This window comes from Pelophylax lessonae, assembly GCF_965119305.1.
Source record: "Pelophylax lessonae genome assembly, chromosome: 1".
In the NCBI taxonomy this organism is placed as follows: Eukaryota; Metazoa; Chordata; class Amphibia; order Anura; family Ranidae; genus Pelophylax; species Pelophylax lessonae.
In genome coordinates this window covers 323,319,641-323,463,819 of record NC_138768.1, presented here as the reverse complement: position 1 = coordinate 323,463,819, position 144,179 = coordinate 323,319,641, and the positions used below count along the sequence as shown (strand labels likewise).

The 144,179-nt window shown below is 44.7% G+C and overlaps 2 pseudogenes across 2 annotated transcripts; both read left to right on the top strand.

Annotated features, from left to right (window-relative positions):
* Window positions 1-46,270: 46,270 nt before the first annotated feature.
* Window positions 46,271-69,572, top strand: LOC309544374 (piggyBac transposable element-derived protein 4-like; annotated as a pseudogene). The gene is made up of 2 exons: window positions 46,271-46,759; window positions 68,921-69,572. The product of its transcript is annotated as a piggyBac transposable element-derived protein 4-like (transcript).
* A 556-nt stretch (window positions 69,573-70,128) lies between these two features.
* LOC309544368 lies at window positions 70,129-76,507 on the top strand (annotated as a pseudogene). Its single transcript has 2 exons — window positions 70,129-70,189; window positions 75,965-76,507. The product of its transcript is annotated as an uncharacterized misc_RNA (transcript).
* Window positions 76,508-144,179: the final 67,672 nt, after the last annotated feature.

Below are 144,179 nucleotides of genomic sequence, written 5' to 3'. Positions count from 1 at the left end.
ACTAATCTTGTGTATATCTACACTATCCCAGATATAAAGTCGTTTTATGTTACTTTTTTTAGAAGTATTAGCTCTATCACACATGTTTTCACATGGCTTAACAGGTAAAATCCTACCTTATCTCTACCTGTCAGACTTGAATTGCCTTCTTTATGATGATGTTAACATATTCTTAACTTTACACTCTTAAGTTGGTTACTGTTTATATTTCTCATTATTATAGACATGAGATGTTCATACGGCTCTTGTAATACTGATATTTTATCATTGACAATGCATATATATTTTTGTATTCATTTACATTCAATAAACGTTTATAATCAAAAAACATTAGATTTTTTTTTTTAAAGCAGAGACCCTACAGAACAAAATGGTGGATGCTGTCACACAGTATTTGCGCACAGATTTTCCAAACGCAATTTTTGCAAAAAAAAAAAAACACTTTTTTAAACTTAATGCCCAAAACCCTATATAATTCCTAATTGTTTGGTAAAATTTAAAAGAGGATCTTAGGCCGAGTACATAGATACCAAACATGACAAGCTTTAAAATTGTGCACACCTGTGCAGCGGCAACAAATTACGTACATTTTTAAAAGCATTTAAAAGTCTTTACAGGTTACCACTTTAGACTTACAGAGGAGGTCTACTGCAAGAATTACTGCCCTCGACCTGGCGTTTGCGGCAATACCGCACATGCATGCTGCAATTGCTGTTTACATATGACACTAGACCGACATTTGTGTGCGCCTTTGCACGCAAGCACAGGGGGACAGGGGTGCTTGAATTTTTTTTTATTATTTATTTTGCTTTTTTATGTTATTTTGACATCTTCCCTTTCTTTTTTTTTTTTTTTATCATTTTTTTTGTTATCACAGTGAATTTAAATATCCCCTATGATAGCAATCTGTGGTGTCTTGTACTCTTTTTTTAAAAAAATAGGGTCTATTAGACTCTAGATCTCTCCTCTGTCCTTAAAGCATCTGACCACACCAAGATTGGTGTGATAACATGCTTTCCCAATTTCCCAATGGCGCTGTTTATATCTGGCGAAACCAAAGTCATGAAATGCTTGTAGCATCCGATATCTTAGGCCATAGAGATGATTGGAGCCATTCTTGTCTCCAATCAGCTCTATGGTCAGATAATGGAACCACCGGCTGCACTCCCGGGTTACCCGGTGGGACAGGAGAGCCAGAGAAAAACTGCGGAAGGCAGTGGAGGGGGGAGTCCCCCCTCCACTGCTTGTAAAAGCAGCATAGTGGCTAATTATCCGCTAGGATTGCTTTTACATGTAAGCCGACCACTGGCTGTAAAAAATGATACCAAGATGATGCCTAAACCTGCAGACATCATCCTGGTATAACCACTCAACGTCCAGCGACATACCAGTACATTGCTGGTCCTTGTTCGGCATATATTGTAGGTTTTTTTTTTTTCATGCAGCCTGTGGGCTGAACGAAAAAAGAGAACCTAACAGATACCTTCATTCACATTGATCAATGTGGATGAAGAAATCTCTGCCAGAAAATGTGTAGTATACCCATCATTATGCGGGGGTTCTAATGACCTATGTTGAGGTGTGCCACATCCCTAGTAACAATGCAAAAGGAAAGGGTTCCCCTAATTGGGACTTTAAAGGCACATAGTAATTGGTAATCTAGTGTATAAACAATATTCACTTTATTGGGTACAAAAGATAGAAAACAATAAAATTTAAAAACATTGTACAAGCGTTGAGCAGATAAGAAAAAAGCTCATAACGCTAGAACATAAAAACCCGACATGTTTAGAAGACAAATGCTTTCTCCTTCTTCAGGGGTAGTTCATAGCGGTACTATAGCTGATCATATCGAAACTTTACAAGCTTGTACAAAAATTTAAAAACATCTGGTTGGTCTGGATCTGTCTGGCGATATGTGACGATATAGATTGTAATTTCATCAAGTTTGTAGAGCCACAAGGGACAGGGTCAGGTGGATGCCTCACATATGAATGACCATCTGAAGTCCTATAAGGAGGAAGCCAGGAGCTACACCCTACAGGTTAATAGTCCAATGTGGATACTGCCAATCTTAAGGTGGTATTGAAACAATATGCACGTCCTCTCCAGCCAGCAACCAGCAGACAAGTAGGTACTACTTGTCTGCTGGTTGCTGACTGGAGAGGACGTGCATATTGTTTCAATACCACCTTAAGATTGGCGGTATCCACATTGGACGATTAACCTGTAGGGTGTCGCTCCTGGCTTCCTCCTTATAGGACTTCAGATGGTCATTCATATGTGAGGCTTCCACCTGACCCTGTCCCTTGTGGCTCTACAAACTTGATGAAATTACAATCTATATCGTCACATATCGCCAGACAGATCCAGACCAACCAGATGTTTTTAAATTTTTGTACAAGCATGTAAAGTTCAGATATGATCAGCTATAGTACCGCTATGAACTACCCCTGAAGAAGGAGAAAGCATTTGTCTACGAAACATGTCGGGTTTTTATGTTCTAGCGTTATGAGCTTTTTTCTTATCTGCCCAACGCTTGTACAATGTTTTTAAATTTTATTGTTTTCTATCTTTTGTACCCAATAAAGTGAATATTGTTTATACACTAGATTACCAATTACTATGTGCCTTTAAAGTCCCAATTAGGGGAACCCCTTCCTTTTGCATTATACCCATCATTAGACCACCCACCATCCACCGACTTCTCTAATGATGGGCATACATGATGAAAGCCATGTATGCCTCTTTTTTTTTTTAACTGCGGTGGTGAAATCACCTCCTACAGCGCTGCCATCAGAGATTTCCATATATGCTGAGCGCAAACGCTGTTGCTGTCAGAATATATAAATCAGTGTGGCAGCTTATGGGCGTACCTGCAAGGCAAACAATGGTTAACAATAAAACAGTAAAAATAAAACATTACATTGGTATCTGAAAAGTAAAAAATGGTTACCAATGAAAAACAGTAACAATAAAGTACAGTAAAAGTAGATAGAGTAGAAATAGAAGTATAAGAGCAGAGTAAGAATAGAAAATTAACTCAATAAAACGACAACTATTTTTGGCTTTTTTATTTTATTTTATTTTTTTTGTAACTTTTTTTTTGTAACTTTTTTTTCTGTAACTTTTAGAGCCAGTCCACACTAGCGCGACTTGTCAGGCGACTTGACAGCTTGACAAGTCGCGATCCCTCGCGGTCCATTGACCGCTACAGGACCCGTTCTAATAGGAGCGAAACAAGTCGCTCCGACTTAGAAAAAGGGTCCTGTACTACTTCGGGGCGACCTCGGAGCGACTTGCATAGACTTCCATTATGTGAAGTCCATGCAAGTCGCTCCGAAGTCGTAATGCATGGGAATGCACAAGTCGCCCCCGAAGTAGTACAGAGTTGTGTCGCCATAGTGTGAACCGACTCTTAAACATTCCAGGTCAGGGTCTCTCAAAATGCGATCACCATTGAACATCTTTCGAGACTCTGTGTAAGTGTGCCCTAGACTGTGCCTTGCTGTACCCTATACTAATACTCCACTACTGTGTGGTAGCGATGGGAACATTCCCCAATGCAGAGACCAGGTTCACCAGAGACAATAAGTAGGGATGATCGAACTTTTGAAAAGTTTGGTTCGACCAGAACACCTGAATTTCCCGAAAGTTCGGTTCGGATTCCAGAAACCCATTGAAATCAATGGGACCCAAACTTCGGGAATCAAAAAACACCATTTTGAAGCCCTAAAACCTAATAAATGCCCCTAAGTGCCTAGGGTTCTGGGTCATGCCCCAGGGACTATGAATCAGGCAAAAAAAAGTTCTTAGAAATTGTCGTTTTTGATAGAGAGCCAATTATTTAAAAAAAATTATTGAAAAAAAAAATTAGATTTCTTTGGATTTAGTGTCTGGGGGATCTAAAAGGTGTACCTGTGAAGTTTCCACTCTGTAGCATGTCCAGAACCAGAATTATAGCATGCCAAACCTTCAAAAATGGCTTTTTTGCTTAACCGCGCCATTCTTTTGCTCCTAATCAACTGCACAGCCAATGTGTATGATGGGGACATAATGCAGTGAACTGGGAACAAGATTAGAGTTTTTTTTTTTAAAAAGGTGCTGTCTCTTTAAATGTGGATATAATTAACGGGTGTATTTTCACAATGTGGCTATTATTACCAAATGTTTTCAAGAAGTCAAAAGATGTATGCAGATGCACTTTATTTCATGTAAAATGGTGTTTGGTACACTTTAACATGAATTCTCACAAGAAACAGACATATATGCACGGATACATTGAGGGTTAGGGTTAGGGGTAAGGGCCGCAATGTAGTGCACAGTGAACAAGATTAGAGATGTTTTGGATGAATACTGTTGTCTCTTGACTTTGAATAGAAGTAAAGGATGCTTAAAAATTGGGCCTTTGGTGGTGCCGACGATGCCTTGACACCATAACCCTATGAAAGTGCTGGTCATGAAGGCAATAATTGCCTTTGTAAGCAAAGAAATTGCAATGATATGCATCTGTGAAACAGGTGCGCAAAAATTGTTGTTTGGGTGTTGGCGGAGCCATACCACTGTAAGCCCAAAGAGCTGGTGTTAAGTTAGGCGAAAAGATTAAGAAGATGTGTACCTGTGGATCAGGTGCGCAAACATGGTATTTTTGGTGTTGGCGGATCCTCCCCACCGTAAGCCCAAAGAGCTGGTGTTGAAGAAGGCGTAAAAATTATGAAGGTGTGCACCTGTGGAACAGGTGCGCAAACATGGTATTTTTGGTGTTGGCGGAGCCTCCCCACCATAAGCCCAAAGAGGTGGTGTTGCAGAAGGCCAAAAAATTATGAAGGTGTGCACCTGTGGAACAGGTGCGCAAACATGGTTATTTTGGTGTTGGCGGAGCCTCCCCACCGTAAGCCCAATGAGCTGGTGTTGCAGAAGGCCAAAAAATTATGAAGGCGTGCACCTGTGGAACAGGTGCGCAAACATGGTATTTTTGGTGTTGGCGGAGCCTCCTTACCGTAAGCCCAAAGAGTGGTGTTGCAGAAGGCCAAAAAATTATGAAGGTGTGCACCTGTGAAACAGGTGCGCAAACATGGTATTTTTTGTTTGGCGGAGCCTCCCCACCGTAAGCCCAAAGAGCTGGTGTTGCAGAAGGCCAAAAAATTATGAAGGTGTGCACCTGTGGAACAGGTGCGCAAACATGGTATTTTTGGTATAACTAAAATGAGATTCTGTGAACCTAAACAGAACGAGAGGAGGGTTGGAGGGTGGCACCCTGGTCCAGGCTTAAACTGAGCTCAGCTGCCACATCGCAACAATAGACTAGTCTACAAAGTCTGCCTCAGGTGCTTTAAAGCTTGATATCCACGACTGATTCATTTTATTGAATGTCAAATGGTCGACTGAGTTGGTGGAGAGTCTTGTTCGATGGTCTGTGATGAATCCTCCTGCTGCGCTGAATGCCCGTTCCGATAGGACACTGGAAGCAGGGCAGGCCAAAATGGCATACTGGGCCAGTTCTGGCCAGTGGTCTAATCTTAAGACCCAGTATGCCAGTGGATCGGATTTGTCACATGAAAAGCCCTCTGTGTCACTTTGTGCCCTGGCGTAATCGTCCACCATGTGATGCAGACGCTATCGATGCGATGTGGCAGCTGAGAGGCCTTGGCGGTGAGGACTAAAAAGAGACCAAAAGGCATCCGTCAACGGCATGCCTTCTCCAACGCTCCTCTCGTGACCCGCAGTAGAGTCCATGGTAGGTTGTCCCCGCCCCTGCACCCTACGGGAGTCGGGGAACGTGTTCACCAGAATCCTCTTGAGACTGTCCTCAAGGGATTTGATCCTGTGGACTCTCTGGGGGGATGGGAAAAGCTCAGAGACTTTTGACTTGTACCGGTGGTCAAGTAGGGTGGCCAACCAATAGTGGTCAGTCTCTTTAATGGCCTTGATTCTCGGGTCCTTTCGCAGGCTCTGAAGCATGATGTTTGCCTTGCGTCGCAAATTTGCAAAGGCCTGAGAAGCTGACTCCTCGGGGTCACTCAAAACGACATGATCTTGAACGTGCTCCTCCTCCTCCCAGCCACGTACTAAGTGTCCCGAGGGAGTCAAACTAGGCCTTGTAGATTGCCGCATGTCTTCCTCCTCCTCCTCCTCAAAGCCTGCAAAAGTTCCCGAAGAATCGTCCTCCTCCTCCTCCTCTTCCACCCCTGGATCCTGCTCGGGCCTCTGGGAGCTAGGCATAATGGGGTCAGGATTCTCAGGATAAAGGGGGCCTTGAGAGGCAAGGAAGTCCTCCTCTTCCTCCTGCTGCTCTGCCTCCAGTGCCCTGTCCATAATGCCACGCAGAGTGTGCTCCAACAAAAACAGTACGGGTAGGGTGTCACTGATGCATGCGCTGTCCAGGCCGACCATCCTTGTGGCCTCCTCAAATGGCGAGAGGACAGCGCATGCATCCTTAATCAAAAGCCACTGCCGTGGCGAAAAAAAGCCCAGGCGCGTTGAGCCGGTGCTGGTGCCGTACTTGCAGAGATATTCATTGAGGGCCCTCTGCTGCGTGTACAGGCGCTGCAGCATAGCCAAGGTGGAGCCATTACTGACTGGTCATCGTGGTGCCCTGTTGGTCCCTCCGGGCAGCTACTGCTACTATACTCTCGATACTCTCACGGAGTTCTCTGCCCTACACGGGCTTTGGGAAACTTGGGCATCCCTCCATACGGTAGCAATACCGTTTTTATCCGACAGACCGATCCAATCCATTGGTTGGACACAAAGGGTAGGTTGATTTACATAGAGCTTATACTAGAAGACAGAGTACACAACTGTCGGCTTGTGAATATATAATTGTACAAATGTCTGTTTGAAAGTATATCGAAGCATTCTTGTTTTCCTAGATATACTAGGCGATATGCAGCTACATAGATATTTGCTTTACAAATTATTAAATCGCTTTACTTTTCTAGACACACTAGGTGCTCTATCTGGTAACTTTGGGTGACCCCTGAGGAAGGGCTTCCATGCCCGAAACGCGTAGGGTCGGTTCCGGTTCCATGATTGCCCTATGTACCTGAGCGTCCGCATCTTGGTTCGGTATTCTGTCTGTCAAATGCATGCAATTTTAATGCCCTGTATGTGTATTTGTGTTTTTTCCAATATTGTGTTTTCATGATTTGTCCTTTTGTACCAATAAAGATTATTTTATATAGCATACAGTGTTCAGCGGCATTTATAGTCCCATACCACTAAGGGGAATTCTTTTTGTACATACCGATTAGGGATGATGGCCGCTGTCACTGGGCACCGAGCATGAGAATACTTTCTATCTTTATCGATTAGAGTGGAAGACACCCATTTCCCTGCCTTCAGTATTCTCATTCTCACTGCCATATTTATCTCATACAATTTATTTAGATTATATTTATCCTAATTAAAGTTTAAGTTATTTTTGGATAAAGTTTCGCTTACCTACGAACATTCATTAGCCCATAATGTTCAAGGGCAAGAACTTTGAGAGTATTCTGTCTTCTTATAGGGAGCAGGGCAAAAAGGAAGCCCAAGAGTCTGAACTAGATTCTCTGTTCTTTCAGCTTAAGAAAATGGTTGAGAAAAGAACGAACCTACATCTACATATTGAGAATTTTGAGCAGTATGTGAGGGAGGACATCAACCCGTTTGGTCTGCGCATCCAGATCTTCCCAACCATGGAGGATCTGGATGACGCATTCAAGAAGCGGTGGGAATCAAACCTATAGATTTGCTCCAAAAATATGATGTTACTATTGATAGAGGAGTACAACAAACGTATCAAACTATTAGAAGGGAAAATTGATAAAATTTATGAAAAATTGACACCCTTCCAGGACTCACCCAGATATAGAAACCTAGAGTCCAATATTAAGATACAATTAGATAAAACTATTAGTGAGAACATTGTTAAAAAAGAACGCAAAATCTGTAGGGATAGAGTGGCCTTCCGTGACCATGTGGCCTACAGGTGGTCCAATCATTCCATGTACCAACCATCTAGGGGTTTAAGACCATCTAAAAACCAATACGGGTCAAATTCTTCTTTGAATTCATCCATCTCGTCCTCGTTAGGGATGATCGAACTTTTGAAAAGTTCGGTTCGACCAGAACACCCGAACTTCACGAAAGTTCGGTTCGGATTTCAGAACCCCATTGAAATCAATGGGACCCGAACTTCTGTAATCAAAAAACACAATTTTTAAGCCCTAAAACCCAATAAATGCCCCTAAAAAGTGCCTAGGGTTCTGGGTCATGCCCCAGGGACTATTAATCACACAAAAAAAAAGTTCTTAAAAATTGTCGTTTTTGATAGATAGCCAATTATTGAAAAAATTAAAAAAAAAAAAAAAGAGAGATTTCTTTGGATTTAGTGTCTGGGGGTTCTAAAAGGTGTACCTGTGAAGTTTCAGCTCTGTAGCATGTCCAGAACCAGAATTACAGCATACTAAACCTTCAAAAATGACTTTTTTGCTTAACCGCACCTTTCTTTTGCTCCTAATCAACGGCTCAGCCAATGTGTATGATGGGGACATAATGCAGTGCACTGGGAACAAGATTAGAGGTTTTTTTGGAAAAAGGTGCTGTCTCTTTAAATGTGCATATAATTAACGGGTGTATTTCCACAATGGGGCTATTATTACCAAATGTTTCAAGAAGTCCAAAGATGTATGTAGATGCACTTTATTTCATGTAAAATGGTGTTTGGTGCACTTTAACTTGAAATCTCACAAGAAACAGACATATATGCACGGATACATTGAGGGTTAGGGGTAGGGGCCACAATGTAGTGCAGAGTGAACAAGATTAGAGATGTTTTGGATGAATACTGTTGTCTCTTGACTTTGAATAGAAGTAAAGGATGCTTAAAAATTGGGCATTTGGTGGTGCGGACGATGCCTTGACACCATATCCCTATGAAAGTGCTGGTAATGAAAGCAATAATTGCCTTTGTAAGGAAAAAAATTACAATGATATGCATCTGTGTGACAGGTGCGCAAAAATTGTTGTTTGGGTGTTGGCGGAGCCATACCACTGTAAGCCCAAAGAGCTGGTGTTGAAGAAGGCGTAAAAATTATGAAGGTGTGCACATGTGGAACAGGTGCGCAAACATGGTAGTTTTGGTGTTGGCGGAGCCTCCCCACCATAACCCCAAAGAGCTGGCTTTGAAGGAGGCCCAAAAATTGTAAAGGTGTGCACCTGTGGAACAGGTTCGCAAACATGGTAGTTTTTGTTTAGCATAGCCTCCCCACCTTAACCCCAAAGAGCTGGTGTTGAAGGAGGCCCAAAAATTGTAAAGGTGTGCCCCTGTGGAACAGGTGCGCAAACATTGTAGTTTTTGTTTTAGCATAGCCTCCCCACCTTAACCCCAAAGAGCTGGCGTTGAAGGAGGCCCAAAAATTGTAAAGGTGTGCACCTGTGGAACAGGTGCGCAAACATTGTAGTTTTTGTTTTAGCATAGCCTCCCCACCCTAACCCCCAAAGAGCTGGTGTTGAAGGAGGCCCAAAAATTGTAAAGGTGTGCACCTGTGGAACAGGTGCGCAAACATTGTAGTTTTTGTTTTAGCATAGCCTCCCCACCTTAACCCCAAAGAGCTGGTGTTGAAGGAGGCCCAAAAATTGTAAAGGTGTGCCCCTGTGGAACAGGTGCGCAAACATTGTAGTTTTTGTTTTAGCATAGCCTCCCCACCTTAACCCCAAAGAGCTGGTGTTGAAGGAGGCCCAAAAATTGTAAAGGTGTGCACCTGTGGAACAGGTGCGCAAACATTGTCGTTTTTGTTTTAGCATAGCCTCCCCACCTTAACCCCAAAGAGCTGGTGTTGAAGGAGGCCCAAAAATTGTAAAGGTGTGCACCTGTGGAACAGGTGCGCAAACATTGTAGTTTTTGTTTTAGCATAGCCTCCCCACCTTAACCCCAAAGAGCTGGTGTTGAAGGAGGCCCAAAAATTGTAAAGGTGTGCACCTGTGGAACAGGTGCGCAAACATTGTCGTTTTTGTTTTAGCATAGCCTCCCCACCTTAACCCCAAAGAGCTGGTGTTGAAGGAGGCCCAAAAATTGTAAAGGTGTGCACCTGTGGAACAGGTGCGCAAACATTGTCGTTTTTGTTTTAGCATAGCCTCCCCACCTTAACCCCAAAGAGCTGGTGTTGAAGGAGGCCCAAAAATTGTAAAGGTGTGCACCTGTGGAACAGGTGCGCAAACATTGTCGTTTTTGTTTTAGCATAGCCTCCCCACCTTAACCCCAAAGAGCTGGTGTTGAAGGAGGCCCAAAAATTGTAAAGGTGTGCACCTGTGGAACAGGTGCGCAAACATTGTCGTTTTTGTCATAACCAAAATGAGGTTCTGTGAACGTAAAGAGAATGAGAGGAGGGTTTGAGGGTGGCACCATGGTCCAGGCTTAAACTGAGGCTCAACTGCCACATCACAACGATAGCCTAGTCTACAAGGTCTGCATCAGGTGCATCAAAGCTTGATATCCACGACTGATTCATCTTAATGAATGTCAAACGGTCGACTGAGTCGGTGGAGAGTCTCGTTCGATGGTCTGTGACGAATCCTCCTGCTGCGCTGAATGCCCGTTCCGATAGGACACTGGAAGCAGGGCAGGCCAACAACTCCATGGCATACTGGGCCAGTTCTGGCCAGTGGTCTAATCTTAAGACCCAGTATGCCAGTGGATCGGATTCGTCACATGAAAAGCCCTCTGTGTCACTTTGTGCCCTCACGTAATCGTCCACCATGTGATGCAGACGGTGTCGATGCGATGTGGCAGCTGAGAGGCCTGGGCGGTGAGGACTAAAAAAAGACCGAAAGGCATCCGTCAACCGCACGCCTTCTCCAACGCTCCTCTCGTGACCACCAGTAGAATCCATGGTAGGTTGTCCCCGCCCCTGCACCCTACGGGAGTCGGGGAACATGTTCACCAGATTCCTCTTGAGACTGTCCTCAAGGGATTTGATCCTGGGGACTCTCTGGGTGGATGGGAAAAGCTCCGAGACTTTAGACTTGTACCGGGGGTCAAGTAGGGTGGCCAACCAATAGTGGTTAGTCTCTTTAATGGCCTTGATTCTGGGGTCCTTTCACAGGCTCTGGAGCATGATGTTTCCCATGCGTCGCAAATTAGCGAAGGCCTGAGAAGCTGACTCCTCGGGGTCACTCATAACGACATTATCTTCAACGGGCTCCTCCTCCTCCCAGCCACGTACTACTCCAAAGTGTCCCGAGGGAGTCAAACTAGGCCTTGCAGATTGCCGCATGTCTTCCTCCTCCTCCTCCTCAAACCCTGCAAAAGTTCCCGCAGAATCGTCCTCCTCCTCCTCTTCCACCCCTGGATCCTACTCGGGCCTCTGGGAGCTAGGCATAATGGGGTCAGGATTCTCAGGATAAAGGGGGCCTTGAGAGGCAAGGAAGTCCTCCTCTTCCTCCTGCTGCTCTGCCTCCAGTGCCCTGTCCATAATGCCACGCAGAGTGTGCTCCAACAAAAACAGTACCGGTAGGGTGTCACTGATGCATGCGCTGTCCCGGCTGACCATCCTTGTGGCCTCCTCAAATGGCGAGAGGACAGCGCATGCATCCTTAATCAAAAGCCACTGCCGTGGTGAAAAGAAGCCCAGGCGCGCAGAGCCAGTGCTGGTGCCGTACTCGCATAGGTATTCATTGAGGGCCCCTGCTGCGTGTACAGGCGCTGCAGCATAGCCAAGGTGGAGTTCCAGCGGGTGGGCATGTCACAGATGAGGCGGTGTACCGGCAGGTGAAACTCGCGCTGCACTTTGGCCAAACGTGCAGTGGCACTGTACGACCGCCTGAAGTGACTGCACACCCTTCTTGCCATCCTTAGCACATCCTGCATTCCCGGGTACGAGTTCAAAAACCGCTGTACCACGAGATTCAGGACATGCGCCAGGCATGGCACATGGGTTAACTTTCCCTGACGAAGGGCGGCTAGGAGGTTTGACCCATTATCAGTAACCACCATCCCTGGCTGCAGCTGGCGTGGTGTCAACCACCTCTGGGCCTGTGCCTGCAGAGCCCCAAGAATCTGAGGGGCAGTGTGCTGCCTGTCCCCTAGACACACAAGCTGCAGCACTGCGTGACACCTTTTGGCCTGAGACATAGAATGGCCCTTTGAACGTTTACGTGGTACCTCATCATATTCAAAGGACCATTCTGCAGAGGAGGGCATGGAGGAGGTAGAGGAGGAGGAGCAGGAGGGGGTAGAAGTGATCGATCTACCCGGATCAGCGACACCACCAGCTGTTTGCAGACGTGGGGGCAACACTGGCTGCAGCACCGAGCCCTGGCTACAATCCCTTCCGCTGGCAAGCAGTGTCACCCATTGAGCAGTGACAGAAATGTACCGTCCCTGCCCATGTTTGCTTGACCAAGTGTCAGCCGTCAAGTGTATCTTACGGCTGACTGACTTGGCCAGGGACGACACTACATTGCCTTCCACATGTTGGTATAGGGATGGCAGGGCCTTACGGGAAAAGTAATGCCGACTTGGCACCTGCCACTGTGGAACTGCACATTTTGCGAAGTCACAGAAGGGAGCAGACTCTACCAGGTTAAATGGTAATAGTTGCAGAGCCAGTAGTTTAGCCAAACTACTGTTTAGACGCTGGGCATGTGGGTGGCGGGGGGTATACATTTTTTTTCGTTCCAGCATGTGTGGAATCGAAATTTGGCGTCTAGATGTTACAGCTGGTGGTGTGCTGGAGGTAGATGCGACACTGCCTGCTATATCATCATCCCTGCCAGTGGAGGCTGCCAACAGGTGACGAGTGACTATAGCAGGGCCAGGAACAGACTGATGTGCAGGTGGAGCAGGTGGAGCATGAGGAGGAGCGCGAGGAGAACTAGGAGGCCGACTGACCGATCTTTGGCCCTTTTGTGGGTTCTTTAAATGCTCCTGCCAACGGGCCGAGTGGTGGGTTGTCAAATGCCTGTTTAGGCAGCTTGTACCCAGGTGGTTGACATTTTTGCCACGTTTTATACCCTTCTTACAAATCTTGCAGATCGCAACTGTTTTATCTGCATGGGATGTCTCAAAAAAGGCCCAGCAAGATGAGGTGTGTATAGTGGCCCGGGAGACAACAGGTGCGGCCTTAGATGGAGTAGGCCGTCTGCTCTCCCCTCTTGCTTGCTCTGCCTCCTCCTCAACCTCAGACCCAACATCTGACTCCATCAAAGACTGAGCATCAGGCCTGGCCTGGGAGACAACAGGTGCGGCCTTAGATGGAGCGGGCCGTCTGCTCTCCCCTCTTGTTTGCTCTGCCTCCTCCTCAAACTCAGACCCAACATCTGATTCTATCAAAGACTGAGCATCAGGCCTGGCCTGGGAGACAACAGGTGCGGCCTTAGATGGAGCGGGCCGTCTGCTCTCCCCTCTTGTTTGCTCTGCCTCCTCCTCAAACTCAGACCCAACATCAGACTCCATAAAGGACTGAGCATCAGGCTGGAGTAGATGGCCGACACTGTGGTCAAACAGCTCAGCTGACTCCTCTGCCATGTCTGAAGTTGGGTCTAAGGGAGGACATGAGGTGGACATGGACTCATCTGTATTTGTTCTGACAACTGCAGAAGACTGACCACTTTTCTCTGCCTGGGTCACTGTAGTTGCAGATGATGCCGATGATGAGGGTTTGTTCATATAGTCCACCACCTCCTGTACATACTGTGGACGTATAGCTTGGCCACTGCCGGAGAACAATCCAAATGGTGGCCTGGCTGAGGACTGACCACCACGTCCACCCCTGCCTCTAGACACCCTAGAAGCTGTGCCCCTTTCCGCAGCAGGGCCACGTATGCCTTTTCTTGGTCTACCAGGCATATTTCTCACTGATGCGTTGGCAACTGTGTGCGGTGAAAAACGCACACTGCTATGCGACCCACAGTTGTCGCTGGATACAGCACAGCAGATGTGTCACGCACAGTAGCAAAGCCTTTTGCACAGTGGACCTAACGCTTTGAACAACAGGCGTTAGGTTGTCACTGATGCGTTGGCAACTGTGTGCGGTGAAAAATGCACACTGCTATGCGACCCACAGTTGTCGCTGGATACAGCACAGCAGATGTGTCACGCACAGTTGCAAAGGCTTTTGCACAGTGGACCTAACGCTTTGAACAACAGGCGTTAGGTTGTCACTGATGCGTTGGCAACTGTGTGCGGTGAAAAACGCACACTGCTATGCGACCCACAGTTGTCGCTGGATACAGCACAGCAGATGTGTCACGCACAGTTGCAAAGGCTTTTGCACAGTGGACCTAACGCTTTGAACAACAGGCGTTAGGTTGTCACTGATGCGTTGGCAACTGTGTGCGGTGAAAAACGCACACTGCTATGCGACCCACAGTTGTCGCTGGATACAGCACAGCAGATGTGTCACGCACAGTTGCAAAGGCCTTTGCACAGTGGACCTAACGCTTTGAACAACAGGCGTTAGGTTGTCACTGATGCGTTGGCAACTGTGTGCGGTGAAAAACGCACACTGCTATGCGACCCACAGTTGTCGCTGGATACAGCACAGCAGTTGCGTGTCACGCACAGTTGCAAAGGCTTTTGTACAGTGCACCTAACGCTTTGAACAACAGGCGTTAAGTTGTCACTGTATTTTGCTGCCTAGCAAGCACGTATACCTGCTGTGATAAAGCAGCACTGTGCCACGTGCTCACTAAACAGAACCCTCACACTTTCCCTACAGAAACTAAATTTTCAAATCTAACTAATGTAGTACAAAGTTCCCTAACTACACTAGATATCCCTTTCCACTAAATAGAAAGCTCCATACAGCAGAAGACTGACACTGTCCCTTAAGTTTTTTTTGTTTTTTTTTTGTAACTCTAAGAACCAGCACAATCGCTGTATCTAACTACACTGGCTGTAAGCTAAATACAATTCTGCTATATGGAGCTTTAGAACCACTCGATATATAGGAAATGTAGTGTAGCAAGCAGGAGTCAGACAGAACTGCTTCAACTCTCTTCAACAGGCTCTGGATAACTGTGCTAGGGGTTAGGCGGGGCCATCTTATATAGTGTGGGGCGTATTCACTCCTGATTGGCCTCTGGTCCCCGTAGTCACTCCAATCACGTTCCTAGGAGACTCCTGCCCCCTCATTGGCTTTTGCAGACGTTTCTGGGCCAATCACGGGCTTTTAAAGCCCAGTTCCTGTCCCAGTGCATTTTGGGCGGTTCTGGTGGCCGAATACCGAACTTTTGCCGCAAAAAGTTCGGTATTCGGCCGAATATCGAACATCCAATGTTCGGGTCGAACCGATGGTCGACCCGAACCGTTCGATCATCCCTAGTCCTCGTCCTTTAAACAGGATGTCCCTAGAAAGTCTGTCAAGAATAAACGGAAATCCACCCAAAAAGCAAATAACAGAGGGAAACCGTGCACTCCCTACGCCAATAGGGACATATAACATCCGTCAAAAGCGTAATGTGCCCAGTACATCTGATTCTACCAATGCCCTGTCTAAACAAACTAAACGCCCAAACATCAACAAGGCCCAAACAGAAATAGGATCAGAAAACGAAGACTCTGACGTTTTTTTAGAGACAGAGGACCAGGAGATATAAGCAAAAAACACAATCTAGATTCACGCTCCAAGACACCGGGAGATAGTATACTTTTACACATAGACCCCAGTAACATAAACACTGAACAGGACCACTGTGACGTCATTAACCTCACGGACTACCCTATCACCACCGCAGAACTATCCTTACTGTCAAAGGGCTTGAGCTTTTGCCCTCAAAGCAAACCAGATAAATTCTCTATGATAAAAGACCTACATTTATTTGCTAGGAAGGTTCTACTCAAAACACAGTATGACAAAAAAACTAAAATCCCTCTCTCTTTTGCCAATACAGACAGCAGAACTACAAAGGAAAATGAAGCTTTAGATTGCCTTATATCACTCCTTGAGGAACAAGAAGAAGGAGACCTGATTGACAATATCGACTTGGACTCATTACTCAACCTAGTTGAGACTGAACGTGACCAGTCGACAGTCCAAACAAAGCCCATATTTCGAAAGAAGTCAGACATGTTCCCGTCCCTTAATCTCAACTCAAATTTGGCAGCATTTGTCTCCTTGACCACACAGGAGATAAATAAAATCAAATTTTCCAATACCACCTCTAATTTGTCTAATGAGGAGAAAAAAGCTCTAAAAGCCTTAATAGAGCAACATGATCTTACGATCAAACCATCAGATAAGGGCGGGAACATAGTCATACTTAGCAATTCCCAATACAGGGACATGTGTCTCCGTATCCTCAGTAACAGGGAGTGGTATAGGCCTACTTTAAAAGGGGCCATCGATAGGTCTAATTTAGAGTTCTATACCATGGTGGACCACGCCTATCTCTACAATACTATAGATAAGCCTACATGGGATTTTTTACGGACAAAATTTCCGGTGGTTCCCACCTTTTATAGCCTACCGAAGGTTCACAAACACCCTTCCAAACCCCCAGGACGCCCGATAGTGTCCGGATGTGGGAGCATATCAGAGAATCTAAGTAAGTTCATAGACTCAAAACTACGTCCTTTTGTACAGAGTCTACCCTCCTATGTTTGGGACACGATTCACTTACTCCAGATTCTGGATTCGACAGTGATTCCATCGGATGCCCTGTTGGTGGCTATCGATGTAGAAGCACTCTACAGCTCGATACCACACCAACAGGGCATCCAGGTAGTCCAAAAAATATTGTCTCAATCTGACAGACATCAAAGTGACCTCAATGGGTTCCTCATACAAGGCCTCAGATTTATACTCACTAACAATATTTTTTCTTTCGATGGATCCCACTACCTCCAGGTGCAGGGGGTTGCGATGGGGACCTCGTGTGCCCCATCGTATGCCAACCTGTACCTGGGGGAGTGGGAACGTCAGTTGCTATCTGAGGACTCATCTACAGGTTGGACCAGGCATATCCTAACCTGGCACCGCTACATTGATGACATTCTAGTTATTTGGAGCGGCTCGTCTGAGGAACTCATTGATGGGGTTACACATATGAATAACAACAACTTCAATTTGAAGTTCACTATGAATTATGACCCACACTCAATTAACTTTCTTGATATTACCATCAAGAAGGACGGTTTAGGAAACTTACAAACCACTCTATACCGCAAGCCCACATCCGCGAACACTATCTTGCATGCGTCCAGTTCACACCCTGCACCACTAGTCAGATCTATACCCTTCAGTCAGTACCTTCGTATTCGCAGAAATTGCTCAAACGACACACAATTTAAAATTGAGGCCAACAACCTGAGGGTGCGTCTACGCAAAAGAGGTTATTCTAAAACTTGCCTCAAAAAAGCATTCAATAGAGCAAACTCTTTCACGCGACAAAAACTGCTGTTTAAAAACAAGAAAAAAACTAAATCAGGCATTGTGGATGCGAATCTTCCTCGCATTATAATGCAATATTCGGAACAGCATCAACAGGTACTTAAAGCGATTCAAAAATGTTGGCATATGTTGAGTTGCGACCCTAATATCAGCCCACATATTACACAGAGACCGGCTATTACGTATCGTAGAACTAAAGCTTTGAAAGACTACCTCACACGGAGTGAATTTGTTGGCAAATACCATAAAGACCCCTGCAAAAGATTCGGAACATTTACATGTGGAGGGTGCAACTATTGCCAGTATATTAATAGAGACCCTAACATTCGTCTCCCCAATGGAAAGACATTTAAGGCACATCACTTTGTTAATTGTAAAACGGCAGGGGTGGTGTACTTGCTCTCCTGTCCATGTTGGTCCTACTATGTAGGGAAAACCCAGCTGCCCTTTCATAAATGTATCTACCGACATGTATTAAGTATGCAAAAACGTGATCCGGATCTGCCACTCGGTAGACATGTACGAGATATGCATACAGGTATTCCTCCGGTTCCAAAGCTTCTCGCTCTGGACAGGGTCCACCCCAGTCCCCGCGGTGGGGACTGGAACAAGACCCTTCTACAGCGGGAAACACGTTGGATCCTGGACTTAAATGCCACCACAGCCCCGGGCCTGAATGACGTGATCAGTTTCAGGCCATTTCTGGAGGGCTTCTCCTCGGGTGGCTGGGAACAATGATCATGACTATACTTCCAACTAAGAGTAAGTACACAAACCCCCCCCCCCCTCCCTCTAAAATAGGCTGTGTTGCCCACTAGACTGCACATGTGGATGTTCTGGGGTATAGTTGAACAGTATCATACAACCTTGTGGGGTTAAAGGTTGGGTCTATGACACAATATTTGCGCTCAGGACTTCTTATCAAGATAGCCTGACATCATTATGATACCTATATTGCGCATCCCATTCTGTGTGATAATGGCTTATTCAAAATTTCTGTCATATATTTTATACGCATTATAATATATTCATACAATATGCTATGTTTTCCTTGTGTATGATCTGACATGTTTTGATTCAATTATATGCAGGATTTAATACTATCCTATACGATGGTCTAATGGTTCCTTCTGGCTAGTATATGGTGTAGTAATACGGCCTTAGTTATTTTTTATCACTTTTATATCATCTTTATATAAGCTTTGCTCATTTTCTGTATACTGGCTGTAACATGCAATTGAGAGACCAATACTGTGCCACCGCGATGGACAAGTATATACATATAACTTGTCCTTCATTTTTCTCCCCTTCTTCATTTTTGTTTAGCAGGGGTTAATTGAGTCAGATTTGCTTTCTCCCCTACACAAATCTTTATAATTTCTTGTTATAATTACTTTATATATTTCATCTTTTGGGGTCTCTTTCCCCCTGCCCACCTATGTCTTCTCCTTTTTTCTTCTCCCTTTTTCTCCCCTTTTTTCCTTCTTCCTTTCCTTTTTCTTCTTTTTTTCTTTCTATATTCCCTTTTCTTTTTTCCTTATTTTTTCTGCTCATTCCTCTTTGCTCACAAGCGTTCCGCTGGTTTTACTTTTGCTGCCTTGTTGGTTGCAGGCTCCCCCGGCGCAGGTAGGGGGCGCTAGCTGTGCTGGCTCCCCACTTACTCCAGCTCTCTTCCTGAGCAGCTGGTCTCCCGCGTCGGTGCCCGTGGAACGCGGACCCGGCCTCTCCTTTCGGGATGGGCGGGGCCCGCGCTCTCCGGGCGGATGACCAGATAGGCTCTCAGGACCGCTCGCACTGACGTCACGTGTTGCCACTGCGCAGGCGCCGGCGTCATGCGATGCTCTTTAAATAGTTTGGGCTTACGGCTATCCGCAGAGGATGCCAAGCCCATGAACACCCAGGGATAGTAAGTGTCAGAATTTTCTTTGCTGCATGTTATTGTATCATTAACTCGACTTTTCATCACCATGTCTTTTATTTTACTCTTGCATGCTGACGACTTGTACCATTTGCCCTATGTCCTTTATTATTATTCATCATGTATTTCCCCATTTTTCACACATCCTCTTTTTCTGCATTTGCTCTATACACCTTTTTTCAATACTCACATCTTATCACGCTTATCCTTACATTATCACACAGCTATGTGGCACGCTTTACTTGTAGGGGGCCATGTATGCACATTGCCTGTGATTTGATCCTGGATTGCCCATGATTGTCTGGCCATATTTTTATGGCATACATTGATGTGGACAGTTTGAGCTATTCCTCTCTGACTATCTGTAAGTCATGTTAATGTGACAATACAGCATACTATCATGCTGCATACTATGAACAGATTCAGGCACCCGTGCCTCCATGCCCTCTATCGTGTGCATGTCATATGCATCTGTTTCTTATGCACCTTCTTTGCACTTTATTTTTTGTTCGCACCACTATGTGTTGTGCATGGACTTCTTGGTTTCTCTGTATGAACCTGGGATTTTGACTTCACCACACCTCCTCTTTTCTCATTTGCACTTTTGCAATTTATTGGGGTTTTAATAGCCTCCATACCCCCCTTAATATCTTTCAGACCACCTTCACAATTTTGACTACGCCAACATAAGATCTGTATCATATCTACTTCATTTGACCCTTTGTTGGTCACATTCACTTCATATACTCAAGGTAAATGTCTTCATGGTCTTTAAAGGGGTTAAAGACAAATTCACAGGGAATTATTATCCCTGGCTATTCCAATCCTGGTGTTTTGTACTTTCATATTTTTTGCATTAGGTATCACAAATGATTATACCCTTCTACATGTGAGCGGTCCATGTTGAGCCATTACTGACTGGTCATCGTGGTGCCCTGTTGGTCCCTCCGGGCAGCTACTGCTACTATACTCTCGATACTCTCACGGAGTTCTCTGCCCTACACTGGCTTTGGGAAACTTGGGCATCCCTCCATACGGTAGCAATACCGTTTTTATCCGACAGACCGATCCAATCCATTGGTTGGACACAAAGGGTAGGTTGATTTACATAGAGCTTATACTAGAAGACAGAGTACACAACTGTCGGCTTGTGAATATATAATTGTACAAATGTCTGTTTGAAAGTATATCGAAGCATTCTTGTTTTCCTAGATATACTAGGCGATATGCAGCTACATAGATATTTGCTTTACAAATTATTAAATTGCTTTACTTTTCTAGACACACTAGGTGCTCTATCTGGTAACTTTAGGTGACCCCTGAGGAAGGGCTTCCATGCCCGAAACGCGTAGGGTCGGTTCCGGTTCCATGATTGCCCTATGTACCTGAGCGTCCGCATCTTGGTTCGGTATTCGATCTGTCAAATGCATGCAATTTTAATGCCCTGTATGTGTATTTGTGTTTTTTCCAATATTGTGTTTTCATGATTTGTCCTTTTGTACCAATAAAGATTATTTTATATAGCATACAGTGTTCAGCGGCATTTATAGTCCCATACCACTAAGGGGAATTCTTTTTGTACATACCGATTAGGGATGATGGCCGCTGTCACTGGGCACTGAGCATGAGAATACTTTCTATCTTTTCCGAGTTCCAGCGGGTGGGCATGTCACAGATGAGGCAGTGTACCGGCAGGTGAAACTCGCGCTGCACTTCGGCCAAACGTGCAGTGGCACTCTCCCCTCTTGCTTGCTCTGCCTCCTCCTCAACCTCAGACCCAACATCAGACTCCATAAAGGACTGAGCAGCAGGCGTGGCCCGGGAGACAACAGGTGCGGCCTTAGATGGAGTGGGCCATCTGCTCTCCCCTCTTGTTTGCTCTGCCTCCTCCTGAACCTCAGACCCAACATCAGACTCCATAAAGGACTGAGCATCAGGCTGGAGTAGATGGTCGACACTGTGGTCAAACAGCTCAGCTGACTCCTCTGCCATGTCTGAAGTTGGGTCTAAGGGAGGACTTGAGGTGGACATGGACTCATTTTTTTTTGCTCTGCAGAAGACTAACCACTTTTCTCTGCCTGGGTCACTGTAGTTGCAGATGATGACGATGATGAGGGTTTGGTAATATAGTCCACCACCTCCTGTACGTACTGTGGACGTATAGCTTGGCCACTGCGGGAGAACAATCGCAATGGTGGCCTGGCTGATGACTGACCACCACGTCCACCCTTGCCTCTAGACACCCTAGAAGCTGTGCCCCTTTCCGCAGAAGGGCCACGTATGCCTTTCCTTGGTCTACCTGACATAGTTGTCATTGAGGCTTTGGCAACTATGCGCGGTGAAATTCACCTGAAAAACGCACACTGCTATGCGACCCAAAGTTGTTGCTAAATACAGCAGATGTGTGTGACGCAGAGTAGCAAAGCCTTTTGCACAGTGGACTTAACACTTACAAGAACAGGCGTTAAGTTGTCACTGAGGCTTTGGCAACTCTGCACGGGAAATTTACCTGCAAAACGCACACTGCTAAGCGACCCAAAGTTGTCGCTAAATACAGCAGATGTGTGTGACGTAGAGTATCTGTCTGTTAGCTGAATGCTCTTCTGCTGATATGGAACTTTACAAGCACTCGGCTATGCAGCAAACGTTGTGTAACAAAGCAGGAGTAACACAAATGCTTCCACTCTTTTCCACAGCCTCTGTATTACAGTGCTAGAGGTTAGGCGGGGCTGTGGTATATACTGGGGGGCGTATTCACTCCTGATTGGCCTCTGGTCCCCGTAGTCACTCCAATCACGTTCCTAGCAGACTCCTGCCCCCTCATTGGCTTTTGCTGACGTTTCTGGGCCAATCACAGGCTTTTAAAGCCCACTTCCTGTCCCTTTGCATTTTGGACGGTTCTGGTGACCAAATACCTAACTTTTACCGCAAAAAGTTCGGAATTCGGCCAAATTTCGAACACCCAATGTTCGGGTCGAACCGATAGTCATCCCAAACCGTTCGATCATCCCTAACAATAAGTATGGGTGTCATGCATAAATCCACGTTTCCTACAGACACAACATCTTCTATGGGGTGCTCTTTGGGTAGGAGTACTCGGGAGGACATAAGAAAAATGCCTCTCATGCAGCCGGCTCACTGCATCTGGTAAAGAAATTTGGGCTACAGAACCTCCTGGATACAGGAGGGCTCTAATGATCTCTTCCTGGAATTGTAGGAAGGATCCACTTTGTCTTGACGCTTTGTATAGCACATAAGCGTTCAGCAGAGCCAATTGAAATAAATAAACATACACTTTTTTGTACCAGCGTCTGGCCTTACAGGCAATTAAGTATGGCACCATCATCTGGTCATTGAAGTCCACCCCTCCCATGTTAAGGTTGTATTCGTGGACACAGAGGGGCTTCCAAACAACACCAGCTGCCGTTAAAATTGCGGGTCTCATGCCTAAATCACTGCTTTCTACAGACACTACATCTTCTTTGGGGTGCTCTTTTGGTAGGGGTACTCGGGAGGACATGGGGAAAATGCTTGTCATGCAGCCGTCTCACTGCATCTGGTAGGGGAAATTGGGCAGGAGCCCCTCCTGGATACAGGTAGGCACTGATGATCTCTTCCTGGAATTGTAGGAAGGATCCACTTTGTCCTGACGCTTTGTATAGCACAAAAGCATTCAGCAAAGCCAATTGGGATAAATAAACAGACACTTTTTTGTTCCAGCGTCTGGCCTTATGGGCAACTAAGTACGGCAACAAAAGCTGGTCGTTCAGGTCCACTCCTCCCATATTAAGGTTATATTCGTGGACACAGAGGGGCTTCTTCAAAACACCAGTTGCTGTATGAATTTGGACCATCGTGTCTGCGTGAATGTAGGACAGAACGAAAACATTCCGTGTATCCCTCCATTTCACTGCAAGCAATGTGTTTGTTTTCAAGCAGGCTCTCTCCCCCTACTAAGTCGGGTATCTACAAGCCGTTGGGGGAAGCCCCGGCGATTAGGTCGCACGGTGACACATGTGCCAATTTGAAATTCAAGCAGGTGACTAAAAAGTGGCACGCTTCTATAAAAGTTGTCCACGTATAACTGGTACCCCTTTCCGAATAAGGGGGACACCAAGTCCCACACAATCTTGCTGCTGCTCCCTATGTAGTCTGGGCAGTTGGGGGGCTCCACAGTGCTTTCTTTGCCCTTGTAAACCCGGAAACAAAATGTATAGCCTGTGGCCCTGTCACAGAGCTTATACAGTACATCTTGACCCTGTATCTGGCACGCTTGCTGGGGATAAACTGCTTGAAAGCAAGGCGGCCAGAAAACTTAATCAGGGACTCATCAACGCAGACAACTTGTTGGGGGGAAAACAGGGCTGCAAATCGTTGATTGAAATGGTTTACGACTGGCCGAATTTTGTCATATTCAGGGTCACCCCGAGGATGACAGAGGTCATTGTCACTGAAGTGCACGAACTGCAGGATTTGCTTGTATCTTTTCCTGGCCATGGAAGCAGAGAACATGAGCATATGGTGGATTTGGTCAGTTTACCAATATGACTGCAACTCACTCCTTTTAGTAATGCCAATGTTGAGGGATAGGCCCAGAAAGGTCTTAAACTCGGAAACCATTATAGATTTCCAGCCAAATTGTCTGGCAAGGGTCAAATTTTGGTTTGCGGCGATGACTTGATTAGCACATAAATTGCTTTGGTCCACAATAGATCTGTATAGATCTTCCATGAAAAACAGCTCGTTAAAATCAAGGGAAGTAAAATTGGCTGTTTCCACCTGAATTCCGGGTTGGCCAGTGAATAGGGGAAATACGGGCGCTGCAGAATCTGTGGGCTGCCAATCAGGATTTGTCAGCGCATCAGGGAAGACACTATTGACTCTACGGGCCTGTCTTTGAATTCTCGGTGGCTGTGGGCCACTACTTGTGCTAGCCACTACAGCAGCTTGAACTGCACTTATGGGACTTGCCATGTCACCAAGTGATACTGCAGTGCTGGTTTCTCTATGACCAGGATGTACTAGGCCGCTGGTGCTTGCCAGTTCACCAGAAGGTTGAGCGGCACTAGTACTGACACTCTGCTCCATACAAGAACCCTGCGATTGTTGCACCTCAGCAACTCCAGAACGGGGTCGGGTACGCCTGACCTTAGCAGGGACCACTCCGTCGTCAGAGTTATCTGTCAGGGAGCCGCTGCTCTCTACAGGTTCATATACTGACCCTGATTCTGCCAGTGAGGCTTCCCCATCGCTCTCCTCTGACATGGTCAGTATCCTGTAGGCCTCTTCACTTGTGTACCTCCATTTGGACATTTTGGCCAAAAAATGTTTTCAGGTACCTAGTGCGACTCACAGGTGAAAAAGCACCTGGCTGTCGAGGACTATTTGAATCACTACGAAAAAAAAAACTTCTAGTGCTAGTAGAGATCAGGCCTGACTCTGCTAACGCTGCGGTTTTGTGTGTTGTGTTTTTGGAAGTGATAGTAATCTATTGATTACTGCTCTTGCTTGGGTGTGGCTGGCTGGGCGGAGGGGCTAAACGCAGGTGCTGGCAGATGTCGGGGCAGATCCTGCTAACTCGGCATTTTGGGAGCCCTAAACTATGGGGGACGCTAGTAAAGTTCTGATCAGATCAAAGATATTGATCCGTTCAGACACTATACTAGTAATGGAGGTGTTTAGTGTGTGTATGTGTGTGTCACTGGAAATCAAAGGGTTAAATTATATTTCTAAATATGCGACGGGGGATCTGACGCTGTCCTAGATTGACGCTAACTAGCGTTAACACTAACTAATGTCATCTGTGACACTAATATAGTGATCAGAAAAAAGATCTGTACACTATAAAAGTGACACTGTGACAGGGCAATGAAGGGGTAAACTGGGGGTGATCATGGGGTTAAATCTTTATGAGGGGATGGAACTATTTACAGACTGAAAACACAAAACATCAACCTTTGTTACCAGAAATTCTCACATTCCATTCCATTCAACATATTGGAACGTTGTACATGGAACATTGTACTTACTGCCTAGGTGTTTTGTAGACTTTTAGTCAAGTTCTGAAAAAAACAGCTACTAAAACATCTATTTGTAGCATCTCTTATACTTTTCTTTACTTTCTCATTTCTCAATGTGTAAATAAAAGGATTCAGCAAAGGGGCCAAAATAGTGCTGACAAGATTCACTATTTTGTCTGTTTCCACTGAATAGTCTTTTGGTGGCCTTATGTTAATAAAAATGGCGCTTCCAAACACAATTGAGACCATAAGGAGGTGGGACACACATGTAGAAAATGTTTTCTGTCGACCTTTTGTTGATGGGATTCTTATCACAGTGAAAACGATTAAACTATAGGAAATGGCAGTAAGCATCAGGCATCCAATCAGTATAAATACAGACATAATAATTTCATTATGCTTTATCACTCTGACATCTACACAGACCAGTTTTAGCACAGCTGAGCTGTCACAGAAAAAGTGATCCAAAACACGACCACAGAAAGGTAGCTGCAGTTTAGCTATCAATGAGAATAAAATCAATAAAGATGATGTTATTAAACAGCCAGTGATCAGCTTTACACAGAGACTATTTATCATAATGGAAGAGTACCTGAGAGGGTGACACACAGCCAAATAACGATCAAAGGACATAACTGTCAATATAAAAAAATCTGTAGTAAATGCAAAATAGTAAAGGTAGGACTGCGTTAAGCACCCATGCTTGGATATTGTCCCCTTTTCTTTAGCAATGACTGATAAAAGTTTAGGAATCACTGCAGAAATGCCTAATATTTCCATAAAAGATAAGCAGGATAAGAAGAAGTACATAGGTGAGTGGAGACGATAGTCAGTAGAGATGATAACAATAATGAATATATTTCCAGCTAGTGTGAAAGTATAGACCAGTAACAGTGCTATAAATATAAATACTCGTAATATGGGACTAACAGGAAACCCTATCAAAACAAACTCTTCCACCAATGTTCTGTTTGTCCATTCCATTACAAAACAATAGCAGGTTTTAAAAATTACAGTGCATTTTTCTAGCACAGAAATTCAAAAGGTCTCATAGACTCAGCCTGAGAAGTGACACATACAGGTTCTTCTGAATGGGCTGCAATACAGGGCAAAATTAGTAACAGTGGCAGTGGATGGATTAAAGGTGGATGGATGGATTGACGGACAGACAGACAGTCAGTCATTTGGTCATGGACAAACTGGCAGATGTGGGCAGATGTGACAGATAATATTTAAAAAGCTTATTTAAAAAAAAAAAATGTATGAATATTTTTAGTGCTTTTGCCCCAAAAAGGGTGAAACATATTTTCTAAAATAATTTGTGTTGTGCTTTTTCATTCTGCAATGTTGTGATCTTGTCTCACATCTAACACTTACTTAACAGAGTCAAAAAAGAAACACTAGCATGATTTGGTTCTCCTTCCTTCAGTAGAAGAAATAGAGTATAATTGCAAACATATAAGGAAACAATTAAAAGACACTATGCTATGTGTATATATAAAGTATGTATGTAAACTGGTCCTTGAAAATAACTCACTATACTCAGAGGGGCCGTTTAGTAGGAAAATAAATCTTTACATATAACAACAAGCTCTTGAGAAAATCTCTCAAGGGGCATTTTCTTTTCAAATGACATCTAGCAAATACACTAATTTCTACTTTGTAAAAAAAAAAATCATAAAATATTATTCAGATACATTTGCAGGGGTTTGTATGTCATGATTCAAATTTTGAGCAGGATAACCAGTATGCTTTAAAATGCTTTAACAACTTAAGCCCCGGAAGATTTTACCCCCTTCCTGACCAGGGCCTATTTTGCGATTCGGCACTGCATGACTTCAACAGACAATTGCGCGGTCGTGCGATGCTGTACCTAAATGAATTTGACGTCCTTTTTTTCCAACAAACAGAGCTTTCTTTTGGTGGTATTTGATCACCTGTGCAATTTTTTGATCATGTGCTATAAACAAAAAAAGAGCGTCAATTTTGCAAAAATAATATTTTTCACATTTTTTTATATGAAATTCTCCAAAAAAATGTAAAAATCAAAAATTTTTAACATTTTAGGCCAATTTGTTTTATGCTACATATGTTTGGTAAAAAAAATCGCAAAAAGCATATTTTGATTGATTTGCGAAAAGTTATTGTGTTTACTTACTAAGGGAAAGATTTGTAATTTTTGTTGTTTTTTTTTTTAAACGAGTAATGGCGGCGATCTGTGATTTTTTTTGCGGGACTGCGACATTGCGGCGGACAGATCGGACCCTTGACTGACATTTTTGACACTTTTGGGGTTACCAGTGACATTACTACAGTAATCAGTGCTATACATATGTAACGGGGTTTTGAGGGCACCCCCTAGTGTCTTTGGGGTCCCTAACCCTAGTTAACTCACTATGCCTGACAGGCGGATCCTGAGCCTCCGCTATATGGGAGCTGGGGTACATGTCTGCGGCAGTGCCTCCACCCAGTGGGGCATCCGGGGTAGGGATGTGGGGTCCCACTGGGAACATACTTGGTGCAATGAGACTGACACAGTCTAACTGGAACTAACTTTATATAGTAAGTAGCAAATAAACCAACATACATAGGAAAATACAATAGAGTAACACAGATAACAATGCAATGTGGATTTTCCTCACCCACCCACTAGCACACCTGCGTCCCACCCCCTTATCTTCACCCTAATGGCCGTTGGTGCACATAGGAGAGTTGGGGCCCTTATAAGTCCTGTTCCACAGAGTCATTGAAGCAGCCAGAGCTGTGCAATGTCCACTCTGGACCTCAGAGTCTTTACTGTGAGTGAGGAGACAGGTGCCCTGTGGTGATACAGGGAGAGGCTTGGCTTACCCTCACAATGCAATTTACCAGATCAGTCCGCTGCAGTCTCCTCTCACTGGATTCACCAGACGTCTGGACTCAGTGTGTGTCTTTGCCAGGGGTCCCTCTCTCAGCTGGTGTGGTCTTGGGTGAAGTAAGTTCTCTCAACAGGGTTCTATCTCTGTGCTGCAGTCTTTCACAGCTAGTCACATGTCTTTTCTCTGGCTGAACATGTGGTAACTTCTAGAAGTCTTCCATGACCTCCTTCCTCAGAGCTGTGCAGGAAGTCCTCCCAGGACATTAATAGGTGATAAAGCCTGAGCAGAAGGATAAGAAGTCATCCAGAGCTGGTGTCTATCTCCCTCAGTCTTTCCTCACACACCACTTCCTGGTCACACTGTGATGATGCCACAATCATGTGACTGAAAAGGCCAAGTCCTGTGTTCAATGCTCAATGTTTTATTAACTGCATACTGAGTCCATCTGCCATCTACTGGGAATTTCAGATAATACAGCCTGTGTAACTCTATTAGGGTTACATGCTCCCCCTTGAAAATACTTGCCTTCCACTGGCAAGTCCTAGCCAGGGGGCTTAACAAAAATTCAACAGAAAAAGGTTTAGCATATATATAGTACAGTTAGCACAGTGACATCCTAGCTAGCTAGTTATCTAGGGTAAAGAGTCACTAACATTTACCACTTCAGCTAGTGCATGTAGGAAAGTGGCCATTTTAGATGCCGCTTGTGTCAGCGGGGCATAACTGGGCTCTCCTATATTATCATAAACTAGGGCCCTAGGGGGTTGCCGCACTCTGGTGCTGTGTCTCAGTTCTCGCTGTGGAAGGGGATCTTGGGACATCAACTGTGGAACTTCGACTCCGGCCCTCGAACTAGAGTCTCTAAGGGAAGTTCCAGGCACAAAACATGGACTTTCTGGATTTAACCTTGGAGAACTTTGTGAACCCACAGGAGTTAAAGGAGGCAATTGCTGTGTTTCTTCAGCGGGTGATGACCACCACTGATCCTCTGCACTGGGAGTTCCCCCGGTCTCCTCTGCCCCATTTCCAGGACTCTCTGCTGGATTTTCCCTCAGTTCTTCACCACTCTGCTCCTCTTCATCAGCATACACAACTGGAAGCAGATGGTTTCTATGCCAAGCCTTTATTCGGCCCTCCGGGCCCCTAATGTTGTACACTGGCAGTCCTTCCAGCTTGGACACAACCTCAAACAGGGTATCTTTCCATCTGTCAGCCAGTTTGTGTTTTCCAGGCACACCTAGATTCCGGAGAAGAACTTTATCCCCTGCTTGAATCTCCCGATATCTCACCTTAGCCTCATACCTTCTTTTGTTCCGTTCTTCCATTTTTGCTGCGGCTTGGATGGCCAACTCATAGGACCGATGAAGGTTTTGTTTGAGGTTCCTCACATATTGAAAGTGTGAAGTTGAATCTGTTCCATCAGGAGACACTCCCAAACGGACATCTATCGGCAATCGAGCTTCTCTTCCGAACATTAGGAAATAGGGTGAAAACCCTGTAGATTCATGCCTTGTACAGTTGTATGCGTGGACCATGGCTTCCACATGCTTACTCCAAGACCGCTTCTCGACTTGCTTGAGAGTCCCTAGCATATCTAGGAGGGTCCTATTGAACCGTTCTGGCTGTGCGTCGCCCTCCGGATGATAAGGTGTGGTTCTGGACTTCTGCACCTGCAACATGTCCAACAGCTCTTTGATCAACTTACTCTCAAAGTCTCTACCTTGATCAGAGTGTATCCGATTGGGTAGTCCATAGTGAATAAAATACTTCTGCCAAAGGACTTTGGCTACAGTCACAGCCTTTTGATCTTTAGTGGGGAAGGCTTGAGCATATCTGGTGAAATGGTCTGTTACCACCAGCACATTTCCAATTCCTGCTGTATCGTTCTCAATGCAGAGATAGTCCATGCACACAAGATCCATGGGTCCCGTACTTTTCAGATGACCCATAGGGGCAGCTCTCACAGGCAGGGTCTTCCTCTGGATACACCTCCTGCATGTCTGTACATGTTGCTCGACATGTTCCCTCATGCGAGGCCAATAGAACCGATCTTGTACTAGGCCATAGGTCTTGTCCACCCCCAGATGCCCATGTTGATCGTGGAGAGCTCTCATGACCATGCCAGGGTATCTGTGCGGTAGTACCAATTGTTTTCTGTCAGGGTGATCATGATACTTCACGACCCTATAGAGTACTCCATCTTCGAGATGTAGTCGGCTCCATTCTCTTCGGTATAATTCTCTTTGACTCACAGGTAGAGAAGTCAGCAATTTAGGATTCTTTGTCTTTATTGCTCTGATAACTATCCCAATATACCAGTCCTGCGCTTGAGCCTTCCTCTTGTCTTCTGTGGTTATACTGGACCACTGTTGAAGCATGACTGGAGCATGGAACACCTCAGGCACAGCTTCCGGAGAGTGGCTAATGGAGTCTATCCCTCTTAGCTCGGCAAATTCTTTTTGACTCTCGGCCACCACATACATCTGACAAAAGGCTCCTACCCCCGGCCCAAGGATCTCTTCCCACTCCTCTTCTTCTCGGTGAGGAGGGAGTCTAGGTCTGCGGGACAGGGCATCTGCGCTGACATTCTTGGGCCCAGGCTTGTACTTCAGGCTGAAACTGTAGCTTGACAAGGCAGCCAACCACCTATGTCCTGTGGCATCCAGCTTAGCTGTAGTCTGTATGTAGGTAAGTGGATTGTTGTCAGTCCTTACTTCGAATGTTGCTCCATACAAATAGTCATGCAGCTTATCCACGATGGCCCACTTGAGTGCCAGAAATTCCAATTTATGAACTGGATAGTTCTTCTCTGCACCTGTAAGACTTCTACTTATGTAAGCCACCGGCCTCAATCCTTCTGGATAACTTTGGTGCAGTACACCCCCTAGGCCTTCCATACTGGCATCCACATGGAGGATATATGGTTTCTCAGGGTCTGCATAGGCTAAGACAGGGGCTTCTGTAAGTCTCTTCTTTAATGTCAGAAAGGCGTCTTCACATCCTGAAGTCCATTTTTCTCCAAAGGGGTCTTTAGGATATGGTGCCTTAGCACCCCTTACGTCAGAGGTAATCTTCAGCAGGTCATGTAACTCTCGAGCAATCTTTGAGTAGTCTTTCACGAACCTTCGGTAGTAACCCCAGAACCCGAGAAAGGACCGCAACTCACTGATGTTATTTGGTCTTGGCCAATTCAACACTGCTTCAATTTTAGCAGGATCTGTGGCTACTCCTTCAGCGGAGACTATGTGCCCCACATAAGTGACAGAGTTTTGGGCAAATCGGCATTTGTCCACTGATAGCTTCAGGCCTTCAGCTTGAAGTCGATCCAACACCTTTAGCAACCTTTGTTCATGCTCCTCTGGCGTCTTCCCGAAAACAATTAGATCATCTAGATACACTAGACACTCTTTAGGATTCATATCCCCCACAGTTTTCTCCATCAGCCTCTGAAAAGTAGCAGGAGCTCCTGTGACTCCCTGTGGCATTCTGGTAAACTGGAAGAACTCCAAAGGGCAGATGAAAGCTGTCTTTTCCTGATCCTCCTTCTTCATGGGTACCTGATAATATCCAGACCTCAAGTCAAGAACACTGAACCACTGGCTGCCAGATAGGGCGTTCAGGAGATCCTCTATCCGTGGCAAAGTGTACTGATCTGGCACAGTCCTCTTGTTCAGAGTACGGTAGTCCACACATAGCCGAACTGAACCATTCTTTTTCCTCACTACCACAATAGGTGAGGCATAGGGGCTCCGGGACTCTGTGATGATGCCTGCTCCTTTCATCTGCTGGAGGATGTCCCATACATCTTCCACATCTCGAGGGGGTATTCTTCTTGACCTTTCTCTGAAAGGAGTAGAATCAGCAAGTCTTATAGCATGGGTGGCACTCTTAGAACACCCCACGTCCATCTCTGCTCTGGAGAACACTCCCTCTCGGGTGGCCAGTTTTGAACGAAGGCTGTCTTTCCACTGCTGTGGTAGAGGAGAATCTTCTAGATCAAAATCTAAAGGTGTTTTCACATGATCCTTCTGTTCTGCACTCACAGACATGATGGACAAAACTTGATCTAAAAGGTGTATCACACCAATCTTCTGATGACGATCAATCCGGATTTCTGTGGGGGTTAAATTCTGTACCATCACAGGAAAGCTCCGACACCACCTTTTTCGCCAATCTTTTACCTCAGGTATGAGAGTCCAGCCCTTCTTCTGATCCTCTTCAGGCAGAGACTCAATAAGGTATTGTCCAGTTCCCCCCAACATTTCATGGTGCATTGAGGCTATGGCTCGTAAAGTTTTGGTCTTACCAGGCTTCACAAATGCAGGTTCTGTTCCTGAATAGTGGCACAACCCTGGTTTTGTTTCAAGGGCTAGTCGTTGACACTCTTTTCCTAGGACAGGGCTGACCTCCATCAATCGGTCTAAAGAGACATCTCCCACTTCTGTCAGATAGGCCCTGAATACATCCTGTACCATCTTTGCATTAGTACCCAATATTATTGGGGGACACACTTTCTTGGCTGCAGGGCATATCAAAGCTTCCAGCTCCATAGGATATATCATCCCGGTGTTTAACTGGGGAATAGTTATGGTCACTTTTATGCATCCCTCCACAGGTTGAGCTTGAGACCCAACACCCCATAGCTGAAACTCTCCTGCAGGTTCCATAGGAATGTGTTTCAAATGATGTTCATAGAAGTCTCTGTAGATAATGGTGACTTGAGAACCTGTATCTAGCAATGCTGAAGCATGAATTCCTTCTACTTGTACGTGTATCAAAGATTTAGGCCCAATCTTGGCCCCAACAGATGGACTATATGTAGGCCAGGTCTTCCTCTGCTTGTAAGACCTGGTCATTTGAGTCTCCTCAAGCTCTGTTGCCAGCACCTCCACATCCACCTCCATGGAATTCACAGGGCACTCCCGCTGAAAATGCCCTGACTTTCCACATTTAAAGCAGTCCCCTCGGCGGGGTGAATCCTCAGGAAACAGCTTTTTCTGAGTCTTCCTGTGTTGCCCCCCACTTCCAGGGGGAGGATCTGCTCTCTCTGGTGGTGATTTGCATAAGAGCTCCAATTCAGCCACCTTCTTCCTAAGAGCTGACAGTTCTGTATCCTCTTTCTCCTTCTGTAGGGGTGGACACATCTGGTCTTCCAATCTCCTGGCTGTATTTATTAAGGTGGAATAAGGCAGAACTTTATCATCCAACTTGGCTCTCAGCAGAATCATAACTGGATTATTGGTCAAACCACCTCGCTGAATTTTCTTAGATAGCCGAGCATCCAACTCAGAGGCAGTGACTGCTCCTTTATGGAATAACTTTCCTAGCGATAGCTGTAACTGGTTGATATAGTCAGTGGCTTTTTCATGCTCCTTCTGCTTAGTGGCTAGGAACTTAACCAACAGATCATCCAAATCTTTTGATTTCCCATAAGCATCCTGTAAGACTCGTAGATAGTTGTGCACAGTAGCTTGCCCATTTACTCCCTTGTACAGTCTTATCATGTCTGTAGCGGGAAAACAAAGACTCTCTACCAACCGCTGTTTCTTTATGGTATCCGTACATGACCATTCCTCCAACAACTGCATAGCATTATACTTCCAGACCTCAAAAGGCTCTTCTCCTGCAGGAACAGGCTGATTCCCAGAAAACACCTTTAGTTTGCGGTAACTATGGGTGTGGTTTGCCGTCACTATGGCTTCTGAGAGTTTCTGTAGTATGTCCGATACATCACTACCTCCTGTAGGCAGGGTGCGTACTTCAGGGTTGTCTGGTTTCAGTAATGCTGCAGATGGATGAAATTCTGCTTTAGGAGTAATCATCCCCTGTCCTGTAATAGGATGGGCAGCTTGTTTAGGAATGGCTCTGGCCTTTCCTGAGATGGGAGTCAGGAGCTTAGAATAATTTTCCGTGACATAGTCTTTCTGTTCTAATTTAAAGGGTGGTTGCAGTGAGACCCTTTCTTCCTTATCAAGGAGAGCGTACACTAAGGAGCATCCTTCATCCGGGGCTCCATTTAAATGAACGATGGTAGGCATCTCATGGTTTCCCAAGTCTGTATGACAATATATTAACATGTAAATTTGGCCTTCAGAATCCTGTAGGATATCCCTGATGGTCGCCATTTCTATTCCCAGTTGAACTTCTATACACAAGATGACGTGGTTCATCTCACAGCAGGAGGGGACTTTGCATAACATCACAGCTTGCTGTAATGGTACATTTCTTTGCTGGGCCCACTCTTTTGCAAAGGAGGGAGTGGCCTGAGGACTTAACCTATTCTCACTGGTTGTACCCCAATAGATCTCAGCAGTGCCTCCATATGTAACGGGGTTTTGAGGGCACCCCCTAGTGTCTTTGGGGTCCCTAACCCTAGTTAACTCACTATGCCTGACAGGCGGATCCTGAGCCTCTGCTATATGGGAGCTGGGGTACATGTCTGCGGCAGTGCCTCCACCCAGTGGGGCATCCGGGGTAGGGATGTGGGGTCCCACTGGGAACATACTTGGTGCAATGAGACTGACACAGCCTAACTGGAACTAACTTTATATAGTAAGTAGCAAATGAACCAACATACATAGGAAAATACAATAGAGTAACACAGATAACAATGCAATGTGGATTTTCCTCACCCACCCACTAGCACACCTGCGTCCCACCCCCTTATCTTCACCCTAATGGCCGTTGGTGCACATAGGAGAGTTGGGGCCCTTATAAGTCCTGTTCCACAGAGTCATTGAAGCAGCCTGAGCTGTGCAATGTCCACTCTGGACCTCAGAGTCTTTACTGTGAGTGAGGAGACAGGTGCCCTGTGGTGATACAGGGAGAGGCTTGGCTTACCCTGACAATGCAATTTACCAGATCAGTCCGCTGCAGTCTCCTCTCACTGGATTCACCAGACGTCTGGACTCAGTGTGTGTCTTTGCCAGGGTTCCCTCTCTCAGCTGGTGTGGTCTTGGGTGAAGTAAGTTCTCTCAACAGGGTTCTATCTCTGTGCTGCAGTCTTTCACAGCTAGTCACATGTCTTTTCTCTGGCTGAGCATGTGGTAACTTCTAGAAGTCTTCCATGACCTCCTTCCTCAGAGCTGTGCAGGAAGTCCTCCCAGGACATTAATAGGTGATAAAGCCTGAGCAGAAGGATAAGAAGTCATCCAGAGCTGGTGTCTATCTCCCTCAGTCTTTCCTCACACACCACTTCCTGGTCACACTGTGATGATGCCACAATCATGTGACTGAAAAGGCCAAGTCCTGTGTTCAATGCTCAATGTTTTATTAACTGCATACTGAGTCCATCTGCCATCTACTGGGCATTTCAGATAATACAGCCTGTGTAACTCTATTAGGGTTACACATATGCACTGTTACTGTAAAAATGGCAATGGCAGGGAAGGAGTTAACTTTATTTGAGAAGGAGGGGTTAAGTGTGTCCCTAGGGGCATGCTTCTAACTGTGATTGGATGTGGCTGTGTGTGTAAGAACAGAGATCAACGGTCCAACATAGCAGAACCGTATGATCTCCATTCTTACACAGGGGAGAATGACAGGCGGCTGTGTTTACATTACATCGGGTCTGCCGGGCACACGCGCAGGGGGGTCCGTGAGCGAGCGGGAGCGCGCCTCCAGCGGCGCGCGCTCGCTCCCTAGAGCCTCACAGGCTAGCGACGTAGACCTACGTCACTTTGCCTGTGAGGGGCTGACTGCCAACGTAAATCGGCGTTAGGCAGTCGGCATGTGGTTAAAATATGCATTTACAAATTATGTTATTTTTCATGTACTGTATGTAGCCTGCTTTGTGGTCACTTTTAGCTACCCTGCAGAACAGGGTACAGAAAGCTGAGAATCTAAGGTCGGCCATCCACAGTGCTAATCTCACCTGGTTCAGCAGGAACTGGCCAATATTTGAACCAATAATGGGCAGGCTGAATCAACTTGGGTACAATACCAGCCTGCCAGATTCTCTTACAATAATCACCGTCTTCTACCCATGGTTGCAGGAAAGGAATTTGCACCGTGTATGGCCTGCCTAATCTGTGCTGTTGGTGTCACCAACAAAGAAGGAAGGATATAAAATATGGAGTGCTTAGGACATGCAGGTGCTGGTTGGGAGGGGTATGCCAAAAGTAAAAAAGAAACAGCGAATCATTTTAAGAGATGCTGCAGAGGAAATTATCAAAAAGGAAGCTCAGACAGAAAATGTATACAGCTTAAGTGTCAGGAAACCTATTACCTGTTTGTGGGCGTGCCCTAACGGGGACATTATGGAGCTGCACACGCCAATACCTAAACCTTAGGCAGGAGCTGCGGTCATGTAAAATCAACATTAAAGCAAGACTCCAAACTTAGAAGCGAGCCATACACTTGCAGTTAACGCCTTGTATTATGTGGCCATTCTTCTTACTCTGTTAACACTAGGCGCGTTGGACACATTTCTGTTAAAGAACACCACTCCCCATGTATGCAGCATTTCTGAGCCAGTACTGCCTAGCATGTACTGGACTCCACCAACTCAGCAGTCCCGTCATCTCACTCTCAGTGACAATATTCTGTATGTTGTTATTGGACACAGGAAACACACTTCTTCACAACTCCATAACTCCATGCTTGTTCTCCTTCTCTCCATGCTTGGGCCCCTTCTATATCTCTCTCTCTCTCTAGCTCCAGGCTGGGTCCCTAGGTACTCTGTCCCGCAGGGTCTGTCCCAGTATGTGGGGAATCGGCAGCTAGTGGATGGGCCAAGCATAACACCCCTTCCCATTCAGAGGACACATCACCTTTGCCATGTCACCCATTTCCTCTCTGGTTGGTTGATTTAGCCAGTGAAACAAATACAATAGTCTTTAGCAATCTAGCTTCCTCTGGACAGCATTTTGCTTGTTAGATCTCTGTACTGTATCTTCTCTAACCTCTAAGTCCCCTGTAATAAGCCCTGTTTTTTTTTTTCAATACACCATACCTGCACCCCTTTAGAGACTTTGTACACTGGTTCAAATCATAATTTGGTTAAGGGGGGATTATGGTGTTGGGTTGTTTTTCCAGGGTTGGGCTTGACCCCTTATTTACATGAAAGGAACTCTGAAAGCTTCAGCATACCAAGACATTTTGGACATTTTCATGCTCCCAACGTCGTGGGAACAGTTTGGGGGTGGCCCCTTCCTGTTCCAAAAAAACTGCACACCAGTGCACAAAGCAAGGTCCAAAAAAAGACATGGATGAGCGAGTTTGCAGTGGAGGAACTTAACTGACCTGCCCAGAGTCCTGAACTCAACCTGATAGTACACCTTTGAGAGTGGAGACTGCGAGCTAGGCCTTCTCGTCCTAAATCAGTGCCTGACCTCATGTCAGGGACCATAAACGAGGCAGAGACAGAAAGTGCAGTTAAAATCGCACCTTTAATGTAATAGTAAAATAATAATGTGACTGTATTTACCATCACTGGGAGTGAAAGACAGATACTAAATGGTTTGGAATTCTTCAAATGGGGTCTGTGTTTACACTTATGCTAATGTGTTTTGAACTTCAATGTCAGAGACAGGCTCTCCCTATTGTTTGTGTATTGTATTTCAGAAGCTCGAGGACAGCCATCTGCTAGATAATTGGCTCAGGTTGATTGAATCATTGTCATCTGTTAGTTGCTGAGTGGAAATAGTATACTGTTTGTGTTGGTTGTTCTTTGGATATGTAATTATATTTCTGTATACAATTTCATCTGTATATGATAATGTAATCAGTCAACCCCGGCGTGTCCAAGATGGCGACTTGAGCAGACGTGCCTGCTGAGAGCTCCGAGAGCGATTTATCCTGACTATACTCCGTGACTCCTTTTCCTACTTACCTTGGCCGTTTCGGTCCTCTGCATGCCCAGCCGATCATCCGCCCGACCGCAGCGGGCGAAGAAGCTCCGTTTTCCGCAGCCGGTGCAGTCCCCCGAGGCGCCCGCTCCCGCGCAGACTAGGCCGCAGCCGCCTTGCCCTTCCTGCAAAATGGCCTCTCAGATGGAGCAACACCCTGCTGCCGAGGTCCCGCTGCCTGGCATCCCGGAGGTCATGGCGGCCATAGTGGCCTGCCAGACGGCACTCACCACAAAGATCGAGGCGGTGCAACTGGATGTCTGTCTGATGCGGCAGGACTTTGACAAGATCCGGTCCCGTCTCACGGAGGTGGAGCAGCGTGTTGGCCCGGTGGAGGATGTGGTGGCTGAACATACGGCCTCCCTGCGGGTCCTGCATACCAAGGTGAGGGCCCTGGAGTTCCGCGCTGAGGACGCCGAGAATCGCAACCGGCGCAACAACCTCCGGATCGTGGGACTCCCGGAGGGGGCGGAAGGTAGGGACCCGACGCTGTTCGTGGAGGAGCTGCTCCGGTCCTTGCTGCCTGCGGCCCGCTACTCCCAGCATTACACCGTAGAGCGGGCTCACCGGGTCCCTCCTCGCCCGGGCCCGGAAGGCTCCCCCCCTCGCACTCTGATCCTTAGACTGCTGAATTTCAGGGACCGGGATGAGACCCTGCGGGCGGCTCGGGCGGCGGGGTCTCTGTCTTACCAGAATGCCAAGCTCATGATCTTCCCAGATTACACCGTGGAGACACAGAAGCAGCGCCGTTCCTTTGATGCTGTCAAGGCTGCGCTCCGGTCTCGGGGCATCAAGTATAATATGCTGTTCCCGGCTAAACTCCGAGTGATTGATGGTGAATCTACACGTTTTTTCACGGATCCTAGAGATGCATCGGACTGGCTGGAGCGCCTTCCCCCCCGTGGCTGAGTGGGTATCTGTTGCCCAGCGTTGTTTTCATCACCTATATGTCACCGCTGGCTTGTTTGCTCTACCCTTCCTGGTTTTTTCCATAAGCCCTGGCTGCCATGTTGGCGGTGACTTGCACCACCCTTGTTGGATTGATTGCGGCCCTGCGCCTGGACGCCCAAGGATTGCTGTCTACACCTGCGGTCGAATGAATGGCTGGCTGACTTGAACTCATTGGACCTACAGATTTGGATCCGGTTTGTGATGCTCTCGGCTGCACCATGCAGCTGCACTTGACTGGTACCGGTTGTGCCTGCCTTACCTGAGAGCCCGTTGGCCCTTGGTATCACGTCACCTGTTTGACTTGTTTGTTGTGGGGTGTTAGGGGATCCATGCCTGCCCTTGTTTTTGGGTCTGGCGGGGTGGGGGGGGGGGACCGTGGGTTGTTTTGTTCTGACTCGCATGCTGCATTTTTTTTTGTTGTTCATTTTTGGATAACCTGCGAGCTCAGGGGTTTGTATGTACAAGGTTTTGTTTTTCTGGTTGCTCTTTATTTTGTGCCTGGTGTGGCTCCGGCCCTCTGTGGGACCCTTGAGGGGGTCTGGATGGTGTGCGGGTGGCCTGGCCCCCCCGGCTTTTGGTGGAGTGGTGGTGTGGGCCTATCCTTCCTTACTGGTCCCCTTGGGTGATAATGGCGAAGGTTGATGTGATTTCCTGGAATGTGCGGGGTATGAACTCTGCGGTTAAACGCTCCTTGGTTTTTACCTTTCTGCGCAGGTATGCCCCGCACATTTGTGTGTTGCAGGAAACCCACCTGTTGGGATCTCGTACTCGGGGTCTTAGGCGGGCCTGGGTGGGCGCCCACTATCACTCCACGTATTCATGCTACGCCAGGGGGGTTAGCGTCCTCGTGCATCGATCCCTGCCTTTTCGGCTGCTGGAGGTTAGGACTGACCCGGCCGGGAGGTATGTGCTGCTACATGCTATCATACATTCTGTGCCCTTTTTGTTGGTGGGTCTTTACTTGCCTCCTCCGGTTGATCATGCCTTCCTCTACACTCTTATGCAATTGATTGTCTCGTATGATGTGGTTAATGTGCTATTGCTGGGTGACTTTAACATGTCTCCCACTCCGGATCTGGATCGCCTTCACCCTCCCTCGGTCTGGTCTGACGCCTTGGCCCGTTGGATGTCCACCTTTTCTCTGGTGGATGTCTGGCGGAGCTTACACCCGTCGGATCGGGCGTTTACGTGCCACTCGGCCTCTCATCGGACTTTCTCCCGCATAGATTTGGCGCTGGCCTCTATGGAGGTTGTTAAAATGGTTGCGGCTGCCTCTATTTTGCCCCGAGGCATCTCTGACCATGCTCCCTTATTGCTTTCTCTCCGGTTGTCTGATGGGAGGCCGAGTGGAGGGTGGCGGCTGTCTAGATATTGGATATCGGAGCCCTCTATTGTGGAAGTTATGCCGGCTGAATTGTCCACTTTTTGGTCGCGCAATCTCGAGCACCCTGACCCTCTGGTCCTCTGGGATGCCTTCAAGGCCTGGTTGAGAGGAGTGTATATTACCCGTATTGCGGCAGCTCGCAGGAATTCTGTGCAGTCTCTGGAGCAGCTGGAGGCATCCCTTCGCTCAGCGGAGGAATTATATGTAGCGGCCCCTGATGCGGCCCGTTATTCCTCCTTCCAACGTGCGTTGCGGGAGCTCTCGGTTTACAGGGCTGCTGCCACGGAGAAGTCCCTTCTCTCGACAGCTCAACGGATTTTTGAACATGGGGACAAAAATGGCCGTCTGTTGGCCTGGTTGTCGAGGGAACAGACTCCGGTCACGCATATAGGTCGGATCCGATCCCCTTCGGGCGACATGGTATCTGATGTTTCTGATGTAAATTCTTGTTTTCTAGATTATTATCGGACGCTATACACCTCTAGGGTGAACTATGCTGATGATGATTTGGAGAGTTATCTGGATGGTGTCTCCCTCCTGGAGTTGGATGCGGAGACTAGGGCACGCTTGGATAAACCCATCACCTTGGAGGAGGTTCAGATGGCGTTGTCAAGGATGCAGCCTGGCAAGGCTCCGGGCCCAGATGGTATCCCAGTAGAATTTTATTCTACGTTCCAGGAACCCCTGGCGCCTCGCCTGGTGGATCTCTTGACTAAGTTTGCGGACCTGGGTGCCTTGCCGGACTCTTTCTCCGAGGCCCTCATAGTGCTCATCCTTAAGCCTGGTAGGGACCCGGAGGACTGCTCCTCGTATCGCCCTATATCCTTACTGAACGCTGATGCCAAGCTTCTGGCCAAGGTCTTGGCCATTCGTTTGTCCTCGGTCATTGAGGACCTTGTGCATGTGGATCAGACTGGTTTTATGCCGGGGAAGGGGACGGACATTAATCTCCGTCGTCTTCACCTCAACCTTTCTGCTCCCCATCTCAATCCTGGGCAGCGGGTGGTGGCCTCTCTGGATGCGGAGAAGGCTTTTGATTCGGTCGAGTGGCCGTATCTCTGGTCGGTGCTCCGTCGCTTCGGGTTTGGTCCTCGCTTTCTGGGTTGGTTGCGCCTGCTCTATCGACGACCGTCGGCTCGGGTCCGCACGAATGGCGTCGCCTCTGCGGCCTTCCCTCTGGGCAGGGGGACGAGGCAGGGCTGCCCGCTTTCCCCTGGGCTATTTGCCCTGGCTTTGGAGCCGCTGGCGGCCCTGGTTCGCTCCTCGGAGGATGTTCGCGGTTGGAGGCTGGGCTCCCTAGAGGAGAAGGTGTCCCTCTACGCCGATGACACCTTGCTGTATCTGGCGGATGCGTCCTCGTCCCTGCAGGCCGCTCTGGCCATTTTCGAATCATTTGGCAGGTTTTCGGGGATATGTATTAATTGGTCCAAATCGGTGCTGTTCCCCCTCGATTCGGATGCGCGGGCCTTGGCGGCCCCTTCTCCTTTGATGTGGGTGGACGAATTTAAATATCTGGGGATCCGGATTACCAAGAACAGTGGCGACTATCTCTCCCGCAACGTTACCCCTATATTGGACCGTCTTCGCGACCACTGCGCAGGTTGGGGATCTCTACCATTGAACCTACTGGGCCGTATTAATATCGTTAAGATGATTTTTTTGCCAAAATTCCTGTATGTATTTCGCCAGTCCCCGGTGTGGATCCCGGCCGGCTTTTTTCGTGACCTCGACGCTTGCGTCGGCTCCTTTTTATGGGCTGGTTCGCATCCCCGGTTGGCGCGGTCTACATTACAACTGCCAGTGTCGTCGGGGGGTTTAGCTCTTCCTCATTTTAAGCTTTACTTTTGGGCGGCAGTCCTGGTCACTGTCCATTGGTGGTTCGCAGGCTCCCGATCTAATGCAGCGACGTGCCTGGAGGCTGCTTGCTTGGGCTCCCTGGCGGGCCTCGGCAATCTGCCGTATCGGGGAGTGCGGGCATATCCGTCTCTACCACTGCCTACTAGATCTACCCTCAGGGTTTGGACGGCGGCTCGTGCGCGGTTTCTCCAACCTAATACTTGGTCCCCCTATCAGCCTTTGTGGGGCAATCCCTCCCTCCCTCATCTGCGGACGCTTCCGGATCCGCAGGTCTGGGCTGACCGTGGAATTCGCAGGCTAAGGGATATTATGCCAGTTGGTGAGTTGCGCACGCTTCAGGACTTGCGTGGCTCCTTTGACCTCCCCCGTTGGATTGGGTTCCGCTATCTTCAATTGCGCCATGCGATCCGTGCCCAGTTCCCGACCACTCCAGTTCTCCAGACTGACCGCCTGGAGGATGTCCTCGCGCAGGCTGAGCTTCCCAAACCGTTATCCGTCCTTTATTCCACCCTCCTTGTTGAGGCCTCTCCGGCCCTGGAGCGCCTGTGGCGGCGTTGGTCTGCGGATATACCTGGCTTGGATAGGGAGGATTGGGACGACTGCTTGGGACGGGGCTCGAGCTCAGTTATAGCTGCCAGAGACAAGCTCATCTACACTAAATTTCTGCATAGGGTTTACTTCACTCCTTTGAGACTGCACAGAATGTATCCTGCACGTTCGGCTGACTGCCCTAAGTGTCTGCTGTCTGAGGGCTCCTACATGCACATGTTCTGGGACTGCCCGCGCGTGGCGGAGTTCTGGGGTGAGGTGTTTGAAGTTCTGAACACCCGCCTAGAACTTAGGGTTGTGTGCACCCCGGAGCTGGCGCTTCTGGACATCCCGGACCGGGTCAGGCGCTCTAAATACTCGAGGTTGATGCTATCTTTGGTACTGTATTATGCCAGGAAAGAGATAATTCTGCGGTGGGGTTCCCCCTCCCCTCCCACGCTGTCGGCGTGGAAGGTCCTGGTTAACGGGGCCCTCCCCATGTATAAACTTACCTACATTGCTAGAAATTGCCCCCGCAAATATGATAAGATTTGGCAACCATGGGTAGATAATGTAACTTGATTTCCTATTCACTGGTTGTGTATTGCATACTGATCTACTGGTTCTCTCAGGGATCTTACTTGACCTCCTTGTATCTTGCTGTCGTATCACTGTATTGTGCTCCCACTGTGCCTTGTTGTTGCCTACTCTCAATGTACTGATGTTTTGGGATTGCTACTTCCCGTTTGCTCTCATGGTGGCCATTGTCTACACACTTACTGTATACTGTTTTTACCTTGTTTTTTTTCAATAAAGAGCAACCTTGTTTGTAAAAAAAAAAATCAGTCAACCCCTGACCTGATGGGGTAATTTGATCAGGAGGGGGATGTGCTCATGTGTGTATAAATTGAGTGTGAAACTGTTCAATAAAGGAGAAGGTTCCAGTAATCGGCAATCGGTCATACACAGAGCGGAGAGAGAGTGTGAGGACAACAGGGAGGACGATGGGGAGGGGAGGGAAGGTGAGTAACATTCTGGGGTAATCCCGAGTGTGGCCCGGGGTTACCTCTTTTGGTACTGAAAGTTAACCCCAAGCCACACTCGGGAATATGCCGGGGGGGTAAAGGAAACATAGAATATGTTAGAAATATGCAAGTTGGAAGAAAGATCTAATGCTTAGGTCACTGGGTTGATCTTAACGAGATGCGGAAAGGCCCAATATACCATTCTGCCAGTGTTAGTGAGGGAACACAGAGTCAGAGGTTACGAGAAGACAGCCAGACCCTCTTACCAACTTGGTAGGTACTACATATATTTACACACACACATATATGTATTTATACACATACACACATATAGGTGTGATAGGAGCGAAGCCCTATGCCTTCAAATAATTTCATTAGCGCAGGCATAGGGTTCTGCTACTTTCACACCTATATATGTGTATGTGTATATATACCCTTACACAGAAGTTCAGATGTTATGCCTGCCCCCAAAGACGCCCAAAAAATGCCCAAAAAAACGCCTGCAACAAAAACGCCCAGGTGTGTTGTTGCAGGCGTTTTTTTGGGGCATTTTTTGGGCGTCTTTGGAGGCAGGCATAACATCTGAACTTCTGTATAGGGGTATATATACACACACACACATATATGTATTTATACACATACACACATATAGGTGGGATAGGAGCGAACCCCTTTGCCTGCAAATTATTTCATTAGCGCAGGCATAGGGTTCTGCTACTTTCACACCTATATATGTGTATGTGTATATATACATACATGTGTGTGTGTGTATATATACCCCTACACAGAAGTTCAGATGTCATGCCTGCCTCCAAAGACGTCCACAAAAAAGCCCAATAAACGCCTGCAACAAAAACACCCAGGTGTGAAAGTAGCGAAGCCACTATCCTGCTCTACTGCAATTCTAACACAAACAATCTTTTTTCTATGGCGGTCACCCTGAAATGGAAGGGTTTGGTCACCCTGCCATAGCAATCAGAGTCAGTTAACCCTACACTACACTACAGTCACCCTGGCACTTAACACTTTCCCTACAGAAACTAGATTATTAAATCTAACTATAGTGGAAAATAGTACCCTAACTACACTAGATATCCCTTTCCTCACACTAATAATTGCTAAATGACACTTTTGAAGCAGGAGTAACAGAACAGCTTCCACTCTCTTCCACATCCCTGTATTACAATGCTAGAGATTTGGCGGGACTATCTTATATACTGGGGGGCGTATTCACTACTGATTGGCCTCTGGACCCCCTAGTCACTCCAATCACATTCCTAGCATCCTCCTGCCCCCTCAATTGGCTTTTACTGATGGTTCTGGTCCAATCACGGGCTTTTAAAGCCAAGTTCCTGTCCCATTGCATTTTGGTCGGTTCTGGTTGCCGAATTCCGAACTTTTTCAGCAAAAAGGTTAGGAATTCGGCCGAATTTTGAACAGTCAATGTTCGGGTCGAACCGATGGTCGACCCGAACCGTTCGATCATCCCTAATTCTGAGCACACGCAGGACAATCGGCTGCGAAGGTGGTTACATCAACATAGAGACTAGGCCACCAGAATTGTTGAGATATAGACCATATGAGTTGATTCTTCCCTGGGTGCCCAGCGGCCTTAGGAGAATAGTGGTCTGGAGCAAAGCAGTGCACAGATTCTCGGAGACAAAGCAGCGGTCACAAGGTTTTTCAGGAGGAGAATGGATCTGAAAGGCCAGAATTCTTTCACCTAAAGGTGAAGTGAGACTAGTGCGAATTGTGGCAAAAATGCCACCCGGAACTGATTCCACCTTGGAAGAGGAGGAAAACACATCTCAACAATGGGGTTTTACCCCCCCCCCCAAAAAAAAAAAAAAACTGCAAATGTAAAAAGCCCTTACTGTCCTGAGCCCACTATAAGGCTGCTGGCATCACTCTCCAGACTGCCAAAAGGGAAAAGAGGTGTAGTGCAGTTGGTATCACTCCAGCTGGGACAGGCACCATCACTACAGAGGAAGCATCGACTTATGCAGCTCCTGCTCCCTCTATGGTAAGTCAGCAACTTAAGATCGCGAACGACGGGCTGTCGACCCCAGGAATGCGTTTCGCCTTTTTTTTTTAATATTTTTTATTAATTATTAATCATATTAGGTTTGAGGTTGTGGGCCACATCAGGCGGCTCCAAGCCCACGGGCCACGGGTTGAGCACCCCTTACTTATAATTATGTTTGTAATTTTTTATACACTATCTGTCTGAAGCAGCAGATTTAACCCTCCTCTTGTGTTAGGGTCAGAACCGACCCGTTTTCAGGTTTTGAATGTCTATAAGTATCACATAAATTTGTTTATTGCACCAAGATTTTTTTACTTTGTCAGGAACCTCTATTTAAACAATGTAATAGAAAAAGAATCCTTTTCACTAAATTATAAAATACTGTGGTGAAAATTAAGAAGTTTATGGTGTTAGGGTCAATTCTGACCCAGTAATAAGTGCCAAAACTGAAATCATAAACACTCTCTCTGCTTTGTAACACTGACAGCCAATCACCTCTCAACCCTGTGAGCTGTAGTTAGGGAGGGGCCTATCTCTTTGCCTGCTTGTCTGCTTCTCTAAATAAAGTAAAGAAACATAGGACCAATACCTTTCAGAGTTGCTGACTTGCAGAGTAATCATCTCCAATATGCAGCATGCAAGAGTTAGAAGATTTACAGGAAGCCAAATACTGGATTATATCTTGGATGAAAATGAGGCAGAGGACACAGAGAAACATAGCGATATGGATGAGCAGGTTTCTGAGGCAGAAGATGAAGTAGAGTATCAACCAGAATACACAGACACATCTGATGAGTCTGATGAGGAGGCCACCAGTGCTGAACCTGCTGCTGTTCCTGCTGAAGCATTCAAATCCAAAAGTGGTAACATCTGTTGGAGTTCAGAACCTCCTGACTTACATGGCAGGGCAGCTGCTGCAGATGTAATCAAAATGACCCCTGGGATCACAAGGTTTGCTGTGACGAGAGGGTTGGCCAAATTTATTAAACCTCCAGCTTAAGACTGCTTTGGCTTGTTTATTTCTCGCCGCATTCCAATCAATTAACTCCCGCAGTGGCGAATTGGACAGCAACAATTAATTCCGTCTTCAGCGGCGTTAAGCTACGCTGAATGGCGATCGCGGCTTCTCAAATTCTCATACTTATGTCTATGTGCACAGAGTAGTCTCACATAGCGGTCTAGTGGGTTTGTGCATATATCCTCTGAGTAATGCATCTTCCTCTGCCGTAGGTTTGAGGCTGACCATCTCCACCTAACTTCTTGTGTATTATTTTTGTTTGTTTAAAAACTCTAAAGGATTGGATCATTTATATTGCTACAAAATGTACATCACGTACGTACACTGTGAAGCGCTTCAAACTTACATTATGTTCAGCGATTTCATAATCTCATCTGTGTGTAGATTCGAACTCACGCTTGCAGGTCCACATTAAAAACTCACACTTTTTCTATGGTCTTCTTCCTAGATTCCCTACAATGTTTAGTACTTTAGCTATATGTGCATTTCAGCCTTAACACACTCCTTTCTTTTCACCAAACAGCTCTATTCTGCAACTTAACTACAGTTAACAATGTCATGCAACGTCATGGTTTCAAATCCTAACAATCACTACACTTGGATCTCTTTTCACTATTATTTTTCTTTGTTTTTTTGTTTTATTTATTTATTTATTTTGGGGGGGGGAGGGTCTACATAAATATACAAAGCACTAATGGAACAAACACAATTTTAACTGTATGAGTGTGGTCCTATTTTTCTGGAGCTGCAATTGTTTACACATTTACCATGGTTTTTGAATTTCAGGAACAACAAACATATGTGTCTGGTATTGGACTCTCTCCATATTTGAACAACACAGACCCTCATAGTCCAACACTACACTTTGCCTCATACCTCAACACAACACTGTCCCATCCCTACCCTACATTCCAACCCCTCACATCACCAGTACAAGCAGCATGCAAAGTGCAAAGCTATGGCATTGGCAGCTTAAGACTGTAGCCACCAACAAAAAAATAAAGACATTTTCCGTTCAAAAGTATTTATTTTTCATGGAATTACAGCATAAGGAGGGATGCAGCAAGGTAATATTGACAGCCTCCAGTCCCTGTGCCTTTACAGCGACAGGCCACGATCTTTGCTCCATGGCTACATTAGGCAAAGATACGGGATTCAGATATCTTGAGCAAGTTCATGCAGAGTCAAGAAGCAATTCTGCACCTCTACCAGCTCATAGAGGACAGGCATGGCCAGGTTGCTGTACAGCCTTTCATTTTGTCAATAACTACACAGGTGGCATAGACACAACTAAACACCTGCCAGCTCTTCTCATCCCTCTCCACTATTTACAATACCAACATGTTTCTTGTTTGAGGTGCGTGTTCTTGCTCAAGTAACACAGTTTAGGAATGTTGACTACACTTTATCTAGAATGGCAAGTGTCATTGGCAGATGATAATTACCATCTGTCTCCCTGTGAGTGTCAACTCTGCAAAGTAGCAAGTTAATACACATGCCGTATCTCGAGCGGTTACAGTACTTACATGTAAAGTGGCTATTGACCAGGGTATTCCGGGTGGCCATCCCTGCAGCGGTGCTCCGCCGCCTGGGGGCCGCCAGCTGACGGACCTCTGGCTCCCTCTCCTCTGTCAGCTCCCAGGATTCATCCCGGGCAACGCACATGTTGTGCAACACGCAGCACGCCAGGATGATCCTGGAAGCCTTTGGAGGAGAGTACAGGAGTTCCCCCCCAGGCCGGGCCAAGCACTGAAACTGGGATTTGAGAAGACCTATGGTCAACTCAATGATGCTCCGGCTTTTCCACAAGGCCCTGTTGTAGTTATGTTGTGCTCGGCCCTGGGGGTACCTGATTGGAGCCATCAGCCACGTCAGCTGCGGGTAACCAGCATCCCCTGAAAAGAAAAAAAAATATACATTAGTTCTTCATATCATGTGACTTTAGATGACTCATCAAAATGGGAGACAATGATGCATTTTTCAAAACAACCTGCTCATCTGTGTGCAAAAACTCATCTGAATCATCTGAAATATGTCTAATTGCCTAAATCCCTAATCTAACTGGAAAAAAGGAGACCAAAAGTGGTGTCTTTCTATTGAAAGTTCCACCTTTCACCCTATTTTTTTACTATTAGATTAGCATAGGCATTACTTCTGGAAGATATCTTACACTATATTGAGGAAACCAATATTGACTCACTTATGCAAAGGACTTTCGGGATATGGCAATACCATTGGAATCACTTTTATGTTTTGCTTGTGTGGCGTTAGGACAGCATTTACACATTGGGTAACCACCAGGGCCGGACTGGTAATAAAAACCAGCCCTGGAAATAATTTCATACCAGCCCCATAGCATTATTATACCGGCCCAACAGCATAGCGTCATTATTTTCTTGATCATAAAAGGGAAAACCATGCATTTTAAAGCACATGTAAAGCGTGTATTATATGTAGATAAGACAGATATAAAATCACATAGGGTTTTATATCTATATGTATATAGATAGATACATACATACATACTGTACATAAGAGCAAATTCCAGTTAAAAGTGGAGCAATTATCAAGAACAGTCCACTTATTGCGATGGTGATATATTACGAGAATAAAAAATAATCAAAGTCTGTCTTTACATGAGGGTCCGCAGAGTTCCCCCTTGCATTGTAATGGTGAATCCTGCAGACTGATGTAAAGGGGAACCCCAGAAACTCTGGAAATGTGACCAGAGACTACCTTATGCAGAAAGAAGGGGGGTTACTGTATTCACTTCCCCCTTACGTCACTGACCCCTACTCAGACTGGTCTGGCGGAGCTGTCACTGACCTCCTCTCAGGTGCACCGTGCAGGGCCCAGTCAGTTGGTTCCAGCTTGTTGGCTCTGGGTTTATCCTATAGTCTTCTCTCCACAGTCCACATACATCTTACTTCTCCCCTGACCCCCATCCTGGTGGCACTCCCACACCTGACTCCTCTCCAGACTCCCCCTCAGACTGCAGACATGATAAAAGACAAGAGATGATCATAGGCTGTGCAGACATGATACAGGAGATGTCAGAGGTTGCAGACATGATACAGGAGATGTCAGAGGTTGCAGACATGGCACAGGAGATGTCAGAGGTTGCAGACATGGCACAGGAGATGTCAGAGGTTGCAGACATGGCACAGGAGATGTCAGAGGTTGCAGACATGGCACAGGAGATGTCAGAGGTTGCAGACATGGCACAGGAGATGTCAGAGGTTGCAGACATGGCACAGGAGATGTCAGAGGTTGCAGACATGTTACAGGAGATGTCAGAGGTTGCAGACATGGCACAGGAGATGTCAGAGGTTGCAGACATGTTACAGGAGATGTCAGAGGTTGCAGACATGGCACAGGAGATGTCAGAGGTTGCAGACATGGCACAGGAGATGTCAGAGGTTGCAGACATGGCACAGGAGATGTCAGAGGTTGCAGACATGTTACAGGAGATGTCAGAGGTTGCAGACATGGCACAGGAGATGTCAGAGGTTGCAGACATGGCACAGGAGATGTCAGAGGTTGCAGACATGGCACAGGAGATGTCAGAGGCTGCGGAGGGGTCCAGTCTTACCCGCCCCTGGTGTAGAAAGGCGCGCTTCACCACCCTGACCAAGATCAGTGCCCTTCTATAAAAATGACACCGCCCAGTGCCATTACGTCACTACTGGCCTTCCCCGGCCTAGCTGCAGCCATATACTATACGGGTGCCACCAGGGCTGGTGGAAAGATTTTTGACACCCTAGGCAACCCCCCCAGCTAGGAAGCAGGGCCAAGAGGAGTGAGCTGGGTACGGGCCTCCTGTATGAGGCCCAGGCCCCATCAGTTCAGCAGGAGGGCCCAGGCAGTAGGAGGAATCAGATCATGGAAAAGGGGGGTGACTGGTGTGGCGGGAGGAAAATTACAGGAACCGATCTCCTGTATGGGTCTCCCTGCAGCAGCTGAAAGCTGGCTTTTCCTCCTCCCTCTCCTGCTGCTTTGGTTCTTGCAATTGCCCCCCTCTATACTGATCACCCCCTCCTGTCCATGATCAGATGCCCCCTTTTCCCTACTGCCCAGACTCCCCTGTATGTGTCCCCCTTACTCGCAGCGCTGCTGGCTTCATCTTCTCTCCCTCCCATATGTTTTCAGTTGCTGCAGAGGGAAGGGGGGAACCACAGGAGATCTGTTCTAGTAAACAACTGTTGATGACCACTTTCCGCCTGCTGTCCTTTGTGCCCCTACAGCAGCTCTGACGCTTCTTCTCTTTTTTCTGCTGCCGGCTGCTGCAGGGTAGGGGAGAATAGCTTCAGGATAAAAAACAGGTCTGGTAGGCTATACAAGGCCCCATAATTTCTAACGGCAGCCCTGGTTGTAGTGGTGAGGAGGGTGATATCAGTGGCAGTGCTGAAGGGGGTGGGATAAGTGGCAGTGGATGTGGTGAGGGGGTGGGATCAGTGACAGCAGTGGTGATGAAGATGGTGGTGGTGAGGGGGGGTTGGGATCAGTGGCAGTGGTGAGGGTGGTGGTGAGGGGGTGGGATCAGTGGCAGCGGTGGTGGTGAGGTGGGGAGGGATCGGTGGCAGCGGTGGTGGTGATGAGGGGGGTGGGATCAGTGGTAGCGGTGGTGGTGGTGAGGGGGGTGGGATCAGTGGCAGCGGTGGTGGTGGTGAGGGGGGTGGGATCGGTGGCAGCGGTGGTGGTGATGAGGGGGGTGGGATCGGTGGCAGCGGTGGTGGTGATGAGGGGGGTGGGATCGGTGGCAGCGGTGGTGAGGGGGGTGGGATCGGTGGCAGCGATGGTGGTAGTGATGAGGGGGGTGGGATGAGTGGCGGCAGGGGTGGGCAGCAGGGGGGGTGGTGAGGGGGATGGGATCAGTGCTGGTGGTGGTGGGATCAGTGGTGGTGGTGGGGGTGTGGGATCAGTGGCAGGGGTGGTGGTGGTGGTGGTGGTGGGGGGGGGGGGGTTGGATCAGTGATGGTGGTGAGGGGAGTGGGATCAGTGGCAGCTATAGTGGTGACTGAGGGGAGATTAGTGGCAGTGGTGATGGGGGGCTGGAGTGCCCCCCCCTTCCTATCAGGGATAAAATCTGTGGGGGTGTCGGTGGTGGGATCAGCAGGGGGCAGTGGTGATGGAGGATGGGATCAATTGCACTGCTGATTACTGTACTTACTTTGTCAGTCGATTCAGCCTCAGTGCCTCTTCACACGTGCTGCCCTGCAGGGATGCTTCTTCTGAAGTGTGGCGGCGGGTCTCCCAGCAGAGAGCAGAGCTCCTCCCCCTCACTCTATTGGTCGTCAGCGACAGCGTCGGCTGACTTTCTCCTTCCACCGGTGTACTGCCGACACCGGCACCTTCAGCTTCTCTCGCTGAAGCAATGGGCGATTGGGCGGAGTCGAGAGGATAGGCGGTCTGCAGTGACACTGCTCACTCAGCCAGCCTCCCCTTAGCAGCGAGCAGACAACGGTGGCCAGGCCACTCCCCCAGTCACACAGCGGCGGAACGGAACTTGCGGGCGAGCGGCCGAGAATGGCGGGCAGGCGGCCGGAACTTGCGGGCGAGCGGTCGAGAATGGTTATGGCGGGCAGGCGGCCGGAACTTGTGGGCGGGCGGCCGAGAATGGCGGGCGGCCGGAACTTGCGGGCAGCTGGAATTTGCGCGCGGGCGGGCCCTCTGAGTGCTGCTGCTCTCAAAGCGGCCCCAGGGCAGTCGGCCTACCGGGAAATCTCCCGGTATCCCGGTAGGCCAGTCCGGCCCTGGTAACCACCTTCATTTGACTTGAAGACAACTTTGGAAATGTTTCTGTTGTGAGCTGGTAGGCTGATGACCTGGCTGTGTGCAAACAGCCTGCCAACTCATAACACATACATTTTATGTAGGCTTTGCTTTAATCAAGGTGTACACCGATATAGCTTATTCATATGTCTATGTAACCTTACAGTTTATGTTGTTGTCACAAAATAAGACTTTACCAATAAGCCAGCCTTCTGGCATTTCGCCCCTTTCAAACTTCCGGTAGAGAGCACTGTCTTGAAACATCCTGGAATCATGGCACGACCCTGGGTGACCTGTGTTGGCACTCATTATGCGCTGTCTGGCGTCACACACCAAATGGATGTTCAGGGAGTGGTACTGCTTGCGGTTCCGATACTCCATTTCGTGGCTCCTTGGTGGCCTCATGGCTATGTGGGTGCCATCTATTGCCCCTAGGATTTGCGGGATCTGTGCCCGCTGGTAGAAACCCAACTTCACTTCATTCCACTCGTTTTCATTCTGTGGCCAGTGGATAAATTGGGGCACAATCTCCACAATGGCATCAATGACCAACGTGAACACCCTGGAAACAGTGGCCTGGCTAATGCCCATTATACTTCCAGAAGTGGCTTGGAAACTGCCACGCACTAACATATACAAAGTCACCAACAACCTGGCCATGCCGGGCACCGCATGGCCGCGCTGTGTGTCAGATGTAATTTTGTTCTCTATCAGCTGGTAGAGGTGTAGAATAGCTTCTCGCTCGAGCTGGAACTTCCTCCTGATATCAGAATCTCGCAGCTTGTCCAAATATAGCCTTGAAGCAAAAATGTGTGGCTGGCGAGGTAAGGGCACACGGACTGGAGGTGCTGCTGCAGCTGCTTCCCCAGCAGCTGCTTCCCCACCTTTTGCTGCCTCCTGTGCTATGGCCTCCTCAAACAGGGCACCAATAAAATGCGAAGAGCGCATTTTCTAAAAGCCTTCGGTTTGCCATTTTGAGCGCGGGAATTAGCCGGCGCCCATGCGCAGGTATATATACATACGGCCGCTATTTGCCACACCCTTGAGCCTGCTATAAAATCAGCACATGGCCAATATGGCTGATGGATGTTACAGAGTGAAGTCTGCTATCAAGACCCCGTGAGCCACAACTTCGATTATCTTTAGGTAAGACAATTGTATCTCTCTCTCTCTCTCTATATATATATATATATATATATATATCTGTCTGTCTGTGTGGTCTTGCTCACCGTTATTGCTTCCTGAAGTATGCACTTTTTACTTATCTTGGGGGTGCTTCAGTTGTCTATGGTGAATCCCCTCCAACCCACAATACCTCGGGAACCCCTCAAGTGTCAGTAATCATTGTCAGTTGCCCCCATGTGCATGTTGTTTTTACATGTGTTTTCTAATGTTTGTTTAATGTTTGCAGTCTATATTTGGCCTGAAAACCTGCCCCCTTACCTTCCCAGCTTCCAAAGACCCCCTTTTTGCTTTCCTGCTAAGTGTAATTTCCTCTCATGTGTAGGCATTTAGCTCATGTGATTTCTCATGTTTGTTTAATGTTTGCAGTCTATATTTGGGCATTAATTCCCACCACCACCAACAACAACACCACCACAAGCAAGCCACAGTTTATTGACCTTTGGTAAGTGTTTTGAGGTCCTCGTGCAGTTTTGTCGCTTATGTGATTTCTCATGTTTGTATTTTCTTTGAAGTCTATATTTGGGCATTAATTCCCACCACCAACAACACCACCACAAGCAAGCCACAGTTTATTGACCTTTGGTAAGTGTTTTGAGGGCCTCGTGCAGTGTTGTTGCTTATGCGATTTCTCATGTTTGTATTTTCTTTGCAGTCTATATTGGGGCATTAATTCCCACCACCACCACCACCAACACCACCACAAGCAAGCCACAGTTTATTGACCTTTGGTAAGTGGTTTGAGGGCCTCGTGCAGTGTTGTTGCTTATGCGATTTCTCATGTTTGTATTTTCTTTGCAGTCTATATTTGGGCATTAATTCCCACCACCAACACCACCACCAATGTGGCTTAAAAAGCAATCAATGGCTAGCTTTGGTAAGTGTGTTCTGTAACTGTTCACTAATTATACTGTATTTTTTTGCATTGTGAAACTCATGTTTTTTTCTCTTTCCTTTTCCTCTTTTTTTATTGCAGATTGTGGCGTTGAGGCTATTTGCTGCTGCTGGACAGCCAGATCACCTGCCCACCTCTTTCTCCCATGGCCCCACCCACTCGTACAGGGACTAGGAGGAGTAGTAGGGTAGCGGGTAGGGTGGCCAGTGGGGGGCAGGGGGGGGCAGATCGTCTGGCCATGGTGTGAGGGAGGCTCCAGCTGTATCCAGAAGGGAGTCCACCGTCTCCATCCCGGAGGAGGAAGCTGGGGGGTGTTACCACACCAAGTGGACAAGCTGCTTCTCCTCCCAGTAGTCCTGGAGAGGGAACTTTCATGAGAGGCAGCTTGTCCTCAGTCCCCCATTGTCCTCGTTTCTCCTTTGATCAGAGTCGGGTCCTGGTCCAGGCATATATGGTAAGATATGATCGCCTACAAGGGACCAGGGCCCAGACTACCTCTACCACTGAGAGGTTATGATTGTGGGATGAAATCCGGGATGCCGTAAATGCACTGGGTGGTACACGCCGCTCTACTGACAATGTGCGGAAGAGGGTCAACGACATCCGTGGGTCAGTTTGGAAGAAGCTAACTGCATGGGCTGTGGAGGGCCTTTATGACTGAGAAGGTCGGCTGGATCCACATGCTGAACATTCTCTCTGGCCTTATCAATTGCCTTTTTGAAGTTCCTTGGCCCAGACACCATCCATGCCAGGGAGTACGTAGATACGGATGCTTTGCACCAAGGTAGGTTATTAACTTAGATGTAAATTGTGTGAGTTGTTGTGAAAATATTAACTATTATCCTATGTGTGACATGAATTGACTTTTCTACTTGGCCTTCAAATTTTCTTTTTTTTTCCCAACACCTGCAATTTGTTCTTCTGTAGCACGGATCTCAGCCCCTCCACAGCCCATGCAGCTTGGAGACCCGGACGGACTCACGGCTGGTGACATCAATGTTGACCCTCCTCCTGGTAGGTCCCATATCGTACTGTGCTAAACAATGTAGATGACTATTTTATCCTTTCAATGATAGCTCATAATGCTATGTCCTCTTGACAGAAGAGCATCAGCTGTGGCAGGGAACCCCCCCCCAGTGCAGCAAGGCCCGGAGGAAGGTGTTGGGAGGGTGTTAGCAAGTGTACTATGAGCCCAGGGAAACACTTTTGAATGTTTTGCTTAATTCATGAAGCTAGGATTGAAATTTGCCCCAAATCCTTACTGAATAAGGTTATTTCCTAAGCCTTTTCTTGCCTATTTTTCAAAGAACATCAGGCCCCTCTTGAAGGAGCAGCTGGAGTTGGACCAGGAGCTGGCGAGGATTCTGCATCCAATGCTGGGGTATGTGATCTAAGGGAACAAGGTGCAAATGTTCCATTTAAATGGTAGTACTGTTTTTTGGCTAGATGTGGCTTACATTGTTTGCGTGAAATTTGTGCAGGGACATTCTGACGATGCACCAGCACCACAAGAATTCGATCCTGAACGTCAGGGAATTATTGTATAATTTCAGGGGCCCCAACAGTTTCTAAAACATACAGGACTTTTAAAGTCCTGCCAGTCTTTGATTTTCCATGTCAAACTTCGTGTGTGTCTTTTTGTGGGGGTGTCATGTAGCCTAGTTCTGGCCAGATTTTAGACAACTTACTTAGATGTTGAAAGTCATTGGTGTAGTAACAGACTTTACAAAACCAGAATGAACCTACTAGACCAGGGCTAGTTTTGAACTGGTTAATGTAGAAACTGTTCTGCCATTGTAATATTGGTAATAAAAACATAATATGTACCCATTATCAGAAGTGTTGCTAGCTTGGATAACATTACAATGATCAAGTGCCTATTAGAAGCACATCCAACTAAGTTCTAAGTTGTCTAACTAATCGTAACTCTTTTGTAATGATGTTTTCTAAATATTTTGTCTTTTCCTTCTGATTTCAGCCAGCATTGGATGCAGCAGGATTGTCACCTATCCTACCTCGTCCATCTCTGCTGGATGTGGCCCAGATGCTGCTTGCCGAGTATCGGCTCCAAAATGAGTCAAGGAGGCCTGCTGATGAATTTAGTGAGTTAGTACGGTTGCAAGGGCTCAGACAGGAATCTGTATCAATGTTGGCCACACATTTGACAGTTTTGGTACAGGTTCAACAGGATATGCGTGACTGCTTGCTAAGGTTAGCAGACCAGCATCCACAGGATCGGCAAAGTGTCGACACTCAGGTGCTGGACGCACGCCAAGGCCTGGTTGGAGCTGAAGATGCCCCATTATTGGCAGATCTCTCCCAAAAAGCAAAATCGCCTCCCACTGCAGGTTGTGTTAGTAGGAGGGCAACGCCAGTGTTGGCCACTGGGCAGGCAGCTGGGGAGGGGATAATTCCTCCTGTAGCCACTCCCAGCACTTCACAGTCCCTTCCAAATCTCACACCCCTCATTGAGCAATCCTCCTGCACAACCTCTTTGCAAACTGGTTCCACAATAGCCCTTCCAAAAGACTACCATCCCTCCCAATCCCATTCCCCTTATTTGTCACCACACAGACATCTCACTTACCCTCGCACCGTGGCCCACACCGTCAAACAATTCAGCACAAGTCCCCACACATCTGCACAACCCTTGCACCAACAGCAGCAACAAGTAGCCTGGGTGGAGCTGCAGCAGCCACAGCAACAACAGCAGCCACAGCCGCAACAGCAGCAGCAACTACTCCAACTGGCACAACTGACACAACTGCTGCAGTGTAACGCTCATGCGTTTTTTGTTAGTGAATGGATTTGCAGCTGCAGAATTATTACACTCAGTAGTCTTGTAGAGAATGTGTTGAACAACATATCCAACTCTCGGGACTTCATCACTGTGTACAGCCTGTTATGCAAATATACATACACTCAATATGATGTTCCTGGAGTGATAGAATGTATATGATAGAATAGAGGTGAGAGACAGGCAATAGAATGGTGAGCACTTAGTAGTAGTATTCAGGAGAGTGGTAGGTGATGATAGTATGCAGATAGGTTTTAGCAATCATGTATAGTAACAGGTGGTAGGGGACAGCAGATAAAGTATGCAAGAGAGAGTAACCTAGTGCAATGATAGGTGATGGTAGTCCCAAGAGCTAGCAATCTATGCAGATGATAGAAATAGCTTAGATAGTAATAGTCCCTTTAGTATGCAGTAGTAGATAGTGAAAGTTAGGTTGAGGAAGGAATCCCCTGCGTGTTAGTAGTAGCAAGGTCCAAGAGTAATGGAGTAATCCGGTAGCGAGATACTGGATCGGTAGCGAGGTTCCGGTCTTGTTCAGGCAAGGGGAATAGCTTGAAGCTCCGGCAGCATTGGACAAGACAAGGCAACATGCGGTTTGAACGAGCAATGAGTGAGGGAAAGCCGGCGATTGAAATAGCCGCTCATAGCGGCGCCCGGCGATGACGTCATTGCCCTTAAAGGTGTATGCGTTCCATTTGGATAGCAAGATGGGACGCAATATTAAGAGAGAAATGTGGAACTAAGGGTACCAGAGGTACCAGAACATTACAGTACCCCCCCTGTAAGGCCGGCTCCGGAAGGCCTCTAAGGCTGGTTGCCGATGTGAGAATCGGATAAGACTGGTTGCCGATGTGAGAATCGGATAAGACTGGTTGCCGATATGAGAATCGGATAAGACTGGTTGCCGATGTGAGAATCGGATAAGACTGGTTGCCGATGTGAAAATCGGATAAGACAGGTTGCCGATATGAGAATCGGATAAGACTGGTTGCCGATGTGAGAATCGGATAAAGCTGGTTGCCGATGTGAGAATCGGATAAGACTGGTTGCCGATGTGAGAATCGGAAAAAACTGGTTGCCGATGTGAGAATCGGATAAGACTGGTTGCCGATGTGAGAATCGGATAAAGCTGGTTGCCGATGTGAGAATCGGATAAGACTGGTTGCCGATGTGAGAATCGGATAAGACTGGTTGCCGATGTGAAAATCGGATAAGACTGGTTGCCGATATGAGAATCGGATAAGACTGGTTGCCGATGTGAGAATCGGAAAAAACTGGTTGCCGATGTGAGAATCGGATAAAGCTGGTTGCCGATATGAGAATCGGAAAAAAATGGTTGTTAGGGTGTCTGCTATAGGAACCCCTCACTAAAACCGGAAGCATGGACATCCGAAGTAGTCATAGCATCCAATGCTTCTTCAAATAACCTCAGATCCACCCTACGTACCACTGTGCCATTAGAAGCGCGTATGCAGTCAGGTGCAAGAATCTCAATGTTTTCATTGGAAGCTATAAGTGTGCTTGCCAAAACAGGAGTATCTATTCCAACATCTGCCAATTTCTGGGTGTCCTTCTCTGATATAGAACGGGGACAGGGCTGGCAACAGCCTTGGCAATTTCCAGGCTGTTTTTCAGGGAAGACAGTTCGGATTCGCCTGGCCTCCATTGGGAGAGCCTTAGGCCTAGAGGGTCGGGTTGGGCAAGATGTAATGAAATGTCCCCCTTCTCCACAATAAAAACAAAGGCCACAGATTCTCCTGTGATCTTTTTTTTTGTAAGGACAACCTAGTATGTACGGCACCAATCTCCATAGGCTCCTCATCAATTTCTGTAGCATCAGGGTTCAAATAAGATGTGTCAGAGTGACATGGCCGACTGTTTATGGCAGGCTTGTACCATGACCAGGCAGGATCACCATATTCATTTGGTTTTCTTTTTTCCCTAGGTACCCGGGGTCTGCGGGAACCTGGAGCAGGTTTAGGAGTAGATTTTTGGGAGGGGAGACACTGGGAGTGCATCGCAATTGTAAATGACTCCCAATTGTCTAGGATCGGACTTTTTTCTTGCAGTTTCTGGTATGCCCATGTTTTCATATTGCCAGAAAGCAAATTGATGGCAGCATGAACTTTAATAAAGTCATTATGATAGGTCCTGGGCTTAAGGACAAATAGGAGCTCACAATCCATCCGAAAAAAAAGAAAAGAGGAACGGGAACCATCAAACCTGTCTGGTAGAAAGACAAGGGGTTCTGGGGGTTGAGCAGCAGTAGGCTGTGAAACACGGGCTATCTGCTGTCTCAATGTCTGATTTTCATTTCTCACTTCAGTAAGAGAAAGAATTAATGAATCTACCTTTTGTGATAGTTGTATCACATGTGTAGCTATTTCTGCTGAATCCATTTTTTTTCTGGCTCGTTCAATCTGTAACGCTCATGCGTTTTTTGTTAGTGAATGGATTTGCAGCTGCAGAATTATTACACTCAGTAGTCTTGTAGAGAATGTGTTGAACAACATATCCAACTCTCAGGACTTCATCACTGTGTACAGCCTGTTATGCAAATATACATACACTCAATATGATGTTCCTGGAGTGATAGAATCTATATGATAGAATAGAGGTGAGAGACAGGCAATAGAATGGTGATCACTTAGTAGTAGTATTCAGGAGAGTGGTAGGTGATGATAGTATGCAGATAGGTTTTAGCAATCATGTATAGTAACAGGTGGTAGGGGACAGCAGATGAAGTATGCAAGAGAGAGTAACCTAGTGCAATGATAGGTGATGGTAGTCCCAAGAGCTAGCAATCTATGCAGATGATAGAAATAGCTTAGATAGTAATAGTCCCTTTAGTATGCAGTAGTAGATAGTGAAAGTTAGGTTGAGGAAGGAATCCCCTGCGGGGTACTTATCACTAGATGGGTTAGTAGTAGCAAGGTCCAAGAGTAATGGAGTAATCCGGTAGCGAGATACTGGATCGGTAGCGAGGTTCCGGTCTTGTTCAGGCAAGGGGAATAGCTTGAAGCTCCGGCAGCATTGGACAAGACAAGGCAACATGCGGTTTGAACGAGCAATGAGTGAGAGAAAGCCGGCGATTGAAATAGCCGCTCATAGCGGCGCCTGGCGATGACGTCATTGCCCTTAAAGGTGTATGCGTTCCATTTGGATAGCAAGATGGGACGCAATATTAAGAGAGAAATGTGGAACTAAGGGTACCAGAGGTACCAGAACATTACATGCAGCTGACCCCAGAGCAGAGACTCTTGTTGGCACAACAGATTTTGTTTTGGGAGTGTTGTTGGCCAAGTAAGGGCCCTGGTTAATGTAGGCTTTTCTACACACGTGCTTCTCTATCTCCAAACATATGGTTACATTTCCATTTTCTAAACTCAATCTTCACATAATGACCCAAAAAAAAGGTCTCCCTTCAAATTTTGCCTCAATATAGGTCTCATGGAGAACATAAACCAAAGCCAACATGCAAACAATTACAGACCACACCACTCAGAATAGACTAAACAAATACAACACACAAGAGATTCGATGTGGAAAAAAACACAAACTAATTTTTTAAGAAAACATACATATTTAGTTTTTTTTTTTAAATGTTGTATATAAAATGTTTGTATTTAAAAATATATTTTTTCTAAAAAGAAAATTAAAGTAACTTGGGTTGCAACGTGCAACTTTAAAAAAACAAACATGGACGAAACATCAGTCCAATGGGGCATACTCCCGAATAAAGGTATCTTCAGGGTCAGGATCAACCCCAAACCTCCGCTCCAAGAGGGCTAGCCGAGCCCTACACCACCGTAGGTATCTAATGGCCACCTCCATGGTGAGGTGGGTGTGCCCTGGGTAGAAAAAGAAAGGATAATTAGCTTGAGGCAAAATGAGGCAAACAAGTATTGTAATAAATGTGCCTCAACAAATATGCTTTGGAGTATATTGGGTGGCTTTTCTCAACACTCTGGAGCAAATATGATAAATTGCTGTTGTCTACATAGTTACACTCAAAAGCTTAATACACAAATGTTTTTTGAAGCCTGAAGATGGTAGAGATGACAGTGGAGCAAGCACTTTGTTGGTGTTAACACATAAATCCTAAGTTCTCCAGCTTTAATAGAACCTAAACCTTGAACTCAAACTTCCACAGCAAATTGTTCAAAAGGTTACACAAGATGGCTTGGAATGTTAGTAGCAGTTCCACCAAAACAAAGTAAAAGGCTTTTCATGTCAACACAACCAAAAATTTTGAAGAATGTAAGGTGTTGTGTTCAATTGGTTCCCACGATGCATGTGCACACATCTCTCTCTTTCACTATCAGAATTTGGATTGAGTTCTCTCTCCCTCTTACTGTCTATAGATTGAAACAGACATATTGTAGAGACTCACCCCTTGAAAGACGTACAGCGAGTGGTGGCAGGGGTTGATCCCTCTCCTCCCCAGATCCCCTTTGCTCCAGCACAACTGTGTTAAGAGAGAATAAAAAGTTTATCAAGGAATGGACTCACACTAAATGTAGGTTAGGCAGTCATGAAAACGCTCTAACACCCACTACTTCCCCCTCCACACTCCCCTGAAAGTGTGAGTTTAGAATGTTTACGGTGGGGAGGCTGATTTGTACACTGCAAGCTTTATGCTTCTGGGTGAAGCTTGTAGCCTTAAAGATACGTACTCCATGCTTTTGTGCTGATTGTGTTTCTCAGATGTTGTTTCTGCCTCAGCCCTGCCTGTTCAAAGTGTTGAGAACATCTCCTTTTTGGATGGCTGGGCAAAACAAATCAGGTTATACTTACCCGCTGTTGATTTTTTGGGACGAGAGCAGTCATGATCCTCCTCTTAAAATGGCCCCTCTACACCCCTCTAGGCACCTCCCTCCTGTTGATTGACCCCACAGCAGGCAGCCTGCTATGGAGGCACCTGAGATGAAGCCAAGCACCCTGTGCCTGTTCAGGCACTAGGCTGTCAGCCAGCCTGGCCCCCCTCCCTTCCGATAGTCTCAATGATTTGGAGTGACAGCATCAGGAGGCAATCTTGGCATGCTGTCAGTGTTTCCACGCTGACAGTGTTGTGCAATATAACCTTCCAAATATTGATCAGTCTTAGAAGCTCCCCAAACCCAAAAATGGCCACCCTTACAACGACCCTCATGGTATATTCTCCATCCTTGACCTTACCAATCCTCCATGTAAAAATCATTATAAACCTTCCTGTCACATGTAGCAAAACTGCACTTGCTTTGACTACAACTTAGATTAGCACAGATACACATCACCCTAGCACACACAATACATGTGAGAATCACATTCACTGTACTTACAGTCTGGTTCAGGGGAGCCGGACAAAATTGTTGAGGAATTATTCTCCACCCCTGGAGTGGGGGACAATTGGGGAGACCCTGCATGGGGTGATGGTGTTGGAGATCCTAGAATTACAAAGACAAGAATGCAATCATTGGACAACAGCTATTTTCTAAAGGCACACAGAAAGTAGTCCCTAAACATTGAAGGTAGTAGTTACAGTGGACTGGTAAGCAGTGGCCCCTCTTCCCCAGTCCTCCACAACAAATATCCTCAATGTCAGCTGCTACATAACCACAAAGGCAAAAATATACATTACAGCCCTTATAATTACCAGGACACATTGAACACACAAACACATGTAGAGTACTTACTTCCCATTTGAGGACAGCTGTTGTCCTCATCCTCATCACTGAGGGACAATTCGGCATGGTCCTGCCCACCCACTTTCTCATGGTCCCTAGGGTCCTGGCCCTCCTGCCCCTGGGCCACGTGACTTGGGCCTGCCTGTTCAGGCTCCGCTCTCACTGAAGCTACATCAACCACAAAAGAGAACAAAACAAAAATTAATTCCTCAAAGTTAGACCAAATACACAACACACCAGCTCATCCACATTACTTACAGTGGGCCTGAGAAGGCTGAGCCTCCAGCTCATCGTCACTTGTTTCTAAAAAGAACAACATCACAATTTACACACTATTTTAGGACACAAATAGGCAGCAACCTCTCAACATGCTAGCACCATACTCAATGATGTTATCATAACCCCGGAGGAGGAGGAGCTGTGGAAAGAGCAATGTATGTTTGAGTCCAAATATGTTCAAAAATGTAAATTCTTCCAAAAACATGCTAGATCCTCTTTTAGAATTTGTAGAACAAAGAATCCCATTTCTGGTAATACATATACATCTATGTCCAAATCTAGCTCCATGACATAGGTTGACCCACACTGGTGATTACCTCAAAATGATGTTGGCATTGTGTCAATTGTCCATTCAATACCCACCTCAAAGTATCATAACACCATGTGGAGGCTTATACACATCACCATGGCTAGTGTTTGGGGGGGGGCGGCTGTTTTTTATTTTCACATAGGCTGAAGCCCCATTACAAATCTGACAAGCAGATCCTGTCCCCACCCCCCACAAACAAAAGTCTACTAAGTACTTTAGTTATGTGTTACTTAACACAATACATACTCATTCACAGAAGGGAGGGGTATTTGAAATGGTGAGGGCCTATGATAGGTGAACACACTTTTTTAAGGAGAAATTACGACATCTCAAAGTCTCATAGACACTGAGATGAGTAAACCCTTTAGGGGCCTTCCCTGGAAGAATGCCCATGTCCAAGATATGGACACGCTTATTTAGGTTATTGGTGACAGGGCGCCTAGAGATGTTAGTTTAGGGGGGAGCTCTGACATTCCCTGAGCACAACTTTTGGCCTATTTATTACTTCCCAAAAGCTAGACAAGCAAGAAAGGGCACAATCTCTATTGTTGGTGCTTTTTAAGAGGTTTTATTTTTGAGGTGTTTTATCATGTACATGCTAAAGTGACTCTTTACCCATCTTGGAATCTGTACCAATGTAATTTTTGGGATCACATGTTAGAGCTAACATCAAAGTCTCGACACAAACATACATTATTGATCAAGCTAATGATGTGTTGATGCCCTTTTCACACTGGGATGACTTGTGTGATGACTTAGGCTGGCCATACACAATACTATTTTATTATAATTTGCTGAACAATTTTGGAGAAATGTAACTTGCATGTATGCAAATATGTAGTACAAAGGCCTGCATAATTAGATACAAGTGAAAGTGTTGTTTATCTTTGACCTCATATTATTTGGTTTGTGGTAAATCGAACAGAAAGTGTACAACAAAAGTTGTGTGGCCAGCTTTAGTCGCCTGACAGGTCAAACTCCATTGTGTGCAATGTAACCCTTCTAAGCAGAGTGACTGAAGTTGCTGCATCGTCTTAAAAAATTACTCCACTACTTGTGTGCGACTTTGGAGCAGCTCTTACTGCCGGCTCACACTCTTGCTATGACAGACATCAGATGTGATTTGGAGCACGATGCTCCTAAAATCACATGTGATGTGTGTGTGTGTTGCAAATTCAGCCATACAGTTTGTGTGGCTGAATTATCAACACAATCACAGTCAAATCACAACGAATCCTTTTTTGTAGTCCACAGCAGAATTGGATCGCATAGTGGTTCACAGCAGTACCATCCGATTCATGTGCGACCTGTAAAATCCTGTAAAATCCCAATGCGATCTGATCTGGGGGTGTTGTTAACAGGCAATGGACACCCCCATGGATTCACATATGCCAGTGTGAGATGCCTGTGCTGTGAATGTGATCCATGAACACGCAGGCAACTCGCAGGGTTATCACATCAGTATCAAGTGAACACACACTCATATCTTGCCTTTTTTGCTTCTTTATCCAATGCATTCCTTTGGAGACATGACCAGGCCATATTTTCATGCTCACTCATTCCATCTCAGGTGAACAAATTAGCTGCTGTCTGCACATCCATCTTATGATGGTGACTCTCAGCCAAACATGTCGACCACCAGAGCTTGCAGTGTGTATGTATGTATGTATTTATACCTAAAATTGTGTTTCAAATTTATTTAGAGAATATCATATTTCAAATCTTGCATCTATGAAAAGGGGCAATCCATTTGTGTTTATATAGACAGATTCTAATTGTATTAGCAATATGTAACTTATTTGTTGTTTTATATTTGTACAAAACCTAAATATTATCATATATAATATAAATATATTATATAATATATATAAAAAAAGATTTTATATATATATATATATATATATATATATATATACATACACACACAAAAAAATTATATATATATATATATATATATATATATATATAAATAATGATTTTAGATATATCTATAAAAAATTATATATATATATATATATATATATATATATATATATATATATATATATATATATATATATATATATATATATATTTTATCATATTTTTATCATATTTTTTTTATCATATATATTTAATTACTATTAAATAAATGTAAAATTTAAATTATATTTCTTTTGGGTTTCTGTAACTATAAATATAGGAACAGGTTCACATACAGGAAGTTTATAGAATAGGAGAACTGACGTATACTGGGCAGGAAGTGCACGTGTGGGAAACTACACTAAAGAACTTCGACAGCCGCTAGATAGGCGACAGACCCCCACTAGCTAACAGAGATCTCGCACATTCAAATGTGTACATTTTCACACACACACATCTTACCTTGCAGATAAACACCACAACTGCGGGAGTGTATAGTGATGGCGCCATGTTGCTCAGAATTGCGAGAGGAACTGTACACAATCCGGAAACGTTTGCACCCAATAATAGTGTTGTTTTCGGTTGATTTTGTAAATGTGAGCACGCATTTTAAAACGTTAGCGAATTCGCGAACACGAGTAAACATTGCCTATACACAATCAGCATATCTAACAAACATTGCAAATAATAATATAACAAACATTTGTGGAGACCAAAAGACATTTTTATTTATACACATAATCAATGTTTTGAGAAAACATTTGAAACATGCCCGCCCACCACCATTAATGTTTATTAAAAACAGAATACACAGCTCAAACATTTCACATGACATTTTTTTACCCAGTATCAAAGCCTGAAGCCACACAAATTTTAGATATTTTATAACATTAACTTCTTACAAAATTTACACCACATACATCAACAAAGATCCAAGAAAATTCAGATACATGTGCAGATTGAATAAACCAATACACAATTATGTTAAAACAAACAAATACTTACAGAGAGTCAAGTATTCATTCCCACAAATACAAGCCTGGGCTATGTGTCTTTAGACATAACAGACAACACAGCCAAATCCCACATCCTACCTAAAAATAACAAAGGCCCCCAAATTTTTAACATAAAGCATGTCCCATGCACAATATATTGGACCTGTTGCCAGGCCAAATCTTCTCTCATGTCTGAGTGTTTTTTATAAGATCCTGGAAACCACACACCCAGTAATGGTAACGCCCAGGAGTAAATTTAACTGTGTGTGTCCTCCTGGAAGCAAAACAACATAAGTGCAAATGCTATTTCGAGGAGGATGTAAGAGGGAGGATTTGCCAAGCTTTGGAGCATGCGTGGTTTATCCAAACACACACTAAATCGTCTAAGTGTTCGAGCATGCCCAGTTGAAAAAAAAAAAGGGAAATAGAAATAGAGAAAGAGAGAGAGAGACATAAAAAAAAAAATATATATATATATATATGTATGTATGTGTATATATGTGAAATTACAAATGTTTTTTAGGGTTTACCAAACACTATTTCTAATGTTTATATAGAGGTATACATACATATATATATATATATATATATATATATATATATATATATATATACAAATACATGATATATACATATATATATGTAGATATATATATATATAGAGAGATATATATATATATATATATATATATATATATATATACTGTATACATATATATATATATATATATATATATATATATATATATATATATATATATATATATATATATACACATATATATATATATATATATATATATATATATATATATATATTTATATTTTTTTTGTTTAAAGTTGAAAACCAAATTTGGGCTTTAAAATTATTTTGGGGGGGAGAGGCATTTCTTTTGGAGTTCAGGTTGTTGTTTCAATGAAGATTGAACATATAGCTAAGCCAATAATCATGCTCATCACTCAAAAACAATTCCTTAATAATCTTGGTGTTGCTATTACAGGTGTTTTTTATTGGCGTTTTTATGGACGTTTTTGCAGGCGTTTTTTGTGCAGGCGTTTTTAGATTGACAAGAGACCAATGGAAAATGCCTGTAATCTGCCCAAAAGAAGCTCATGTACTTTTTTGAGCGTTGGGCGTTTTGCTCATGGCATCAAAACGCTCAGATGTGAACAGGGGCCATTGAAATGAATAGGATTTGTCTTGTTGGGCATTTTGAGAGCTGATCCTAGAGCAGAAAAACGCCCCCAAAAGGGCCCAAAACGCCTACATGTGAACGCCTATTAAGTTTGGAGTTGTAAGGACTGAGAAATAGCACAATGATTAGGGAGTCTGCCTTCCTGCTCTAGGTTTGTGAGTTTGAATCCAGAATGAGCCCTCTGTATGGGCAACAATTGGAGGTCTCCAACCCTCCAAATGTTAGCATCAATACTTTTGCTATTGTTTGACATAGGCATGTGTATCACCAAACTCTTAATATAAAGACATTACCTAAATAAAACAGATGCCACATAAAGTCAATATCTAGCAATATTGAGAGATAGAGCTATATTTGTTTGTTTACCATATTTTGCTAATTAGCCAAGTAGGGGGATATACCTGCAGTAAAATGTGTTACAAAATGCAAAAGCTTGGCCATACGTCTTTCCTGATTAAAAATTTTGTGGGATACCCTAGATAATGTTGAGGTTCTATCTAAAAAGTATATATAAGATTGTTCTAGTGAAATATGATTGAGCAGGAAAGGTTTCTAGAACGTTGTAATGTGATGGTGTTTACTAAGGAATCACTTGCTAGAAGTATGAACAGTGTGCATGTTTTTCAAATCCGCCAGTTCATTCCATTTTACATGGGCGATACAGCGGATTTTACGTTCGAATTCACAATACCGCATGCTCAAATTTGTGAAAACGTAACTTTTTGAGCCTAGTTGGCGTTGCGCATGTGCACATGAGCTCTCTTGCAGCTCGGGAATTGAGGACCTATTTTTACTTTCTACACTTTTGCAGAAATCTCTCTTTCTATGTCAGTTTTTGACACAGTTTAAAAGCCATTCATCTCCAAATGATCTCCCACACCTTCCACAGTGATTTGGGATTTTTGGGATACTTAAAAGAATTTGGCAAAACATTAATCAAGCTTTTAGCTGACCTGTTTTTAAGTCGCGCCCTGACGTTGTAGCATCTTAATGAATCTAACACTATACGTTATTGGCCGCCGGCGGTATGTTGAATACCAATTTCATACGTTCAAATTCGCCAGTTCGCAAAAATCGCAGCGTTAGCCAAATAGCGGTACAATTAATTAGGCCCTTAGTGACATCAAAACATGTTTTGAACTGTTCATGCCATTGTCACTAAAAAAAGTGCAATGACAAACCTTAAAGGAAAAAAAGTATATGGCAACATGTGGAATGACATAAATGAGGAATGCCTAGATGCTTATATTGGTGTTCTTCTTCTTGCTGGAGTGTACAGATCCTATAACGAGGCCACTGATAGTCTCTGGGACAAGTCAAGAGGCAGATATATCTTCCCAGCAACAATGTCACTTCACACCTTTCGAATGATATCAAAAGTTTTCAGATTTGACAACAGAGATACTAGAGCAAAATCTGCCAAGCTTGCTCCCATAAGGGATGTCTGGGAGAAATGGGTTCAGCTCCTTCCACTAATGTTTAACCCTGGGCCTCAGGTAACAGTAGATGATTGTTTGATCCCTTTCCGTGGAAATTGCCCCTTCCGGCAGTATATGCCCAGTAAGCCAGGCAAATACGGCATAAAAATCTGGGCAGCCTGTGATGTAAAAAAAAGCTATGCATGGAACCTACAGATTTACACCGACAAACCCGAAAGTGGCATCCCTGAGAAAAAACAAGGACAACGTGTAGTCCTTGATTTGACTACTGGACTGCGGGGTCACAATATCACGTGTGACAATTTTTTTTACCAGCTATGACTGTCCTTGAAATTTCCCTTTGAGCATTCAGCCCTTTACTACTTCTTTGGAGAGTGCATAAAGTGGTCACCGCCTCCATCTATAACTGGTCTTAATGGTAAGAAGCACTGGAAGGGCGGATGCATATCAAAAACGAAGAGATTTCCAGTCACAACTTACCAACCAGTCAGCGACCAACCGAATTGACCTGTCTAACAGTATGTGTTAAAAACAGGGGTTTGGTTGCACACATTTGCAAATATATACGTAAGCTGCAGGCAACGCACTGACACCTTTGCCGCCATTGTGCGATGTGCTGGGTGTTCAGCGTGACCATGTGCCTTTAAGGAGGGGTGGGCTCCCTCTAGTCACCTGTCCTCCATCTATCCCATTAAATACATGTGCTCTCACTGTAGAGACTCTTTAAATTGTAGAGTTAGGGACTGCAGCTTACCTATGTATTTGCAAATGTGTGCAACCAAACCCCTGTTTTTAACGCATACTGTTAGACAGGTCAATTCGGTTGGTCGCTGACTGGTTGGTAAGTTGTGACTGGAAATCTCTCCAAAGAAGTAGTAAAGGGCTGAATGCTCAAAGGGAAATTTCAAGGACAATCCCAGGACATGTATAGAAAAAATGCCTCTTATAGTGAAGGATCGTTTTCCAAAAATCCTTTATTAAATATCATAAAACAGGTACTCACATTGGTAAGGTTAAACAAGCGTGTCCGTCTGGCTTAGTTTGTATTATTATTTATTATTTATTTGCGGTCATATATAGTGATGTCGCGAACCTAAAATTCGCCGTTCGCGAACGGCGAACGCGAACATCGGCAAATGTTCGCGAACCGGCGAACCGCCATAGAGTTCAATAGGCAGGCGAATTTTAAAACACACAGGGACTCTTTCTGGCCACAATAGTGATGGAAAAGTTGTTTCAAGGGGACTAACACCTGGACTGTGGCATGCCGGAGTGGGATCCATGGCAAAACTCCCATGGAAAATTACGTAGTTGACGCAGAGTCGGGTTTTGATCCATAAAGGGCATAAATCACCTAACATTCCTAAATTGTTTGGAATAACGTGCTTTAAAACATCCGGTGTGTGAATACGATCAGGTATGATGTTTTATCGGTCAAGTAGTGTAAGGGTTACGCCCGTCGCCCGCTTCACAGTGACAGACCAAACTCTGACAGACCAAACTCCCCGTTTAACAGTCAGTCAGTCCATTTGCACAACCGCAAACTCCCCATATGCACAAGGTTGGATACCAAGCTAGCCATGTCCCGTTCCTTGTCCTCACTGACATCATTGAAGGTCTCTTCCTCCACCCAGCCACGTACAACATCAAGGGTCCCCGAAAGGTGAGAACAAGCCCCCTGGGACGCCTGCTGTGGCTGGTATTCCACCTCCTCAAAGCCACCTTCCATCCTCTAACTTCTCTTCTTCAGACTCCTCTCTCTGAGGGTGGACCCCGAAGGGCTGTGGCGATGCATAGGACTAAAAAAGCTCCGCATGTCCTCCATCAACAAGACGTCTGTAAAGCGTCCTGTCCTTGCCGGCGTGGTTGTGGTGGTAGGAGGAGGATTACTTTCACCTCTTCCCCTGTTGGATTCCCGTTGTGCTGTGACATCACCCTTATATGCTGTGTAAAGCATACTTTTCAACTTATTTTGTAGCTGCTGCATCCTTTGCGACTGCCGGTAATTGGGTAACATATCAGAGACTTTCTGCTTATACCGGGGGTCTAGTAGCGTGGCCACCCAGTACAGGTCGTTCTCCTTCAGCCTTTTTATACGAGGGTCCCTCAACAGACATGACAGCATGAAAGACCCCATTTGCACAAGGTTGGATGCCGAGCTACTCATGTCCAATTCCTCGTCCTCACTGATGTCATTGAAGGTGTGTTCTTCCCCCCAGCCACGTACAACACCATGGGTACCAGATAGGTGACAACGAGCACCCTGGGATGCCTGCTGTGGTTGGTGTTCCTCCTCCTCAAAGCCACATTCCTCCTCTGACTCCTCTTCCTCACACTCCTCTTCTAGTGTTGCCGCAGGTCCAGCAAGCGATGGTAAGGCTGTTTCTGGTGGTGGTGATGGTGACCACAACTCTTCCTCTTCCTCTTCACGCTCATCTACGGCCTGATCCAGCACTCTTCGCAGGGCACGCTCCAGGAAAAAAACATATGAGATGATGTCGCTGATGGTGCCTTCGGTGCGACTCACTAGGTTTGTCACCTCCTCAAAAGGACGCATGAGCCTACAGGCATTGCGCATGAGCGTCCAGTAACGTGGCAAAAAAATACCCAGCTCCGCAGAGGCTGTCCTTGCACCCCGGTCATACAAATATTCGTTGACCGCTTTTTCTTGTTGGAGCAGGCGGTCGAACATTAGCAGTGTTGAATTCCAACGTGTCGGGCTGTCGCAAATCAAGCGCCTCACTGGCATGTTGTTTCGCCGCTGAATATCTGCAAAGTGCGCCATGGCCGTGTAGGAACGCCTGAAATGGCCACACACCTTCCTGGCCTACTTGAGGACGTCCTGTAAGCCTGGGTACTTCTGCACAAAACGTTGCACAATCAGATTCAACACATGTGCCATGCACGGCACATGTGTCAACTTGCCCAAATTCAATGCCGCCAACAAATTGCTCCCGTTGGCACACACCACTTTGCCGATCTCCAGTTGGTGCGGGGTCAGCCACTGATCCACCTGTGCGTTCAGGGCGGACAGTAGTGCTGGTCCGGTGTGACTCTCTGCTTTCAGGCAAGTAAACCCCAAGACAGCGTGACACTGTCGTATCCGGCATGTGGAATAGCCCCTGGGGAGCTGGGGGGGTGCAGTTGGTGTGGAGCAAGACGCAACAGCAGAAGAGGACTCAGCCGAGGAGGTTAGCAAAGAGGATGGAGTAGGAGGAGTAGAGGAGGTGGCAGCAGGCCTGCCTGCAAGTTGTGGCGGTGTCACCAACTCCTCTGCAGCAGAGCCACGCATTCCATGCTTGGCAGCCGCCAGCAGGTTTACCCAATGCGCAGTGTAAGTTATATACCTGCCCTGACCGTGCTTTGCAGACCAGCTATCAGTGGTCAGATGGACCCTTGCCCCAACACTGTGTGCCAGATGGGACATGATTTCCTTTTCCACAATAGAGTACAGGTTGGGGATTGCCTTTTGTGAAAAATAATTTCGGCCGGGTACCTTCCACTGCGGTGTCCCAATAGCGACAAATTTTTTGAAGGCCTCAGACTCCACCAGCTTGTATGGTAAAAGCTGACGGGCTAAGAGTTCCGACAAGCCAGCTGTCAGACGCCGGGCAAGGGGGTGACTCTGTGAGATTGGCTTCTTACGCTCAAACATTTCCTTGACAGACACCTGACTGTGGGCAGGTGACGAGCAGGAACTGCTGAAGGTGAGAGGCAGAGGGGCGGGTTGTTGATAGGGGGCATGGAGGACAGCAGTGGTTGACGTGGCTGAAGATGCTGGACCAGGAGGAGGATGGTGGCTTTCAGTTTGTGTGCTGCTTTTACTCATGTGTTGATCCCATAGGCGTTTGTGATGTGAGATCATGTGCCTTCGCAAAGCAGTTGTACCTAGGTGGGTGTTGGACTTCCCACGACTCAGTTTCTTTTGGCACAGGTTACAAATGGCATCGCTGATATCAGAGGCAGACACACAAAAAAAATGCCACACTGCTGAGCTTTGCAAGGACGGCATTCTGGTGGTGGCAACAGCTTGCGTTGATTGGCGTGTCTGGCTGACCCCGGGTGCCGAATCTACATGCTGTCTGACTGCGCCACTAGCTCCTTGCGATGACCTCCTCCCCCTGCTTCCAACTCGTCTCCTTCTCCTCTCTGTCTCCCCATCTGAACTTTCCCCCTCTTCTTCTGCCGTTCGAGCAGGCACCCGGGTGACATCCACAGACACATCGTCATCATCAGCCGCTTCACTTGACAACTCAGCAAAGGCAGCAGCAGCAGGTACAACATCATCATCATCACAATGTACGTCTATGTGTATAATGCTGCCTGACTGAGACATATCCCCGTTATCTACATGGCACTAATTGGCACTGGCACTAGTTGCGCATCACTTATTTCTTCCAACTGATGTGAAAATAACTCCTCTGACGGATCAAGTGAAGCGGCTGTGGTGCTAGTGTTGGTGGTGGTGCCGGCGGGCTGGCGAGTGGTAAATTGAGAGGTGCCCGAAGCTGAGCTGGAGGAGGATGGTGCATTAGGGTTCCGAGCGGAAGCTGTAGACGATTGGGTGTCCTGTGTAAGCCAGTCAACTATGGCCTCAGAATTTTTTGAGTTCAGGGTCTGTGGTGGCCTCTGAACACTGGGCATTATTCTAGGGCCTAAGGAAATCACAGCACCACGACGGCCCTTGCGGGGTGGCCTGCCTCTGCCTGTCATTTTTTTTTTTTTTAATGTGTTGTACTATGAGTGCAAGGTGCTGTGCCACCCTATAGGAGTGTTGGGCAGTGGGTACAGTACACTCTGTGGACCTGACAGTCACTGGCACCCAGGCAACTGCAATTAAAAAATATATATATATTTTTTTACTTTGCAAGCTGCTGTGCCACCTTATATATCAGTGGTGGGTGGGCAGTGGCACAGTACACTCTCTGTGGACCTGACAGCAGTCACTGGCACCCTAGGCAACTGCAATTAAAAAATATATATATATTTTTTTTACTTTGCAAGCTGCTGTGCCACCTTATATATCAGTGGTGGGTGGGCACACAGTGGCACTGCAGTGGGCACAGTACACTTTGTGGACCTGACACTAACTGGCAGCCCAGGCAACTGCAATAATAAAAAATATTTTTTTTTCAATTTGCAACAAGATGCTGTGCCACCGTATATATATCAGTGGTGGGCAGTGCACTGCAGTGGGTACAGTGCACTCTGTGGACCTGACACAGCACTCACTGCAATTATGACAGAGGAAAAAAAAAATATTTTTTAAAATGCAAGGTACTGTGCCTGTGCCACCCGAAATGAGTGTGGTGTGCACACAGTACAGTCTGTGGTAGGTCTGTGGCCTCTCACACACAGCGGGCAGGCAACAGCAGTGTACAATAGATTATATATATATATATATATATATATATATATATATATAAAGAAAAAACTCTATTACCTTACCAGCCCTTAAAAGGGCTTTTGGGGACACTAGATATATATATATATATGTATATATATAAATAAAAAAAATCCTCAATTACCAGCCCTTAAAAGGGCTTTTGGGGACACTAGATATATATATATATATATATATATATATATATATATATATATAAGAAGAAAAAACTCAATTACCTGCCCTTAAAAGGGCTTTTGGGGACGCTAGATACATATATATATATATATATATATATATATATAAAAATTACACAAATACCAGCCCTTAGAAGGGCTTTTTGGGGTGCTGTCCTTACAGCAGTAGTGGACCAAGAACACTGCAAGACCAGGAACACTGACTAAGTGTCCCTAGCTTAACAGCAGCAGCAGCAGCAGCAGCAGCAGCTCTCCCTACTCTCACTACACACACTGCTTCAGAATGATCTAAGATGGATGCTGCCCTTGCTTATTTATAGGAGGTGGGAGGGTGTGGGAGGGTGGTATGCTGATTGGCTGGAAATGTGCCTGCTGACTGTAAAGTTCAGGGTCAAAGTTTGCCTCAATGATGTATTATGGGGGGTGGACCGAACATCGCATATGTTCGCCCGCAGCGGCGAACGCGAACATGCTAAGTTCGCCGGGAACTGTCCACCGGCGAACAGTTCTATACATCTCTAGTCATATATATATAATTTTCCTTAATGACCTTTTCCATTAATTGATAATTTACATCACTATGGTTTACCACACGCGATCGTGTGAAGTTTTTGCACTGTAGGTGGTTCAATTTGTCTTATTTTTTTTATTTATCTATATATATCCTTTATTCTAATTGATCTGGTAGATCAATTTCTCACTAGCACTCAGCACTTTTATACCATTTTTGGTCATTTATTTTAACCTTTCTAGCGTTTCATATATATATATTCACTATTTGGCACTTTATTGCACATATTGCACAGGAATTTATGTTTAATGTATTTACTGCTGATTTATGTTTTATGGAATATCAATTTTAAGTGAGGTGATACCTATATATATATATATATATATATATATATATATATTGCACAGGCCACTTATCTCTCTCTTTTACCCCACACCAGTGTGAGTTCAGTCTACACACTAGACTGGTTACAGAGCATTGATTAGTAATCTCTGAAACTTTATTCCACGCATTCTCTGATACACCACTTACTGGCAGCGCCAATCACTTCCCTCTATACATATATTATATAACCCCTGTCAGGGTTATATTTTGAAGTCGGCTGCAGCCAAGCTTTAATTTCTTATCCTAAGCGCGGATCCCCCCTTGCTCTTTGATTGCTACCTATACTTGTCAGCGAATGACCAGGAGATGGCCGATGGCTGTGTTTTCTAACATCTTAGATGTGTCTGCATACAATGCATTTGTGTTATGGACCCACATCCACCCAGGTTGTAACACAAAAAAAAATAACAAGCAGAGAATATTTTTCGAGGAGCTAGGAAGTTCCCTTGTCAAGGCACACATTGAGCAAAGGAAACGGGTGTCTCGAGATCCAATCGCTGCAGCCATGATCAGACAGATGCAGAGTTCATCAAGCACTCCATCCACACCATCAACAACATAAAGAGAATCAGTGCCAGCATCCTCATCATCTAGCCTTGCCTCAACATCAACTAGCACAGCCACAGCCACAGCCACAACTCCAGTGATGCCATCTGATTCTAAAAGAAAGAGGTGTCAGGTCTGCCCCAGCAATAAGGACAGAAAGACACACACATTATGTCTCCACTGTAAAAAAATATATCTGCAAAGAACATGCTAAAAGTGTCAGCTTTTGCCACACATGCATCTAAAAAGACCCACACAAACACATGCAAGTTCTTGCACAAAGATGCTTTGAAACTAGTACTTGATTTCTATTGGTTTGCCTTGCTTGATTGTGTTGTTTGTTTGACCTTGCAAGTCTACATTTTGTATTATTACTTGCTTTTCATTGTTTATGAACGTTTTATGTTAAAAAAAAAAAAGACTTTTGGCTATTTTCTTGAAGTAAATATATATGGGTCAAAATTGACCCTAACACCATCAATTTTATTATAGTTAATGTTATTAAAATAAAAATATAAAAAAAAAAAAATTAAGAAATGTGTTCAAATACTCCTCAGCAACATTCTGGTGACATAACAACCTTTTATTTACTTATAATATTCTATTGAGGTTTATTTTACCATTTTTTTCATTTGAAAATGAGAGGTATGCTATCAAAAGAAAGGTCTAAGGGGTCACACCAAAAATATTAAAACCAATCTTTTCAAGGATAAAGAAGCTTAACAAGGTAATCAAGAGGTAAGAAACAAATTGGATGATAAATAATTGTTCAGAGGGTATTTTATGGCTGATTTAAGACACGGGTCAAAACCGACCCGTTAACATCATGGATAGTAACAGAAAGCTAACATGAGAGGAGGGTTAATCTGTGAAACACAAAACAAAATGCCACCAGTCAACCACGTAACTACTCATGATTTATTTTTTGCAATGCTGTTTAGCTTGGAAGACTTACTGGTAGATGTATGTACAGCTTACGCATATACAGTATTTAGAAATGTGTGCAAAAAAAACATATGGTTTTAATGTGAGTTGTTAGACAGGGTACATTTTTTTGGGTTGTTTTGCAGGCTATCTGGTAAGTGTGCTGGGAAATCTTAGTTTGTTTGAGTTGAGATATATGTACTGTGGTGGTCATTCTGTGATATCACATGAAATCTTCATGAATATTTTTTTTTACATTTTCTTAACTTTATTTTATATAATGTTGGAAATTAAGGTGATATTTTATAAAAAGATATATGTTTTTATGCATAATATTTCACATAATGACACCTCAAAAATCTGCTAGATCAGGAAGTGCTTTTGGATGATAAAAAAAAATGAATTTTGAAAAATTTTACTGTTACTGTACACTGTGACATGACAGGTATTTATGCATGCAAAAATACTAAAGTCCACTTTAAAGTCTTAAATATTTTCAACGCCAGTCTGTGTTTTTGAAGTTTTTTTGCTTGCTTCTGAGAGATTGACAACCGCTAGATAGATATACAGATTTGTGGATAGCTATTTTTTTAGATAATAAAGCATATTTAGAACCTGAAAACACAAAAAAAATCAAACTTTGTTACCAGAAATTCTCACATCATGTTCAATTCAGTATAGGAACATTTTATTTACTTCCTTACTTCCTAGTAGGGATGTCGCAAACATAAAATTTAATGTTCGCGAACGGCAAACCCGAACATCGGCAAATGTTCGCGAACCGGCGAACATTGCTAACCGCCATAGACTTCAATAGGCAGGCGAATTTTAAAACCCACAGGGACTCTTTATGGCCACAATAGTGATGGAAAAGTTGTTTCAAGGGGACTAACACCTGGACTGTGGCATGCCGGAGGGGGATCCATAGCAAAACTCCCATGGAAAATGACGTAGTTGACGCAGAGTGGGGTTTTAATCCATAAAGGGCATAAATCACCTAACATTCCTAAATTGTTTGGAATAACGTGCTTTAAAACATCCAGTGTGTGTATACGATCAGGTATGATGTTGTATCGATCAGGTAGTGTAAGGGTTACGCCCGCTTCACAGTGACAGACCAAACTCCCCGTTTAACGCACCGCAAACAGACCACAACCGACCAAAATGGGACAGGAACTGGGCTTTAAGGGTTAGGGTTAGGTTTAGTGTTAGGGGATAGGGTTAGGGTTATGGTGAGATACTTAGGGTTAGAGTTAGTAACCCTACCCCTATGCCTCTAACCCTAACCGTCTAACCCTAAGCACTAAAAATAACCCTAACCCTAGCCCTAACCCTAATTCTAATTTTTTTTCTGGTTCTGGACATGCTACAGAGCTGAAACTTCACAGGTACACTTTTTAGACCCCCCAGACACCAAATCACACAAAAAAAGTTCTTAAAAAATTGTCATTTTTGATAGAGAGCCAATTATTGGAAAAATTAAAAAAAAAAAAAAAAAAAAAGCATGCCCAGAACCATAAAAAAATTACAAATTTAGGGTTAGGGCTAGGTTTAGGGTTAGGGCTAGGGTTAGGGGTTTAAGTTTAAGGTTAGAGGGTTAGGGCTAGGGTTAGGATTAGGGTTATTTTTATGGCTAGGCTTGGAGGGTTAGGGTTAAGGTTAGAGGGTTAGGGTTAGGTTTAGTGTTAGGGGATAGGGTTAGGGTTACGGTGAGATACTTAGGGTTAGAGTTAGTAACCCTACCCCTCTAACCCTAACCCTCTAACCCTAAGCACTAAAAATAACCCTAACCTTAGCCCTAACCCTAGCCCTAACCTTAGCCCTAACCCTAATTCTAATTTTTTTTCTGGTTCTGGACATGCTACAGAGCTGAAACTTCACAGGTACACTTTTTAGACCCCCCAGACAATAAATCCAAAGAATTTATTTTTTTATTTTTTTATTTTTCCAGTAACTGGCTCTCTATCAAAAATGACAATTTTTAAGAACTTTCTTTGTGTGATTTGGTGTCTGGGGGTCTAAAAAGTGTACCTGTGAAGTTTCAGCTCTGTAGCATGTCCAGAACCAGAAAAAAAGATCATTTTTCAGTAGAGCAGGGATGGTGGGAACCCTCCTTTTATGATCTTTTTTTCTGGTTCTGGGCATGCTACAGAGCTGAAACTTCACAGGTATACTTTTTAGACCCCCCCCCCCCCCGACACTAATCCCAAAAAAGTCATGCCTGCCTCCAAAAATGCCTGATAAATATATAGAAAAAAAATACTCAAATACCAGCCCTAAGAAGGGCTTTTTGGGGTGCTGTCCTTATAGCAGGAGTGTACCAAGAACACTGACTAACAAGCCTGGGAACACTGACTAACAACTGTACCTAGCTATTAACAGCAGCAGCAGCACTTTCCCTGCTCTCACTAACACACTGCCTCAGAAATGATCTAAGATGGATGCTGCCCTTGCTTATTTATAGGAGGTGGTAGGGTGTGGGAGGGAGGTATGCTGATTGGCCTGGAATGTGTCTGCTGACTGTGATGTTCAGGGTCAAAGTTTGCCTCAATGATGATGTATAGGAGGCGGACCGAACATCGCATATGTTCGCCCACCGAGGCGAACCCGAACATGCGAAGTTCGCCGGCGAACAGTTCGGGACATCTCTACTTCCTAGGTGTTTTGTAGACTTTTAGTCAAGTTCTGAAAAAAACAGCTACTAAAACATCTATTTGTAGATCCTCTTATACTATTCTTTACTTTCTCATTTCTCAATGTGTAAATAAAAGGATTCAGGAAAGGGGCCAAAATAGTGCTGACAAGATTCACTATTTTGTCTGTTTCCACTGAATAGTCTTTTGGTGGCCTTATGTTAATAAAAATGGCGCTTCCAAACACAATTGAGACCATAAGGAGGTGGGACACACATGTAGAAAATGTTTTCTGTCGACCTTTTTTTGATGGGATTCTTATCACAGTGAAAACGATTAAACTATAGGAAATGGCAGTAAGCATCAGGCATCCAATCAGTACAAATACAGACATAAAAATTTCATTATGCTTTATCACTCTGACATCTACACAGGCCAGTTTTAGCACAGCTGAGCTGTCACAGAAAAAGTGATCCAAAACACGACCACAGAAAGGTAGCTGCAGTTTAGCTATCAATGAGAATAAAATCAATAAAGATGATGTTATTAAACAGCCAGTGATCAGCTTTACACAGAGACTATTTATCATAATGGAAGAGTACCTGAGAGGGTGACACACAGCCAAATAACGATCAAAGGACATAACTGTCAATATAAAAAAATCTGTAGCAAATGCAAAATAGTAAAAGAAAGTTTGTGTGTAGCACCCATGCTTGGATATTGTCCCCTTTTCTTTAGCAATGACTGATAAAAGTTTGGGAATCACTGTAGAAATGCCTAATATTTCCATAAAAGATAAGCAGGACAAGAAGAAGTACATAGGTGAGTGGAGATGATAGTCAGTAGAGATGATAACAATAATAAATATATTTCCAGATAGTGTGACAATATAGACCAATAACAGTACTGCAAATATAAATACTCGAAAAATGGGACTACCAGGAAACCCTTTCAGAACAAACTCTTCCACTAATGTTGTGTTTGTCCTTTCCATTACAAATCCATAGCAAGTTTTAAAAATTGCAAAGTGTTTTTCTAGGACAGGAATTTGATAGGTCTGATGGACTTAGAAGCCTAAGAAGTGACACATACAGGTTCTTCTGAAAGGGCTGCAATGCAGGGCAAAATTAGTACCAGTGGCAGTGGATGGATTAAAGGTGGATGGATGGATTGACGGACAGACGGATGATCGGTCTGTTGGAAAGATGGATGGACAAACTGGCAGATGTGGGCAAATGTGACATATAATATTTAGAAAGTTTATGTAAAAAAGTTATGAATATTTTTTGTGCTTTCGCCCCAAAAAAGGGCTAAAACATATTTTGGAAATTTTAAATAATTTTTATAGTGCTTTTTTCACTCTGCAATGTTGTGATCTTGTCTCACATTTAACAGATTTACTTAACAGAGTAAAAAAAGAAACACTAGCATGATTTTGTTCTCCATCTTTAGTAGGAGAAATACAGTATAAATGCAAAACGTATGAGGAAAACAATAAAAGACGCTATGCTATGTGTATATATAATGTATGTAAATCGGTCCTTGAAAATAAGTCACTATACTCAAAGGGGCCGTTTAGTAGGAAAATAAATCTTTACATATAACAACATGCTCTAGAGAAAATCTCTCAAGGGGCATTTTTTTTCAAATGACATCTAGCAAATACACATATTTCTAAGAAAACATAACTTATTCTTATAACTTATTCTTCAGATACGGTTGCAGGGGTTTGTATGTTATAATTCACATTTTGAGCAGGATATCCAGTATGCTTTAACCACTTTATCCCCGGAGCATTTTGCTGCTTAATGACCAGGCCCTATTTTGCGATTCGGCACTTCGTTACTTTAACGGACAATTGTGAGGCTGTACCCAAATAGAGCTTTCTTTTGGTGGTATTTGATCACCTGTGCGATTTTTATTTTTTGTGCTATAAACAAAATAAGAGGGACAATTTTGAAAAAAAAACAATATTTTTCACATTCTGCTATATAACATCCCCCCCCCCCCCAAAAAGAATTTAAAAATCAAAATGTTTTAACATTTTCGGCCAATTTGTTTTCTGCTACATATCGCAATAAGCATATTTTGATTGGTTTGCGCAAAAGTTATTGCATCTACTAACTACGGGAAAGATTTATGTAATTTTTATTTTGTTTTTTTTACTAGTAATGGCGGCGATCTGCGATTTTTTTTTGTGGGACTGCGACATTGAGACAGACAGATTGGACCCCTAACTGACATTTCTGACACTTTTGGGGGGACCAGTGACATTACTACAGTAATCGGTACTAAAAATATGCACTGTTACTGTAACAATGCCATTGGCAGGGAAGGGGTTAATAATATTAGTGATCAAGGGGTTAAATGTAAGCCTAGGGGAGTGATTCTGTAGAGGGGCGTGGCTTGTGACATCATCACAGACATGTGATCCTATATAGCAGGATCACATAGCCTCTGTGATCACTTCAGGGACAAGGACAGACGGCTGTGCTTATGTTTACATCAGCCGTCCGTCCTTCTCTGTCAGCCGGGGGGGATCGCTAGTGGCCGGCGGCCACACCTACTGGCTACCCAGCTGACGAGCGGGAACGGGAGCCCCCTAGAGTCTCCTGAGCGAGCGACGTGGTACTACTTCGGTTTGCCTAGGAGCGGCCGGCTGCCGCAGTAAATCTACGGTGGGCGATCGTCAAGTGGTTAAAAGAAAAATATGCATTCACACATTATGTTATTTTTCATGTACTGAATGTAGCCTGCTTTGTGGCCACTTTTAGCTGCCCTGGAGAACATTTTTCCCTGGTAAAGAAAGCTGAGAATCTAAGGCCGGCCATGCACAGTACTAATCTTACCTGGTTTAGCAGGAACTGGCCAAGATTTGAACAAATAATGGGCAGGCTGTATGGACCGAGTTGATCGATCAATAAACTTCGGTACAACCAGCCTGCCAGATTCTTTTACTATAATCACTATCTTCTACCCATGGTCAGGGCCGATGCAAGGATATTTGTCTACACAAGCGAAGGTGCATTTTGGTGCCCCCCCCCCCCACCACACCTGCCACCTGCATTCCTTATAACTTTGAAACTTCAGAATGAGGGACACTTGAGGGAGGAAGTGACCTGTGGTGCACGTAGCTTAAAGCAGAGCTCTGCCTGGGGAAAAAGAAATTAAAAATCTGCAGCTACAAATACTGTAGCTGCTGACTTTTAATATATAGACACTTACCTGTCCAGGGAACCTGCGATGTGGGCACCCCAGACGATTTTCAGGAATGGCTGTTAGGTGCTGCCGCCGCCATTTGTCATAAGGGAAACTGGCAGTGAAGCCTTTCGGCTTCACTGCCAGTTCCCTACTGCACATGCGTAAAGCCCGCCGCGCTTTGTAATTGCCCCGGCGGCGGGGAAATGAGGAGGGGGGCTGAACTTCTGAGGGATGGCGCTGCAGCGCTGTCTCCCGGAAGTGGGGAGGGGTACCTGTCATAAAAAAGTACCCATTCCCCCCTCCCCCTGAAAGGTGCCAAATGTGTCACTGGAGGGGGTGACAACAGATTAGCGTAAATTCTTCTTTTGGGTGGAACTCCACTTTAAGAGTGTGGTTAATCAAAATCCGGGTTTCCTTGTACCCATAAAATATGCTTTTACTGCTATGCTACAAGCAAGAATCTCACAAATACGTATAAACCCCATCACAAAAAAAAAAAAAAAAAAAGAATGTAAAGCTTCCATTGCATATGGTTTTGCAGACAATGAAAATATACAGAGAGCTTACACTTTATCTGAGACTACCTTAAAGAAGACCTTCTTTAAAATAGTCAGGGACTGCATAGCAACCAGTAACTGTTGAGATAATGAAGACTTTGGTGAGAAGTATATAATGTACAGTATTGTGTATATAGTGCAGGAGTGTGTAATGTACAGTATTGTGTATATAGTGCAGGAGTATGTAAGGCAAGGGGTTGACAACGTGCAATGCACAGGGTGCTGCAGTGAGTGTTTGGTTAAGGATGCATAACGTGGACTGCAGGGGTCCAGGGTGTGTAATACAATATGTAACCCATAGAAAGTTGTAGTCAGGGCTAGGTTTAGGAATACATGACACACAGAGAACAGGGTAAAGGAGAATATTATGTACAGAATGCAGGGGACAGAAATATGTAATTCACAGAGTGCAGGGGACAGGAGTATGTAATGTATAGAATGCAGGGGACAGGAGTATGTAATGTACAGAATGCAGGGGACAGGAATATGTAATTCACAGAGTGCAGGGGACAGGAGTATGTAATGTACAGAATGCAGGGGAAAGGAGTGTGTAATGTATAGAATGCATGGGGCAGGAGTATGTAATGTACAGAATGCAGGGGACAGGAATATGTAATGTATAGAATGCAGGGGACAGGAATATGTAATCTACAGACTGCAAGGGAAAGGAGCATGGAATGTACAGAATGCAGGAGACAGGAGTATTTAATTTATAAAATGCAGGGGGCAGGAGTATGTAATGTACAGAATGCAGGAGACAGGAGTATGTAATGTATAGAATGCAGTGGACAGGAGTATCTAATGTATAGAATGCAGGGGACAGGAGTATGTAATGTATAGAATGCAGGGGACAGGAGTATTTAATGTATAGAATGCAGGGGTCAGGAGTATGTAATGTATAGAATGCAGGGGAAAGGAGTATGTAATGTATAGAATGCAGGGGAAAGGAGTATGTAATGTATAGAATGCAGGGGACAGGAGTATGTAATGTACAGAATGCAGAGGACAGGAGTGTGTAATGTATAGAGTGCAGGGGACAGGATTGTGTAATGTATAGAATGCAGGGGACAGGATTGTATAATGTATAGAATGCAGGGGACAGGAGTGTAGCCGTAAGGAGAGTACAACATAATCCCCCCAACTTCACCCTTTTAGCAAAAATACCCCTACCCAACACAAATCCCCCCCTCCCACCAATGTGGGCACCTGGCATGATTGATCCACATCTCTAGCGGGGTGCCAAGGGTCCCAGATGCCTTGTTTGGCCCCTTTGTAGAAGCCAGTATCTCTTTAATTTCTGGGGTGGTGGGAGCTAAGTAGTCACTGTCCTACGGGGCGCTTTGGAGGAGGGAGGCTTTGTGCTGAGGGGGGTGGCGGTCAGATTTAATATCCATCCCCCCTACTAGAATAAGTCCCCCCCCCAGTGTCATCTATATTATCCTCCCCCCAGTGTCATCTTATTGTCCCCCGTCCAGTGTCATCTATATTGTTCCACACCCCCAGTGTCATCTATATTGTTCCCCCCATGTGTAATCTATATTGTCCCCCCCAGTGTCATCTATGTCCCCCCCCCAGTGTCATCTATATTGTTCCCCCCATGTCATCTATATTATTCCCCCCCGTGTCATATATATTGTTCCACACCCCCAGTGTCATCCATATTGTCCCCCCCCCATGTAATCTATATTGTTCCCCCCTGTGTAATCTATATTGTCCCCCCCAGTGTCATCTTTATTGTTCCCCCCCAGTGTCACAGCCCCCCCCAGTGTCATCTATATTATCCCCCCCCCCCAGTGTTGGGGGTAACGAGTTACAATGTAACGGATTACAGTAATACGTTACTTTTTTTGGTAACGTAGTAAAGTAAAGCATTACATTCGTAACATCGGTAAGTAAATTACTTTACTTGGCTTGAGGAACGCGCTTTCCTGCGTTACTCAAGCCATGCCATACAGATACAGGCCAGGAGGCTGTAGCAGAGCAGGGACTTTTTTCCATTTTCGGGCACGCGTAGGTATATGAAGTGCGGTCACATGCACTGCTTCACATTATAGTTCCGGCCAGGCGCCGGCCGCCCACTGCCTATGCTCTGCCCTCCTCGGTCGGCAGAGTGATTCTCCGCTCCCTCCGCAGGTGCCGGAGTGAGAAGTTTCTGTGAGGTGGCTCATGGCTGAGAGGGCACAGATCAGCAATCCCAGTGGCGGCGGTGGCGGACGGTGCACAGGCAAGCGGCAGTCAGTGACAGACAACTGAAAGGAAGGTAAAGTCCGCAGACTCCGCCCCCACTGTGTGCTAAAATTGACATTATTAATAATCACAGCACAGCAGGTCCCTTATGGTATGGGTCTGTGTCAGTGTCACGTGGCTGTTGGGTACTGAGTGACTTTGTTATGGACGTACAGTGTTAGTCTGATTCTGAAGCACCTAGTACAGCCATAACAAAGTCAGTACCCAACAGCCACATGACACTGTGACAGAGCCAAAGAGCACCTGATGTGTTGTGATCATTATAACAAGGATGATCATTAATGCACACTGGCATTGAAAGGGGGCACGCTGTGTTCAATCTGGGGGCACGCTGTGGTCAATCTGGGGGCACGCTGTGGTCACTCTGGCATTGAAAGGGGGCACACTGTGGTCACTCTGGCATTGAAAGGGGGCACGCTGTGGTTAATCTGGCATTGAAAGGAGGCACACTGTGGTCACTCTGGCATTGAAAGGGGGCACGCTGTGGTCAGTCTGGCATTGAAAGGGGGCACACTGTGGTCACTCTGGCATTGAAAGGGGGCACGCTGTGGTCACTCTGGCATTGAAAGGAGGCACGCTGTGGTCACTCTGGCATTGAAAGGGGGCACGCTGTGGTCAGTCTGGCATTGAAAGGGGGCACGCTGTGGCCAGTCTGGCATTGAAAGGGGGCACACTGTGGTCACTCAGGCATTGAAAGGGGGCACGCTGTGGTCACTCTGGCATTGAAAGGAGGCACGCTGTGGTCACTCTGTCATTGAAAGGGGGCACGATGGTCACTCTGCATTGAAAGGAGGCACGCTGTGGTCACTCTGGCATTGAAAGGGGGCACGCTGTGGTCAATCTGGCATTGAAAGGAGGCACACTGTGGTCACTCTGGCATTGAAAGGGGGCACGCTGTGGTCACTCTGGCATTGAAAGGGGGCACGCTGTGGTCACTCTGACATTGAAAGGGGGCACGCTGTGGTCACTCTGACATTGAAAGGAGGCACGCTGTGGTCATATATATATATATATATATATATATATATATATATATATATATAAAACAATAAATATTGTATTGTTTTTTGTGCACTACAAATAAATATGCGCATTGGAATTTGTTCATATTTTTTTTTTTTTAAAGTTAAGTAATAAGTAGTGAAGTTACTTTTCAAATGCAGTAACTAGTAAAGTAATCTCATTACAATTTACAAAAGTAACTAGTAACTAGTAACTAGTTAAATTTTTTGAGAAACTACCCCAACACTGTCCCCCCCCCGTATCATCTATATTGTCCCCCCCCGTTTCATCTATATTGCCCCCCCGTGTCATCTATATTGTTCCCACCCAGTGTCATTGCCCCCCCATCATCTATATTGCCCCCCCGTCATCTATATTGCCCCCCCCCCAGTGTCATCTATATTGCCCCCCCAGTGTCATCTTTATTGCCCCCCCCCCCCAGTGTCATCTGAATTGTATTGTAGTAGTCACAGACCTCAGATCAGCGCGGAGCATGGCATGCCTAATGATTTCCCTCCCCCTCCCTGACTCCTCCTGTCTGTGTACAGGAATACATCAAAGCCGTGGGAGGAGAGGGCGGCTGCAGTCCGCTCTCTGAAAGGCGTCCGGTGGGCAGGAAGAATGTGGAGCCGAGCAGAGATCGTATGGCACAGGCTGCAGAACCAAAAATCCACCAAACCCACGCATCCTAAAAGAATTGAGCGCTGTAATTTCTAAGCCTTTGTTTCTAATTTTTAGGGGCTAGTTAAGGACTGGAATAGTACCACTGGATTGGCGTAGGGCCAATGTGGTGCCTATATTTAAAAAGGGATCAAAGTCTTTGCCAAGTAACTATAGACCTGTTAGTTTAACTTCTTAGTTTAACGGGAAGATATTGGAGAGTTTAATAAAAGACCACATAGATGAGTTCTTGCTGGAAAAAAATATTTTAAGAAACAGACAGCATGGATTAATGAGAGAAAGAAGTTGTCAAACAAACCTGATTTCTTATTATGAGGAGGTAAGTAAAACCTTGGACAGAGGGGTGGCCGTGGATGTAGTATACTTGGATTTTGCAAAAGCGTTTGACACAGTAACCCAAACACGGCTAATGTGTAAGGTAAAGTCTACAGGCTTGGAAAGATTGGTTTGTAATTGGATAGAAAATTGGCTAAAAGATAGAATTCAGAGTAGTGGTTTATGATTCTTACTCTGAATGGTCTAAAGTTATCAGTGGTGTACCCCAAGGTTCAGTGTTGGGACCCTTACTTTTTAATATCTTTATAAATGATATAGGGTCTGGGATTAAAAGTACCATTTCAGTCTTTGCAGATGACACAAAGCTTTGCAGTGGAATAACTTCTTTACAGGATGTCTCCAACTTACAATCTGACCTCAATGCACTGTTTCATTGGGCAACTATGTGGCAAATGAGGTTTAATGTTGATAAATGTAAAGTTATGCACTTGGGGGCTAAGAATATGCATGCATCATACATACTAGGTGGAGTAGAACTGGGGGAATCCATAGCAGAGAAGGATCTGGGTGTTCTGGTAGATCATAAGCTTAATAATAGCATGCAATGCCAAGCTGCTGTTTCCAAAGCAAGCAAAGTCCTTTCTTGTATTAACAGAGGCATGGACTCCAGAGAGAGAGATGTAATTTTGCCCCTGAACAAATCATTAGCAAGACCTTATCTGGAATATGCAGTTCAGTTGTGGGCACCAGTTCTTAAAAAGGATATTGGGGAACTGGAGAAAGTGCAGAGAAGGACAACCAAACTGATAAGAGGCATGGAGGACCTCAGCTATGAGAAAATATTAGAGGAACTGAATTTATTCTCTCTTGAGAAGAGGAGATTAAGGGGGGTATGATCAACATGTATAAATACATAAGAGGTCCATATAGTGAACTTGGGTTTGAGTTGTTCACTTTAAGGTCAACACAGAGGACAAAGGGGCACTCTTTACATCTAGAGTAAAACAGATTTCGTCTCCAAATACGGAAAAGTTTCTTCATCATAAGAGCTGTGAAAATGTGGAATAGACTCCCTCCAGAGGTGGTTCTGGCTAGCTCACTAGATTGCTTTAAAAAAAGGCCTGGATTCTTTCCTAGATGTACATAATATAAATGGGTACTACAATTTTTTTTAGGTAAAGTTGATCCAGGGAATATCCGATTGCCTCTCGGGGGATCAGGAAAGAATTTTTTTCCCCTGCTGTAGTAAATTGGATCATGCTTAGCTGGGGTTTATTTTCGCCTTCCTCTGGATCAACAACGGGTATAGGATTGTGTATATGGTATCTTATGGTAGGGTTTTCAATACTGTTTTTTTTTTTTTTTTTATGGTTGAACCGGACAGACTTGTGTCTTATTTCAACCTGACTAACTATGTAACTATGTAACTATGTAATCACTCTTCTAGCACAGATCTCCCAGAGTAAATCTTTTCCCCATTTATAGCACAAATTCTCTCCCCCCAAATCCCCCTACCCAGCACAATTCTTTTTCCACCCCCTAAATACCCCTCCCCAATACAAATCCCCCCCCCTCCAAATCCCCCATGCCAGCACCAGTCTGCTATGCAGTTCTCTAATAAATCCTCCCACCTAAATCCCCCTTCCCAATACAAATCTCCCCCTTTTAATACAAATCAATCAAAAATACTTCCCAACTGTCCTGCTTTTTGTGGGACCTTCCTGAGAAAACAACAAAAGCCCGCAAATCCAGACTAAGTGCAGGAAACTTGCGTTATATGTGCGTTTCCTGCACCGCATTCTTCAAAATGCACTGCAGTTGCAATTTGCCATGGGTGTCAATGTTAACTTAATGACACCCCAAATGTAGGTTGCAAATGTAATGCGTTTGCCTGCACTGGATTGTGTAGTACAGTAGTAAAAAAAAATGTCCACCACCTGGCTCCACTAACTTGCCTGGCAGGGCGGCACTAATATGGGCACCTGGGGTGATTGAGCCACATCTTTAGCGGGGTGTCAAGGGTCCCAGATGCCTTGTTTGGCCCCTTTGTAGAAGCCAGTATCTCTTTAATTTGTGGGGTGGTGGGAGCTAAGTGGTCACTGTCCTACGGGGCGCTTTGGAGGAGGGAGGCTTTGTGCTGAGGGGGTGGTGGTCAGATTTAATATCCACCCCCCCTACTAGAATAAGTTCCCCCCCCAGTGTCATCTATATTGCCCCCCCCCCAGTGTCATCTATATTGCCCCCCCAGTGTCATCTATATTGTCCCCCCTCCAGTGTAATCTATATTGTTCCAAACCCATAGTGTAATCTATATTGCCCCCCCAGTGTCATCTATATCCCCCCCCAGTGTCATCTATATTGTTCCCCCATGTCATCTATATTACCCCCTCCCCGTATCATCTATATTGTTCCACACCCCCAATGTCATATTGTCACCCCCATGTAATCTATATTGTTCCCCCCATGTAATCTATATTGTCCCCCTCAGTGTCATCTTTATTGCTCCCCCCAGTGTCACTGCCCCCCCCAATGTCACCTATATTGTCCCCCCCAGTATCATCTATTTTGTTCCCCCCGTGTCATCTATATTGTTCCCACCCCCCCAGTGTCATCTATATAGTTTCCCCCCAGTGTCATTGTCCCCACCCCCCCGTGTCATCTATATTGTCCCCCCGTCATCTATATTGTCCGTCCGTCCCCCCAGTGTCATCTATATTGCCCCCCCTCCCCAGTGTCATCTATATTGCCCCCCCCCCGTCTCATTGTATTGTAGTAATTACAGACCTCAGATCAGCGCGGAGCATGGCATGCCTAATGATTTCCCTCCCCCTCCCCGACTCCTCCTGTCTCTGTACAGGAATACATCAGAGCCATGGGAGGAGGAGAGGGCGGCTGCAGTCCGCTCTGTGAAAGGCGGCCGGTGGGCGGGGAGAGTGTGGAGCTGAGCAGAGAGCATATGGCAAAGGCTACGGAGGGGGTAAAACTGGTGCTGCCTGGTGCCCACATTATCACGCCCCTCCCGGGCAGTTGACTGGAGCCAAGTGCCAGAAATTGTTCTGTCACTTGGCTCTGCTCTAGGATTCATCGGGACTCCAGAAACAATCCAGGACCAGGAGGTATGAAAATTTACCGCCCCCACCACCCTGGCGCCCTCTGGAGCTGCCTTATGGGTCGTGCCGGCCCTGCCCATGGTTGCAGGAAAGAAATTTGCACCGTGTATGGCCTGCCTAATCTGTGCTGTTACTGGTACCAAAAAGGGAGTAAGGATATAAAACTGGGATAGAACAGGCCTTGCAGGTGCTGGTAGAGTGGGGTATGCCAGAATTCATAAAAACAGTGAATCATCTTAAGAGACGCTGCAGAGGAAGCTATCAAAAAGCTCAGACAGAAAACGTATACATCTAAAACCAGGACTGGGATAATAATAAGGAAACAAATATTATCGCAATCACCCTGCGCGTGAGGAAAAAATAAATCATATGCCAAATAATATAAATACACCAATCTGACATATATAGCTGCTGCTTAAAAATAGTAAATAAAATAAATCATGTGTTACTCCCTTCAGTAGTCCGTAAGTAGAAAAAGTCCAACACATAAGCAGCGCTGTGAAAACCCTTTAAGAATCCAGGTATGTAAATAAGCAAAGCCCTCAAACAAGGGAGACTCCATGGATGAAGGTAAGATGAAAACTTGGCTTCCTGCCTATGTTCAGTGGACATCACCCTCAGTGGCTTAGAAATATCCAGAATTAGGAGGAACTGTGCAAAAGATTCTGATTATTTTATGCAAGCTCAGACCATTAAAGATCGGTTTACGGAGAAATTATATAATTGTTCTAGGCTAGACAAAACCATTCAAAATGTGGGTCTGATGTCTCAGGAGATGTGCCTGCGTGATAGGAATGCCCCTACGAATACAAAGCATGAATGGGGCTTTATTACACACTATAATGAGCAGTACAGGGAGGTAGAGGACATTTTTCATAAGCACTGGAGGGTCCTCTGTATGGACAAGGTTTTAGGTACAGTACTTCCATCTGAACCAGTGTTGATATATAGGAAATCCCCTTCTTTTGGGGATCATGTGATTAAAAAAGTTTTAGACCCCCCTATTAGACCTAGTATTTTCTGGGATAGGGTTGGTTTTTATTCATGCCGCAGATGCACATGTTTTAGGCATGTGAAAGAAATACAAAGAGCTAAAACATCTTTTGTTCCAAGTGCTAATGGAAAAAGCTTTGAAATAAGGAAGTTTATCTCTTGCCAGTCTACACATGTGGTGTATTGCCTAGAGTGTCCGTGCGGCCTTATTTATATAGGCCGCACAAAAAGGACACTGTCTAAAAAGGTTTCTGAACACCTTGCTAATATTACCAAAGGTTTTAAGGATCACAGTGTTTCCTTACATTTTCAGTTGAAACACAACAGAGACCCTTCAGGTCTAAAATTCTGGGGCATAGATAAGGTAGATCCAGCGTGGAGGGGGGCTAATCTAGTTAGGGAGCTCTCTAAACGGGAGACCCACAGGATTTATTTGACCTGCTCCTTAACACACAAGGGCCTGAACGTTGAACTAGACGTCAATTGTTTTATTAGTGATTATTGACGTTTAATAGCCTTATGGACACTTATGTTCATGCTACCAGATATTCTTTATATGGATAATTGTTAACAATAATTTTTTCCCATGCTTCTTGATAATTTTACTATTTTAGCGTGTATATTTATTTTGACTGAGTATCATTAATTAAGCTGCTAGTTACGGTATAAAAATTTTATAGAAATATTTCGTTTAGAGCCGGTTCACACTGCCGCGACCTCTAAGTCGCCTCATAAGGGGCGACTTGTTAGTGCGACTTTCAGCGCGACTTCAGCGCGACTTGTATGATAGACAACTTTGTGCGACTTTGTTTTTGGCCAATCAGAATATGATGGTTCTGGGTTATGCTAATCAACTGCACAGCCAATGTGTATGATAAAGCCTCAGTGACAATTTAACAGCTGTTCTTGTTGTAAGCTTAAGTCCACTGCAAAAGGCTTTGCTACTCTGCGTCACACACATCTGCTGTATTTAGCGACAACTTTGGGTCGCATAGCAGCGTGCGTCTTGCAGGTGATTTTCACATCGCACAGTTGATAAAGCCTCAGTGACAACTATACATAAATTAAAATTCATCTCAAAAAAAATGTTTATGTTTCTTAGAATTTCAGTAGCGCAGGGATGGTGTTACCCTCCTTTCATAAAGTGCAAATAAATAAAGTGCATAAATTGCATAAATAATCCAAAACATCCAACTAAGCAAGAACAGAGTCCTTCAAAAGTCTTTGTTTATGTAGTGCCAGAGGAATACATAGTGCCTTTAATGCAGGGTCATTGGTGTCAGTTATAGGAACCACCGTACAATGTCACCATCACCAGTGCTGGGAGAGATAGCCAAAATGCAGACTCACCAGAAAACTATGCCTAACCACTCTCATGGAATAGGCATAATATTGGATTATTTATGCAATTTATGCACTTTATTTATTTGCACTTTATGAAAGGAGGGTAACACCATCCCTGCGCTACTGAAATTCTAAGAAAAATAATCTGTTTTTTTGTGATGAATTTTAATTTATGTATAGTTGTCACTGAGGCTTTATCAACTGTGCGATGTGAAAATCACCTGCAAGCAGTGGTGTATTTTGGTTTTGTGCTGCCCTAGGCAAGACTAAAATTGGGAGCCCCCCTCCCCTCCTATGTAAATTTGACCCACTCCTTCTTTTTTAACGAATGTGGCTCCCTCCAAGATTGAAGGACTACAAGTCCCAGCATGAACCCCTGAGATCTCACGAGAGGTGGGTGGGTGAGGGAGAGAGAGAGGGGGGTGGGTGAGGGGGAATGAAAGAGAGAGAGAGGGGGGGGTGAGAGAGAGAGAGTGAGAGGGGGGGTGAGAGAGAGAGAGAGAAGGGGTGAGAGAGAGGGGGGTGAGAGAGGAGGGGTGAGAGAGGGAGAGAGAGAGAGAGAGAAGTGGTGAGAGAGGAGGGGTGAGAGAGAGGTGAGGGTGGTGAGAGCAAGAGAGTGGGTTGGTGAGAGAGGGGGGATGAGAGCGAGAGAGAGGGGGGGTGAGAGAGAGGCGGCTCTAGTGGCCAATAGAGTCTCAGGTGGAGGGGGTGGCTTTTTTGCTGCCCCCCCCCTGTAAAGTGCCGCCCTAGGCCTGGGCCTTGTTGGCCTAGGCCAAAATACAGCACTGCCTGCAAGACGCACACTGCTATGCGACCCAAAGTTGTCGCTAAATAAATCAGATGTGTGTGACGCATAGAAGCAAAGCCTTTTGCAGTGGACTTAAGCTTACAACAAGAACAGCCGATAAGTTGTCACTGAGGCTTTGGCAACTCTGCACGGTGAAATTCACCTGCAAAATGCACACTGCTATGCGACCCAAAGTTGTCGCTAAATACAGCAGATGTGTGTGACGCAGAGTAGCAAAGCCTTTTGCAGTGGACTTAAGCTTACAACAAGAACAGCCGTTAAGTTGTCACTGAGGCTTTGGCAACTCTGCACAGTGAAATTCACCTGCAAAATGCACACTGCTATGCGACCCAAAGTGGTCGCTAAATACAGCAGATGTGTGTGACGCAGAGTAGCAAAGCCTTTTGCAGTGGACTTAAGCTTACAGCAAGAACAGCCGTTAAGTTGTCACTGAGGCTTTGGCAACTCTGTGCAGTGAAATTTACAAGCAAAACGTACACTGTTATGCAACCCAAAGTTGTCGCTAAATACAGAAGATGTGTGTATCACTGAAATGTATTTTGCACAATAGCTGACTAGCAAGCACGTATACCTGCTGTAGATATATCAGCAGTGCAACGTGCTCACTAGACGGAACCCTGACACTTAAAACTATCCCTACAAAAACTAGATTATTGAATCTAACTATAGTAGTATATAGTACCCTAACTACACTGCATATCCCTTTCCTCACACTAAAAGAACAGCTCCATACAGCAGAAGATAATTTCTAACTGACACTGTCCCTTTAAATTTTTTATTTATTTTTTTCTAACTCAAACAGCACAATCGCTGTATTTCTAACTACACTGACAATCTTTCTGTAAGCTGACTGCTCTTCTGCTGATCTGGAGGTTTACAAGCAATCGGCTATGCAGCAAACGTTGTATAACACAGCAGGAGAAACACAAATGCTTCCATTCTCTTCCAAAGCCTCTGTATTTCAGTGCTAGATGTTAGGCGGGGCTATGTTATATACTGGGGGGCGTATTCACTCCTGATTGGCCTCTGGTCCTCGTAGTCACTCCAATCACGTTCCTAGCAGACTCCTGTCCCCTCATTGGCGTTTACTGACGTTTCTGGGCCAATCACTGGCTTTTTTTCTTGTCCCATTGCATTTTGGGCGGTTCTGGTGATCAGAATTCCGAACTTTTACCGCAAAAAGTTCGGAATTCGGCCGCATTTCAAACACCCAATGTACAGGTCGAACCAATGGTCGACCCAAACCGTTCGATCATCCCTACTTACGGACTACTGAAGGGAATAACACATGATTTATTTTAGAAAACGTATACAGCTTAAGTGTCAGGAACCATGATACCTGCTTGTGGGCGTGTCCTAAAGGGGACATTATGGAACTGCATACGCCAATGCCTAAACCTTAGGCAGGAGCTGCGGTCGTGTAAAATCACCATTAAGACAAGACTCCAAACTTAGAAGTAAGCGATACACTTGCAGTTAGCTCCTTGTAATCCATGGCCATACTCCTTACTTTGTTAACAGTAAGCACTTTGGACAAACTTCTGTTAGAGAACACCACTACAGCATTTCTGAGCTGGTATCGCAGAGCATGTACCAGACTCAAAAAACTCAGCAGTCCCGTCATCCCACTCCCAGTGACAATATTCTGTATGTTGTTATTTCACACAGGAAACACACTTCTTCACAACTCAATGCTTGTACTCCTTCTCTCCATGCTTGGGTCTCTTCTATATCTCTCTCTAAAGTGACTCCAGGCTGGGTCCCTAGGCACTCTGTGTGACAGGGTTGGTCCCAGTATGTGGGGAACTGGAAGCTAGTGGATGAGCCAAGCAGAACACCCCTTCTTTGTATTTCGTGTCTGGGGGGGTCTAAAAAGTGTACCTGTGAAGTTTCAGCTCTGGAGCATGTCCAGAACCAGAAAAATACAGATTATTTTTATTAGAATTTCAGTAGCGCAGGGATGGTGTTACCCTCCTTTCACACCTGGGCGTTTTTCAGGTGTCTTTTGGGCGTTTTTTGAAGGCGTTTGGAGGCAGGCATGACATCTGAACTTCTGTATAGGGGTATATATATATATATATATATGTATATGTATGTGTGTATATATATATATATATATATGTGTGTGTGTATGTATGTGTGTGTGTGTGTGTATATATATGTGTGTGTGTGTGTGTGTGTGTGTGTGTGTGTGTGTGTATATATATATATATATATATATATATATATATATATATGTATATATGTGTGTGTGTGTATATATATATGTATATATATATATATATATGTGTGTGGCAAAGTCAGGTCACCTAAACTACATTACGGTCAGCCTGGCATGGCAGAGTCAGGTCACCTAAACTACACTACGGTCCCCCTGACACCTTTAACTATTACTACAAAAACTATATTGTTGAATCTAACTATAGTGGTATAAAGTAATCTAACTACACTGCATATCCCTTTCCTCACACTAAAAGCAGCAGGAGTAACATAAATGCTTCCACTCTATTCCACAGCCTCTGTATTACAGTGCTAGAGTTTTGGCGGGGCTATGTTATATACTGGGGGGCGTATGGGGGGGTGTATTCACTCCTCATTGGCCTCTGGACCCCCTAGTCACTCCAATCGGCTTTTACTGATGTTTCTGGGCCAATCGTGGGCTTTTAAAGCCCAGTTCCTGTCCCATTGCATTTTGGGCGGTTCTGGTAGCCGAATTCCGAACTTTGCACAAACCAAGGTCCATAAAGTCATTGATGAGCGAGTTTGTTGTAAAGGAACTTGACTGGCCTGCACAGAGTCCTGACCTCGACCTGATAGTACACCTTTGGTATGATTTAGAGTGGAGACTGCGAGCCAGGGCTTCCAACATCGGTGCCTGACCTCATGTCAGGGACCATGAACCAGGCAGAGACAGAAGATGCAGTTAAAAATCACACCTGTAATGTAATACTAAAATAATACTAATCAGGAACATAGTCAAAAACAGAAGCCAGGCTTAGGAAGCCAAGATGAGTAATTAGATGAGCCGGAAGCAGGGAGCGAGGAGTCAGCATAGTCAGAAGCCAAAGATCAGGATCAGGAACCATAAGAAACATCAGCCAGGCCAGGCCAAGTCAAGCAGGAACAGAGCAGAGAGACACACTGGATATGTTGGCCAGGTGAAGGCACCAAAGGAATAAGCAAAGCAGTTTAAATATCCAAAAGAGGCTGGCTGTAGGCTTGACTAATGAGGCAGGTAATGGTAATCAGGTGAATCATTGTGGAAACAATGAGTGGCTGGCAATTATCTGACAGCTGAGCAGCCTGAGCACTGAGAAGAAAGCTGCTAAAAGCCCAGCCCTGACACCATGCGCTTTTGGAAGAATGGTCAAGCATTCCTATAGACACACTCCTAAACTTTGTGGACGGCCTTCCCAGAAGAGTTGAATCTGTTATAGCTGCAAAGGGTGAGCCAACTCAATATAGAACCTAATGGACTAGGACTGGGATGCCATTAAAGTTTGTGTACATGTAAAGGCAGGGGTCCCAATACTTTTGACAATAAAGTGTGTGTGTGTGTATATATATACATATATATATATATATATATATATATATATATATATATACATATATACATATATATATATATATATATATATATATATATATATATATATATATATATATATATATACACACACACACACAGTATATATATATATATATATATATATATATATATATATATATATATATATATATATATATATATATATATATATATATATATATATTGCATATTTCTTATCGCACTCAAAATGTAACCCTTTGAGAATGCAAGTTTACCCCCTTTATGACCAGACCATTTTTTGGGATACGGCACTGTTTTAGTATAACTGATGATTGCACGGTCATGCAACGCTGTACCCCAAAAAAAAAAAATCTATATAGTTTTTTTCCCCACAAATAGAGCTTTCTTTTGGTGGTATTTGATCACCTCTGAATTTTTATTTTTGGCCCAATAAACAAGAAAAGGCAGACAATTTAAAAAAAAAACAATATTTTTAACTTACTGCCATAAAACATATCTAAGAAAAAAATGTAAAAATCGAATTTCTACATAAATCTAAGGCAATATGTATTCTGCTACATATTTTTGGCAAAAAAATTCCAATAAGCATATATTTATTGGTTTGCGCAAAAATGATAGCGTCTATAAACTATGATATATATACTGGAATTTTTATTTGTTTAATTTTTTTATACTAGCAATGGTGGCAATCCGTGACTTATAGCAAGACTGCGATATTGCGGCGGACAATTGGATTTTAACTGACATTTTTGACACGTGGGAAAAAGTCACACTAATACAGCGATCAGTGCTAAAAATATGCATTGTCACTTTTCCTTTTAACACTTGCAGGTAAGGGGTTAAACAGGCATACAGGACAAGAGAAGTGGTACTTTGCAGACACCACAGAGTCCATGCATACAGAAAAAGAGAAGATACTTAGAATGCGGCGCACTTGGGAAACACAACAGTATCACAACAGCAATGGAAGACTCAGCCCAGCCTTAGTCGATGTCATTAACCACTTGCCGCCCGCCCGCCGTCAAATGACAGCGGAGCGGTGCGACCATTGTTTTGGGCCGCCGTCATATGACGGCGGCCCATTCAGGCAGGGCAGGCGCGCGATCGTGTGTGCGCCGCCCTGCACTGCCAGTGTTGGCGTATCCCATCACCGGCAGGGGGGAAACAGCCAATGGGCATGGCTGTTTCCCACGTGATCGGCTGTGTTACAATGACACAGCTGATCACAATAGAGGAGCCCAGAAGATGACCGCGCATGCGCGATCGGGAGCGCGCAGCGTGGTCATGTCGGTGGCTCTGTGTTCCCTAGGAACACAGCTAGTCACCGGCACTAGTAAACAGTCACTGACAGTGACTGTTTACTATGTGATCGGCTGTGAATCCATTCACAGCCGATCACAAAATGTTAACACAGAGCAGTAACTCACTGTTACTAGCTCTTCTCCCCTCACACAGTTTCCAGTGTGAGGAGAGCAGAGCTAGAAACAGTGAATTACTGCTCTGTACACATGTCACAATGTAAAATCACAAAAATAAATGTCCCCACACAGTCCCCAGCCCCCCCCCCCAAATGCACCTGTCACCCAACAGTCACCTCATCAGTGCCCAGAAATTGACACCCATAACGTTCACATGTGAGCGATCGCGGGCAGAATCACAGCGATTCTGCCCGCGATCCGGAAATCATTGCAAATCGCGGGACGCCTGTGCATTGCCCGTGATTTGCAATAGCCCCCCAAAACGCTGTGCGATGTTGCCGCGATTTCCGCCTGCCGAATCGCGGTAACAACGCGCAAACAACGCATGACGCCCAAAAAAGGTACAAGAGCTTCTTTGGGGCGTCATGCGTTGTTTGCGCGATGTTACCGCGATTTGGGGTGCTATTGCAAATCACGAGCAACGCACAGGCCCCCCGCGATTTGCAATGATTTCCGGATCGCGGGCAGAATCGCGGTGATTCTGCCCGCGATCGCTACGCTCACATGCAAACGTAGCCTAAAGTTCACCTGTCACCAGAGACTGCCATCAGTATCGCCGTGCACCATCGCCCGTCACCTGTCACCCATCGGTGACCATCGCCCCTGTCACCCCATCAGTGATCATCACTTGTCACCCCATCAGTCATCGTCACCTGTCACCCCATCAATCATCGTCACTTATCACCCCATCAGTGATCGTCATCTGTCACCCCATCAATCATCATCACTTGTCACCCCATCAGTGATCGTCATCTGTCACCCCATCAGTGATCGTCATCTCTCATCCCATCAATCATTGTCACCTGTCAACCCATCAGTCATCGTCACCTGTCACCCCATCAGTCATTGTCATCTGTTACCCCATCAGTCATTGTCATCCGTCACCCTATCAGTCATCGTCACCTGTCAACCCATCAGTCATCGTCATCTGTCAACCCATCAGTCATCGTCATCTGTCAACCCATCAGTGACCGTCACCTGCCACCTATCAGTCACCTGCCACCCATCAGTGATCATCCGCAGTCAACCGTCACCCGTCGCACAGCCCATCACAGCCAGCATGTCAAAAAGGATTTACAGCAGTGAGGAGGCCCTTCAGGTCCTCTCTATGACTGATGAGAGCACCGGGGAGCTCTCATCAGTATCCGAATCCATATCCGAATCTTATTCGAAATTTGAAATCGCTAATAGTAGCGGATCGGAGATGGACTCGGACTATTACTGTACACTTTCCTTTATACAATGTATTTTGGGGTGCAATTTTTGCTATATACATGCAACCACTTACCGACTGCCTAACGACTATATACGTCGGCCATTAAAAGCTAAATACTGGGGTTATGGCAGCAGATAGCTGCCATAACCCCGGTATTTTTTTAAACGGCGGGCAGTTGGCTTTCAGATAAGGGTGGTCCCAGTGGCAGATTCGCCGCGGAATTACTCTTACGGTGCAGGGCAAGATGGCCCTCACTCGACTCCATGGTCTTGGAGGACCGGAGCTACGTCAAAAGTCGTTGCCTAGCAACCGGTTTAGAGGGCCACTTTTTTTTTTTTCTTTTTCAACAATTTTTTTTTTCTTTTTTAGTGTAGTTGTGAGGTGTGAGGTCTTTTTGACCCCAGATCTCACAATAAAGAGGACTTGTCATGCCTATTTCTATTACAAGGGATGTTTACATTCCTTGTAATAGGAATAAAAATGATCAAAACATTTTTTTTTTAAACTGTGTAAAATAAAAAATATAATAAATAAAATAAATAGGGAAAAAAAAATGAAAGCGCCCTGTCCCCGTTAGCTCGCGCGCAGAAGCGAATGCATACGCAAGTCCCACCCACATATGTAAACGGTGTTCAAACCACACATGTGAGGTATCCCTGCGATCGTTAGAGCGAGAGCAATAATTTGAGCCCTAGACCTCCTCTGTAACTCTAAGCTAGTAACCTGTAGAAATTTTTAAAATGTTGCCTATGGGGATTTTTAAGTACCAATGTTTGGCGCCATTCCGTGAGCGTGCACAATTTTGAAGCATGACATGTTGGGTATCTAATTACTCAGCGTAACATTATCTTTCACATTGTGGAAAAAAATTGGGCTAAATTTACTATTTTCTTATATTTTAATTCAAAAAAGTGAATATTTTTCAAAAAAATTGCATTTGGAAGACTGCTGCACAAATATGGTGTGATAAAAAATATTGCAACGATCTCCATTTTATTCTCTAGGGTCTCTGCTAAAAAAAAATATATAATGTTTGGGGGTTCTAAGTAGTTTTCTAGCAAAAAAAAATGATTTTAGCTTGTAAACACCAAGTGTCAAAAATAGGACCAAGTCTTAAAAGTGGATAAATGGACAACTTTGTGTAAAGTGCTACTTGGATGTTAGGCCTCTGTATGTGGTTAAGCTGTGTAAAAGTGTTACACATGTGGTATCGCCATACTCAGCAGGAATAGCAGAATGTATTTTGGGGTGAAATTTTTGATATTTACATGCTATGTGTTGGAAATATTTCATAAATGGACAACTTGGGTAAAAAAAAAAAATGCATTTTAATTTTCTTTCCACAGTTTCCAAAAACTTGTGGAAAAAAATGACACGTTCAAAAATTATATGGGGGTTTCCATTGTCCTGGTGCTCCAGGGCCTTCAAAAGTGCCATAGGTTGTCAGGAAATTATATGTGTAATTTATGCTCCTAGAATGCCGGACGGTGCTACTTGGATGTTAGGCCTCTGTATGTGGCCAGGCTGTGAAAAAGTCTCACACATGTGGTATCGCCATACTCAGGAGGAGTAGTAGAATGTGTTTTGGGGTGTAGTCCCAAGTATACATATGCTGTGTGTGAGAAATAACCTGTTAATACGTCAATTTGTAAAAAAAAATCTTAATTTGCAAAGAATTGTGGGAAAAAATTACAACTTCAAAAAACTCGCCATGCCCCTTATTAAATACCTTGGAATGTCTACTTTCCAAAAAGGGGTCATTTGGGGGATATTTGTACTTTCCTGACTTTTTAGTGTCTCAAGAAATGAGATAGGCCTTCAGTACATCAGGTGTGATTAATTTTCAATGAATAGCACCATAGCTTATGGACTCTATAACTTTCACAAAGACCAAATAATATACACTTATTTGGGTTATTTTTACCAAAGATAAGTAGCAGTATAAATTTTGGCCAAAATTTGTGAAGAAAAATTACTAATTTGCAAAATGTTTTGACAAAGAAAAATGCATTTTTTCACAATATTTTCAGTCTTTTTTTATTTATAGCACAAAAAAATAAAAAACCCAGTAGTGATTAAATACCATCAAAAGAAAGCTCTATTTGTGTGAAGAAAAGGACACAAATTTTTTATGGGTACAGTGTTGCATGACTGAGTAATTGTCACTCAAAGTGTGAGAGCGCTGAAAGCTGAAAATCGGTCTGGGCAGGAAGGGGGTGAAAGTGCACTGTAGGCAAGTGGTTAAGGCCATGTTCACATGTAGTGATTTGGGATCACGGTCTGGCAGTATCCCTGTGATTCTGCCTGCAATTCCAAATCACACTGCAATGCTGGTGTAGCACCCTCCTAGGTAGGTGCTAGGTAGAAGCATATGGGTGGCCCTGTCTGCATATCAGGGGGGCCTGATCATTTTGTTAGGCTGTCATATGCTTCCCAGGGTGTCTGTTGAGTCTGGGGAGTCTCCCCACTGTGTCCAATGAGGATTCTTATTGGACAGTGGAGGAACGTAGGAGCTGGTTGCTAACGGCAACGGCCACAACAAAAAGTCAAAATCTCCATTTTTGTGCCCGGGACTTTGCTCCAAAACCCAAGACAAGTGTGAGGTCAGCTCTGCAGGAGACAGGGAGAGTGGGATGAAGATTGATGTGCACATGGAAGGTTGCCCAAGGCAATGGAAATGTTCCAGTCAATACTGTAAAATGGCGGGAACATTTTACTTCAGCTATGAGATGTACTCTGCTATCAAGTACTGGAGAGCAGGAAAAAAATCTATGTCAGTGAATAAAAACTGCAGCTGCTTAACAAAGGAAGGTCCAGGGGTGGACAAAGAAAATGGCGGTCAGGGGCATGAGGAGCAAGGTGCCAGGGGCCAGGTGTGTGTGCAGGCTATATGGACTGATGTTGACCATGCTTATGACAGTGGAACATTTGTTCTATACAGCAATTGCAGTGATACTGTGAAGATTGCAGTCGGCCATGCCGGGAGGGGTAGTGGGACTATCTTCAGAGACAGTATTGCAGGCCTTACTTGCACATGTGTCGGGGAGAGGATTGTTGAACGTGCATGTGACAGTGAGACAATTCTCTTGCCTGGCAAAGAGGGACAGCTGGCTCCAGGAGAGGGAGGCGCAGCTGGGGCCCTGTTGCAAGTAAGAAGAGTGTCTGGCGAGGGGCATGGTCTGCTTTACAGTAACTTCCCTGTGGGCTAGAAAGAGAGAGCAAGGCATGGGAAGGGTTACTGCACCGCTCGGGAAAGCGCGATCCACAAAGCACTGCCGAGCAGGAGGAGCCGCCACCAAACAAGGAGTAAGGATGGAGACATCGATCACACCCAGCCTATCAGGAGTGACAAAGGGAGGCCATTTAATACTTCCCCCTTCGGGTGTGGCTGAGAGGGAGACAGGTGCAAAAAAAAGCACCATGGAGTTGTTTGGAGAGCAGAAGTGTGCAACCATGATTACTTCACCCACTGGCGGAGAACCTGCTGGGCAGATCCAGGAGCAGACCGGGAAGCTGAGCCCGACCTTCATATGGGACACAGGCATACAGATGGTGCCCGAAGGAGGACTGGCGCTGTGCACGGGAGGAGGCCTGGAGTACCTTGGCACGATATGTCCTCAGTGTGAGCGAGTCCCTATGAAAGTGCAAGCGTGGAGTCAGTGCGGGCATTGCGGCTACCTACTGCTACGGGCAGAGAAGGGTGGAGGCCGGCCCAGGCAGATGTATGTGGCCTTGGAGTCGGGGCTCACCCGAGAAGTGACAGGCACGCAGTCCAGGTTCCTCTGCGGAGGCGGGAGGGGCATGATTCGGGTGCTAATGAAGTTGGAGACCATGCAGACTGACATTGGTCCAGCTTTATCAGTGCAAGGGACCCAGTCACTAGGAAGAGGGCACATGCCAATCCAGCTGGCCTGGGAGGTGGCCAGAGGATGCACCAGAATCTGACGCAGCAGACATAAGGTCTGCCCCTGTTCCTATATCCCAGAAGAAATGGCCCGTCGGAGTAGTGAGGAAGAAGCTGGGGTCATTAATGTGGGATCTCCCTCATTTCAGTACAAGTATGTATCCGTCGAAGGGATGGATGTTTGGAGATCCGAAGATGAGACGGAGTGGGATTGGGGTTGTGAGCTGCTCCCAGCTTCAGCAGGCCCTGAGATTGTTCCTGTACCAGATAAAGAGAGCCTACACAAAAAGGGTCCCAGACCTAACCCCACCTACAAACTATGCCCGGGCTCGGGACCAGAACGAGGCATACAGCTCATTGATTGCAAGAGAAGTAACTCCTTCTTCTTTGAAAGGGAGAGGCAATAGGAAAACCCTCTCCAGATTATTTTGGATGCAGAGATGGATGCAGTGTAAGGTGGCAATGAAGTACGGATACGATTATCCATATACTCCCAGGGAGGTCATGATACTTATTGAAGAGAAAAGGGACTTCTGGTGTGACGAAACCATATGGGACTTTCTTTTTGTCCCCAAGCCTTTTCGAGATTCACCCAGGACTGACTTTAAGGAGAAATTTGATGCAAAAAAAGCACAGTGGCTATATGGACAATCCATTTACATTGACAGGGTGGAAGTTCGCAGTCCAGACGGATCGGGCCAGGCTTGGTCCATTCGAGTGCTAACCAGCCAGGGAACCCTTGTCAGGGGCCCCCACCCAGAATACTATATTTAAGACTGTACATTCAAGGCTGGCTAGCCATCACAAAGAAGAAGAAAAATATAATGCTGAATTGCATAGTTACTGTTCCAGTTTCAAGTTGTTATTTTGTTCTACAGACCCCTTGGGCCAGGGTCCTAAAGAGGCACTCCAACCTTGCAGATCTCTTGGGCCAACAGGCCAGGATCTTTTGGATTACAAATATTGTTTAAGAGACCGTATCATTCTCAACCAGAAGAAAGAAACGGGTGGCCATCGCTGCAATGGGCAGTGCCTCCAGGAAGTCTGGTGGGGGGTGCTCTGGAAGACCCCTTACATTTCCCTGACTCAGCAGGATTGCAGGCCACTCAGGCTCCAGTGGTCCATTTCCAACAGGAGAAGTGTTCTGAGTGACAGCAGGAAGATGCTGTATTTATCTTCTTTAAGGACTCTGCATAGGTAGTCAGTGGTAGGACACAGGTTCCCCCAGGAGGAGGGGGAGGATTGGATCTGGCGTGTCAAGCACTGAATAGCAGAGGAGTCAGGGAATGGAGCGAGAAGGTCGACCCTGCGGGGAGGGTCTTCTCCAGTGGCTGCCGGTTTATAGGGGGCGCAGGGGAGCCGCCCCTAATCAGCGTCTGCAAAGAAAACAAAAATTACCATTTAAAGCACACTAGGGGCGCCGGTCCTATTGCTGGCTATGGGGGGGGGGGGTTTGGCAGCCCACGTGCTGCCAGGCAGAGGCACCGATTGGTGGCCGTTCTGGGTGTAATCAGGGCACAGAGCAATGCGCTAAGTGACATAAGGTGCAAACCATATATATAAAATGGTGGTGCTAGTGGCTTGTGGGAGGTGTAGTAAAAACTAAGTACAAAAAATAAGCAGAGGGTGGAGACATAAAGTGATAAGTGCAACAGTGTGACACCTGTGATAGGTGTAAATAAGCTACACTGGGGAAGAAAGGTGCAAAGTGGACAATATGAAATTAATATGTGCAAAAATTGGTAAATAAATGATCCCTTGGTTGTAAAAAGGATTGCAGTCACCAGAGTGCCTAACCCCACACAGGGGTATTAGGCAGGGTATATTTAGGCTGTATATCACAGCGTGGAGGCAGATGATCCTGTGGATCCTAGATAATACTCCTACGTCCATACGTCTCGGTACCTGTCCTCCGTCCTGGAGTTAAAGTTAAGGTCCAGGGCAGGCACAGCAGCACTTCAGAGAAAATTGAGATGATTCTTCCACGTGGTACTGGCAAGCAGGCATGCTCAGCTGAGCTAACAGCACTCAGACTCAGGCAGCTCCTTCCCCAAGAGACAGCCAAAGGCAGGAAGTGGCAGCTTGAAGAGAGGAGGAGCCGATCATATGTGTCAGTGGGCGGGATAGGTGCTGCCCGCACCCTCCTGCTCTGCTCTCATTGCTGCTGTGCTCCTGGAAGCTTCTGTAACTGGCTGGACAAGTCAAGACATGTCTCTGGAGTCTAAGTCTGGACTAGAGAGGAGGTGTGGAGGCTGAGCAGACAGACGAGAGCACTGTCAGCCAGAGCCTCCCTCATCCCAAGCCAAGCCTACAGTCTGAGCGGCACCTCAGGTGGAGAAACAGCAGGCAGCAGCATCAAAATAACAATGCATTAGAGCCCAGTGCTGCGCAAAAAAAAGAATTTTTTTTTATGTATATTGTACACTGATGCTCTGGGGGGGGGGGGCAACTCCCCCCCCCCCTATGTACGTCCCTGTCATAGGTTATAATGACCACTGTGTTTATTAGGGGTAACCCAAATAAATTCTAACAATCCATAACGCTTCAGCAAAATAAATTTTACCTTAAAGTTACATAATGACCATAACTCATTTTATTTATTAATAGTATACTTAGTCCACCCAGAACTGAACTAGATTACAAACCCCACCAGCGGAAAATCCTTCGGGCACTGAGTTACTGAAGCCCCCCAATGCCGTGGCCTGCTCAATCATATTCTTTAAATCTAAATTGAAAATATCTAAACCAACATAGGAAAGATGTACTAAATGCAGCCTATACATGCCAGGGAAAAAAACCTTCCAGGTCTGAATGACAGTATGAGAAACCACCAAGTGAGACTAAGGAATTTTGTAAGGTCCTATTTAAATGCTTTCTAATTTTATCCAGATAACAAAGCTTACTTGAACTGGACCAAAGAAATCTAGGGACCATTTCCGAGAATACCAATATTGTAAATGGAAATACCAACTTAAGAGGATAGATCCCTTTCATCTCGCAAATTAGATCCCAAGTCTTAATTTTGCCCGGGTCATTAGCACCAGCATTAATAACCACATCAGGGAAAGGCCACTGTCTTAACAGATAAATTAACTGATCCCTAACATTCCTCCATTTTAGCCACTTTACTCCCCACCATAGAATGCAAAATAGTCTTTCATCCAAATTGAGAATTATTTTGGAATTCCTGATTGAAGCTCTTCTTTTGGCCCAGAATATAAAAGAATGGCCAGCTACCCAAATTACATGTCTGGCAGGACCTATAAAAAAAAAGATTAAACAATGACAAGATCAGGAACGAACATACAATTTAAACCTATCACTATCCCAACATCCTAGCTTTTTTAATTCATCACCAGAAAAGCCAAGGAGGCTGGCTTCAGTAGCCGCACCTATCCTGAACAAATGAGAGGAGAAATAAAAACCAGATGAATTGAGTTTCTTCAAACAAGAGGAAAGAACAGAAGAAAACTGAAATCTTGTTAGCGGAGATAGTTTAATGTGAATAAAGAATGAACCTGAAAATTGCAGTCTGAAAGACAAATATGGGGAAATCCTAAAAACAGGGCAGATACACTGAGAAGGAGCTCTATAAAGAGAACCAAATGACCTTTGCTTAATTGGTTGGTCTTTGACCTGTGAAAAAAGATATTGAATATCAGAGCACAGCAAAAAAGAGGAAGTATTTTTATTCGGTGCTGTGAACTCCCCAATTCTAAATGTACCAAAAAAGGCAAGAACAAAGGCTGCTCTGAACATGGCTGTCTCAAATGGGGAAAAACAAATTCCAAAAAATGAATGAGCCTCAATAATAACTTGGGTTAAACAGAAAATACTGACAATAAGCAGTTTCATCTTTAATATTTTGGCATAGGTAAACGTAATTCCATGGCAACTGAATCAATAGTAATGCCCAGGAATTGGATGACAGTGACCAGGCCCACTGTTTTATCATGTACCAGGAGTAGGCCAAAAGAATCACAAACACTGAAAAAGGAGTTTAACATATCCAAACATATATCAGAATCAGTTGGACCAATAAAAAAAAGTAGTGAATAGCCCCCCTTGAGAGGAAATTTGAGAAAGGACCCACTTCAGGAATGTTGAAAAAGCCAAATAAAAACATGACTTGGAAAAACCCATGGGCATACACTTGTCAAAATAAAATTGATCATCAAAACAAAAACCGAGTGAATTGAAACCCATGGGTTGAACAGGTAAAAGGTGAAATGCGGACTTTATGTCTGCTTTCGCCATTAAGGAAGATTTACCATAAGTAACAAGACTAATGCCTCATCAAAGGAAACATAACATACTAACAATTCAAAATCAGGTATTTCATCGTTCAGTGAATTTCCATGGGGAAAAGATAGATGATGGATTAAGCAGAAGGAACCAGGTCCTTTCTTAGGAACCAAGCCTAAAGAAGAAATCACAAAATTTTTAAAGAGGGGACAGAAGAAAGGTCCTGTTATTCTATCCTCCTGTATTTCTTTAAAGATTTTAACTCTTACAATGTCAGGCCGAGCGAGGACAGAACGTCGATTTTTAACCTGAGAACAGCCTTGGCCTAAAAAAGAAGGAACTGGAAAAACCAAGCTGACAAACGTTATAACGTAAGTCCCCCATCTTACTGTCTGGGTACTGATCTAGTCAATACAGCATTTTTGACAACCTCACTGGCATCTATGCTTTTTGCATTACTGTCCTTGGATTGAGAAGTACTGGAAGATCTCTTAAAGCAGCAGGAGGCGGGGTGGGTACTGGCACAGAACGAGCAATTGTGCTTGTATCTGCAATTTGACAGGAATCTGCATTGTTAATCATTGTATGCATAACATACTCCTTTGCAAAAATATGTTGCTAGGGGAGGCTTTCTGAGGAAATTTAGGTCTTTGAGGCAATAGGCCATAGGCCCACATCTTTAACCCCCCCCCCCCCCCCCCGCCCCAGTGTAGTGATGAGTGAACTGAAAGCTTTCATCATAGATAAACCAGTAAATATCTCCAAAATGGTGGTATGCTTCAGCTACTATATCCAGGTGTTGGAGCAATCCAGAACATTTCTCAGGAAAACGTTCACCCATTACTAACACAAAAATGCAGTAAAGCCCCGTACACACGTATCTATTGTCGGCCGATTGTAGGCTTGTTAGTATGATGCTTCCGACAGCCGACAGCGCATTTTCGGCCGAACAGAATCTGTCGTGCAGACTTTAAAATATTTGTTTGCCGTCACCAGAACGGCCGATTGTTCGCCAGTCAGTACAGATTTCGGCCGACAGACAGCAGATTAGCAAGACTGGGCATGCTCAGAAAAGAAAAAAGACAAGGAAAGTTAACCATCACATGACATCAATTCTGCAGTCGGCTGTTGTTGGCCGACAAAATTCGTGTGCAGTCTTTTGCAGTTTTCAACAGACACGACAGCCCTGGACAAAAGACGGCCGATCGTTCGGCCGACGATCAGTACGTGTGTACGGGGCTTTAGTCTGCAGCCAGTTCAGAAAGGTCCAAGGAATTGCTCTCCTACTATCTTCCTCCGACCTTTCCTCGAATTTCTTTTCAGATTTAAGTTAAAATTCCTTTGAAGATGGAAGTAAGGATAACATGTCAGTGTATTTCCCTCGCCATATCTTTTCCTCCACAGAAGATAAATTACATAACACAGGGGAGATAATTTGCAAGGGAGAGTCTCCTTAAGACAGGCTTCAGAAACCAAAGCTTTAGATGATACAGAATTTGTGACAGGGGTAAAAGAATTACTGTTAGAAAGCATTTTATCATTTATTGCATTAACACATACAGGACTGGTGGGTTACCTTGAGAAAGGTCAACTTTAACAGACATAGGTAAATTACCACAGCCACTACCATTCCATACAGTACAAACCCTATTAGGACCATTAAATCTTGGAAGTGCATTGGCTAAAGAGCCAACTATTTTACCTAACTCTGAAAAAATAATAAAATCATATTTCTCACCACCATTTGTGTACACGCTAACAGGCTGCCCAGACGCTGTAACCTCCCTTGAAGGGCCTGCAGGTGCTGGTTGAGGTTTATTGCTTCTGACCCTGTTCAAAGAGCGTTACCTTTCTTTTTTTTTTTTTGGCTCACTCCTGGCAGGAGAAGTGGGAGATTCATCTCTTCTCAGTCTTTTTCTTCTGTTGTGTTCTTCTGCTTCTTCTTTAAGCAGTAGGGGGAGCCGGCAGACTGCTATCTTCCACATTAAGTCTATCAGGGGCAGACTGAGCATACTTCATAGTTGCTGGAGCCGAGACAGAAGGGACAGCCTCTTAATCCAAGCACAGCCTCAGCTACTCGCCACCTCTGCAGCCCTCAGCTTTCTGGATAAGGTGGTGAAGAAGCTCCTCCATGTCATGTCGGAGTCTTCTGAGCAGCAGCGGCCCTCTGTCCACCTAAACGGCTCTCCTCAGGTGGCTGAAAGAGCGGAAATACCACTGCTCTGATACCCTCTGTGCAGCATTAGCCCGCCAGATTTGGCCAATGAGTGTGCTATTGCTAAGCCCTCTAGAACTCTGCTGTTTCCCTTGGCAACCTGTAACAGAAGAGGGGTGGGGAGTTGAGAGAGAGAACAGGAGCCCTTTGAACTGTCCCATGGAGCCCCACTTGAATGCTAGGAGCTCAGTCATTCTCTACTATTTTAGTAAATCAACTCACTCACTTGTGTTTGCAAATTTCAACTTGAGTGGAATAGGTAGACTATAAAACATATGAAATTGAGCCTTAAGCCTGGTACACATGATGAGATTATCAGACAATTGATCGTTAATTTTTTTTTGGTTGCTAGTCTCCTATCGAAAATTAAGAGTTTACTAACATGACAAAAACTCTCACATGACAGAATAAAAATTCAGAAGTGATGTCATATGTTGTAGTATTTGTACTGCATTTTTTAATAACAACTGTACTGATTAAACAAAAATTCGATCTAGTATCGTACAAGAAAAGTTTTTGTGCTTGCCCCATCGGATAATATCAGATGAACTGTTGAGATTGGCTCTCGAAAGCTGTATAGCAACCATCAGATTATCGTACGATCAATTCAAAAGCTGTATTTTTCGTATGATTTTCTGATAATCTGTATGGGCCATTAAGCTCCACCTGCTGGCCTAAAATTACAATGCATAGTATTATCATGTAATAATTCATATTTACCAGGCTAAGAAATGTCTGTCAAGTTTGTCAAGTGATTAAAAAAAAAAAAATATTGTGTTTTCATAGATGAGCAATTGTTGACTAAATGTCTTACATCCAAAAAGAAATTAGCCAACTAGAAAATTGTATGTATACTGTAGACATTAAAGTGGTTGTAAGGGCTCAAGGTTTTTTACATTGAGGCGTTCTATGCCCTTGGAAGCTGGAAATCACTGAAGTAGACTTCACTAGTTCAGTGATCTCCACTTGCTTCTGGTCCTCGTTGAGAGGCAGCTTACTGAACAGAGGAGGTCAGCCGCTTGGTATGGGTGCTAAGCAGCTGAATTTGATCAAATGCAGCTGCTGGACTTCACACTTCCCACTGTGCACACACAGAAGGAGAGGGGCATGGGGAGAAGGAGCAGATCGGCTCCTTCCTCTCCCATTCATGCAAGGGAGGAAGGAGGGGGAACTTTCAGTGCAGGCTCTGGGCTGTATGAATGGGATGCTCTCAGCTCATAGTCCTCCTAAGGAGGCACTGATAAAGAGTCACTGATGGGCGACACTGATAGGCTGCATAATGAGTACTGATGGGCACTGATAGGCAGCATTGATGAGCACAAATAGGTGGCACTGATAGGTAGCATTGATGGGCACTGATAGGTGGCACTGATGGGCAGTGATCAGAGGCATTAATGAGCACTGATAGGCAGCACTGATAGGCTGCACTGATGGGCACTGATATGTGGCAATGGTGAGCACTGATTGGTGGTACTGATAGGCAGCAATGACGGGCACTGATAGGTGGCATTGATGAGCACTGATAGGTGGCACTGATAGGTAGCATTGATGGGCACTGATAGGTGGCACTGATGGGCAGTGATCAGAGGCATTAATGAGCACTGATAGGCAGCACTGATAGGCTGCACTGATGGGCACTGATATGTGGCAATGGTGAGCACTGATTGGTGGTACTGATAGGCAGCAATGACGGGCACTGATAGGTGGCATTGATGAGCACTGATAGGTGGCACTGATAGGTGATACTGATGGGCACTGATAAGAGGCACTTATAGGTGGTACTGATAGGCTGCACTGATGGGGCTGCCCTGATAAACTGTAAACAATGTACTGACAGTCTTGTTGGTTAATGGCTCTCCTTTCCTCAAACACAGCGTGGGAGGAAAGGGCTGCCGATAACTGGCACGTCTGTTTACATGTGATCAGCAACCAAAGAGTTTTTTAAGGGAAAGAAGTGGAATGTTATGCAATGGCCAAGTCAATCACCTGACCTGATTCCAATTGAGCATGCATTTCATTTGCTGAAGACAAAACTGAAGGGAAAATGCCCCAAGAACAAGCAGGAACTGAAGACAGTTGCAGTAGAGGCCTGGCAGTGCATCACCAGGGATGAAACCCAGCGTCTAGTGATGTCTATGCATTCCAGACTTCAGGCTGTAATTGACTGCAAAGGATTTGCAACCACGTATTAAAAAGTGAAAGTTTGATTTATGATTGTTAATCTGTCCCATCACTTTTGGTCCCTTAAAAAGTGGGAGGCACTTATACAAACTGTTGTAATTCCTACACCGTTCACCTGATTTGGATGTAAATACCCTCAAATTAAAGCTGAAAGTCTGCAGTTAAAGCACATCTTGTTTGTTTCATTTCAAATCCATTGTGGTGGTATATAGAGCCAAAAAGATTAGAATTGTGTCGATGTCCCAATATTTATGGACTTGACTGTAAGTGTTTGGGGTTTGGAGAGTTTGTGGGGGTTTTTTTTACCTTAATGCAGAGAATGCATTATGGCAAAAAAACTTTTAGAGTTTAGATCGCTTGCAGATGAGGTCCAATCTGATATGGCAGAATCATTTGCCCTCATGCTCTCAGTATTCATGGTAGTTTTGATAGTGAACAAGAGTTCTAGATGTCAAATGCAGCAGCTTTTTCTTGCCCCTCAAAAGGGTGTGGCAGGGCTAACTCCACCCTAACAAAGGGTCCAAGGGCGTGTTATAGGTGTGCTGAAGTTATTATGCTCAGCAGACATATTTTATGCTTATTATCCTGGGTACATCTAGATTTTCATATGAAAAGGATTATCAATCTGAAAACCAGTATACTGTTTGGAAGAAAAACATTATGATATATTATATACAAACATAATATATTTCTGATCCCTAGGAGCCCTAACGTGTCTTATTAGTCTTCTAGACCTTATCATATAGTTGTATTTGATATTTAACTACAAGGCATCTTCACAAGAAAAAAGACACACGTCCTTCTAGTTCAACCAATGAAAAAAAAACAACCATACACAATCCTGTATGCAGAGTTGATCTAAAGGAAGGTGAAAAACCCCAGCAAAGCATGATCCAATTTTCTCCAGCAGGGGAAAAAAATCTTTCCTGTATACAGTACAGACTGTTTATATTGTGACCATTTACAAATTTTTGAAGCCCCTGACTAGTGAAGTTTTTTTTCTTTTTTTCTCTGCATTCCATCTAACTTCACTGCTTTTTGCCAAATGGGTCTTAAGCTGCTTTAGGCTGGGTTCACATGTGTTAGCATGGGTTTGTTTCCGTTCACCGGTTCAGGAGTGGTTCAGGTCTGAATTTATACCTGAATTGGACCCAAAAATGCACAGAATTCGCACCGCAGCTGCCCCGGACATGTGTAAACAAACAGTGCCTCTACAGTTTCAGAATAAACTGGCAGGATGTAAAACTATTGGTGGTTGCAATGTCGTACACATGTGAGGTCTGATATTGTTATTGTGGGGTTTTGTATAGTAGTAATCCCCTTGATGTAAGTTGGACACATGGGTACTGAACACAGGATCTGTTGATGGAATTCTCTCGAGCTTTAAAAAAAAAATCACATAATATGAATCTGAGTCTGGGATAATTGTGATATGACATTACTGTTTTATACATGTATATTGGCCTTGGAGTTGTGCTGTTGGCCTAGTGCTGAAATGTTGTATGTTAAGTATGTCATGTGTGGCATGGAGACAGGCTGTTCTCAATTGTGTTCTATGTTTTTTTTTTTTTGTATTGCTATGAAAACTAATTAAAATGATTTTCCCCAAGAAAATAAAAAATGTGTAGTATAAAAATATCAAATGTTTAGACAAATGAGATCTACCTATACTGCAATATGTAGATTCCAGAATTAATAATAGGACAATGTTATCATTAGTAATGAGTGAAAAGGCCTGGGATTGATTTGTGTGCCATCTTTGAACCTAAAGTAAGTTAGGAAATTGAGAACTCTTATCCAATGGGGAAAATCTATTCAGGCTGTTTTAAGGCTAATAGGCGAGATATTATCAAACAAAGGATAAAGGGAGCTTTGTACTGCCCAGGAAACATGTACCAATGTAAAAAAAAAATAATAATAAAAATATAAAAAGTATTAATCTATTCATAAATAGCATAGAGGACGGAATTGTTAGCTCAATCTCCGTTTTTGCAGATGACAAAAAATTAAGCAGGGCAATAACTTCACATCATGATGCAGAAATCTTACAGAATGACCTTAACAAAATAACAGTGTGAGCAACTACGTGGCAAATTAGGTTTAATGTGGAGAAGTGTAAGGTATTTCACTTGGGGACTAAAAACATAAATGCAAAATACGCATTGGGGGGGGGGGGGAACTCTGGGGGAATCAAGAATGGAGAAAGATCTGGGAGTCTTAGTAGAAGATAGACTAAGTAATAGAATGCAATGTCAAGCTACAGCTGCCAAAGCCGGCAGAATATTAGCATGCATAAGGAAGGGGATATATTCTAGAAATAAAACTATAATCCTACCACTTAATAAAACTCTGGTCAGGCAACACCTGGAGTATTTTGTCCAGTTCTGGTCGCCAATCCTCAGAAAGGATGCGCTGGAACTGGAAAGAGTCCAAAGAAGGGCAACTAAGCTAATTAGGGGATTGGAGGACCTAAATTATGAGGAGCGTTTACAAGCACTTAATTTATTCTCCCTAGAGAAAAGATGCCTGAGAGGGGACATGATAGTGATTTACAAATACCTCAACGGTGATCTCAGCATGGAAAAAAAACTATTTATTCGCAAGGAGTGCAAGAGAAAACGAGGCCATTCAATGTGTTTAGAGGAGAAGCAATTTAACCTCAGGCTATGCAAAGGGTTCTTTACAGTAAGGGCAATAACATTGTGGAACTTGCTTCCACAAATAGTAGTAACTGTGGGGAGTATGGCTACTTTTAAAAGACTCTTGGACATACATCTCCAAGATCAAAACATTCAGGGATATGGGGAATGAATACGTCCACACACACCTACACAGGTTGAACTGGATGGACTATTGTCTTTATTCAACCTCAACTATTATGTAACTAAGTAACTATGTACTGTTCAGCGAGTAGAAGGTCCTGTATTATCATTTGAGTTTGAGGGTAACAATGGAAAAACACCTGTATTTTCAATTACCTGCTTGGAAGATGCCTTTAAGCTATATAGTGAGTTACAGAACAGTACAATTTTAACAAGGGGGAAAAAAAGCTTTTTTTATATACTTGTACATGCAACACCTGATTTCTTTAACCAGCCATAATAAGCATGAGTAGCAGTTAGCTGCTAGCCACAACAGATCTAAAAGCTATAGAAAGTTGTACTCTTCAAAAAAACAATTTATCTTGAGCCCTAAACTTCATGTAGATTGACCATTGACACAACAGTTTGATAGTATAGTTGGTATGCTTCTTTTTTTTTTGCAGTATCACACTGCATTTTCTTAAGAGTTTGATAAATTGGTAAAGGGGAGCGCACCATAGCATTTCATAACTACAGCCTACATTCACCAAACTCCTTTCCTAATCTCGATATACCCAATTATTCCAAAAATATTAAAAATATAGAATTCAGGTATGTGTTTGGTAGAAATTGTTTAGCCACAGGACATTATCCGAGAATTTAACCACTTAAGCCCCGGAAGATTTTACCCCCATCCCGACCAGGGGGTTTTTTGCGATTTTTTTTACTGCGTGACTTTAACAGACAATTGCGCGGTCGTGCGACGCTGTACCTAAACGAATTTCACGTCCTTTTTTTCCCACAAACAGAGCTTTCTTTTGGTGGTATTTGATCACCTGTGCAATTTTTTGATCATGCGCTATAAACAAAAAAAGAGCGTAAATTTTGCAAAAATAACAATATTTTTCACATTTTGTTATATGAAATTCCCCCCCAAAAAAAATATAAAAATCAAAATTTTTTAACATTTTCGGCCAATTTGTTTTATGCTACATATGTTTGGTAAAAAAAAAATCGCAAAAGCGTATTTTGATTGGTTTGCCCAAAAGTTATCGCGTTTACTAACAAAGGGAAAGATTTTTGTCATTTTTGGTGTTTTTTTTTTTTTAACGAGTAACGGCGGCGATCTGCGATTTTTTTTTTTTCGGGACTGCGACATTGCGGTGGACAGATCGGACCCTTGACTGACATTTTTGACACTTTTGGGGTTACCAGTGACATTACTGCAGTAATCAGTGCTAAAAATATGCACTGTTACTGTAAAAATGACACTGGCAGGGAAGGGGTTAACTGTATTGGAGAGGGAGGCGTTAAGTGTGTCCTAGGGGCATGTTTCTAACTGTAGTGGGACAGGGCTCCTATTGTAAAAACAGAGATCAACGGTTCTACATAGTAGAACCGTCTGATCTCCATTTTTACACAGGGGAGAATGACAGGCGGCTTGTTTACATAAGCCGCCCACCTTTCTCCCGCTCTACCGACGATCGTAGTGTGACCGGCGGAAATCGGGTCCGCCGGTCACATACGCGGACTCCTCCGTGAATTGGCTCACAAACCGGTCACAGGCTAGTGACATATATATACGTCGCTTTGCCTGGCCGGGGCTGACCGCCGCAGTATATCTACTTGCGGCGGTCGGCAAGCAGTTAAATAGGTAAAAATTTGAAATAGCTCTGCAGTGTTGCCATTTTTTTTTTTTAATTCATCATCTGCCAACAGCACAATTGCAGTCCCTGCCTGCAGTGTATCAGCCATAGTAAAAGTACCACCCAATTGGGTGCCAAATACATAATGAAACAAATCACTATGCACCAAAGAGCTGGGGGGGGGGGGGGAGCAGCTCCTCCATGAGAAACGTCAGCAGCAAAAGGTGACAAAATGTCCCCCCCCCTCTCCAACCTTCAAGAGCTGTGAATTAGTCCAGCAGCATACATTTTAGGCCCTGCCTTTTTTAGACCTTTTATGGCTTACCACAGTGGTAGGTACTCAGAGGCCATTCTTTGCCCAAAGGGCAATGCCTGCCCTCTGTCAGCTGTCAGCATGTGCAGTGGTATTAGTTCTGTTTTGCTGGACCACACTGTCAGTGTTAGGGTCCACATGACTATAGACTTGTGGTTCGACAAGTGTGGGCAGAAACAGTCTCTCATTTTTGCAGCATACAAATAAAATGGTGGCCGGAAAGGATTCATGATGGGGCACAACACTGGACCTGGTGGTGCTGGCCTATGTCCTGCACGTTTGTGATGATGACAGTGCAGTAACCTGTCACCTCTTCTCCTCAGTGGTCTCTATCGATCAAATTCAGTACAGCCAGCATGTTGGATTTTTTCTCATGTGATCACTGCTCGTGGCTTTAGCCACCAATAGTGATCCTTGTTGTTCTGCCAGTACGGAAGGCTAACTGCTGGCAAACACAATAGTTTTGTGGGAGGGATTCCCCTCCTCAGTACTGACTGTGTTGATGGGGAAAACAAGCAATTTTCTTTCCTTTCGCTCACGGTGAAAGGAAAAAAAATTGCATAAGTTATGGGCTGCATTAGACACCCTTTAGAATTCCATTAGGGCGCAGTACTGAAAATGACAGTGCTTGTGGCAGATTCATGTACCTGTGACAGACATGTACATTAATCTGTCCATGTGTACATTGAGGAAGGAGCATCCATACTGGTGCACTCACACCCGACCCCGATCCTGGATCCTGCACCCATCACATTGACAGGGGAATGACCAAGGAGTTTTGTACTAGGGTAGGCTGAGCCTGATGAGGAACTGAAAGACTAATTCCCCATCAGGTCTGCTTTACTTTTGATTGACAGTCCAATAGCAGCTTTCAAATCTGTCCACTGCCATGTGCTGTCAATCAAATACAAAACAGACTTGATGGGGAACTAGTCTCTACTAGTTCCCCATCAGGCTCTGTCCACCCAGTGATAAGATATGTCCAAAATTTGGGCATTGTCCATATTTGGGTAATGATATCACCTGTATTTCCATTCCCAGCACAGGCTCAGCCTACTTAGAGCACTGGCATACTTCTGTATGCCAGATCAGAGTTGTCCTTGATCAACATTGGTTTCTTACCTGGGAACTGGTGGTATTTATTTGAGAATTTGCACCTGCCTTAGCGACAGATTTTCAAAAGTGGCAGTAAAAGGAACTAAATGAATTTGCTGCACCAACACAGGTGAAAATGCTTGTCTTGTCTTAGGTGCAGGTATTTCCTAAGGGGACTACTGCCATAAAATTGTCATTTGGACTGTTATGAATTCACCTGAATGTGCATGGCGGTACACTGCATTTCAAAACTTAGATCAAGAGTGATTTCCCTGCACTGGAGCCCATTTAAATTGAACATAAATACTGGGCAAAACCATTCATCTTGTGCCTATTAGTGTTGAGCGAACACGGACTGTATTATTCGTGTTCGTACCGAATAATTGGATTTTTTGTACCCGAACACGGACACGAACACTTTACTGTATGTTCGGGTAAAAATCCGTGTTCGGTCGTTTTATTTCCGTGTTTTGCATGCTTTGGCGCTCTTTTCATGGCGGGCTTTCAACAGCCAATCAACAATCGTTTAACTGGTGTGCCTTAAGCCATCCCAGCCATGCCTGCAAATGTCTCAGTAGCTGTGATTGGCTGTCTGAAGCATGTGACCAAGTCTTTATAAGTTCCAGGCAGCCGCAGCGTCTTCATTCTGCTGCTTAGATCAGGGACAGAGCACACATCAACGTGCTGGCTGCTGATTAGGGAAAGACAGGCAGGAAAAAACCATTTGTGTCCGGATAGAATTGAGGGACAGGTCGGAGTGTTTAGGCAGGGCGAGTTGTAGGCATTTTAGGGATAGAGTCTGCTGAATTATAGGGTCAGTGTCTTCTACAAACTACAATCGATATTGCTGTGTGGGGGGTGGGGTCTGCACTCAATCCTGATCTACGATCTCTTCTCAATCCTGTTAGGGAGAGGCTGCTGCTGAATTTTAGGGTCAGAGTGTTCTACAAACTACAATCGATATTGCTGTGTGGGGTCTGCACTTAGTCCCGATCTACGATCTCTTCTCAATCCTGTTAGGGAGAGGCTGCTGCTGAATTTTAGGGAAACTGTGTTCTACAAACTACAATCGATATTGCTGTGTGGTGTGGGATAGGAGATAGGCAGGTGTCAGTGATCCACATCCATTTTTCTGTGTGTGAGCTGCAGTGAACACAATCTTTTTGGGCTGCAGTGAACACAATCTTTTTGGGGTGCAGTGAACAACGTCCTTTTTGGGGTGCAGTGAACAAAATCTTTTTGGGGTGCAGTGAACAAAATCCTTTTTGGGGTGCAGTGAACAACATCCTTTTTGGGGTGCAGTGAACACAATCTTTTTGGGGTGCAGTGAACAAAATCCTTTGTGGGGTGCAGTGAACACAATCTTTGTGGGGTAGAGTGAACACAATCTTTTTGGGGTGCAGTGAACAAAATCCTTTTTGGGGTGCAGTGAACAACATCCTTTTTGGGGTGCAGTGAACAAAATCCTTTTTGGGGTGCAGTGAACACAATCTTTTTGGGGTGCAGTGAACAAAATCCTTTGTGGGGTGCAGTGAACAGAATCTTTGTGGGTGCAATGAACACAATCTTTGGGGGGTACAGTGAACACAATCTTTTTGGGGTGCAGTGAACAAAATCCTTTGTGGGGTGCAGTGAACACAATCTTTGGGGGGTACAGTGAACACAATCTTTTTGGGGTGCAGTGAACAAAATCCTTTGTGGGGTGCAGTGAACACAATCTTTTTGGGGTGCAGTGAACAAAATCCTTTTTGGGGTGCAGTGAACAACATCCTTTTTGGGGTGCAGTGAACAACATCCTTTTTGGGGTGCAGTGAACACAATCTTTTTGGGGTGCAGTGAACAAAATCCTTTGTGGGGTGCAGTGAACACAATCTTTGTGGGGTACAGTGAACAGAATCTTTGTGGGGTGCAGTGAACACAATCTTTGGGGGGTACAGTGAACACAATCTTTCTGGGGTGCAGTGAACAAAATCCTTTGTGGGGTGCAGTGAACACAATCTTTGGGGGGTACAGTGAACACAATCTTTTTGGGGTGCAGTGAACAAAATCCTTTGTGGGGTGCAGTGAACACAATCTTTGTGGGGTGCAGTGAACACAATCTTTGTGGGGTGCAGTGAACAAAATCCTTTTTGGGGTGCAGTGAACAACATCCTTTTTGGAGTGCAGTGAACACAATCTTTTTGGGGTGCAGTGAACAAAATCCTTTGTGGGGTGCAGTGAACACAATCTTTGTGGGGTACAGGGAACAGAATCTTTGTGGGGTGCAGTGAACACAATCTTTGGGGGGTACAGTGAACACAATCTTTTTGGGGTGCAGTGAACAAAATCCTTTTTGGGGTGCAGTGAACACAATCTTTGTGGGGTGCAGTGAACACAATCTTTTTGGGGTGGAGTGAACAAAATCCTTTTTGGGGTGCAGTGAACAACATCCTTTTTGGGGTGCAGTGAACAAAATCCTTTTTGGGGTGCAGTGAACACAATCTTTTTGGGGTGCAGTGAACAAAATCCTTTGTGGGGTGCAGTGAACACAATCTTTGTGGGGTGCAGTGAACACAATCTTTTTGGGGTGCAGTGAACAAAATCCTTTTTGGGGTGCAGTGAACAACATCCTTTTTGGGGTGCAGTGAACAAAATCCTTTTTGGGGTGCAGTGAACACAATCTTTTTGGGGTGCAGTGAACAAAATCCTTTGTGGGGTGCAGTGAACACAATCTTTGTGGGGTACAGTGAACAGAATCTTTGTGGGTGCAGTGAACACAATCTTTGGGGGGTACAGTGAACACAATCTTTTTGGGGTGCAGTGAACAAAATCCTTTGTGGGGTGCAGTGAACACAATCTTTGGGGGGGTACAGTGAACACAATCTTTTTGGGGTGCAGTGAACAAAATCCTTTGTGGGGTGCAGTGAACACAATCTTTGTGGGGTGCAGTGAACACAATCTTTTTGGGGTGCAGTGAACAAAATCCTTTTTGGGGTGCAGTGAACAACATCCTTTTTGGGGTGCAGTGAACACAATCTTTTTGGGGTGCAGTGAACAAAATCCTTTGTGGGGTGCAGTGAACACAATCTTTGTGGGGTACAGTGAACAGAATCTTTGTGGGGTGCAGTGAACACAATCTTTGGGGGGTACAGTGAACACAATCTTTTTGGGGTGCAGTGAACAAAATCCTTTGTGGGGTGCAGTGAACACAATCTTTGGGGGGTACAGTGAACACAATCTTTTTGGGGTGCAGTGAACAAAATCCTTTGTGGGGTGCAGTGAACACAATCTTTGTGGGGTGCAGTAAACACAATCTTTTTGGGGTGCAGTGAACAAAATCCTTTTTGGGGTGCAGTGAACAACATCCTTTTTGGAGTGCAGTGAACACAATCTTTTTGGGGTGGAGTGAACAAAATCCTTTGTGGGGTGCAGTGAACACAATCTTTGTGGGGTACAGGGAACAGAATCTTTGTGGGGTGCAGTGAACACAATCTTTGGGGGGTACAGTGAACACAATCTTTTTGGGGTGCAGTGAACAAAATCCTTTTAGGGTGCAGTGAACACAATCTTTGTGGGGTGCAGTGAACAAAATCCTTTTTGAGGTGCAGTGAACACAATCTTTGTGGGGTGCAGTGAACACAATCTTTGTGGGGTACAGTGAACACAATCTCATACTTCTGAAGATTTGAAGGTGCTGCCTGTTCCATACTCCTCCTCCTACTCCTCAACCATCCTTTTAGGGGTACAAACAATAGTAATTGGGGCCTAGTGTGGTGGTGTACGTGTGAGATACATACACTTTCTTTTTGATCATATTTTCTATTCCGCTATTCAATTAAAACCTTTGGGGATCAATTAAATTGCGTGATAGTCTGTGTCGGTGCGTGTGAGATCCACCTTTCCAAGTTTTTGGGGTTCATCTCATACTTCTGAAGATTTGAGGGTGCTGCCTGTTCCATACTCCTCCTCCTACTCCTCAACCATCCTTTTAGGGTTACAAACAATAGTAATTGGGGCCTAGTGTGGTGGTGTACGTGTGAGATACATACACTTTCTTTTTGATCATATTTTCTATTCCGCTATTCAATTAAAACCTTTGGGGATCAATTAAATTGCGTGATAGTCTGTGTCGGTACGTGTGAGATCCACCTTTCCAAGTTTTTGGGGTTCATCTCATACTTCTGAAGATTTGAGGGTGCTGCCTGTTCCATACTCCTCCTCCTACTCCTCAACCATCCTTTTAGGGGTACAAACAATAGTAATTGGGGCCTAGTGTGGTGGTGTACGTGTGAGATACATACACTTTCTTTTTGATCATATTTTCTATTCCGCTATTCAATTAAAACCTTTGGGGATCAATTAAATTGCGTGATAGTCTGTGTCGGTACGTGTGAGATCCACCTTTCCAAGTTTTTGGGGTTCATCTCATACTTCTGAAGATTTGAGGGTGCTGCCTGTTCCATACTCCTCCTCCTACTGCTCAACCATCCTTTTAGGGGTACAAACAATAGTAATTGGGGCCTAGTGTGGTGGTGTACGTGCGAGATACATACACTTTTTTTGATCATATTTCCTATTCCGCTATTCAATAAAAACCTTTGAGGATCAATTGAATTGCGGGATAGTCTGTGTCGGTACGTGTGAGATCCACCTTTCCAAGTTTTTGAGGTTCATCTCATACTTCTGAAGATTTGAGGTTGCTGTCTGTTCCATACTCCTCCTACTCCTCATCCATCCTTTTAGGGGTAGAAACAATAGTAATTGGGGCCTAGTGTGGTTTTGTACGTGCGAGATACATACACTTTTTTGGATCATATTTCCTATTCCGCTATTCAATAAAAACCTTTCTAGGGCAAGATCTTAAATTACAGAAATATGAGGAGACCGTCAAATAAGGGCCGTGGCCTGGGTCGTGGTGCTGCTGGTAGAGCTCCTGTTGCAAGGAGAGGACGTGGTCGATCTGTGCCAGCTACACGCACAAGTGAAACACCTTCCTCAAGTGTGAGTAGGCGACAGAACCTGCATCAGTATTTGGTAGGGCATCATACGCCCCTAGAAGTGATGAGGCCAGAACAAGTGGAGGCGATAGTAGATTGGTTTGCTGCTGACAGTGCCTCCAGTTCCTTCACATTGTCTCCCACCCAGTCTACTGCAGAAAGGTCACAGTTGGCACCTGCAGCCGATGTCCAACCGTCTTTCACCTCACCCCCTTGCAAATCAGGCAAGCAGTCTGAGCCCCAAGCCATACAGCAGTCTCTTCTTCTTTTTGATGACTCTGTCAGCAGGGTTTCCCAGGGCCATCCACCTAGCCCTGCCCCAGAAGTGGAAGAGATTGAGTGCAGCGATGCCCAACCACTTATTTCTCAAGATGAGTACATGCAAGGATCATCGCAGCACGTCTCCGATGATGACGAAACGCAGGTGCCAACTGCTGCGGCGTTCAGCATTGTGGAGACCGACAAGGAGGGCAGGGGTGAAGACTGGGTGGAAGATGATGTGGAGGACGATGAGGTCCTCGACCCCACATGGAATGAACGTCATGCAGGTGACCTGAGTAGTTTGGAGGAAGAGGCGGTGGTCGCACAGAGCCACCAGCACAGCAGAAGAGGGAGCAGGGTGCAGAAGCGGAGCGGCCGTGCCCTAGACACTACGCCCGCTACTGCCCAACGCAGCAAGGGAACGAGTGCACCAAAGTCAGCTCAAAGGAGTTCTCTAGCGTGGAAGTTCTTTAGAAAATGTGCTGATGACAGGACACGAGTGGTTTGCACCCTGTGCAATCAGAGCTTGAAGCGAGGCATAAACCTTCTCAACCTGAGCACAACCTGCATGATCAGGCATCTAAGTGCAAAGCACGAGCTGCAGTGGAGTACACACCTTCAAAACCAAGAAACGTCTCTGGCTCATCCTGCTTCCTCTTCTGCTGCAGTCTCGGCCGCTCCAGCCACATCTGTAGTGATACCGGCACCTGCCACCCCGCAAACAGACGATCTGTCAGCAACACCACCACCTGGGTCACCAAAAACCATCTCCACAATGTCCCGTGGAAGCGTTCAGCTTTCCATCTCCCAAACACTTGAGAGGAAGAGGAAGTACCCCCCTACCCACCCGCGATCCCTGGCCCTGAATGCCAGCATTTCAAAATTATTGGCCTTTGAAATGCTGTCATTCCGTCTGGTGGAGACGCACAGTTTTAAAAACCTTATGTCGGTGGCTGTCCCACAGTACGTCGTGCCCAGCCGCCACTACTTTTCCAGGCAAGCCATCCCTTCCCTGCACAACCAAGTGGGGGAAAAAATAAGGTGTGCACTGCGCAACGCCATCTGTGCCAAGGTCCACCTAACTACCGATACGTGGACCAGTAAGCACGGTCAGGGGCGTTATATCTCCCTAACGGCACACTGGGTAAATGCAGTGGCGGATGGGCCTGAGGCGGATAGCAATTTGGCGCATGTCCTTCCACCACCGAGGATTGCAGGGCGCTTCAGTTTGCCTCCTGTTCCTAACTCCTCATACTCCGCTTCCTCATCCTCTACCGCCTCCTCATCCGGACAGCGTAACACCTTCACCACCAACTTCAGCACGGCCAGGGGTAAACGACAGCAGGCAGTTTTACAACTTGCCTGTTTGGGGGACAAACCACACACCGCGCAGGAGTTGTGGAGGAGCATGGAACAGCAGACAAATGAGTGGTTGCTGCCAGCGAGCCTCAAGCCCGGCCTGGTGGTGTGCGATAACGGGAGAAATCTCATAGCAGCTCTGGGCCTAGCCGGTTTGACGCACATCCCTTGCCTGGCGCATGTGCTGAATTTGGTGGTGCAGAGGTTCCTTAAAAACTACCCCGATATGTCAGAGCTGCTGCAGAAAGTGCGGGCCGTTTGTGCGCACTTTCGGCGTTCTCACCCTGCTGCTGCTCGCCTGGCAGCGCTGCAGCGTAACTTCGGCCTTCCCGCTTACCGCCTCATATGTGACGTGCCCACAAGGTGGAACTCCACCTTGCACATGCTGGAAAGACTGTGCGAGCAGCAGCAGGCCATAGTGGAGTTTCAGCTGCAGCACGCACGCGTGAGTCGCTCTGCGGAACAGCACCACTTCACCACCAATAACTGGGCCTCCATGCGAGACCTGTGTGCCTTGTTGCGCTGTTTTGAGTACTCCACCAACATGGCCAGTGGCAATGACGCCGTTCTCAGCTTAACTATCCCACTTCTATGCCTCCTTGAAAAAACAATTCGGGCGATGATGGAAGAGGATGTGGCACAGGATGAGGAGGAGGAGGAGGAGGATGAAGAGGTAACATTTCCAAGGCTTTCAGGGCAGTCATTCGCAAGGGGCTCCGAGGGTGGGTTCCTGCACACACAAACGCCAGGGACACAATTGTCCAGCAGGGGCACAGTTCTGGAGGATGAGGAGGATGAGGAGGAGGAGGAGCTGGAGGAGGAGATGGAACCATGTTCACAGCAGGGTGGCACCCAGGCCAGCTCATGGCCATCACTGGTGCGTGGCTGGGGGGATACAGAGGACACGGACGATACACCTCCCACAGAGGACAGCCTTTCGTTGCCTCTGGGCAGCCTGGCACACATGAGCGATTACATGCTGCAGTGTCTCCACAATGACCGCCGAGTTGCCCACATTCTAACTTGTGCTTATTACTGGGTGGCCACGCTGCTGGATCCCCGATACAAGGACAACGTACCGTCCTTAATTCACTCACTGGAGCGCGATCGCAAGATGCGCGAGTACAAGCGCACGCTGGTAGACGCCATGCTGCTGGCATTCCCATCTGACAGCGGGGCCGCAGTGGAAGCACAAGGCAGAGGAGGAGGAGGAGGAGGTCGCCAACGCAACCAGGGCACCGCCAGCACCTCAGAAGGCAGGGTTAGCATGGCCGAAATGTGGAAAAGCTTTGTCAGCACGCCACAACAAACAGCAGCACCAGCAGCTCAGATGGAACGTCTTAGCAGGAGGCAGCATTTTACCAACATGGTGGAGCAGTATGTGTGCACACGCCTACATGTAGTGAATGAGGGGTCTGCCCCCTTCAACTTCTGGGTCTCCAAATTGGGCACATGGCCTGAGCTTGCCCTTTACGCCTTGGAGGTGCTGGCGTGCCCTGCAGCCAGTGTATTATCTGAACGGGTATTTAGCACGGCTGGGGGCGTTATAACAGACAAGCGCAGCCGCCTGTCCAGAGACAATGTGGACAAGCTCACGTTCATTAAAATGAACCAGGCATGGATCCCACGGGACTTTTCCGTACCTTGTGCAGAATAGCAATGGATACCGACCTTACCCACCCATTGTTCCATTTTTGCTCTTTCTCACTCTTTTGGGGTGTACCCTCATTTAAAATTTGTGAAAAGAAGCAGTGTTGGCTACCTCGTCCTCCTCCTCAGGGCCAGATTAACGTAGGGGCTATTGGAGCTGCAGCTCCAGGCCCCTACCTTTTATATAGGCCCCGGGTTGGCCATATTCACTGTTACCGCTCTTCTGTCACTTGTAAACACAGAAGTCTGGCTTCTATGCTCGCTTCCCCAGGCAGCACCCTCAGAACCTCCCCACACAGCGCGAAGGCCGGACAAGGAGGGACAGTTGCCGATGCATGGATGTGTTTATGGGCTTCAGAGACAGCATCCCATGTTGAATTAGGCATGCATGGCTGCACCCTTCCTCCTCTGGGTGCATGGCAAGGCACGGCCCTTAAGGCCCTTCAAAATCCTCAGCACCAAGCCCATGATGCTCTTAATCCGGCCCTGGTCCTCCTCCACCGCCGCTTCCACCTACACCACCCATAGGTGTGCGCAGCCTATTGCATTAAGGTGTGCACCCCAAAGTTGAAATACACATGCATGTGTTTGCCAGCAGGGAGAGTAATGTATCGGGGCCATGTACCTGTAGGCAAAGAGAAATAGAGCAGAGCAGGTCCGAGGGAGATCTTTCCCATCTCCTCACTGGCAATGCTATAGGCCCTAGGTGATTAGGGTGTGCCCAGGCACACCCGGCACACCCTGTGCGCATGCCTATGTCACCGCCACATCCACCACCACCTCAACCTCCCTCCTACTTCATATGGGCCTCGTCCTTCAGAGATGAAGAAGAACATTGTTTCATTTTTATGTTTTTTTTTGTTGTTTTAAGTTATTTCCCTATCTACATTTGTTTGCAGAGCACTTGCCATGCTCTTAATTACGTTTTGCTGCCATTTGCAGCACTCTAGCCCTTTCCTTTGGTGTTTTAGAGCCATTTTAGTGCCTTAAAGTTCGGGTCCCCATTGACTTCAATGGGGTTCGGTGTCCGGGAAAAGTTCGGTAAAAGTCCGGGACACGGACTCGGACTTTTTTTTAAAGTTCGGCCGAACCCGTCGAACACGGACATCTAGGTGTCCGCTCAACCCTAGTGCCTATTGCAGCTCTATTTGTTGAAACAAAAGTGTTTTTAACTTTTGTCTTTTAACTTTTTTAACTTTTTTGTCTGCTAAGAAAACCAGAGAATGGGCACCATACACTATGGTTCAAATTTATAAATTCTTTAAATATGTTTCTCTGTTGCAAAAACAGCGTGCGTTGTATTTTTGTCTTCATATACAAAAGATAAAGTGTTTTGTGACAAGTACTGGCCAATATATATAGAATATTACCATTAGCGATATGGATTGGTATTTAGAAAACTTTTCTGCGTCTCATTGTGTCTTTGATACACTCTTTCACTTTCTCATTTCTTAATGTATAAATAAAAGGATTCAGTAAGGGTCCCAAAACAGTACTTACTAAATTCACCACTTTATCTGTTTCCACTGAGTATTCACGGGGTGGTCTTATCTCAATAAAAATAGCACTGCCAAAGACAATAGACAGCATAACAAGATGAGAGAGACATGTTGAAAATGCCTTCTGTCTACCTACATCTGGCATTCTTACCACAGTAAACACAATTAAAATGTAGGAAATGATTGTTATGATTAAGCATCCGATCAATAAAAACACTGATACAATGATTGAATTCAGTATTAAGAAAGTAATGTCTACACATACAAGCTTTAAAATGGCTGCACTTTCACAAATAAAGTGATCTATCTCATGGTGACAATACGGCAGGCTTGGGGTAACCATTGTTGGATATAAAAGAAAGACAAAGGTTGTTGAGACACAAAAAGTCACCAGTTTTATACAGACTCGGTTTGCCATAATGGAAGAGTACCTGAGTGGGCAGCAGACAGCCAGATAACGATCATAGGACATAACTGTCAAAATGAGAAAATCTGTCATGGAAACAAAATAATACAAATAAGACTGAATGAAGCATCCAGCTCTAGAAATTGATGACTTCCCTGTAATAAGGATAACTAGCAATTTTGGAAGCACTGTAACACTTGCAATTATTTCCATAAAAGACAAACTTACTAAGAAAAAATACATGGGGAAGTGAAGCCGATGATTAGCACATATAATAAGAATAATAAACACATTTCCGGTTAATGTTATAAATAAAACCAGCAGTAATATGATGAACATAGCTATATGTTGTATAGGACTACCAGGAAACCCTTTCAGTATAAATTCCCCAGTTTCATTTATTCTTTCCATTAGGAATTAACATAAATATGTATCAATATATTGTCATTTGCATCATCATAACAAAAAAATAAAAAAAAACCCACTTTGCCTCTGATGATGTTTTCAAATGCTTGGTCTAGATTTCATGTAAAGAAATAAAACTATTTTTGTAGGATTTAAAGTTGTTACTATCAGTTTTAGTTATGCAGTATTTTCATCTTTATTTTTGACTAACTTTTTAGACATTCTTCCTAGGATGCATGTAGTAAACTATGCAAAACAGACAACTTCAGGGCATGATGCTATTTGTACAATTACTTGCTAAATCTTCATGTTATTCCATGCTATAAACTAACAAGAAATCTTGAAATTGTATATTGGCAATAAAATATTTTATTCTGGCCAAGTTACATTTATAGCATTCAATTTATTCAGAATTAACATGTAACCTTTGAGAGTAGGGCAATAGGGAAATAGGTTTAGAAAAAAAAAAAAATACATCACTTGAGAACAGCACAACTGACATGAGATTCGCAATTAACATTCCATTTGTTTAGCTTGATATAAAAAATAAAGATATGGTTTCCTCATTAAAATGCATACTGTTATATTTTACAATAATGCTATACACTGACTATAGGTGTGTGTGCAGCCTAAATAAATGTAAACAAACATTTTAAAATGTATTAAACCGTCTTTTAATTAAATATGCACTTATTGCACATGCACAGTTAGCGTTGTTTTTTGCTAGTGCCCCCCTACCTCCCATTCCCAAGGTAATGCTGAACACTACAGAACCTGAGTATATATTTTTTTTCTTGTTTTTCTGCGCAACCCAATTTGCAGCTTATGATTATATTATGAATTGATTCACTAAATAGGAAATTATGAACACAAATCAGGGATTTCCCTTAGGCCTAAACAGCCCAGCATGAAAAACAGATTAAAAAAAAAAAAAAAAAAAACAGGGCAAATACCTTGACAATTGCCTATAACCACCTGTTTAGTGAATAAATCCAATTTGGGCAATCTAAAGGCTAGGCAGGGAAAAATAGGGTCAGATGTTGTTGTGATGCACCTGCATGAACTTAAAAACAGGTCGGAACAGATTAGAAGCTGCAGAAGTTCTGTGATACTGGCTTTCCAACTAGTATCCGGTAGGACAGTTATAGTGTCAGTCAGTAGAGCAGTGGACGTGTCAGTAGGACAGTGGACTTTGTTGGTAGGGCAAAGGAAAGTTTCAGTAGAACAATGGACAGTGTCAGCAGGGCAGAGATTTGTGTCAGTAGGGCAGTGGATGTTGTCGGTAGCTTTTTATTTTTAACTTTGGGATATATCAGGGGTCTAAATATTGCCACTCACCTCTCCCTCCAAGGTTGGGTAGAGCTGGTGTCATGCATGGACCATGCTAATATCACTATCATGTGTTTTTGAGTCACCAGTCCCATGGCCGAAGATGGGATCCATCAGCACTGCTAAACACTCAGTTTACACTAGCACTTTCCCCTGTGTTGGGGTTTGAACTCTGGTTTAAGGTAGTATTTACAGAGGCTTGGTGAACACCTGACAAGAGTTGTTGGTTATAATACGCATTGGCTCATCTCTCTTGGTGGGTGGGTCCTCCCCATTTATATAGCTCCCTGCCACACATGCACTTCTATTCCCTTGCTGCTGAGGGGAGGAGTGCATGCTGTGCAGTCTAATGGAGGTAACTTTTCTTTCACTTGCCTTTTATAAGTACTACCCTTTAGCAAAGGATTTTAATACATGTTTTTCCTCTCCCTATTCAGGCTTTCTAGACCCTTCTTTAGGAACAGACCAGTTTCTGCTCTGCCCCCTACATTGGTATACACCAGGGATCTCACAAATTGAGGCTTCCTTTGCTCTACAGAATACTGGGCCAACTGATCAAAAGGATTCGCTCCTCTTTAAGGTAACTATACATGCTCCCTTTATATAGTATAAACACTTTCCTTTTTTTTTTTTTTTTTTTCTTTTTTCTTTTTATCCCTTCCTCTTTTCCCTCCCTTTTAATTTTTTTTATTTTTATGCCTTTTGCCTTAGTCCCTTGTGGCCTCTGGTTTGAGCCCGTTTGTCTGGTTGCCGCCCCCCCCCCCCCCCCCGGCATATCACCTGTACACAGCCACTGCAACATATCTTTTATAAACGAGTATTTATCATTTTTGGATTGCATCTTGATGTAAGTCACCTATGAATGAATGTATTATGTCGCTATATTTTTCTTGGGTTGTTCTCCCATATTTCTGCTGATTGTATTGATATCTATATGTAGTACTAATTTCTCTGACTATTATATATACAGATATGCTCTAAAAAAGCTCTGGACTAAAATACCCCCAGAAGAAGACTTTAAGTTGAAACGCGTCTGGAGTCCTTATATCCGAGTTTTGTCTTTCATATATCGGTTGTTATCTACCTTTTGTATTTTGTGCATTTTTAATGTATGTTGCATTGTGAATATTTTTGTAATTCAATGCTATTTACTGTCAGTAAGACACTGTCTTTTTTATCCATGCTAAATAATAAAGACTAATATTTTTAGAAATATTTTTTGTATTTACACTTGGTACTGTACCAGTTTCGGTATCACAAGTATAGTGTGTGTATTTTTTTTTTTTATTATAGTGCTAAATACCTACTTTATCCAGCTCTGCTGTGTGGTCACATGTCCTCCCTCTGCTAGCTTGCATATGTCAGAGGGGAATATCAGCCCCTCCTACTGCACTCCTTAGCATGTCATTACCCTGTAAGCTAAGACCTTGACAGGAACGCAGTTTTAGCACCTCCAGCACTGACTGTATGCAATGATAAATAAGACTGATAGGTGGCTCAACATGTCTGACTGAGAAGTGAGAAGAGTGAGATTCAGACCCCTGGTTTTTCACTACCTGCTGTTTGCCTTTGTGACCTGTCTAGGTCTATCGGTCTGGTAAGGGCATATTAGATCTAATTCCAGTGGTGGACCTACTCTACCCTTTTTCACTGTCAAGCCTGCTGGTGTGATGTCTTAGATTCACGTGGATATATATCATCTTATGGACTGCTAATATTGCTCTTTTGGAATAGCGCTACACCTCCACCTATACTTTTATTGATTTTCTTTCATGATCATTTGTGTAGCTGCTTTAAATATGTATAGTGTTTAATAATGTTTTATTAATTTATATTTTTAATTATTAGCGCAGCAATCTCTGATATATACCACTCCCAGAATCCCTTGCAGCATAATTTGCCTTCTGGGGTAGTTACAAGCTGGGATGTGTCCCCTGATTGGGCTTCCCACACTACCCTATGAGAAGCCTCTCACAGGAGTCAGTGGGGATACTTCTCCCTTCAGCAGGCACATCTAGAAGCCCTAACACCCTAACTAGATAAATCACAGCCCTGCTGTTAGGCAGACAATGCCCACTAGAGTTTTACCTAGCACCTAACTGTAGGGTGCTACACACATGCAAGCATCCAGATGTACAAGTAGATACACATGGATGTATGCTTTATTGAACTTCTTGAATAAATTGAAGCATTTTTTTTACTATTTTGATTCCTGGTTTATCTACTGTCCCTATTGACTAGACATCTTCAGTATTTAACACAGTATAGGCGATCCATTTTTTGAAGTTCTTTTTTGTCTATACCTCAATTGGTCTATGAGTATGTGGGCAGCCATATCTGTCCGATCATAACATTCTCTGCCCAAGTGAACTATCACCTTTGCGCCCAGTCTTTTGGATTTTTTTAGGGTTTCTGATCCATGTTTTGTCACAGCCGTTCTTACCAAAGCACCACCTTTAGAAAAGTGGTTGTGTATAAACATATTACTACTGCATGTATATTTCATCTATGTGCTAAGTGTGCTCATCCATCAATGTCATAGATAACAGCATTAAAACTGTAGCAATGGTGAAAATAAACTCAGCTTACTAGTTTTATGTTCAACAGCAATATACAGTAGGTGGCTGAGCTGAGCATGGTTATTTAAAACCTTGTTCTGTATAAAATTCAGATCTCTGATGCAGCAGGAAAAAAAATGGATGTGTTCAGTTTCCACAGTCATCTGTGCTTTTTGGGCAGTTAGAGATCGGCAGCAGTCACACAAATCGCTCTGTCAATGTCCACAAAAGTCCTTTTCAGGGCTGGTATTTTGGTATAGGTCCAGTCTCTCTTCAGTATAGGGACAGGTATCCAGTCTGTGCTTTAGGGGCAGTTAGAAATCGGCATCTGCAGTGACACAAATCGCTCTGTTAATGTCCACAAAAGTCATTTAAAGGGCTGCAATTTTGGTATAGGTCTATTACAGTCTCTTCAGTATAGGGACAGGTATCCAGTCTGTGCTTTAGGGGCAGTTAGAGAGATCGGCTGCAGTCACAAAAATCGCTCTGTTAATGTCCACAAAAGTCATTTAAAGGGCTGCAATTTTTGGTATAGGTCCAGTGCCTTTTCAGGTTAGGGTCAGGTATCCAGTCTGTACTTTAGGGGCAGTTAGAGATCGGCACAGCAGTTAAACAAATCGCTCTTTTAATGTCCACAAAAGTCATATAAAGGGCTGCAAATTTTTTGGTATTGCTGTGCAGTGCCCTAAAAAAGGGGGGGGGGGGGTAAACCACAGTATAATATACTTTGTAGAAAGCATATTATAGTGGATTAGTAGTATTATTGTGCACTGTACAGCATTGTGACAGGTGTGGTAATTGAGCGTTGCTGCAGCAATACTACAAACAGTGCCAAACTCCCTGGCCAATTTTTTGAACAACTGGTGTGATAAACCTGTGGCCCCCCAATACCACAGATTGAAGTGGGATGTTATCTGCCTCTTTCCAGATATACTGCGATTCTCTGGAGACTTTTGTCACAGGGTAATTAAAAACATTACAGGCAGAGAAAGAGGCAGACACGTACGTAGGGGTGGTAGGGGTAGGGCAGGAGCAGTAGGCCGGAGCCAAACTGTGAAGTTTCAAAAGCCGTCAAAGGACGCACCAGACTTGGTTGAGTGGCTCACTCAGCCTTCCTCTTCTGCACCCTCCTCATCCTCTCTATTTGCACCCTCTTCACTCTCTGCTGTGTGTACCCCCAAAGACACCACCACATACCGTCCGCTTGAGTCCCTGGAATTATTTTCCGATCCATCACAAGTTTGCGATGCGCAGCCATTTTTGGAGTCGGATCAGGAAGAGGAGGTAGCAACAGCCGCCACTCAGCAGTCTGACGACAGTACCCAGATCAGCCCAAGGAGGTTGGTCCCCGCTGTTGCTGCCTACTCCGAGATCTCGAATGTTAGTGGTGGGGAAGGTAACGTGGATGATGACGAGTCTATGGACGTCACGTGGGTGGCCACAAGAAAGGAAGAGGAAGGGATTTCAGAGGGAGAGATGGACCGGCAGATAGTGAGGAGAGGCAGGCAGAACTTGCATTGCACAAGAGGTACAAAGCAGACTGCAAATGTATCAGGAGCGAGCCATCAACCATGTACAGTCACATCTGGCGCTCCCAGGATGCCGGCACATGGCTCAGCAGTGTGGACTTTTTTTAATGTGTCCGTTGCTGACAACAGTGTTGCCATCTGCAGCCTTTGCAGTCAACGCATAAATCGCGGTAAGCCCAACACTCACCAAGGGACGACCGCCTTAAGAAGGCACCTGAACTCCCATCACCGAGCCCAGTGGGAGCAACACCGTCAGAACCCACAAAGCCACACTCCAGGCTCTCACCGTACAGCCCCTTCTCCTTCTCCTCTCTCCTCACATTTGCCCTCCACTCCACCTTCCATGATGCCATTGTCACGTTGTTCTGGAAAAAAGCAGGCTTCTGTGGTCCAAATGTTGGAGCGGAAAAAATGATGACGCTGGATAACCCTCTTGCCCAACGTTTGACTGCTGGCTTGTCGGAACTGATAGCCCGCCAAATACTGCCATATCAACTGGTGGACTCGGAGGCCTTTCGTAAATTTGTGGCCATTGGAACACCACAATGGAAGGTCCCAGGCAGGAAATATTTCACGCAGAAGGGCATTCCAGAGCTGTATGGCCATGTTCAGCGGCAAGTTAATATATCTCTGACACAGTGTTGGTGCCAAGATACATCTGACCACAGACACATGGTCTAGCAAACATGGGCAGGGAAGGTATATCACTTTTCGTCAAGCATGTAACCCGTGGCACCCGTGTAGATTTAGTTGTACCGCCACGGATTGCAAGCAGGCCTGCCTCTTCTTCTCCTCCTCCTCCCTCTCCTCCTCGGCTGACTCCTCCTCTTCTGCTGCTACCGTCTCTTCCACTACGCCGCCCAAGATCCCCAGAACCTATTCCACATGCCAGGGGAGACGTTGCCATGCTGTGCTGCGTCTGTTGTGCATGGAAGCCAAGAGCCACACTGGTCCTGCACTCCTTTCAGCTTTGCTTTCACAGGCAGATCAGTGGCTGACACCACTGAATTTGAAAGTTGGTAACGTGGTGTGCGACAACGGTGCCAATCTGCTGAGCGTGCTGAAACAGGGCGAAATAACACACGTGCCATGCATGCCACACGTCCTGAACTTGGTGGTGCAGCGATTCGTTGGCAAATACCCTGGGGTCCAGGACGTCTTGCGGCAGGCCAGGAAAATCTTGGGCCATTTCCGAAGATCTTACACAGCCATGGCTCGCCTTGCTGAGATTCAATGGCGACACAACCTGCCCATCAGGCATCTTATTTGTGACTGCCCGATTCGATGGAACTCAACGTTGCATATGCTTGATAGGCTGCTCCAGCAGAAACGTGCAGTTAACGACTACCTGTTCGAACTCTGCGGTAGGACAGGTTCTGGGGAGCTTGGGTCTTTTTCACCTCGCCAGTGGACGCATGCAGACTTCTGTGGCCATTCGATGAGATCACCAAACTGGTCAGTCACGGCCAGGGCACCTTAAGTGACATCATACACGCCTTCTTTCTGGAGCGTGCATTGCGTTGTGTCATTGATCAAGCCGTCGAGGAGCATGAGCAGGAAGATGAGGAAGTCGCAATGTTGGATGAATTCCCATTGGGTGCTACTCCATCTGAGACAAATCAACAGCAGGAGTCTGAAGAGGAGTCAGAGGAGGATGGTGCTGGGGGGGATGAGGAGTAACAAGAAGAGCATGCTTTAAACCTTTCTGGGATCCCTGGTGTTATCCGTGGATGGGGGGAGGAGAACGAGGACGACATTATCCTGGATGATGAGTTGGAAGCAGGCCACTACACCGCTTCCAGTTTAGTGCGAATGGGGGCCTTCATGCTCCAGTGTTTTAAGGGGGACCCCCATATAAAGCGAATAAAGGCCAAGGACCAGTACTGGGTGGCAACGTACTTAGACTCCCGTTACAAACACAAAATGGCGGAAATGTTACCCCAATCACAGAGGGCGGTCAGAATGCAGGGCTTCCAGGCCTTGCTGCGTGAAATGCTGCATTCTGCTTTTCCGTGCGCTGGCAGAGGAATTTCCAATCACAGAGAGACAGTTGCGGGTAGCAATCCAACAGCGCCTGCAAGAAGAGGGTGGTTTGAAGATGTCTTGGTCACTTCAGATATGAGATCCTTCTTTCAGCCGAACCATCGACAGCTGTACTCCGGATCCAGCATGAGGGAACGCCTAGATCGACAGGTGTCTGACTACATCGGGATGATGTGGATGCTCTGAGGAGTGATGAACCCCTGGACTACTGGGTGGGCAGGTTTGACCTCTGGCCAGAGCTTGCACAATTTGCAATGAAAATGTTAGCTTGCCCCCCATCCAGTGTCCTGTCCGAAAGGACGTTCAGCGCAGCAGGGGGGATCATGATCGATAAGCACACTAGCCTAGCTCATGACAGTTAAGACTTTTATAAAAATGAATGAAGCATGGATCTCTGAGGAATTCAACACATGTGACCAGTAGACCATGTTTCATTGAAATTCCTCATGCCAGGCCACAAATATCCGCCAGACCGCCATCCACCCACAGCAATTCCTGGTCCTTGGCTTCGCTACATACAGCGGCATAAAAGGTCCATTGAATGGCAAATTTTTGGGGCCTTTCAGGGCCGACAATAATTTTTTCTGTAAATGCCTAATGTACCTCCAGCCACCAAATACTACATTCTTACCTGTCAGGTAAACCCATGTGGGCTATTTTGTGGGGCCTATGCAGGCCGACACTTACTTCTGTATACTGTGAATGCCTAATGTACCTCTAGCCATCAAATACACTACGTTCTTTGCTGTCAGTTAAACCCACGTGAGCTAATATTTGGAGCCTATACAGGCCGACACTTACTTCTGTATCCTGTGAATGCCTAATGTACCTCCAGCCATCAAATACACTACGTTCTTTTCTGTCAGTTAAACCCATGTGGGCTAATTTTTGGGGCCTATACAGGCCGACACTTACTTCTGTATCCTGTGAATGCCTAATGTACCTTCAGCCACAGAATACTACGTTCTTAGCTGTCAGGTAAATGAATGTGGGCTAATTTTTGGAGCCTATACTGGCCGACACTTTCTTCTGTATCATGTGAATGCCTAATGTACCTTCAGCCACAGAATACTACGTACTTAGCTGTCAGGTAAACCCATGTGAGCTTATTTTTGGAGCCTATACAGGGCGACACTTACTTCTGTATCCTGTGAATACCTAATGTACCTCTAGCCATCAAATACACTACGTTCTTTGCTGTCAGTTAAACCCATGTGAGCTAATTTTTGGAGCCTATACAGGCTGACATTTAGTTCTGTATACTGTGAATGCCTAATGTACCTCCAACCATCAAATACACTACGTTCTTTGCTGGTTAAACCCATGTGGGCTAATTTTTGGGGCCTATACAGGCCGACACTTACTTCTGTATACTGTGAATGCCTAATGTACCTCTAGACATCAAATACTTCGTTCTTTGCTGTCAGTTAAACCCATGTGGGCTAATTTTTGGGGCCTTTTATGGCCGACGCTTACTTCTGTATCCTGTGAATGCCTAATGTACCTTCAGCCACAGAATACTACGTTCTTAGCTGTCAGGTAAACCCATGTGGGCTAATTTTTGGGGCCTATACAGGCCGACACTTACTTCTGTATCCTGTGAATGCCTAACGTACCTTCAGCCACAGAATACTACGTTCTTAGCTGTCAGGAAAATGCATGTGGCTAATGTTTGGGGCCTATACTGGCCGACACTTACTTCTGTATCCTGTGAATGCCTAATGTACCTCTAGCTATCAAATACACTACGTTCTTTGCTGTCAGTTAAACCCACGTGAGCTAATTTTTGGAGCCTATACAGTCCGACACTTACTTCTGTATCCTGTGAATGCCTAATGTACCTCTAGCCATCAAATACACTACATTCTTTGTTGTCAGGTAAACCCATGTGATCTAATTTTTGGAGCCTATACAGGCCGACACTTACTTATGTATACTGTGAAAGCCTAATGTACCTCTAGCCACCAAATACTACATTCCTAGCTGTCAGGTAAACCCATGTGGGCTAATTTTTGGGGCCTATTCTGGCCGACACTTACTTCTTTATCCTGTGAATGCCTAATGTACCTCCAGCCATCAAATACTACGTTCTTAGCTGTCAGGTAAACCCATGTGGGCTAATTTTTGGGTCCTCTTATGACCGACACTTAATTATTTATCCTGTGTATGCCTAACGTACCTTCAGCCACAGAATACAACGTTCTTAGCTGTCAGGTAAACCCTTGTGGGCTAATTTTTGGGGCCTATACTGGGCGACACTTACTTCTGTATCCTGTGAATGCCTAATGTACCTTCAGCCACAGAATACTACATACTTAGCTGTCAGGTAAACCCATGTGGGGTAATTTTTGGGGCCTTTTATGGCGGACACTTACTTCTGTATCCTGTGAATGCATAATGTACCTTCAGCCACAGAATACTATGTTCTTAGCTGTCAGGTAAACCCATGTGTGCTAATTTTTGGGGCCAATACTGGCCGACACTTACTTCTGTATCATGTGAATGCCTAATGTACCTTCAGCCGCAGAATACTACGTTCTTGGCTGTCAGGTGAACGCATGTGGGCTAATTTTTGGGGCCTGGAATGGCCGACACTTACTTCTTTATCCTGTGAATGCCTAATTTTTCAGACTGGAATTAAAAATCAATGGGTCTGTAAAGGTTCCGCCAAATTGTGGAATGGATGCGGACCCATTTTACAGATGTGTGAATGGACCCTATATGTATTAGACATGTATTTACCGGCTGCTGTCAGTTATGGCTGATTTATGAAAAAAAAATATATATATTTTTTGCTGTAAAAAAAAGAAATAAAAATTAGGGCAACTTTTTCAATTGCAATACTTATGTTATGACATTGTCCATGTGCTGGGACTATTTGTGCACAACTAGTATGTCTTTTGTGTCTGCAAATATGACCTAAAGGTTTTTAAAGTTCGCCTCCCATTAAAGTCAATGGGGCCCGACGCGAACTTGCGGCTCGCGGACTTTTGAGAAAATGTGCGGCTGACGTTCGCGAACCGCCCCGGCCGATGTTCGTCCATCTCTACAGCCCAGCACCTGACATTGGACACACTCACCTACTAAAATTGCCTAGATATTGCAAATTGAGCTCAAACCGCATAATACACCATATAGATAGATGGATCACAGCTCTCCCAGCCTTGGCTCTCTTCCCAGTCTTCAAAGAGATCAATCAAGGTGATAACATGTGCAGATGCTTCTCTCAGCAGCACTCAGCTTGTCTCTTGATATTTACATGCAGTAGCTCTCTGCACAACCTCCCGCTGCTCCACACCACTCATCCCTGCCTGCGTACACACATGGATTGGCTCGACCTCAAATGCGTTTCGTCGTTGTGATGACCTCTTCAAAGAGTCTGAGCATTGATTTGGTACTTTTGCTGATTATTATACACTTCTGACAAGTAAGGTTTAAAGAATACTTTTATGGTTAACAGTGTTACTATTTTTGAGATGAGATTAATGAAATGCAGAGTTTAAATATACTTATTTATAAATGTATTTGTTAGATTTTTTAAGGCATACAGCATATTAGCTTTACCAGTAAAGGATGGCAAAAAATGTCAGGTAATCGCTAGATAAGGAAATCTCAACAAAAATGATGTTTTGTTGGTATATGACCCCAGCCTATAAACACAGATTTTCTCCACAAAGCTAACTTCACAAGGCTGTCACTAATTCCAGTCACTCAGATGTTATGGCAAAGTGTCAATTATCTAGAAATGTAACCACTGTAACTGATTCTGACCCGTGGGTAGCTTTGATTCTTTTGCTGCACTTCTTCAACACAAAAAAATCCAACATGAACCGGTACTGATCTGTTCTTGGCCACTTAACAACCACTTGATATTTAGTGGCTTGCTGATTAATTTGCCATCTCAAATAAGTCTATTTGAATCTATAGTTTATTTGGCAAAATTGAAAACTCTGGGATTGAGTGAAGGACAGCCATGATGTAATGATGGCTATTTAAGATCATTGCTTCATTTACTAATCAAAATGTTTTGGTAAAGCAGTTATTATAATCAATTTACTATGGTGTACCTTACCTAATTATTTATATGATGGTTATACTTTTTTTCCCCAAACAAATTGGGGAAATTGGGGAAGTTTTTATTTTATCTCATTTTTACTGGTGTTGCCATAATAAATACTAAACAAATTTATAAATCCTCTGTTTTTTAAACAAAACATAAATACAATTTGTGACAAAAAAGATAGTTGAATGTAAGGGAGTATGAGCTTGTAAAGGTCTTTTAGAGAAATAAAAAAAAAAAAAGACATTAAATAGCAATATATTAGAAAATACAAAAGTAAAACATATATTTAGGTATAATTTATATTGCACATTTGAAGTGTTCATTTATGCTTATATATGCACATTATTAACCAGCAGCTTCATATTTTTTTGACCAAAGGTGTATTATTTTCAGTTGTAAACTTAACTCATCTTATAATTTAAATATATCACTATCATAGGAATAAAGTATAAGGAAATCAGATCATTCCTTTCAGCAGCACATCAGTTCTAAAAAAAAATGTTTCTGTCTTTATGTCTGCCTCATTATCCAGCTCATTGAAAAATGATTACAATATATCAGTGTTGATTATTTTTATGCATCTTGTGTCAGTCTTCCACAAAGCGTCTTTTAATGTAAGATAATTTCTAGTTCTTTGTTTATACCCTGAAGGCAGTTACAGCTGTGCTGTTTTATAACTACTTAATGCTCTCCAATGGGCAATGCTCCATAGATAATACAGGTATAATACAAAATAATTCTTTGTAACCCATTGTTGGGGTCACTAAATGGTTTTTACATTTTTAAACACAACTTAATTTATCCAATGGGTTCCCAGTCTTAAATCGCTGCTGAATGATAGCTGTTAGAGCAGCATTAGCATTAAAGGGTAATTAAGTTTTAATTCAATTATGGGTTTGTGGAAAATCTACAGCAAATTAATGCAAACATTTGCCATAGTAACCTTAATGTGACATTGGTCAATGTGACGATATTGACCAAACAGAAGCCATCTGTTCTGTGCTGAAAACACTGATGAAGAAGAGGGAAAGAGCGACAATTTTAAAACCTTGGAACACTGGAGTGGCTGCAAGGGTGCTGACAGCTCAGTAACCCCATAGGTAAGTACAGCAGGGACCGGGGGAAGGGGAGTTATGTCTGGAGTTAGGGCTTAGGTAAGTATTAGGGGGGCAGAAAGCTTTTTATCTTAACTGGCTCTGGACCGCCCGCTGCAGTTTTACTGCGGCAGGCAGCCCTTCCTGTGAGAACCGATGTAGCTCTATACGTCGGTCACGCTCCTGCAGCTAGGGGGCGAACGCGTGCTGCCGCCGGCACACTCCCGCCCCCACTTGTCAGCGGGGACTCCGATGCATGGGGCAGGTGGCTCCAATTGCCGCCTGCCACCCGCGATCGCTCCCTGCTAAGAGAGAAGAACGGCCTGCTGTTGTAAACACAGCAGACCATTCTTCTCTCTGAAATGATCACAGAGCGCCTGTGATCCTTCTATATACGATCACAGGTCTCTACGATCATTTCAAAAGCCCCGCCCCCATACAGTTAGAATCACTCCCCTAGGCTCACAATTAACCCCTTGATCACCTACAGTGTTAACCCCTTCCCTGCCAGTGTCATTATTACAGTAACAATGCATATTTTTAGCACTGATTACTGTAGTAATGTCACTTGTCCCCCCAAAAGTGGCAAAAATGTCAGTTAGGGGTCCGATCTGTCCGCCGCAATGTCGCAGTCCCGCTAAAAATCGCAGATCACCGCCATTACTAGTAAAAAAAAAAAGAAAATTACATAAATCTTTCCTGTAGTTATTACACTGGTTAGTAGCGATTTTTTTTTACCAAAAATATGTAGCAGAAAACAAATTGGCCTAAAATGTTAAATTTTGATTGAATGGGGAATGTTATATAGCAGAAAGTGAAAATTATTATTTTTTTTTTCAGAATTGTATTTTGTTTATAGCACAAACAATAAAAGTCGCAGAGGTAATCAAATACCACCAAAAAAAGCTCTATTTGTGGGGAAAAAATTACAACTTTTTTTTTTGGGTACAGTGTCGCACGACCGCACAATTGTCCATTAAAATTTTGCAGTGCCAAATCGCAAAAAGTGGCCTAGTCATTAAGGGGGCAAATCCTTCCGGTCCAGAAGTGGTTAATATAAGAGAAAAGTGCTAAAATATGTGGAATGTGTAGGTGTCTCAGTCCCAAATTTGAACACAAAAACACAAGGAATGGCCCGCTGGACTTTTAAAGAGACAGATACCAAATATTAAAATTATACAAATTTATTGCACATCATAATTAAAAACAATAATGACAACATGGTGAATTCATCAGTAGAGAAAGCAATCAATAAATAATGAAATACAAATTCGTACTATATACAGCTTCATATGTGGATAATTATTTGTATTATATAGATCCTGTTGTACACAATATCATATAGAAGAGACAGTCTGTGCTGCATAAATCTCTACGCATTTCATGAAATGTTAAATTCGCTTCTTCAGGAGAAGCACAGATGTATATAAAGAATACAGCAATACGGATCATTGCAAATGACCCAACAAGGGTCCATAATATTCCAGCGATCATTCCATCAAAAGAAGGTGTCGATAAGGGTAATGGAAAAGAAAAACCCCCAAAAAAGAGGTGCATAAATCTTCCCCCCAGGAGTTGGGGAGAGGAGGAAACTCTGATCACAGGCAAATCTCCAGCATTCCTTGGGAGTCCCGAGAAGATGTCACAATCTAGGAAGGTCAGAACTAAATGACCGACCAAAAAGGTGAATAGGCCAAATAGGCTTTTTATCAAAATGCATTCAATGCATTCTAAAAAAGAAATAAAATAAAAAAATAAAAAACCTTCTGACTTTACAACTCCTTTAGCCACTTCTGGAGCGGAACGATTTCCCCTTAATGACCAGGCCATTTTTTTGCAATACGGCACTCCATTATTTTAACTGACAATTGCGACGCTGTACACAAATAAAATTGATGTCCTTTATTTCCCACAATTAGAGCTTTCTTTTGGTGGTATTTGATCACCTGTGTAATTTTTATTTTTTGAGCTATTAACAAACAAAGAGCGACAATTCTGAAAAAAAAAAAAAAAAAACAATATTTTTTACTTTATTTTTGCTATAAAACATTCCCAATAAAAAAAATGTAAAAATCTAATTTTTTTCATCATTTTAGGCCAATATATACTATGCTACATAATTTTGGTAAAAAGGACCTCGCTTCCTGCATTGTGGAAGAGTGGACAGACAACCATAGGTTTTCCTCCTGCAGCTATGCTTCAAGTGCCCTGACTATAATAAAATATATATTCAAAAATATAGAGAAATGCTGGCAAGGCAGAGGAATTTCAGTTGTGCTTGGCCTCTGCTATGTGCAGCCC